Source organism: Gadus chalcogrammus, chromosome 14 (assembly GCF_026213295.1).
Source record: "Gadus chalcogrammus isolate NIFS_2021 chromosome 14, NIFS_Gcha_1.0, whole genome shotgun sequence".
Taxonomy (NCBI): domain Eukaryota; kingdom Metazoa; phylum Chordata; class Actinopteri; order Gadiformes; family Gadidae; genus Gadus; species Gadus chalcogrammus.
The window spans coordinates 20,263,741-20,381,123 of record NC_079425.1 but is presented as its reverse complement, the minus strand read 5'-3'; the positions used below and the strand labels follow the sequence as shown (position 1 = coordinate 20,381,123).

General features: G+C 43.1%; 12 protein-coding genes across 21 annotated transcripts; 6 read left to right on the top strand and 6 right to left on the bottom strand.

Moving 5' to 3' along the window:
• The first annotated feature begins 13,750 nt into the window (after positions 1–13,750).
• On the top strand, positions 13,751–19,779 carry ctsd (cathepsin D). The gene is made up of 9 exons (XM_056608617.1): positions 13,751–13,954; positions 14,476–14,632; positions 15,893–16,016; positions 16,650–16,768; positions 16,870–17,069; positions 17,465–17,587; positions 17,804–17,948; positions 18,691–18,789; positions 19,185–19,779. Exons 1-9 carry the CDS (start codon positions 13,893–13,895, stop codon positions 19,350–19,352), a joined length of 1,197 nt encoding a protein of 398 aa, XP_056464592.1. The 5' UTR covers positions 13,751–13,892; the 3' UTR covers positions 19,353–19,779.
• Positions 19,100–27,318, bottom strand: cdhr5a (cadherin-related family member 5a). Of its 2 annotated transcripts, none has more exons than XM_056608615.1 (14): positions 26,811–27,318; positions 26,371–26,543; positions 25,361–25,423; positions 25,066–25,155; positions 24,887–24,973; positions 24,628–24,732; positions 24,335–24,520; positions 23,719–23,809; positions 23,524–23,621; positions 22,979–23,143; positions 22,605–22,718; positions 22,430–22,496; positions 21,871–22,031; positions 19,100–21,306 (listed from the first exon to the last, which is right to left on the bottom strand). In XM_056608615.1, the coding sequence occupies exons 1-14, from the start codon at positions 26,899–26,901 to the stop codon at positions 20,710–20,712; spliced, it is 2,088 nt and encodes a 695-aa protein (XP_056464590.1). In that variant the 5' UTR covers positions 26,902–27,318; the 3' UTR covers positions 19,100–20,709. The 2 variants fall into 2 exon arrangements, with proteins under 2 accessions (XP_056464590.1, XP_056464589.1); XM_056608614.1 differs by having other exon boundaries at positions 19,101–21,306; positions 22,979–23,185; positions 26,811–27,316.
• Positions 27,319–35,536: 8,218 nt separating this feature from the next.
• On the top strand, positions 35,537–43,161 carry drd4b (dopamine receptor D4b). The gene is made up of 4 exons (XM_056608616.1): positions 35,537–36,049; positions 36,705–36,817; positions 37,171–37,793; positions 42,609–43,161. The coding sequence occupies exons 1-4, from the start codon at positions 35,792–35,794 to the stop codon at positions 42,836–42,838; spliced, it is 1,224 nt and encodes a 407-aa protein (XP_056464591.1). The 5' UTR covers positions 35,537–35,791; the 3' UTR covers positions 42,839–43,161.
• Positions 42,414–49,729, bottom strand: sirt3 (sirtuin 3). The gene is made up of 8 exons (XM_056608619.1): positions 49,346–49,729; positions 49,171–49,255; positions 48,643–48,813; positions 48,025–48,257; positions 47,780–47,880; positions 47,157–47,318; positions 46,817–47,029; positions 42,414–46,211 (listed from the first exon to the last, which is right to left on the bottom strand). Exons 1-8 carry the CDS (start codon positions 49,449–49,451, stop codon positions 46,188–46,190), a joined length of 1,095 nt encoding a protein of 364 aa, XP_056464594.1. The 5' UTR covers positions 49,452–49,729; the 3' UTR covers positions 42,414–46,187.
• psmd13 (proteasome 26S subunit, non-ATPase 13) lies at positions 49,696–55,561 on the top strand. Its single transcript, XM_056608618.1, has 13 exons — positions 49,696–49,955; positions 50,607–50,685; positions 50,877–50,911; positions 51,041–51,096; positions 51,185–51,228; positions 51,343–51,429; positions 51,793–51,964; positions 52,439–52,518; positions 52,614–52,739; positions 52,968–53,030; positions 53,147–53,227; positions 53,487–53,603; positions 54,508–55,561. Exons 1-13 carry the CDS (start codon positions 49,861–49,863, stop codon positions 54,601–54,603), a joined length of 1,131 nt encoding a protein of 376 aa, XP_056464593.1. The 5' UTR covers positions 49,696–49,860; the 3' UTR covers positions 54,604–55,561.
• Positions 55,562–57,856: 2,295 nt separating this feature from the next.
• Positions 57,857–64,838, top strand: jph3a (junctophilin 3a). Of its 3 annotated transcripts, none has more exons than XM_056608282.1 (6): positions 57,857–58,238; positions 61,262–62,048; positions 62,364–62,488; positions 63,312–63,711; positions 64,135–64,567; positions 64,758–64,838. In XM_056608282.1, the coding sequence occupies exons 1-6, from the start codon at positions 57,857–57,859 to the stop codon at positions 64,836–64,838; spliced, it is 2,208 nt and encodes a 735-aa protein (XP_056464257.1). The 3 variants fall into 3 exon arrangements, with proteins under 3 accessions (XP_056464257.1, XP_056464255.1, XP_056464256.1); XM_056608280.1 differs by adding an exon at positions 62,839–62,846 and having other exon boundaries at positions 62,364–62,492; positions 63,312–64,567; XM_056608281.1 differs by having other exon boundaries at positions 63,312–64,567.
• A 2,996-nt stretch (positions 64,839–67,834) lies between these two features.
• LOC130403245 (zinc finger protein 319) lies at positions 67,835–71,297 on the top strand. The gene is made up of 2 exons (XM_056607506.1): positions 67,835–68,115; positions 69,138–71,297. The coding sequence occupies exon 2, from the start codon at positions 69,257–69,259 to the stop codon at positions 71,039–71,041; it is 1,785 nt and encodes a 594-aa protein (XP_056463481.1). The 5' UTR covers positions 67,835–68,115; positions 69,138–69,256; the 3' UTR covers positions 71,042–71,297.
• Positions 71,298–72,844: 1,547 nt separating this feature from the next.
• Positions 72,845–83,901, top strand: LOC130403247 (casein kinase II subunit alpha'-like). Of its 2 annotated transcripts, XM_056607508.1 has the most exons (14): positions 72,845–72,894; positions 73,021–73,150; positions 73,774–73,928; positions 74,130–74,241; positions 74,389–74,490; positions 74,630–74,680; positions 74,858–74,917; positions 75,057–75,140; positions 76,435–76,545; positions 76,707–76,808; positions 77,214–77,314; positions 78,073–78,221; positions 80,512–80,599; positions 81,537–83,901. In XM_056607508.1, the coding sequence occupies exons 3-13, from the start codon at positions 73,825–73,827 to the stop codon at positions 80,583–80,585; spliced, it is 1,050 nt and encodes a 349-aa protein (XP_056463483.1). In that variant the 5' UTR covers positions 72,845–72,894; positions 73,021–73,150; positions 73,774–73,824; the 3' UTR covers positions 80,586–80,599; positions 81,537–83,901. The 2 variants fall into 2 exon arrangements, with proteins under 2 accessions (XP_056463483.1, XP_056463482.1); XM_056607507.1 differs by having other exon boundaries at positions 72,856–73,150; positions 73,777–73,928; positions 81,537–81,747.
• A 243-nt stretch (positions 83,902–84,144) lies between these two features.
• On the bottom strand, positions 84,145–89,413 carry kiaa0895l. Its single transcript, XM_056608693.1, has 7 exons — positions 89,237–89,413; positions 87,978–88,770; positions 87,548–87,691; positions 86,984–87,116; positions 85,840–86,145; positions 85,297–85,394; positions 84,145–84,336 (listed from the first exon to the last, which is right to left on the bottom strand). The coding sequence occupies exons 2-7, from the start codon at positions 88,710–88,712 to the stop codon at positions 84,175–84,177; spliced, it is 1,578 nt and encodes a 525-aa protein (XP_056464668.1). The 5' UTR covers positions 88,713–88,770; positions 89,237–89,413; the 3' UTR covers positions 84,145–84,174.
• A 3,620-nt stretch (positions 89,414–93,033) lies between these two features.
• On the bottom strand, positions 93,034–96,089 carry LOC130403891 (gamma-aminobutyric acid receptor-associated protein-like 2). Its single transcript, XM_056608417.1, has 4 exons — positions 95,868–96,089; positions 95,016–95,071; positions 94,731–94,903; positions 93,034–94,054 (listed from the first exon to the last, which is right to left on the bottom strand). Exons 1-4 carry the CDS (start codon positions 95,899–95,901, stop codon positions 93,964–93,966), a joined length of 354 nt encoding a protein of 117 aa, XP_056464392.1. The 5' UTR covers positions 95,902–96,089; the 3' UTR covers positions 93,034–93,963.
• A 1,323-nt stretch (positions 96,090–97,412) lies between these two features.
• On the bottom strand, positions 97,413–101,219 carry nqo1 (NAD(P)H dehydrogenase, quinone 1). Of its 4 annotated transcripts, none has more exons than XM_056607916.1 (6): positions 101,139–101,219; positions 100,318–100,491; positions 99,105–99,235; positions 98,611–98,724; positions 98,387–98,488; positions 97,413–98,270 (listed from the first exon to the last, which is right to left on the bottom strand). In XM_056607916.1, the coding sequence occupies exons 1-6, from the start codon at positions 101,140–101,142 to the stop codon at positions 97,908–97,910; spliced, it is 888 nt and encodes a 295-aa protein (XP_056463891.1). In that variant the 5' UTR covers positions 101,143–101,219; the 3' UTR covers positions 97,413–97,907. The 4 variants fall into 4 exon arrangements, with proteins under 4 accessions (XP_056463891.1, XP_056463892.1, XP_056463889.1 ...); XM_056607917.1 differs by having other exon boundaries at positions 100,318–100,488; positions 101,139–101,158; XM_056607914.1 differs by lacking the exon at positions 101,139–101,219 and adding an exon at positions 100,709–100,875.
• A 9,434-nt stretch (positions 101,220–110,653) lies between these two features.
• LOC130403798 (beta-1,3-galactosyltransferase 2-like) lies at positions 110,654–114,462 on the bottom strand. Of its 3 annotated transcripts, none has more exons than XM_056608285.1 (3): positions 114,268–114,462; positions 113,022–113,103; positions 110,654–112,509 (listed from the first exon to the last, which is right to left on the bottom strand). In XM_056608285.1, exons 1-3 carry the CDS (start codon positions 114,292–114,294, stop codon positions 111,440–111,442), a joined length of 1,179 nt encoding a protein of 392 aa, XP_056464260.1. In that variant the 5' UTR covers positions 114,295–114,462; the 3' UTR covers positions 110,654–111,439. The 3 variants fall into 3 exon arrangements, with proteins under 3 accessions (XP_056464260.1, XP_056464261.1, XP_056464262.1); XM_056608286.1 differs by having other exon boundaries at positions 110,654–112,506; XM_056608287.1 differs by lacking the exons at positions 113,022–113,103; positions 114,268–114,462 and adding an exon at positions 112,750–112,910.
• Between the last annotated feature and the right edge of the window lie 2,921 nt (positions 114,463–117,383).

The window sequence follows — 117,383 nt, the reverse complement described above, 5'->3', positions numbered from 1 at the left end:
CGTATGTATCTCCTGCCACACCTCTGAATGAAACCATCATGCAAAGCTCATACCCCATAGTCAAAATGAGCACACGCATATGCATCGCTGGTATGTGGATGTTCTTTTGGTGGGAAGCCAGGTTCCCCCAGACTAAACTACAGCACCTGGTGTCTTCTCTCCATATGGTTTGGACACCCTGCATCCAGTACTATAGAGACATGGTTTCTAAAAATATATATTCTGTGTTTGTACATTACATGACGACAGCGGTGGGAGCTCTAATAGCAGAGGAGAAGTAGGTAATTGTCTAAACCATCCATATTTTTGTTATTTTCGCAGCTACCGGCTGCATTCAGTCGTTTCACATACTGATGCATGTAATGCAGTACTAGGCAGATAGAGATATGACAGATATTTCTGTTGTTATTTATTCATTCACGTAGATACAGTTCATAGAAAGAATTATTATTCTCCAAAACTTGTTGCCTAGTTCCCGATGGAGAGGCAATTTCTGTCTAGACATTTATACTTCATCACCTACGGCTATTTTCTCCAATTGTAACCACAGTTGTCTCTAAAGATGAATCAAAAACAAAAATCATTCAGTTCAAGTCGTTACAAAAGGTTCCAATACAATAGCTCATCACAGTTGCATTAGTACCTGGATGGATATTGTATAATCATAAACAATAGTTTCTTTATCTGTACTCCTACCCCATGTCCAATATAATTTATGTGCTTCTTATGTTGAAATGAGGGATGTCAACTCAGATGAAAACCACCATGTGATCATTCAGCAGCATTTGTTGTTTATTATGTTCTTGTGGTGGATTTGGACAAAACCAAAGACATCTGCCGCTCATTAACACCAATAATAATCAGCTATTCTAATTCTATTTCTATATTTTTTCTTCTATTTCTGATGCGTCTTATGACATCATCGCTTTATTGTTACAATTGAAGTGCGAGAGTTAATGCATCAAATGGAATGGGTATTCAGTGTTTGAGATTGAACAACAGAGTGGAGAGAAGCACAGATAAAGTGAAGACGCAGACTCTATTCTGACCACGGCTGCTTCGATATATTTCGCTCATCTATCCTTTCATCTTGTGAACTTCATTCCTCTCACAAAAGAAAGAAATGATGCAAGGACAAATTATGATCAACCCAAGTTATGGTCTAATGATGAAGAAGACCAGACTATGTCTTCTGTTGTCTTGACCGAGGCCCAAATAACCATCCTCACAACCCTTAGTAATGAAATGCCTGATGAAACCCCTTGCACACTCTGACACTAGCTCTCCCTTCAGTCCTCCGACACATCTGCACTTCTGTGCACTCTAAGCGAAAGGGAATGTGGTTTGTTATCTCCCGGCCTAAGAAGCATTAGAAGAGAGCCATTGAGACGTACTTGAAATACGAATGAAAGAACCTCCCTTCGGTGTCTGAAAGGGCCCTCTCCACACCTTCCATTCCGGTTTATTTCTCATTTTTATTACTCTTCTTTTCCTGCCTGACTGCCTTAGGAGTTTTTGTGCCGCCCTCTTGTCCGGCCAAATCCTAGCTTCTCACCTTAGGTTCTTTCACCCTACCCAATATGTATATGCTCAAAGCATTCCTGTTTAAATACAAACTATAGATGTGATATTTATGTATTTTTTTGTAAAAAAACAACGGTGCCATGCACAAAGAGTGCCACAACCCTTATGGGTGTACAAGACTCCAAAAGTACAGTTTTTGGTGCAGTGGCCAGATATAACATTTCCTTATTATATCTTATTTTACAGCTCGGTTTTCAATTAAATATTCTGCCTTCTCTCCGAAGCTTGGCAAATAAAATCTGCGACAAAAAAGTAGCAGCAGTTCTCTTCCCGAAGCATTACTCAAGATTTTTATAAACCCAATGTAATATTCAATTGATGCAACCCCTTCCACACACAGTATTTAAGAGTGACGTAAAACATCTCAATATATTCCAAGACCTCCGATGTATTGGAAAGGGAATTAAAAATCATCTCCTCACCACACACTAATTGCATCCACCACTGAAGTAAAACTAATTGGATCCTTTGTGGTGTGGTGGTCTCGTGCTAGGTATGACTCGGAGAGTGATAAATGTTCAACAACGTGGTTTATTCTAACAGAGACACAAGGTAAACGGGCTTGCGTTCTGGAGGTGGTCCATGAAGCATCTCCCGTTCTGGAGGTGTCCCATGAGGCGTCTCTCGAACACAAGTAAACAAACAGTTATATTGGGAGTGGGCGGAGCAGTAAATAGGCCACGCCTACATGTTCTAATTTACCCAGGTAAACCTTGGGTCTGTCTGGGCTTAAACGGAAACTGCAAAGTGGCCATGTTTGTAGTCTTCAACTTATCTATAAAATCATTAAAAACGTATATGGTGTTATCCATTATGTGGTGAAGAAACCATTCATAACAGTGGTTAGCTTGAAACATGTTATCAGAAATAGCATAGACTAAAATAATTTATATCACTGCTCCCATACGCTTTATATGTGAGCACCCACAGATGTCCGCTGAGCCCCGATCACCTGAATGACCAGTTAGCCAACACCCTGAATGGGAGTGGGAGTTCATCACAGCCCTAAGCTACCCATTGGGAGCCGGTCTCCTGAGGCCCATTGTCAAAACGGCTATGTAGGGCAACTCCTGCTGACAAACATAAATTCACCCAAGAAAATAAAAAAATGTGGCCACAGTGGCATGAATAAAGTTATGTGAATGTGTCCATAGATACCAACCCTTTCCCTGTATTGTATCTACATAAACACTGCTCTCTGTTGGCCTACAGCTTGCATTTTGTTATGCAAAATGGTTATGCATTTTATACATTGCGCAAAAAATGAGTTCCCATTATGTTTTGCAATGTAAATGATCTATCTGGTTCCGTGCTACACTATAGAGTGGCGAAGTCACGCCTCTTCCGGTAGAGCCCATGGGACCTATGAGAACGAAAAATAAGAATGGGTTTCAATGGAGAGAAAGTTCTTATTTTCTGGTCCCAGTCTTTCTATCGACCTTCGACCAGCATCAGTTTGCTTATAAAGCAAACAGGTCGACAGCTGATGCAATCGCCACTGTCAACCACACTGCAGCGTGTCACCTGGACAAACAGGGGAATTATGTCAGGATGCTTTTGGTTGACTTTAGTTCGGCGTTTAACACAATCTTGCCGAACACTCATCAGGAAGCTGACTGACCTGGATTTCCCCGCCCCAACCTGTAAATGGACTTACAGCTTCCTGACGGACCGTCCACAGACAGTGAGGATGGGGACACAAACATCTTCCACCCTGACACTCAGCACGGGCTCCCCTCAGGGCTGTGTGCTGAGCCCCTTCCTGTATTCTCTTTAGACGCATGACTGCGTACCCGCTCAACACTCAAATGTCATCGTCAAATTTGTGGATGACGCGAGTCATGAGTGATGGCGGGTCTCATCTCCAACGGTGACGAGACGGCATACAGGGAGGAAGACCAGAGGCTCACAGCCTGGTGTTCAGCTAATAAGCTTTTGCTGAACACCAAGCAAAACCAAGGAGATGATGTTTGACTGGAGCAGGACGAGAGGTGTCCTCGCCCCACTGCAGATAGACGGGGTCTGCGTGGAGAGGGTCTCCTCCTTCAAGACCTAACCTGGCCCACACCAACACGGCTGCAGTGTTCAGTAATGCTCAGCAGAGGCTATATTTTCTAAGAGAAAATGCCAGGTGGGGACAAAGCTGCTGCAGACCTTCTACCACTCTGCTGTTGAAAGTGTACCCCCCCCCACACTTATATTTTATGTTTGCATATTTATTAACTTATTGTTGCTTATTGCTGTTGTCTGTGTTTGCATTTTGCACTGCTTTATTTTGCACTGTGGGTGGTGAGCACCACCCCATGTACAAGTTTGCACAATGACAATAAAGTCTGAAATCTGAAATCTGAAATCTATTTGTCCCGGATTACACATATGTTGTTTGTGGATTTAAATGATTATTTTTCATGTCAAGAGTTTGACAGTTTGACGGTTTATGGTGCAAACGTTCCGTTAAAGGCTGTAGAGAAAACACAATGAGAAAGACTACATGTCTCGTATGTGACGTCACGCTCCCTGCGACTGGCGTGGACAAGACCGACAATCTCCCATCAGCATAACTGAAACTCTCCACATGCCCCGACTTATAATGGTTTTCCCCTCTTTCGATGCTTTTATCCTCCCCTTAGAAAAAAGCGGTGAAGTGGAGCAGAGAGATCGCCATGTTTGTACCAGTGTGGATACCGGATTGACTCGGCTGCCAAATCGACTCGAGGTCCTGCACTTACAGATGACGTATCGACACTTGACGTATCGACACAAGCCAACGGACAAAACCCGGAAGGGTTGTTTATAAACGGGGCTCAATCATGGGCATAAAAAGAAGGCTCAATCCGTTTGGGTTTTGATTTCATTGAACGCAGCCCGTTCTTTCGCACAAACAAAGCCATTGGAAACACGTCTGAAAGCACTGATGAATGCATATGTAACCCAGTTCCTGTTAGGGACTCTTATTCTGAAGGAGGAGAACGGAAGTGTCTGCGTGTGGGTCGCTGTTTTGACTCTGTGTTGGGAGCGCTGGAAATAAAGTGGATCGCCCCGTTCAGTGAATGGAGTTAACCGATTCTTCTTTTATATATAACCCAAGTATAGGCAACAATAATTCGTACATAAGATTATTATTCATAGATTAGAAAACAAAAGGAGATTGTTAATACTTGGGAATAACATGGGAATGAATGAAACGCGCATGCGCATTTAAAAGACAGCGTTTCCAGGAAGTGCGTCATTATTGCGCATCTAGGCCCCCGAGTCGATCTGGCAGCCGAGTCAATCCGACACCCACACCGGAGTTCCAAGTGCGGCTGGTGACGTATATCGTTCGTGTCGAGAGCAGCGAAGAGCTGCAGTTCACAAAGCGGCCTCACATAAAACCTAACATTATCAAACTTCTTCACGGAAATGTTTAGTTTTCTTGCATAAAAAATTATCATTTAAATCCACAAACAACACATGTGTAACCCAGGGCATATAAAGACTGGGACCAGAAAATAATTACTTTCTCTCCATTGAAACCAATTCCTATTTTCGATATCATAGGTCCCATGGGCTCTACCGGAAGAGGCCTTACTTCGCCACTCTATTGTTGTTTTCCTGCTGCCGTCCTCGCTCGACTGAAATGGAACTGTCACGCACAAGTCTTTTTCTCACTCTATCCAAAATCTCTCTCTCCATCTCTTTTCTCTCGTTCTCCATCTCTCTGCCTCTCTATATATAGCTCTCCTCCCCCTCAGACCTGATTGTAGCATAAGTGCCAACCATTTGCTTAAGTTCAAATCCTTTCCTGTTTACAACAGACTAACGTTGTATGAAGTGTCCTTTAGTATGGTCTATCACGGTCCAGGTTCTATTCCGCAATAATCAACAATAGCCCTGGTAACTCCAAACAGCTCCTTTCAACTATCCATCACCTTCTCAAACCCCCTTTACCATCCCAATCTGATGTCACCACGGAGAGGTGCAACATGCACATCAACTTTTTTAAACAAAAAGTGAATAACATCCACTCACACCTCTCCACCACTACTGCCCTGCCCCTTCCAACTGCTGACCCACCAATTGACTCTGTCCAGACCCTCTGCTCCTTCTCCAGCATCACAAAGGAAGAGGTGGAGAACGTCATCAGGAAAATGAAGCCATGATCCACCTGTGCACTAGACCCCTTCCCTACAGCTCTGCTGAAGGCCAACATCTCTGCTGTCTCTCCACTCATCACCAATATCATTAACCACTCCCTCCTGGCCGGCCATATCCCACCTGCATTAAAAACTGCTGTCATCAGACCAACATTAAAAAAACCTACCCTTGATCCAGAAGTCCTCTCCAACTATAGGCCCATCTCAAATCTCCCATTTCTGTCAAAAGTTCCGGAAAAAACAGTTGCAGCACAACTCCAGGATCACCTCATACAACATCACTTGTTTGAAAAATTCCAGTCTGGTTTCCGCTATGGCCACAGTACAGAAACAGCCTTGGTCAGGGTCACAAATGACCTCCTGATGGCAGCAGACACCGGCTCCCCATCTCTCCTCATCCTCCTGGACTTAACAGCTGCTTTTGATACGGTTGACCACAATATTCTCCTTCACCGCCTGTAATACACCATTGGACTATCAGGAAATGTAAAGAACTGGTTCACCTCGTACCTCACTGACAGAACTGAGCACGTTGCCCTGGGCAAAGCAAAATCACACACCAACAACGTCACCTGCGGTGTCCCCCAGGGCTCGGTGTTGGGCCCCACACTGTTCTCACTGTACATGCTCCCCCTGGGTAGTGTCATTAGCAGGCATGGCTTATCTTACCACTGCTATGCTGATGATACACAGCTCTACATCAGGACAACCCCCACTTCTTCTGCCCCTCTGCCAACATCCACACTGACCACCTGCCTGGAGGAGATAGAGGCGTGGATGAAGCTCAACTTCCTACAACTTAACAGCCATAAAACGGAAGCCATCCTTGTTGGCACGCCACATCAGCTCCGCTCCCCCACCATCACCAATATCACCTTCTCTGGCAAAAACATCCCCCTTTCCACATCCGTCACCAACCTCGGTGTTAAAATGGACCCACAACTTAATTTTGACACCCACATCAAACACCTCTGTAAGACAGCTTTATACCACCTCAGGAACATCGCCAAACTCCGCCAATCACTCACCCTGGCTGATGCAGAGAAGCTCGTCCATGCCTTTGTCTCCTCCAGGTTGGACTACTGCAATGCACTCCTCATTGGGATCCCTGGCAAGAGCATCCAGAGGCTCCAATACATTCAAAACAGTGCTGCCAGGGTCCTGATGAGGGTGCGCAAGCATGACCACATCACCCCCATCCTGAAATCACTGCACTGGCTCCCTGTCCCACTCAGAATTGAGTACAAGGTCTCCCTCCTCACCCACCAGTGCCTTCACGGACTTGCCCCCCTCTACCTTCAGGAACTCCTCACCCCCCCGACAAACTCACGTACACTCCGTTCAGGATCCACTCACACCCTCCAAACCCGACATACGAAGCTGTGCACCATGGGTGATCGGGCCTTTTCTGCTGCTGCCCCTAGACTATGGAACGCCCTCCCTGACCACCTGAGGGCTCCACAGACTACAGCTCTTTTTAAACGGAACCTCAAAACCCATCTCTTTAAAAGAGCATTTAGCTAAACTTTCTTTGAGGTTCCCCTTTTAATATTTTTTTTTTTTTTTTTTTCTCTGAAGCACTTTGAGATTCTTGAATATAAAGTGCATTATAAATAAAATGTATTATTATTATTATTAGTAGTATTTCTCATCGTTCTGCCATTGTGTTACCGCTTTGTCAATTCCATGTATTCCGTGAACGATGTAATTTTCTTGAGTACTTGCCTAAGTGAATTTTTTTCGAATTTCTGCTTAAAGGGGACATATTATGAAAACAGCACTTTTCCTGGGATTTGGGGTGTTGCTGTGGGTAGATGGTGCTCCCACACGGATACAAACTTTGAAATAAGTCCGTACATGATTTTTTGAGTGAGATACACATTTCTGCGAGCAGCCCGCCTCCAGCTACCAAACGAGCGAGTCAGTTTCGGCGCCGCCTCCTACGTAGGAAGGGGGCACATTTGAATATTACCTCCCACTTCCCCACTCCCCGCCAATCAGAGCATCGCTAAGATTGTGCGGACCAGCGGACGAGCAGCTCCCGCGGGGGGAACTCGGCGCTAGCCCTGCAGCTTAGATCCTGGAGTACAATCCCTTTCTCTGGCGCCGAGTTCACCCCGCCGGAGCTGCCGCCGAAGGGAAGTCGGGAGGAGGAGACACATGGAGTAGAAAGGGATTGTACTCCCGGAGCTGAGCTGCCGGACTGCCGCCGAGCTACCCCAGCCGGAGCTGCTCGTCCGCTGGAGCTGCCACCTAGCTTCGGCGCCAGTTCAGCTCCCGGAGTACACCGCCCGAGCTGCCGGACTGCGGCCGGACGGCTTCGACGGCGGCCGGCAGCTCCGGCGCGGGGAGCTCGGAGGCAGTCCGGCAGCTCAGCTCCCGGAGTACAATCCTTTGCTTCTCCATGTCGCGGTTCATGGACTTCAGAGAGTCAATGCCAAAGTTCCTTCCCACCAATTCTTCTCAACCATGGCCGAGATATCCCCCACTACGCGTCTTTACTTGTGGAAGTATCAGAGACGTCAGACACAGTCTTTATTATTCATAATATCATCCGAGGCGCACATAGCTTTTGGCCGTGACATTAGATAGATTATATAAATACCCGTATATTATATTATTATTATGTTATATTATATAATATAGATATAGAGCTCCAGGAGTCAGCAAACGGCAACAACCCCTTCTCCTCCATGCTGTGGTTCAGTCTGACACCTCATTGGTCAATGGGCAGCAGCTCATTTGCCTCAACGCTATAGACACCAGAAACAACGCATTCTGAAGGTACTGAAACAGAGAATAGCGGTAGACAATTTTTTTTTTCCTAAAAGCTATTTCCAGCAAATAGCTTCAAAAACATGTTTTCTGGAACTCAAATACTATGTTTACTTGTTGGGAAAACACCATAATATGTCTCCTTTAAAGCATTTACAATTTTGTTTATCTAGGATAGATAGGTGTGTTGTTACCATGTAAACACTTTGGATTAGCGATAATATAATACGAAATGATGAGTGTTTCATAAATCATTCAGTCTCCCTTTGCTGAAAAAGTATTAATATAAAATATATTTATTGACTTAATCAGTGATATTCTGTGTCAATTACTTTAGTTATTGTAATTAAAATCAATATAGGTCCCTTTAAGTGTTTGAGGCAAAATGTAAAGGTGAATAATAGATCACCAACGGGTCGATACTAAGGAATCAATAACAATACACGATTGCTTGAATATGTTATATCTAAATGTGCCATAAACATTTATATTTCCTGATTCTAAATGATTAAGCAGGAGAATATCCACCTGGGGACATTAAAGATACAGGCATGCCTAGAGGTATTTGACAGGCAGGGAGGGAGCAAAGGCAAACCTTCACAAAGACGTAACCAAGCTAAGTGTCAGATACTACAGATGATGACGTGTTTTGCACTAAGCATTGCCTCCCAGTCATGTAATGGCTGCATTGGATTGCTCCATGTTGTCATCATTACCAGCAACAAGGCCACCACTGAAGATGGAAAACTTCAACAATTCGATTGTACTGCATTGTATACTTCAATTGCATTGGTTATTGAAAGTGCTTATTTTTTTAACCTGGTTAATTAAGACCTATTATATTTATCTTTAAAATTTCGAAATTATAAGACCAATCACGCAAATATACGCGTGTACACACATGCATGCGCGCACACACACACACACACACACACACACACACACACACACACACACACACACACACACACACACACACACACACAAAACAGAGAGAAATGAGAGTGGAAAGAGAACTAGGCTAAATCTTTAACACATCACCATGGAAACACGCTTGTGGGTTCTGAAAATCCTCAGACTACCAATCTTCTGCCTGTAGTTGTGTGTGTGTGTGTGTGTGTGTGTGTGTGTGTGTGTGTGTGTGTGTGTGTGTGTGTGTGTGTGTGTGTGTGTGTGTGTGTGTGTGTGTGTGTGTGTGTGTGTGTGTGTGTGTGTGTGTGTGTGTGTGTAGATAGACAGTATGCCCCAGGCCTTCCTTCCAAATGTGTCTGCTGGTGGTTATTAACTGCCACAGACATATTGTCTATTTGACTAATCATCTGGGTTTGTATTTTGTTTGTTTATCTGCACAGTGATGTACCACAATTCTACAGATGAATAGATCAATAGTGATTGTTTTTGGTAACTAATTACTGCTCTCACTCTGTGTCTGTCTCTCTATAAAGCTTAACACTTAAATTTGCTGGGCTTTCTGTAGCCATAGCCATTTAATGTAGCTGTTAAGTGAGCTTTACTATTTATGCTACATGGGTGGAACGCAGGGTTAAAGAATTTAACTCATAAGCATATTCATAACAAAAAAATAAGATCAACAAAAATCAATTGACAGCAACATGTGGCAATAAAGACAGTTTGAAAATGCTCATTATCATAACAATTCAGTAAAAATTCAGCATGTTCATTTTGAAAATTGCTAATAATGAATATGAGAATATGAATGAATATGGTAGTGCAACGCCATTTTCCATATACCGTAATTGGAATATATAGATCCTTGGCCTTCATGCTGCTTTAAGAGAGAGACATTATAGAAAAGGGACTGGTGCTAACATGTTTCAGCATACACACTACTCAGTCAAAGCAAGAAAACCAACATAGAAATGCAATGATAATACAAAATGGTAGCAATCAAATGTAGAAATAACAGCATGGGGCTCTCTTTTCAGCTCACACATGTATCTCTCTCTCTCTCTCTCTCTCTCTCTCTCTCTCTCTCTCTCTCTCTCTCTCTCTCTCTCTCTCTCTAATCATACAATCAATTCACAGAGCAAAGGCTAATCTACAAATTGCCTTGTCATTGTGAGTGTTGAACACATTATTACCATGAGGAACTTACGGCATGACCACTATTGGGAAAGAAATAAAGACACTTAGATGTCAATTCAGCAAATACAAAGGTCTGTGATCCTTCAATTTTTATCTCACAGTGATTGCAAAGTACTTTTAGAAAAAGAAAAAAAGAAGGGAGGGCTTGGGGTTGATTCGAAAAGGCTGTTCACTAAGGGGTGTGTATATGTGTGCTTGTGCGTGGGTGCGTGTGTGTGTGTGTGTGTGTGTGTGTGTGTGTGTGTGTGTGTGTGTGTGTGTGTGTGTGTGTGTGTGTGTGTGTGTGTGTGTGTGTGTGTGTGTGTGTGTGTGTGTGTGTGTTTGTGTGCGTGTGCATATGTGTGTGCATCTACGTGTGTTTTAATAGCGTGGAATACTCTTCATGTTATGGCGTTAATTAGCATGATACAGAGTAGGAGGATGGAAAGCAGTGAGTGACCCATATACTTATCTATCTGGCGTTCTCATACACAAACCAACACTCCATTTGCATCATGTGGCAATGATGATGCATAGTATCGACCCTGGCACCAGAAGCAAATTCTCACCTGTTACCTCAGTATTCTGTCATCCAGCCGAGTAACAGTAAACAATATACAAAATGAGATGTGCAAATCGGAATGGTTCGCCATGAATAACATCAAAAGTAATATGAAAACTGAATAATTTCATAAAATAGGGATAGAAAGATCGTTTTTTTCTTAATCATCCAATGACGTCCGACCCGTGACTTGTTTTTAACCCGTCCAATGGTTTGATTCAAACGGCCATTGATTATTCTGCATACAATGGCTGCATGCAACCACAGTACAGTGCATTCAGGCCGCATCATAGTGGGCACCTAGCTGACATGGCATAATACTACTTCTGTGAGAAACCAATGGTGTGCCTTCTCTGGTTGGCATAGCATGGGTACATGGTTATAAATACATGTGTGTTGTTCAGAAGACCATGTGGTTTGTGTTGATTCACTACCTAATGTCACAGACGATCCAATGATGATCTAGATGTTGAAGTGTAGAACTAACCTGTTTCACCATAGAGCCTTGGCACGTTCATAAACATCAGTTAATCTCCCTGCAGAACACAAATTGGAAGTTAACTGTGAAGAATTAAATCATTATGGTTTATTAAAGTGCGGATTACAATTTGCAGATTTATGCTGCTCTCGTTGCTCTGATTATGTTGTTCCTTGAGGCTGTCAGTAAAACTTAAATGAGAGAAAAAAATATCCCCCTGACTTTGAGTAAATAGGGATAAGTCGAAATGAGGCAAGACACCGAACCAGGGAGACACACTTTCACTCATGTACGCACACATACACACTCACACAAACAAACACACTTACACAAACACACATGTCGGCTTTGAACCGAATGCAATTGAGGCATGAAATACTGCTAGTATCCCCAGCAAAAAATGGCAGTTACAGTTTGAGACAGAGTGACAACATAAAATGTGCCTTGTTTTCTAAGAATTTCAACGTCTAATTATTGCACCCATCAGAATAAACCTTTACGGTTTATATATCATTGACAGGTAGTGGGCTGAGGATATTCCGCTCAGTGTAATGGATTGTTAATCATGATCCCACAATGCAGAGTGATTACTCATCGGTCTCGCAATCATCATCTGTAATATAAAGCACTGCATTTGGTGGCAGTTTGGATAAATTACTGGTTAGCATGACAATCATTTGTAATTAAGGATTGCCGAAGTGTCAGTCATCCGGGGTAATGTAGTGAAAAGCATTCAATATCTTACATCTTCAATTAGATCTATCTTGCTTAATAATCAAACCATATATTAGATGCAATAACGCCTCTGTGCATTTAATTAAAAAATTAGGATTGATTGGTTATAATGATATCGGCCAAAGTTCATAATTTAAATGATCAACACTAGCTGAATCATACATTGAACTCTTTTATGAGACAGTTATGAAGAGCTATTCTTCTGGGCAGGGACACATCCATGAAAAGGTTTGACTTCAGTTTGCCCCTTGTGAGTATTGCTGAAAGGTCAGCAGCACTACAGGAAACAAAGTGTTTGTCACTCTACAGATTGGATCAACAATTCATGTTCCAAAAAGTTGTTAATTGTTACATTTTCATACAGCTAAAATACATCATGACTTAAGGTCAATTATTCGAAGGTAAGGGAAGTTGTTGGCCTTGCTTTACCACAGCTCTCATTCAGAAATAAAGAAGGAAGAAAATATTTACTAAATTTGAAAAATAAACAACGTAGAAAACATTTGAGATGCAATATGGTTGTATTCTTACCCCCAAAAACGTTGTTTCGTTTATCAGTTGATTATCCTGTTGAGAGGTTTCAAGTTCAGATCTGGCTGGGATGTGGGTGACTATTTTCATAGTCGCGGCATCACTAGTACCATATAGGAGTCAAAGCTAAATGTACCACTATTTGACTTATTTATTAGAGCAGACAGGCTGAGGAAAGAGGCAATAATAAGGCAGATATCTACAGGTTTAACTATTTGCAACTAGTATCTTGAAAACGTCATCTCCATGATAGTTCATAATCATAGTTCACTGTTCATCAACATATAATATTGAATACAAGTATCACAAAGACTTTGGTTAACGTTTGGCTAGTGAAAGTTTGTACTTAGCTCAACTATGACCGCGTGTCAATAATGTAAGTAGAGCCTATTAAAATTAGATTTGGCAAATTTGGGTCAATTTTGTTGGATATTGCAAAATAAGATGCAATTACTTCCTAACTGTGATATGTTCCTCGATCACAGTCAAATTTATCAAAGTAATTTGATTTAACGTTAGACATGTAAAATGTGATCGACCAATTTCGCATTAACGAATGAATGATTTATACATCATTAAAATAAATGCATCTGCATATATTTGTAATCAACTGCGTCGTCACGTTAAATGTGCCAGGACGACAGCGTCAGCTAGCGTTTAAACCGCTGGGACGTGTTCTCCAGCACGTCTGTTATTTAGTCGGGACTAAACTTTGGTTTAAAATGCCTTCTGATAGACAAAAATTAGCTTTTAGTGTGCGACTCTAGCGGTTTAAAACACGATGACCCTTCTTGATATGATAACCCGATAGAAAAAATAAAAAACGTAACCTTTTCCCCCAGTTGTACTGGAACGCCTCAAGCCGGAGTCACATGACGAGGGATGACGCGTTCGGGTCAGCTGATAAAAATCGTAACTGCCGAGCACAAGTCAAACTGCTCGGTCATTGTGTAGCATTGCGCTCCGGGCTTTTTAATTTATCCGTTTGGTCTACTGTGATTTTAAAATGAGAGTGTTATCCTTGCTTACGTTTGCTGCTCTAGCCCTGATCAGCCATGCACTTATTCGGTAAGAAATCCTCTTTAAATACAAAGTCATGTAGCATTTTAGTAAACATCAACAGATTGGGTTGAACTACCCCCTGGTTATGTGATAGTCCGCTGTGGTTCACATGTCTGCAGCGAACAATTGCCTGTCTTGCGTTTACTCAAAGTTGCAATGCTACACTGCCTATGTCAAAAGAATGCCAACCTATAAATAGTTGGTGTCAAATTTCTGTATTTAAGCAGGGTAAGATATCCTCAAGATCTTATGGTTGTTAACACGGAGCTATATTTGTGAATATCAATCACAAAGCTAATCCCAATATAAATCATTGGGGGTGTTGTAATTTACTAATGTCGGCAGTTTGCTGGTGTTGAATATCAATCCCGTATTTAGACAGTCTGGCTGTAAAGATAAGGATGTAGGTCATGCGGTGTAATGTACCTGCGCAATATAAATACTTTCGCTTTTAATAACGTGGCGGACCCCAGAACAACAACAAACAATAAATGTTGTCTTCATGTGATTTTTGTCCTGAACACCAGAATCCCCTTGAAGAAATTCCGCTCCATCCGAAGACAGCTGACGGACTCCGGGAGGACATCAGAGGAGCTCCTGGCTCCCAAACACTCCCTCAAGTACAACTTTGGCTTCCCCTCCAGTAACGCACCCACTCCAGAAACCCTGAAGAACTTCTTCGACGTGAGTTTTCTACTGCTCCACGCCACCGCTGAGTAACTTGCCAAAACGAATGACCTGTGGACTCCTTCAATAGTACTCCATGTCACTAAATAACTTCAGAGGAAGCTGAAAGAGGAGCACAACAGAGATACTATTGTACGCTGACTGCAGTGGCCTTCCCCCCCCCCCCTTCTAATTGAATGCAGCATTACACTTGACAGTCATGTTGACACCCCATCATTTAGACTAGGTGGGGGTTGGCAGGGTTTATCTTTCCTTCAAAGGAGGAAGCTTGAGTCGGCCATGTGATGGCTGACTCAAATGTCGGCTATTGAACAAACTGTTCCATAATGTTTGTCGGTTTTGCCTGATTACCCTATTTTAATAACCTGCAGGGATGGCATTTTGAGCTTACTAATAAGGATTATAGGAACTAGAGCTTAGAAACCATTTTCCTCATTGACGCCTTTTTTAAATGGGGTAGATTAGTAGACAACAATATACAACTTATTCTTAACTTAGGAATTTGTACAGTCAGCAAACATTACATCTGACAACGGTTCAGAACTATCAAGGTTTCTGTTTGGTTTTGATATACAAATGAAAATCAAGTTTGTGTTGGATTGTGGTATAACCTGGCACCTGTTTGTTCCTAGAAGCAAACAAAGGTCAGGTTTGCTAATTTGGCCTGATGTCTCTGAAGTCTACACTAGCAGACGAGACACTGGTACTTTCCCTGACACAATACCGGAGACACTCGTGGTCCATGGCAGATGTAGACGGCCCGTCTACTATTAAATGGAACAGGATGCCCTGCAGTACACTCTTTTGCATGTGCATGAAATTATCTTGGCTTAAATCTTTTAATGTTTAACTGCAGCTCATTACTTTTGCTTCTTCATTGATGTTGCAAGAAAGATGTTTTCAGAGCTGTAATCAAGCACATCGTTTGGATGCAAACGGTTTCCTGTGTTTGTGGTCAGGGGACAGGAAGTGGCGACTATAATTTCTCCTTTCTCAGTAAAGAGTAAAACCAATCAAGGCGACTTATCTGTCCTGCTTGGGACTTTCATTGTGCTGATACGAGCTGCTGCATATTGGCAACGAGAATTGAACAAATATGACGAATGTCTATTTCAAATATATATTTTCAGGGTGTGATCTTTATAATTTTTTCATGTCAATCTCTTCAGGAAATAGCAAATTTTTATTTGATCTGTGCAGGGCTACCTCTAGGTGAGTGACATTCATTATTTTTCTCTTTGTTTGCCGTGTGCCCAGGCCCAGTATTACGGAGAGATCGGTCTAGGCACTCCCCCTCAGATCTTCACTGTGGTGTTCGACACAGGCTCATCCAATCTGTGGGTTCCCTCAATTCACTGCGCCTTCACCGACATCGCCTGCTGTAAGTCCCTCCCTTCCACCAAGGCCTTTCAGCCTCCCACCGTTTTGACTCGTTTGAATTCATCACAACGTGCAGACGTTTGGGTTCTGCCCTTCGTTTCACTGTATAAATTAATTTCTATCTACGTAGATATTAATTTCTAATATCTACAATGTATAGTTAATTAAGCAAAATAAATGGATATGCATATGAGAACAGTTAAAAAAGTAGAGACTTGTATCTTTAAGATGAACAGAACTTTAGAAGTACTACATATAAAGTAAGTTGCAATGATGAATAAATGACTATGTCCTTGGGCCATGTTGTGGTTGAGTCTACCTCCTCGTAGACTCAACAACAAACGTAACATGGCCCAAGGACATTGTAAGCCATGTCTACCAGGAGTTAGACTGAACTTTAACCAGTAGGAACAGGCAGCCTCATGCTGGAGAAATGCAAATACCCAATAACCAATATTTTGTCCTGTATTTGCCAATGTTTCCTTTTTTGTTTTTCCACAGTAACTTGGAAACACAAAGTGTTCATTATAACAATTGTTTTGCATGGCCTCACGCCTCACCTTCACTTTATACATTACTAATCAACATTCCCCCGCCCTGGTTTTTCTATTTTGTATAATTTTCTTTCCTGAAGGGCTGCACCACAAGTACAACTCTGCTAAGTCCAGCACGTACGTGAAAAATGGCACAGAATTTGCCATCCAGTACGGATCTGGCAGCTTGTCTGGCTACCTCAGTCAGGATACGTGCACAGTAAGCTAGATGCATGACAGCGATTTTAAGCTTTGTTATTTTTTTTATTTTTTTCATTGACCCTTTCCTGACTTTTGTACGTTTGTCACCGTTTCATCCAGATTGGAGACCTATCCATTGACAAACAGGTTTTCGGAGAGGCCATCAAGCAGCCAGGCATAGCCTTCATTGCTGCCAAGTTTGATGGCATCCTTGGCATGGCTTACCCACGCATCTCAGTGGATGGGGTGGTGCCAGTGTTTGACAGCCTCATGGCCCAGAAGAAGGTGGACCAGAATGTTTTCTCCTTCTACCTCAACAGGTGGGTCACATTGGATCAGGGTTTAGTCTATGCTTTGCTTTGTTTTGGTGGGGTTAGTTTTATTTGTATTCAATCACGTTCTATGCATTTAAATGCAGACTGTTCCAGCTGGCGTCTTCTTTGCAGTTTGTCAATAAAACTTTGCTGATAAGATAAGACCTCCTAGTTGCTGTGTTCCCACACTCCTTGGGAAATTGCATACAAAACAGGGAAGTGTGAGAAGATGACGTTTTATGGGTAGAAACTTCAACCAAAACGGTTAACTCGTGTTATTGCAACAGCAACCCCCATTTGGTTGAATTTTGTCTTTTTAGTATAAAGTCCCTTTCTGTCCCACCCCAGTTTGGGGCTACTTGTCAATGCACCGTAACAGGATTATTTACCCCTGTACTCAGGAACCCGGACTCCGAGCCCGGTGGTGAGCTGCTGCTGGGAGGAACCGACCCCAAGTACTACACTGGAGACTTCAACTACGTCAACGTCAGCCGCCAGGCCTACTGGCAGATCCACATGGACGGGTATGGCTTCACCCTCAGACGTCAGGCTAGCAGTAGGCCCTGGTGTTCTTGCTACAGCTAAGCAGAACCCAAGTGGTGCATGAGGCATTATATTGCATGCTACCTTTCCAACCTGTTGGAAAGTAATGTGCAGCTAGCTACCAGCCTTGACCTTTCAGTATCTCGCACACTATTCAGTAGTTCACCCGTTTGACTCGATGCCTTGGTCCATGACAGGATGGGAGTGGGTAGCCAATTGAGCCTGTGCAAGGGGGGCTGTGAGGCCATTGTGGACACTGGCACGTCCCTCATCACGGGCCCCGCGGAGGAGGTCCGGGCCCTGCAGAAGGCCATCGGAGCCACGCCCATTATCCAGGGAGAGGTAAATCTCACTCTGATGGCAGACAAGCTGAAATCTGGTTGATTGTGCTCCATAAACCCCGGCCAGCAGTTTTAAACTGTAAAAAAAAAAAAGTGTCTGAACCGGTTTTAAAATCAACACGTGTAGACGGCGAGGCAGGAAAATCCCCTTCTGAAAGCTCATGAGATTAGTTTGCTTCAGGAGAGACAGACTTAAAGGGGCAGTATTTTCAGGATGTTTCTTGAACACCATGTCAGTTCTGGGCTAACTCATCAAATACATTGAATGCGGTGCGACACGTCCAATGTAAAAACTTTCTAAACGAGTATACTTAAATTGCCTCATACACAATGTGACGCAGCAGAGAAACTTATTTTTTCTTTTTTTTACATAGCACATTCAAATAAATGGATCCAATCAATATGTCCATGATCCCAAAATAGGCTAGTTGATTTATTCCAATTAATGTAGCATAAATCACACTTGCACAGCCTGCATAATCACTTGGCAAAGCTCAATATGCACCCAATGAAGCTGATCTTTAGTGTGGGAAAAAAAATACACCACATTCTACAAAGACGTTAACTCTGAAGCAGGTCGAAACACCTCGCTCCACCCGCCAACCCATTGCCTCCGTTTTCCCCAAGTATTTTGTCGGTAAAACGGTCTTCTTAAAACAAGTTTTACTGGATGAACATGTCGATGGAAGCAGTTTGTGGAAACGTGTTTGGTAATGGTCTGCATATCGCCTGTGTCGTTTCAGTACATGGTGAGCTGTGACAAGATCCCCACGCTGCCCGTCATCACCTTCACCGTGGGTGGACAGTCCTACTCCCTGACGGGAGAGCAGTATGTCCTCAAGGTGAGTCTCGCGCTCTCTCGCTCTCTGTGTGTCTCTCTCTGACCGGAGGTGCAATGATTGCCAGCAGAGGGCAGCAGCAGCTCAGCTGCCACCACCACAACAACAACCTCGTGATTGTTTCATCATGAAACCACATAAATGCACCATTGTTTTCTTTGGCGAGGCCCACGGCGTTCCCAGTAGCCTGTATTTTCGTTTCCCCTACCTCAGTCGACCGTTAATATATGATTAACAGATGATATACTGATAATGTCTAATCATTTGACAGTATTTACTGATTTAGATATAATTTGTACACTGACACCTTTATAAAAGAAAAGCTATGTTTGATGAAATAGTAAAATATATCTTTTGTATAGTTCCATGATCAAGTATCTCAATGTCCTCCCTTCCAGGAAAGCCAAGGGGGTAAAACCATCTGTCTGAGCGGTTTCATGGGCCTGGACATCCCTGCCCCGGCTGGGCCCCTGTGGATTCTGGGAGATGTATTCATTGGCCAATATTACACCGCCTTCGACCGCGATAACAACAGAGTGGGCTTTGCTAAAGCTAAGTCAACTTAGGATAAATCGTATGCGAGGGTTCGTAAACTTTTGAAAGTACACGGATGACATCTATTTTAACTGCACATGCTACTGCGGCTTCGGAATCCTCCAATTACAATGGGTCTGTGTGGATTGGAAATGCACTGATTTTAACATTGCATTGCGTTGTGTATTTGTAGTCCCAGCAGAGTGTTTACGGATGGAATGTGTGCTTATGTTGTGTGCTGGGTGTATCTGATTAGGGATGCTCGGATTTCTACTGTCCGTTTTAAGTTTAGAATATTGGTGTGTTTAGTTTTTTTGAAATCAGGGACCTGTTTTAGGCAATTGAACACTTTAAATTGTAATCTACTTCATGCAAGGTGATTGGATAGCTTGCTTTGATTTTATTGTAATTGGCTTCAAATAAAAACTGTTAAAGACATGTAATCGTTTGTAGTTTTTGGACTACGATGCTTCTCCATCTAATTACCATCTTTAATTAGAAGTCTGTAGCCTTCAGGGATATCAAATACTTCATAGGATTAATTGCAATGGACGAGGCAATTCATAACAATGGCAGTGACGTATCTTTCAATGTTTATTATTCCATCAAAACTACACTTTCCACTCTATACAAAATGTCAGCTTTTATATTAACATACTCTATCACAAATTGTTATCAACAACAATGAAATAACTCCACAGAAAAGTCCCTGTTTTTAGTATTCACTAGATCCATGCCTTGATGCATTACCCACACCTGCCTGCATGGGCCCATATATGTGCCTATGTAGTGGTCCTGTGATGGGCAATTCCATGTGCATGCTGTACATCATCCACTTTCCCATTGGACACCCCTTGAGATTGGTATTATTTTGGTCTGCGATATAAAATGGCCATTGACGTCCACCGTCAATTTGTGTAGTGGTTGATATGTTCTTGCACATGCGGGGAATTTGATATCTCACAGTAGCCTTGGCGTAGTGGTACCCCACTGGTCGTTCACTGCATTTCACTTCAGACCATCCTGAGTTCAAAAGGGAAATTGAGATCAGGATGCTCTCACGGGCCTAACAAAAAGTTTAAAAAATCTTAACGTCGATAACTTGCTTAATAATTGAAAACTGAAATGAGGTTCCTAGACGAGGTTCTGCCCCTGTAATGGTAACACCACCATCCATTCACTGTTCTCTGAAGTTGCGATGTAGAAACGGGGGATGGGCCGATATCCAGCGACGCTGAATCATCAAGAATTCAGCTTCATATCACAGAGTCCTCCGTTGGCTGACACATGGAGAATGTAACACGAGAACAAACAGCACTTTGTTCAGTTTGGTGAACTCATCTCCAATAGTCGAGGCCTACTGAAGAAATCATTTAAAAAGGGATTTCATTACGCTTGACCCCCGGTGTCCTCGTGTCCTCCTCCGTTCACCTCCTCTCCCTCCTTGGCAGAGTCACTACCTCCGGCGCCCACATCCTCACTAGGTTCCGTTTTTGCGTCCCCTTCCCCGCTACCCTCTGTCGCCGCCACCGTTTCCCCGGCCCCCCCTTCCATCTCGGCGTCCATCTCCTCCGCCGTCTCCTCGGCCACCCGGCCCACCGTGTCGGGGATTATCTCCACCTCGATGTCCGAGGAGTCCTCGCTCTCCTTGAACCACACAGTCTTCTGCCCCTCCCTCTTCCTCCGCTTGAGCTTGGTCTCCAGGTCCTCCCAGATCCGGCCCGAGGCCCGCGCCAGGGGGCTTCCCTTGGGCACGTGGTTGGTGTAGAGGCCGCACGAGGAGCAGTGGTGGCCCCGGCGCTCCATGGGGATGACCCGTCCCCTGGCCTGCGGGACGGTGCTACGCTTGGCGGCGGCACAGCGCCGGCTCCCGCCGCCGCCGCCGCGACTCGGGTCGCCCTCGTTCTGGAAGCCATCGTTAGTGTACTGCATGGAGTCCCTGTGGCCGCTCTTGTGCTGCTTGGAGCGCAGGCAAGGGCTCAGGCACTGGGGAGAGGAGGGAAAGGCCTTAGGTTAAAGGTGACACATTCTACCACCAGGTGTGAGTGGGATTGGCCGTTACAAGCCGTTTTGAAAATCTGCCTCTTCTGACATCACAAGTGGGCGTGTCCACCTAGATGTGTGCTGGATAGATCAGTCTACCAGCCTACCCAGTGGACTGAAGCAAACGTTGCTCATCTATCCGTCATACATCTAGGTGGACTCGCCGCACAGTGTTCAACTTTACAGAAGGGGTCTCTTTGAGTGTCTGCTGGGTGACTTTGCTCGGGTGTTGCACAGAGCCCTTTTGACTCTCAGTGGATAAATATTCATGGAAAAAGGTCAGCACAGGAGAAAGGAAATTGACAGTCTGAAGCAGGGAATCTTGATGCAAATGTCAAAGCACATTGACATTTCTACAAAGAAATAGGCGTTTTTTACATTCTATTCCATAAGAAAAAGTCTCTCTGGCTCACCGTTATTTCAGACCTAAAATGATGTACCACTTGGACAACGTATACAAATATATGACATGATGATTCATAGCAATCAATACTAGACTGTGCTGACCTCAGATAGCTTATTGACGTTGGTGTTCCCCTTCCACAAGTGCGAAATCAGGAAGCCAATCACGATGAGGCAGAGAATCAGCACGGCTGCCATGATCAGACCCAGGAGAGCCATGTCCCCCGCCCGGTAGCCTCCCCCGGTTTGGGAGGGGACAGCCACCGCTGGGAAGGGAGGCAGGTTTCAGCATACATTTATACACATGTCAAAAACGTTTCTCAGTTATCTCAATTCCTCAATCAAACAATTAGTGTATCTAACTATAATTTGTCTATTCTGTCCTTCGATTTTTTCCACAACCGTTCACCCGATCAACTTTGTACCATTCAGGTGTATTGCGAGTGTGAGGTTGTTAGGATGAGCGGTGGAGTGATAATGGAGAAAAGCAATCGGCCCGTTCTGAAACGGGCACACTTTGAGCGGTAACTGCACTACTATTGAGAATCTGAGTAAAGGAAACTGTGGAAACAGTGGTTATGCCAAAGAAACGTCTTAGTCTTCTCTTATATCCATTTTTTATGTCCAACTGGTCAGAATTTGGTTAACCTATGGGTGGTCTTACCAGGTATAACCTGAACTGTGAGGGCAGCTGTACCGTACTCCCCCGTTGTGGTGTCCACAGCCTTGAGCTTCAAGCAGACAGTAAACAAGAGGCAAATGAGTTACACACCAAATTCCCATCGCTCATGCATGTTCTGAAGTGTGTTAGACTGTGCTGTATGCGTGTATCAGGTCACCTGCAGTGCGAAGGATTCGGTCTTCACCACTCGCTTAAGAATGACAAAGCCCTCAGCGGTGACGTTGACATAACTGCTGTACTGCACCTCGTACCGGACATCTGGGTTCACTCCCTAAAAGATACGGGTCAATCTATCAGCCCTAGCGGTGGATACAGATCTCCTGACCTAGAGAATGCATCTAAACCCAAGAAGACAGTGAGTATTGGATAGCATGATCATTTGATGAATTGCATTGATTGGTTGATTGATCAATCAGGTCATTGTTTCTAACCCATTAATTATTCAATCTCTACTAACATATGTGTAATTGTTGAGAGTTAGTCTTAGATATCAGATTTCTGTCTAAACGTGTGTGTCAGTCCCCCACTCACAGTAGCAAAGTCCTCATCCCCCGCCCGGACCCTGTAGGGTCGGTTGGAGGTGCGGTCTCGCAGGATCATGCTCTCCGGTATGGAGTTGCTATAGATGAAGCCGTCATATCGTTCCCGGTCGAAACGGGGTGGGTTCCGGCTCTTCTTCATCACCTCTATGGTCACCTGTGTCATGGCAAACTGATCCCGGTTGGTCACTTGAGAAGCCTGTAACTCCACACCAAGGAGGAAGATACATGAGCTTCTGTCTCCAACAGTGATGGCGGTCTGATTTAGGGCTGTTTTGGTTCAAAGTCGAAACAACGCAAGGAGATTTACGGACCCATTACGTCCTTGCAGACCCTCCTTGCGTCCACCGCAAGGGCCTGACGTGTGCGTCAAGGCGAGACAGCAGCAAGGGCTATGATTGGTCCGCTCACTTAAACCCGGCGCAGAACCAAAACAGGTTCACGACTTTATCAAAGCGTCTGCGTGGTCCTTGCGTTGCGTCGATGTGGGACCCTAACTGAGCCTTTAGTGCTCAATATTGTAGAGAGGGACCGTACCAGAACAACGAGAGTGATTGGACCGACGATGTCAGCAGCCTTCACCATGGAGATGTTTCCTGTTTCTTCATTAATCTGGAAGATATTGCCCTCGTTCCCTGGATAAACACAGAGGAATGTCCATCTGTATCCCTACGATAGCATGAAAACGTCCTGATTCCAATGAAACTTTTGGGAGAATACAAACTGCCAAACCTCTGAGTATTTTATAGCTTATGGACTCGCTTCGATTCTTGTCTCCATCCTTTGCGTACAGAGGACCTGGCTCCAGTATCAAGTTCCCCTCCTGTGAACACAATCCAAGAGGCCTCAAACATTAAAATAACACATAATTATGCTATAAATGTGTTGCTCAATGTCGGTCAACTGCAAATGACTGCAACTACAAAAGTGTAATTATTTCTTCTGACATTGTGGCAAAAGTAGTGAATTAGGTTTTCGGAGTAACAGAATGCAATACCTCTTAATTGACTTAATTCCACATATTGGTTCCTTTTAACACTGCTTCTGCACTATGAACAACAAACAAGTGTGGCAGCATCACACCCACATTAGAGTTTGAAAGATGACACCTTGCTATTTAAAGCAAGGGCATTTGTTTTAGAATAATGTTTTCATGTTTCTTTTGGGGGGGGGGGGGCTGTCTTTGGAGGGAAGTTCTGAAGGGAGGGGAGGATTTTTCTCGGTTGAATACATTCAAAATCTAGCGGATGGATGGTTTTTCCAAATTGCCTCCCCTAGCTTTAAACCAGCAAGGTTGCGACAGACAAAGAACCCGAAGAACAGCCGAAGAACAGCAACAGATGCTCACCTCTTTCTCGGTCAGGTTGACTCTGCCCTTATAGCCGGTGCTGACACATAACTTTGCCATTCCTAAGTTGGCCCTCACACAGGGCTGGTACCATGGAGGCCTGTTGTCAATGTCCTTCACATGGACTGTGATTGTGGCCACCGATGTGAAGAAGGGCTTATTGGAGGTCGAACCGTTGAGTATGTCCTGAAATATGTGACAAGATACAGGGGTCAAGGGTGAGATACAATGTTGAACCAATCCAAAGTGTTTCTGTTAACTTAAGTGTTGAGGATGGTTAAGTGTTTTGGTACCTGGACATGCAAAACCAAATTGATCTTTTGTATCACGTCATAGTCCAATATGTTTTGGACCAGTATCCTCGGAGTGTTAATGTTCTCAAGACGAAAATACTTGTCCTGGAGTTACATTAAAGAAACACAAACACACAATAAAAATATATAGATTTGTTTTTAGCATGTATATTTTTCCCAAATATGCATGGTTTGAAAGCCAAGTCATGACAATATCTTATCCTTTTTTTATTTATTTTTGAACACAAATAGTACTTACTGTGGTGGGCTCTAAGCGATAGTACAGCACCTCCGAATCAATATCCGAAGCGTCTACAACTCCAACGCTGGAGTTCAAGGGGCTGAGCTGCAGCAGACAAAACAACCGTCAGACCAAAGTCTCTCAGCACTCCCAGCTCATCACATGAACATGCTCTGTGAAACGAGCCCTTTGCCCACCTCATTCACTTCTAGAACATAGTGGTCCTGTAGAAAGTTTGGCGGGTTGTCGTTGACGTTTTGAACAAACACTTTAACGGAGACATTCACCTAAAATAATGAAAAAAACATTGGAATTGGACCAACTTCAAATGGAATGAAAATATGTTATTTTACAACAGACAAGTTAAACTAACAATGCAATGCATTGATTCATGAATTACGACAACAGCGTCACAGACGTGTGTCTATGAGCATACGGTTGTGTGTTTTCGTGGCGGGCCCACTTCTAGAAGTGTCATCACGTTCTACTCACAGATCTGGAGCCTGATCTGCTACACTGCACCTGCACCACCATGGCCTCTGCTCCTGATGGGGACTGAGAGAAACACACAGCAGGAACATATACAATGGTTCAATAATTAACATGTCAACCATTTGAACAGTTTACTCATAATAATGCTCAAATGTCAGTTACTATTGCCTTCATGGATAATAACCGTATTGAGACTTAAACCTGCACTGCTAGGGTTTCCCAATAGCAGCCTCTAGTGGCTTGATTTGTAGATAACAGTTACTGTCGTTTTAAAATGTTAACAAAACCGAATGATGTCAAGACATGTTATACTACGTACACCGAATCAACTGAAATCCTGCGATCATGTCTTCCAGGCAGGTAACGCCGTAATGTTTTAAATGACCTCTTAAAAACCCAAAAAAACCTGTCATCTCGTATCAGATCCGTAACATCCTGTGACAAAGCTAGCATCGAGAATTTCCCACGGTTGGGTCAATTAAAGTGGACCGGAATATCATGATTTAAAAAGAAACATTCCCTTAATGCATGGATTTGTAGATGGGCCCGTTTTATTCTTGAGAGACTTTTGTTATCGAGTAAAATAGTTGCAGTAGAAAAATGACATAGTGCAGGTTTAATCATCATGCTTTACAAACAAGAAGCCACTGTTCACTTTGGAGAGAAGTAAACAGCTTGACTCCATTTTTGTTTTGTTCCCCACATTCCCTTAAACTCCTCAACTAAAACACATAAAATGTGTTTTAGTGGCTTGTACACAATGGCTTGTATATTTCTTCTGTATCAACATAGTGTTCTAATATAAAATGACTATCAAACAATTATTTACTTCATAAAAGTGCATCATAATTCATTCCAGCCCTACCAGGCGACAACCTAGCCTGTGGCCCCCAAGGAGTTATTGTAGCGCTCTGTCTTAATAGCTTCTGTTTTCACTACGCTCCCTCAGTCTGGCTCCAACTGTGACCCTCAGTGACAAAGAAATAGCACTTCCAGTCATGGGAGATTACCTCATAGTCCAGGCCTTTCTTCACCAGCACTTCATCCTCCTTTAAGAAGAAGAGATCCTCCGGGTTTTTGACAATGGTCAGCCTCACGTCGCTATCGGCGTTGATTTTTGCCACCACGATATCCACGGTGTTGTTCTCTGGAACAAACACGGGCCCCGGAAGAACTGTACAAACTACAAAAGAGAAAGAATGACGTCAAAGCGGGATCAATACACGCTGTTTGCTTGTTAATTCGCTGCAACAAGTGGTTTCCAACTGCACCTGAGCCTGAACACACACATACTGAAGCCAATGGCTGAAAACAACAAACTCCAACCAAGAAACAAAACCAGGAACCACACACTCGGGCCGCTTCACTGGACGAGCATCTCAATGAAATATCCAACTCTGGCCAAATTGTGACAAAAAAAACAAAAAAAAAACAGAGATGTTCCTCTTACTCTTTTGCGCACGACAGAGGTTGCAGAAGGCGACGAGCAGCACGCATCGCAGCAGGAGGTTGGCAGGTTTGTGTCCAGGTTTGTCCTCCATGTCCCCAGCCTCAGGAGGGTCCAGTGAATGAAGTGGCGAGGAGGATGAGGGCACCGTGGTACCAGCTGGTACTTCTCCACATAATGCCTCGTCTGTGCTCGTCCCCGGCGAGTGGGAGTCGACTACAGTCGCAATGTTTGTGACTTCATTTTACGGGGCATATATTGGCCCAAGTGGCTGTCCAACGGCGCGACTCACAACCTCCTACAACAAAAATACTTGCATCTGTTTTAGCCTCGACGGGTCTTTTTTTTCCTCCGCGTGCTGCTGCAGCGACCCCGTGTTCACAAAGCCTAGGCAGGAATCTGAGGAAGGAATGTTGGGTTAAAGACGTTTCCATGACGATATAGGGCTAACTCTTTCTTATCATTTTGTGGTTATTCTGGAACCATTCAAAGTGGGCTTTGAGATTCTCCATGCGACCCAACGTGTGTTTTATTAATGTTCATGTGCTTGTTGCTGAATATTTGACATCCCGATGCATCAGAATAAACTGAGAGACACTGTGTTCACATGGGGGGGGACACTACTTCATATTTAACCCTGTGTCACTGCAAAGCAACTGCCTACACACACACACACACACACACACACACACACACACATACACATGCACGTACACATCCCCCCCATATGCACATCCACACACACACGCACACCTCACACACACACACACACACACACACACACACACACACACACACACACACACACACCCACACACACACACACACACACACACACACACACACACACACACACACACACACACACACACACACACACACACACACACAGCCCCTCTTCACTCCTCTGTGTGGGAACAAGAGGCATACAGTTGCATGGTGTCACGTGAGCTTCACTTGGTGGTCCCTTAAGTCTGGCTACACGCACACGAACACAACCACATTATGTCAGTATTGTTTAAGGGGTCAATGTTAAATCCGAGACAGTCCTGTTTGTTTAGATAGCATTGCTCTGTCTGGAATAAAAAATAGATACAAATAAATAAATAATAGGAATAACAATAATAAGGATTCTAAGAATAGTTGAAATCATTGTTGCCAACGGTCATAACACATACAAATATGTGTTACTACAAAAATGATTGTTGCAAACTTTAATCTTGAGGGAATGTTATTTATAGTGCCATGGAAATTATGAGTAAAATGGTTTATATATGATTCAAGATTGTAAAATTGCCTGTTAACGCTTTTCTTTTAAATTGACTACATAGGCCTACACATGATGACAACATGACAGATATATTTTATTTTGTGTTGGCATCGTGTGTACTGGAAACTTAGACTGCACATCATTATTACCACCAACAGGAGGCACTAAAGTACAGCATTTGAGTGAACTCAATCAAATCCTAGTTGCAAAACTGGGTGGCGCTGAATCAACGGATGTATATTAGTGCTGTCAGTTAAACGCGTTATTAACGGCGTTAAAGCAAACCAATTTTAATGGCGTTAATTGTTTTTATCTTTGGCTCAAAATAAAGAAGCAGTAGCCTGACTGCTATTTTCAAGGCAGTATGTTTGTAGTATGTTCATCGTTTAATTGCACTATAGGCTTTTCTTTTGTATCGTCCTGTTTTGATCAGTAGCCTATATGCCAATGTTGTTATCAATAAAAAAAAATTGTACAAGGCAAGCCGATGCACTTCTCCATGTTGATAAGAGCATTAAAATGATAAAGATTAATGGGACAAAGAAATCAAGGGATATTTAGCATAGAAAAAAAATGCGAAATCGACTATGACATTAATAAGATTAAATATTTTAATCGCTTGACAGCACTAATAAGGATAAATGCATGTGTGCATCGTAGGTCGATGCGAACACTAAACATAAATGCACACTAATGTTTGTTTACAAGCAGGTTGTGCACCCTAACAGACAGTTGGATGACCTAGTTATGATTGGACGTAAGCAGAGCACGTGTCTGCCTATCTATAATATTGTCTGCTTTGATTGTATGCAGCCATAGACGAAAACACAGGGAATTAGCGGCTAGAGGCTTACAGCTATGATATAAATAAACCTACAGCTTAAAGGAGGTCAAGTGCTGTCCTAATTGTAGCCAGCATTTTAATATATGAGGCGTAAGATTGGATTCTGAAGCAAAGTTTGGAGAAAAGTATTTGTATCATAGATATCTTCACAACCAGAATACTTAATACTGCAATAATCAGTAATATGTTGGCAGGAAGAGCGGCCAAGTTACCGGACCACCCAGGGGACTACCCCAGCCCACCGTTATAAACTCCGTCATGAATCCAGTCTCAATGACTGCCTTCTGCTGCAGATTCATTTTAATCTGATGCAGGCATCTTGAGCTGATCACTGTATGGCTTCTTGCATTTTTTTTGTTATTTTTTAACTCAGCACTCTGTGGTCATTTGCTTACATTCTCGTTTGCATGTTAATGTTTTACTTCCTAAAGATTATTTTCACATGAGGTGTGAAAAGGGAATGACAAACACAGGCTTCACTCATCACGCTGCATGGTTCTTCACGTTTCATGTGCCAGGGCAATCAGATCCATCTTCTAGTTGAGTGTATTACCAGGGCACTGGTACATAAAAACAGCAGACACATTATTAGTGTAAGGAGCGACATCTGCGTTTGTCCTTCGAGGCCTAATAGACTTATGTGTTTGCGTTGTTATTGTTTTTGTATAGCTCATTGAAGTAGCTGCGTGAAGTGCAGTAATCTCACCGCAGATTATCAGAGATCTAATTATAAGCGTACCTAGTTCCTTTGTCTGCGGATCTCAGAGAGGCTGGCCTTTGAGCTCTGACTAGCACCTGGGTAAAGTGTCTATTCAAAATTCTCACTTCTTCATTTTGATTGAACTTTGTCACGCAAGTTCCCTCCTATTTGTTTTAAATCAAGGTCCACCCTGGTGTTGCAAACGAGCGCCACACGGCGCAGGCCACATCTGGCACGCCAGCAATATGATTTGGCCCCCAGATAATTTCTAAATGTAAAAAAAACAACACACACATATATAGGCCTACATATCTTTTTTCTTTACCGATTTATTTTCTGTTGCCCGAAAATGAAAAATAAGGTGTTAATAACATAAGAACCCACACAGAAAAAAGATAGGCCGATAGAGAGGTATGAAGATAATGTCTTTGAATGGAAAAATATAGCAAAATATTATATGTGAGAGTGGAGATAAAATGCAGCCCTCATGCTGGGTTGACCAGGTCACCTGACTCAGACTGGGGGATGTTAAACACTCTGCGTTTTCCATTATTTGACATTACTAGACACATTTTGTACCTACTGTCATCAGACGTTTATTTCTTTGATACAGGTGTGTATTTCATATGGTTGCTACTTTCTTGTAAGATACAGATATTCACTTTTTGTCAGTCCTATTTTTTCCATTATACACATTTGTGCCGATGTGAGCTGCTGACTGTTATACCTAATTTTCCCGCTGCGATAATCAATGATATCTATTGATGCAAATATACAAACGCATTCAAACCAGCTTTCTGTTGCTCTTTGCTGTCTACCTTTCTGAGATTACCTGTCAAATTGATTTCACCCTTCATCACAATTAATTACCAATCACAAAAGCTTTTCATGAAGAAAAAGATACATACCTTGCTGGGGATGGGATGAACTATGTCCTGTATCGCCAGACAAAAGTAGCTCACCTTTGAGTTTATATTACACTAGGCAAAAGCTATCCCTGCAGTCTATATGGTATCTTTTGCTATGGTATCTGGCTTCTGATTGGCCGGCATAATTCTTCTGTATGATCCATTTCATAGTTTCATGTGTTGTGTTACATATGGGATTCATTATTTTACAATACATGGTTATTTGAATCCAAATTATTCCATTAAATATGAAAGTCATGTTGGGTCTTTCGAATGTTTTCAATGAATTATACATTATACAAAAAATGGCTTTTGAATTTAATTGGAGGAGATTTCAAAATGTCAGCTGGCATCCAGAGATATCTGTGCAACCACTTTAATGTTGTAATTAAATGATAATAATAGTATTCACATCAGTAAACCACCAGCAGTTATTCAGCCAATTACATTTTTATTGTTTTATCTAACAATTATATGATCATGGCCTGCATGCCAATCAAATAATGAGAAAGTATTTATAGTATTTTATGTTAAATATTTGACTTTCATAAACTACAGCATAACGTTCTTAAATATCTTGAATTGATAGCAGGGCAGAATCATCATCTTGATAATATGGATTTTCCTGTATTTCAGCAAGTGAAATTCAAAGGATGATATCAAGTCAGTGTTGATGCAAACAAACTGACCATTAGTCATTTCTGTAATGGCCTGTGTTTCCACAGCAGCACAATCTCAGTGTGTCTCAAGCGAGACACACAGAGAGTGAAAACAGAATCACAGTAAGGTTTCGGGTTTAAATAATAACAATGGGTTTATTAAAAAAGGGTCAGGTTAAGTGAAATGGAATTCCAACTTAAAGTCTTCCCGGACGAGGCAATCATTTCTCCGAAGGGCTTTAGGATGATGGGTCTGCTTAGACGCCAGGGGAAAATAGGTAAGACCCAGCAGTTATGACAAACAGCAGATCGTCCCTTAATAGTTCACACTTTTCATATTGAAAGTTCCTTCCTTCATTATACTTTGGTTCCATTTCCACTGGTCGTTAACTATTCTGTTCTCTCTAGAAGGACATACACAAAAACAAAACAATGAATGAGTAATGTAAAAAGAGAAGCATCAGAAGGTATTATATGCCAGGGCAGACATACTTTAATAAAAGGTTGCAGCAAATTCAAAGCTTTGGGCCCTGAAGTATAGCTGATGTGATGTGTGGAAGTTTATTCCTGATAAGCGGTACATGAAAACTAAAAGCCACTGCACAAAGCGTGGCTGGAACGTTGAGACAGTAAGCAGTCGAGCGATGAATGATCTGACAGCTCTGGCGGGTTCATAACACAGAAGCTGCTTTATAAACTTGGCTAAGAGGCAGCCAGTACATTGATCTCAGCACTGGAGTGATGTGGTCTGCTTGAGACTTTTAATGGAAAAATAAAAGCATGGATGGGTCGGTCTCTTGCTTAGACGTGAAATGATACCTGGTTGTACCTCATTCACATTTTCATGGATAAAGCATTGTCCAGACTAACTCAGAATGATAAAACATGACACATAGAATTCCAGTTAAAAAACATGCAGTCAATAAATATAGTTCTTTAAAATTGTAAAAAAAAAATACAATGTAAATGGGCACACACACACACACACACACACACACACACGCACACGCACACGCACGCGCACGCACACACACACACACACACACACACACACACACACACACACACACACACACACACACACACTACCACACGCCTCCTTTCTCAGTAATTACGTATATTCCATTAATAACATGTATCTCAAAGTACCCCTGTCTTATAAATATTTAAAAGTAATCTCACTATTTTTCTCAAAAGTTGCAAGGAAACCTGAGGAGCTTTATAACCATCCCTATGGGATCAAGCATTATTCACACTGCTCTTCATTCCTCCACACGTCTTGCACCTAGTACGTGGAAGACTAGTCGGACCATTGCTCTTCAGTAAAATATGAACTGAATGTTCGTCTGGAACTGATTTAAATCATTTCTGCAAAAAATAAATCAGTGGGTTCTTGGTTGATTTAAACAAAATCAAAGGGATGTTTTTGAAGACGTTCCTGAAAGGTTTTGGAAGACCAAAAACATAGAACAGATACCCAATATTGTCTGCTTAATATTAGCTTTTCTTACATCTGCTGTTGGTCCTCGTTCAAAAGGCATTCATTGATTTGAACTGTTGAACTGTTTGAGCTGTGACACACAATACATATACAGAACCAGTACAATATGTCTCCCCAATCAATAAAGGCAATCCATATACTTCTTCGGTAGTAATACTGTTGCTATCATTCCCTTTTTCTCCTTCAAATAGCATGTGAGTTGCTGGGGTGAATGTGAAATGTAAGACATTCGGAGTTGTGCTACCATGTTATTCACTGTGTAGCCATAGAAGCACCTTTCTTTACAGAAACATAAACAGATGTGCACACGCACACACACACACACACACACACACACACACGCACGCACGCACGCACGCACACACACACACACACACACACACACACACACACACACACACACACACACACACACACACACACACACACACACACACACACACACACACACACACACACACACACGCGCACACACACACACACACACACACACACACACAGTTCCAGCTTCCAATGACCAATTGAGAGTTGTTCCATTGCTATTCTGGCCAATCTTACCCTACCTCTTTTCAGGGGCCAGTCCTCTTAAAACAAGGACGTCCCGCACCCCATGGATCTGAGCTATATGTGAATCATGAGCCTTTTGTTCCACAAGTCCTGTATTCACCCACACTGAGACACGTTAGTCACCGTATAGCCAGATCCACTGAATTGCTTAACAAGCTGCCCTGGTTCTTTGTGTGGGTTTTCCCTTTGACTATGCAGCAAAATATAGGTCTGGAAACATTGCAAGGTGTTTTGCTGGAATGAATGAATGATGATGATGATGTTTCTGATGTTAATCCGTTGAATGTTCCTGTGTTTTAGCTCCATTAAACATTGCCAAAATAATAACAACAACAGAGGTTTCCCTCTCATTGATTCACAGTTGTGACACGACCACATCCTCCACAACCTTTCCCGTTCTGTTCTCCCGTCTCTCAAACTAGAGGCCGAGATGAACATCTGTGGTCCTACGAGCACGTGTGCTGATTTTAGGAGCGCTCACCAAAATTCCAGCAGATGCTTCCTCCTTCCAACCCTTCCTGCCTCCGGGCCTTTGATTGAATTTTTTTTTCTTATTTTTCCTACTCTGTGTTAAAGCCGAACAGCAGTTGAATGCTATATTTTAATGATATTCATGCCCACCGGAGCACCAAGGTGCACACGCTTTCCGTCTCAGGCCCAAGCGCCAGGCGAAGACGTCAGCTGGGCCCCATCGGCTGTTGCTGCATGCTGTCACTTCCCCATCCCCCTTCGTTGACAGTGAGGATCGGCCACTGGTTCACACTCGTTCACACAGTCGGCCCCTTGTTCACAGGTTGTGTTTCTCCGTACAAAACATTGGGTCAGTGCGGTCAGCAAATGGGTGCATACGTGCAAATGCCAAGTCTGGGAACTGTGTTTTCACAGCGTGCATCTTTAAGGAAAACAACAGACACCTTGGTTTTAATCAGCAAACTCTTCCAACCAAGACCTTCCAGACAATGAATCCTGAAGACATCCAAGAAGACATCGACCTGTAGCAATCCAGCATTTATTAGTGAATCCCTTTGGGCTCCTATATATTTAATGAGCTTCTTTTTAGACCTCAGGCAGATTGTGTGGTGTACGGATGCATCTCAGATGCCAATTTGGTACCAACACTGCTCATATAGAATACGAAATCTGGTCATGTGACATTGGCGTTTTACAACATAGGCTGATTCTTCGCTTTTTAGCATCTACCTCTCCTTTAAACATTCTTTAATGTATCCACACACTTCATTCCATTGAGGTTAGATGCAGGCAGGCATGCCTCAAGATTCTAACATTTCTTTGCACTTTTAATGGAGCCAGGCGTTCATTAGGATCATTATGAGAGGGGGCCACATCCAAGATATATCACTGCATATATTATTAACGATCTGTAAAAAGATTCCCCGCGTCATGACTCTTTTTCTATTTTCATTGGAAGGGTTACTTGGCCTGGTTTGCATTGGCTTATCAAGTATCTATTGGAGGAGAGGTTGGAGTGGGAGACCTGGTAGGTGTGTATGATGTAGAAAGTGTGTATGATTTGTGTGTGTGTGTGTGTGTGTGTGTGTGTGTGTGTGTGTGTGTGTGTGTGTGTGTGTGTGTGTGTGTGTGTGTGTGTGTGTGTGTGTGTGTGTGTGCGTGCGTGCGTGCGTGCGTGCGTGCGTGCGTGCGTGCGTGCGTGTGTGATGAATAAGGACACTCACTGTAAGTCTATGTCATTAAACCTGGATGTTTATTTTAAGGACAGCCCCCATTCACCCTCTATTAATGCCCCTAATGGGCTTTCCTCGACCATACCATCGTATCATCCCATTGACGATATAACATTCCGTGAGCACCTTGAACCAGAGACTGATGATCATTAACCTAGTGACATGCTTCATTCTCGTCTTACTTTGTAGCCTACTGCTGACGCCCTTCGCCGATTGGTTTCCAACTCAACCCAGAGCACTGGCACACTCGATTTGAGGCAAGAGCTGCTACAGACTTTAGAAGACGTAGGAGATTGTCTCTCACCTTTCGTCATAAGAAGCTTGGAGCTGCTGGCGGATTTAGCAGGATCTGCCCTTTGATTCGTCCACTCAGCTGACTTAGCCTACCTTAACGCTTAAACAAATCAGCCGGGAAACCGACAAGGGAAAGCGCAACCTTAGTTTGAAACGCAAATAGAATAGCATGGCAACTATACAACTGCAGAAGACAAAGAAAAAGTAACAAAGATAAGAAAGAATAAGAAAGTCTCGTTGGATAGCTCGGGGTGTTTGTGTGTGCGCGGTTGTTTCTGCTGCAGCCAGTTCTCCTCACCCTCTCGGCCGTGGTTGAGCGTCTTTCCGCCTTGGAGGTGCTGATTTCACACCGCTGTCCTGTCGTGGAAGGTCCGCTCTCTTTTTTTTTACTTTGCCGTGAGACAAACGCCCGAAGATTCAACGAAAACTTTTTTCGAGACTTTTGGATATACTACTTCGATGAAAACGTGGGCTAAAGCCGTTCTCCCGAGGACGAGGAGTCGAAGAAGGACTTTACGAACCTTCACCGTCGGCGACGATGTCGGACAACTCCACTGAATGGACTGAGAACAACACCCGGATAGTTGTTGCGTTGGCCCACAACAGCTATAATTTTCCGGCTCTCATATTCGGGATATTACTGACAATAGTTATCACTGGCGGAAATGTGCTCGTATGTGTTAGTGTGTATTTGGAAAAAGCGTTGAAAACGACAACAAACTATTTTATAGTCAGTTTGGCATTTGCCGACCTACTTCTGGCCATTCTCGTTTTGCCACTTTTTGTTTACACACAGGTAAGCTCTGACCTCCTTGACCCTTCGGCCAATTATATTATTAATATTCGTTAGGCCTATGTTTCTCTACATGATGCCGTGTCCTGGCTACAACCTTACCAAATACAATAAAGATATTATTCATAAGGTTATCTTTTTTGTCTGAGGATAGGGTTTGGCTTAGAACAAATATGGTCTCATTCCGACCTATTGACTAGGATCAAATGTGCATGGGATTAACGACATCAAATCCATCAAACAAGTTAATTATACAAAACCTTGGAAAGAACACACCGTTCAGCACTGTAGCAGCTTCACCTGCTCAATGCCGCAACACTGATAAAGGTCAACCATTTCTGTAACTGGGGATTGTTTATGGATTACATGGAACTTTAAGGAATTGTTGTATTTATCAGAATAAATGTAATTGAATAAAGATAGAAAGATGAATAGATGTACATATATACATATATTATATACATAGACAGATACTGTTGTGCAAATATACAGATGAAAATCAGCGCAAAGAGAAGATCAGTCAGCTAGGGACATATTGTGTCTGCCCTTGGACACTTTGACCTATCATAAGCTCAAGCGGAATGTAACGTTCCTGTTCCAGATTAACAGCAAACAACTTGGTGTCATGAATGTGTGTGCATTTGCTGTCTATCTCCAGTTTCAGGGTGGAGTGTGGACCTTGAACATGGTGGTGTGTGATGGGCTGATGACCATGGATGTGATGCTTTGCACTGCATCCATATTTAACCTCTGTGCCATCAGTGTGGACAGGTCTGTGCTCTTCCACACCTAAAGCCTGCCTGTTTGCTAGGAAATCCCTACAAGAAGTCCATGTTTTTCAGATGAAAATTTGGATAAATTAGATCAGTTGTCGACCCTTCCTGCTTATATATATATATATAAGCTTATATATATATATACATATAAGCAGGAAGGGTCGCCAACCGATCTAATTCATCCAAAGTTTCATCTGCAGCTCGTTCACATGTTTTACTGCTAGACCCAGTTCCAGCATGTCGTCCCAAGTTCCGACAGGGGGTGTGACCCAACTCTTTGATTATCACTCTATGTTACATTCCATGGGTTAATGGGGTGACCCATAACACTCTGTATTCTTCCCCCAGGTTCATCGCCGTGTCCATACCCCTGAACTACAACCGTAAACACGTGGACCACCGTCAGATCGTGCTGCTGTCCGCCACATGGCTCCTGGCCCTGGCCGTGGCCTCCCCCGTCATGTTCGGCATCAACCGCGTGCCCCGGCGCGACCCCAGCGAGTGCAAGCTTGAGGACGACAACTACGTCATCTACTCCTCCGTCTGCTCCTTCTTCATCCCCTGCCCCATCATGCTGCTGCTCTACTTCGCCATGTTCCGGGGGCTGCGGCGCTGGGAGGAGTCCCGCAAGGCCAAGCTCAAGACCAGCATCGAGGTGTGCCGGAAGCTGCAGCACGCCGCCGCCGCCGTCAACGCCGGCAGCGTGGCGGGCGCCCACGGCAACGGGCCGACCGTCAGGGGCACCATCCCCGGCCCGCTCCCCATGCCCCTGCCGCGCATCATCGAGAGGGACCTGGCCCAGACGCGGCTGGAGGAGATGGAGGACTCCATGGAGCCGGAGATCCCTTACCCGCGGCAGTACCGGGAGAACTCTGTCCCGACTCTGACCTACCACCACCAGCACAGGAAGAAGAGGGCCAAGATCAATGGGCGCGAGCGGAAGGCCATGAGGGTCCTCCCAGTTGTGGTGGGTAAGTGGCCTCACCCTCTCTCTCCCGCCTCCCCCCTGAGCAGGTGGGGTTCAGTGGGTCCCCCGTTAGAGGAGGACCATGTCGTTTTGGGAGTTGGGCATCCTACACTTAGGCGTCTTCTTCTGTGGTGAGGATATAGACGCTTTAAGACAGTTAAAGGGAGCTATTGGGAACTATAGGGAACTATAGAGAGCTATAGGGAGCTATAGAGAGCTATAGGGAACTATAAGGAACTATAGGGAACAATAGGGAGCATTAGGTTACAGCCTGGATCCAAGCCCTTTGAATGAAGACCAGGTATCAATCCACCGGTTTCAAGGTTTTGGAAATATGGTTTATTCTACCCTACAGGCGACAGCTGATATTTATTAACTTGTTGATGAAATCTATACGGGGTCTGTAACATGGTATTTGTGTAAACCTGGAAGGATTATCTAAAGTATTTGCGTTGACTGAAATCCTTCGGGCATGTTCCCTGTAATTCTAGTATCAGCCATTTTTAACCTTTATGAATGAATGCCTGGTGTCTGACTCTGGACTGCTGCTTGCTGGTGAATTTATTGCTGCTATTAATGGCTGCAAAGTTTTCATACAGTAAATTCCAAAAGTATCAAATCCCTGAAGGAATGGACTCTGGAATTAGTTTGAGTATTCAGGATTTACAATTAATCAAGATGCACCAGGTATGGCTGCTCATTACTTATTAGTAGGAGGTGAGTCACATGATCTGTCAGCCTATTATAACGACTTTTTGTCTCCATATACATCTTGTTTTAGTGGTAGACTGTTACACAAGAGACAAGGCAGACCTGAGTGCTAGCAAGGAGACAAAAAAAGAAAATAAGCAAGAAGGAATTATTAAAAGAAAGGCTACACTGTTGGAAAGATTGTTTCGCTATTGTTTCAAAGTTAAAAACCTGGCAGGCTGCCTCAGTGATTTACAATTCCACAGTTGAGCCCTTTGATTTGTTAATTCTCAACAGAACAATAAATAGAGCTTGCTTATCAAACTAGGTTGCTTTTGTATTCGGTTGTTATGTATGGGGTCATTTTTATGGCATTATGTGTGCGTATGTATAACAATTGCGTATGGTAAAAAGTTGGAGCAGTGCCGTGAAACTCTAAGTGTAAATTTTCTACCACTTAGTCTACGAGTTAACTTATTTATTTTTTTGGTAGTATTGTTGCAGCAAGTCAATTGATACTCATAAAAGTCTTTGTGTCTTGACCAATTTGCTCAGTCTCTCCTGTTAGTTGAAAAGGAATGATATCATTAGCCGGATTATCCGTCAATCAAACATATCTGAAAAGCGAGCTAGAAATGATGGAGCAAAGTAGTGGTAACTTTACACGTTCAGACGGCAAATAAGTCTGTGAATCAAATAGTTACATGATTGAATAACAGTGGCTTGCTTTTTACCTCTCTAGTCATATCTTCGTGCATATCTTTCTCGCTTTCCAGATATGTTTGATTGACAGATAATCCAGTCAATGACATCCTTCATTTTTAACTAGTGTGGGGAGACTAAGGTGATTGGTTAAGACATGTTTGACAGATAAACTACCAAATAATATCATTCCTTTTCATATAGTGGAAGACAGAGAAAATTGGTCAGGACTGCACAAAGTTGACCCATTTTATGAGGACAAGTCAACCCGCTGCAACATTACTGACACAAAGAAAAAGTTGTGCACTTTTAAGTTAAGCACGTTGTAAACTGATGTGGGGCTGGAGAAAAACGATTGTGAGTAGAGTTTTAGGGCAAAGTAGAATTTTAGGGAACAACTCCTTTCTTTCAGCTACACAAAATATGTTTACAAGTACACAATTTTTTTACAACCTTAATGCATTCAAATAAGCTCATACTGTTGTGAAGTAATGATATGGGAGTCATTAAAACAGACTAATAGTCTTAATTTGGTAACAGAGTAAACACATTTCGTTCTGGCACTTTCATATGTGCCCCAGTTTTCTGCCCTAATGAAGAAAGATATTCACAGTGACATTAATGTTAACAAGTAAATTAAAGTAAGGCAAGGCAAGGCAAGGAAACTTTATTGATATAGCACTTTTCATACCTGAGGCAGACTCAAAGTGCTTCACATATAAACATTGTCATACAATAAAATAAAATAATAGATAAGTAAAAGAAAACATATGCAAAGAAATGGGTAAAATAGAAAGTTAAAAAGGCATTTTAGTATTAAAATAGAAAATAAAGGCAAAGTTAAGAAAGTTAAAAAATGCAATGTATTTAAGATTTAGCAGAAAGCTAAAGCAAGCATAAAAGTCTTCAGTCTTGTTTTAAAGGTGCTCAGAGTTGGGGCAAGTCTTAAATCCTCTGGGAGTTTATTCCAGCCGTTTGTTGCATAGTAACTGTAAAGCAAACAAAACAAAAATAAGTATGAAGGAGAGGAGACCGTAAAGAGTGTATGGTATGTGTGTCTAGTAAATGTGTGTGAACCCACAATAGACTGTAATCACATTTAATTAGCCTCACTACCTTATCATTGTAAGCAAGGAGAGGCACCAGGATTGAATAATTGAGCTTTATAGATGAGCTGAGATTTATGGGCGAGCTGAGATGCATATAGATAAGAAATGGCCGTAAAATTACTGTCTAGCCCAACCGGCTACGCTTTTATCTTTGTTTACTTAGGTAGAATATGCATGTCGACACACATTATTTGCTTTCATTCTTATACACCAAGCCATCCCCCTACCCCAATTGAACTGAAAAAACAAGGATCACTCTCTCTTATTTTGACCCATGTTGACGTGAGAGTATACTGTGAAAGTAGGAAGCTGTGAAAGCGTCACTTTTGGCTGGGGCTCCGGTGAACTAGCGTCATTATCGTTTAAAGCCCTAAATCCAATTATTATGCAACAGTTGTTCCTGAGCACCTCCATTCCTTCCTCCAGAGACTGGCCAACAGATTCAGGTTGGCTCCGCGTGGGTCTATTGACACACTTGACCCACAATTAATATAAATTAATTTAAAAGCGGTAACTAAACACATAGAAAGCGACAGGTCATTTAGGACAGTGGTTTTAATTAACAGCATTTATATAAACCCACTTAGGATGTTTAGCTTGGTTTGGGCATTGCACTGTGTCAAGATTTAGTCTGAACTGACGGGACGAATTAAGTCCTAGCTGCAAATGCTTTTAGTGTGCTGCGGGAACCCTCAACGCAGAATATATTACCAATATTTAATCTGCCACGAATAGAGAGTAAAGTAAATAATAAGACTCACTCTGGACTACAGGACTAATCCACCCCCTCAAAAAAAGATGGCAGTTTCCAAAGTCCCTTATTCAAGACATTGTTTCTCAGGCATAACAGTCGGAGCACTTGACGTTTGTTGGTGAGACAATATCTTAATAAGTGACCACGGATGCCCTGAATCCGTCTTATGCATAAGGATGAGGCCAGCCTGGGCCACTGACAACAGGCTTGTGGTGATTATGCAAAGTCTGCGCAATCTCCCTGAAAGAGAGACCATGCAGTCCATCTACCTCCTACAGCTTGGATAATAAATCATATTACGCATTATATCAGTAACACAGGATGACACTTGAAGGAAATTACTGCAGTTTCCCTGGGATCTAGTGTCATGGGTATGCCACACATATCCTTAATGCCTAGTAATAAATTTGCCTCTGAGCTTGTGAAAAAATACTTTCTATAGACCAACACAAAAGAGCAAATTTCAGTTTATAACTGGAGTATGTACATGTACATTGTTAAGTCATAAAGAAATGACAATAGCAGTAGTAAAAGTCTTTGGTCATTGGTAATTAGTAATTAAGCCTGAAAGTATTTGTCATTATGTGTTGATATTGTTTTATTTGAAACTGCCACAGTGTTTCTAATGCCAGATGTGGTCAGCCTAGGATAGGGTATATTTAGGTTTATGTAGGATTTTAACTTACTACAACTCTCTTGACTATTCTTGTAATGGTGGAGTATTACCTGCAAAGAATCCCATGATGCATTCTGTTGTTCAGACGCTATTGTCCACTCTACCTCTTATCTTGTCAGCGAGATGGGACCAACCGAGGATCGTTGTTATAATATAAATTATGATATACTATTGAATATGTAAACTGAAATTATTTGGTGAATATATGAATAGCATTTCCATACACATAATTCTTTGGTGGAATCAGAACTGCTTCCCCCCATAGTCATGCCCAACCCTCCCCTAGATACCTTACTTAGACAACTATACGGGATATGCAGTTAATATACAACTGCGATGTTTTTTGACATGCTTTGTTTTTTGAGATGTTGTTGCCAGTTGGGATGGGGACTATTTTGCAAAATGTTTTTCAAAACAAAATAACTGCATTATCCATTATAGGTGCATTAAAAAAACAGAAACCCAATACTGAATACTTGTGAGTTGTGACTAGTGTCTGCCGAACTGATAGCCATCTGTTTTGAGCGGAACATTTTCCATGTAGACATCTATCCTGAGGGCTAAAAGGCCAGCACACCTGGCGCCAGAGTGGTAATGGGAAACTGTCTGGTTTTTGTGTCGTGTGTACACAATTTGATTATATGAGTCCTGGTGGTGTACCAAAAGAAAGTGAACCAGAAATACAGATTGTATTGTAAAAGATTCAACCTTTTATTCAAAGAGGGATGTGATTTGGTTGTTTTTCACACACATTATTCTGTTGTTGTCCACAGTATTTGTTTATTGATCTATTTTCACTTTTCAGCTCGAAAATGTCCCCGGCGAGGAAATCCAGATGACCACTGTAGACTTACGACCTTCCTTTGCTCTCTTAATGTCCCCATGCAGGCTGCTTCCTCTTCTGCTGGACTCCCTTCTTTGTGGTGCACACGACCCGTGCCATATGCTCTACGTGTGACATTCCCGCTAGTCTGATGGACATCGTCACGTGGCTGGGCTACGTGAACAGCGCGCTCAACCCCATCATCTACACCATCTTCAACACCGAGTTCAGGAAGTTCTTTAAGAAGTTCCTGCATGGCTTTTGCTGCCATAAGATCTCCCTCTTCCGTGGCTGATGGAAAGTTTGCAGGGATGCTGATGACCCACGCCCCGCGATTATGTCCGTCGACCACCACGGCTGGGATTTATGATTTGATGCTTGAATGGACCCTGTGGTTGGTTAACGGTGGATATATGGTGGTGTAGGATCTGTGCCCTTGGAGGGCCCAAGGCATGTCGGATCTCTTGCGAAGGCGTTGGAAAGGGCTTAGCCGAAGCTGCCCCGTGAAACATCGGCCAAGAAAGGAAAGTCTTTAGGGGTCTATCTGTAATGTTTCTCAGTTCTGAATATTCTTGAAGTGTATTCTGTAATGTTTACATTTAGCTTCGTCCCTGGGTGGAAGAAACTAGAATTACGCGGTTCTTGCAATGCATATTCAATTTTATAATACATATAATGTATGATATATATGTATATCTACATATATATATTTAAAAATGCATGTATTCAATTGTATATTGTAGTTATATGCCTTAAATTTGAGTAATATATTTAAGTCCTCTAAGATATAACACACACAAACACACACATACACAAACTCAATCTCCCACACACGCACACGTACACAATAATTAAATAAGTGTTATATGTGTTATAGAAATCTTTGTACTAGATTGTATTACTGCAATATGTTCATTTTCATAATGTTGTTGTAGAGAACAACAGCAGTGTGCATTTGTTCTGGTGTTAAGTCTGCTTGTGAATGTACCAGCCCTGTACTGGCTTTAAGGGTAGAATAATGGACCCACTTTTGGCCTCGTAATTGTCATAAAGGACAATGTCTACCATTCAGTTTTATTATACGTTGAAGGTCTTGGATATTTAATACTTAATGCAAATCAATGGGCCAAAACAGCATACAGTAGATTATATTATGTCCTATGTAAAGTACATTTGCATGTAAAGGCAAGGTAACTTCGGATTGATAAAGTCTCGAAGGCTACAGTTACACTTGTTGCTTCAACGTGACTTATGCACCAATCTGGATTCACAAAAGTTGCATTAAGCTAACATTTTGGGCGGCTACACTGTCGTAAGTGTGGATGGTAGTCACTCCTGAAAACCCGTACATGAATACTTAAAATGACTTGCAAACCCCTATCAGTTCTTCCTAGGTCATTGGCATATTCTCCTAATTGGGGTCGGAGGTGAAAGCCACTTAGGCTAATGAGTGGCTGCCCACTAACTGATTGAAATCGTCTGCTCTCTCCTAAGCAAGTTTTAACATGTAGTTCAATGTAAAAGTGTAGATATTGTGCGTCAAAACAGCGCTGGCCAGTCATAGGCCTACACCTAGAGCCTTTAGTAATATCATAACAGTAAGGGGACATACATCACAAATGACCTACATATATCCCATTTACTCTCTCTGGACCTCCAAGTACCATCATGTGACACCATGTTGCCTCCCCACGACACGGGTGACCTGACCCACTCCCTGTAATACGATTAATAAGCCTGCCTGTCAATAATCAGCTCCGCACAGCCGCTCCTTCCTACAGACAGACAGCGTTTCACAGACTATAATCAATGGCTACAGTGTTTCGTGTCATTTTATGTTTGTGTCTTTGCCCAAAGGATCACTTGCAACACGAAAAAAGAACAACTCCTGTCATACGTCTTGCTGTTTCTCAGGAGATCCGAAACACAGTTCCGACCCAGAGAGCTTGAATGCAGAACGCAGAGCTGAAATGACAATTGTAACTGCGGCCAAAATCCTGTGCTAGTGGTTTACAGATGTCTGTGATCATCCTACAAGTCTGGGTCTGTGTGTTTGTAAGCTAATGAGTTGCGTGTATACATTTTGTGATATTACAGTACCTTGCCTGCTAAGAACTGTTGGGTTACTGACAGTGCCTATAATGTATGCCATATCCACGTTTTATGTGGAAAGCTTTCTATTAAAGATCCACATCTTTTCAAGCGTTAACTAAGTGTCACTAATGTTCGATTGGCCTAACTAAAATGGCAGGAATTTGATAAGCCTCTTACAGCCAATGGGATTTATGGGGCTCGGGCCGGGCGGGCTGTCTGGTGTTTTTAGCATTAGCTATTTGATGTGCAAGGACACCTCCCACGAGGCAGATATGTAATGAATATATTCGATTGAACTTGAAATGGATTTATATTTTATGGAACCATCATTGAGATAAATTGACTGTATTAAATCAAGTATGTTTAAGTACTTTTCACAGTTGGTAGCACAGTTGGTAGACCTCCTTAAGAAATACTGGGGAGGAGGGCAATGGAAATTCTTGCAAACATGAACATAATATTGCTTGCATTGCCATTGGGACTCAGTAGACCCGCAAACTGTGTTAACCGAAGACAAGACTGAGACTTTAATCAAGCAGCAGTTGATTTGATTAGTTGATTCTGTTTAAGGTTCATAATTGTTCAATCGAATGACAGATAAATACAACACACTAAAGGGCAGGGTCTCTCATTTCAAATGTGGCCATCGGTGCAGAACACTGGAACTACATACAACCAAGGCAACCACAGGCATTCATAGAAAATCTATTAGATTATGTATCGATTTTTTAAAATCATTCTATAGTGTCAAACTAGCAGTAGTAAAGTTGTAAGTCAGCTAAATTAAAAGGCCTGGAAATACATTGAAATATATATATATAGATTAATAGCCACTTTTCATTCTTCCCAAAATAATGATATAAACTGAGTGATACATTTAACGGCATCCGGAAGTGTAGACATTTGCAAGAATAAAATGGCAAGGAAAGTCTACCAATCAAGTCCACATTGATTGAACGTCTTTCCCCCCCTGACGGCTGTTTGAGGCCAGCTGAGGGACCTGCACTCTCATTAATAGCAGCAGCAGCAGCGTTCTAAAAATACACACACAAATAGTGGGGTGAAGGAGCACATGGGTCAAAAACACACCCTTGGATTTAGTGTGTGGTGTCTTTAGGCTGCTGGCTCTCTCTGGGTAGTATAGCAGTAGGAACAGCCCAATCAGCCAGAGAGCGTTCCTTAAGCCACAGGCCAGTATGGGTTTCCCAGAGTAGAGAAGAGGTCAGTGAGTCAGGGAGAGATTTGGGCCAGCCCGGTAAGCTGTATCCCATAATGAACCCTCTTCTGGCTATACATCAATCACATTAACGTATCCATACGGTAATGGACATCCCCAGGACAAGGTACTCTGGTGTCTTTATTAAAACGACGGAGGTATGTGGGCCATGCTTTATACACATTACTTTTTGCCTCCCGGTACCAGAGGTACATTGGAATCTCTTGGAGGTGGAGGTATGTGGGGCATATTTTATTAGGGCATGAGCTAATGGGCTCAGAGTTGGAGTCCAGCATGAGCGATTGGTTCTAGTCCCCTGGTGCTCGAGTTGTTCCTATTCTTCAGTCTGGGATTCACCCTGTAAATAAAAAAACAAACTGTGTTACTTGATGTAGGGAGGGCCATATTTAGTTTAAAAATATATATATGAATGCGATATACTATTATATGACATATAATATGTATAGTATATCTATATTCCGTATATATCATTGCATCTACAGTTTAACCCAATTGTACTGTAGAGGCAATGGCATTGGATATTATATTCATATTTGACCACAATGTGTTGTAATGTCAGTTGGTGACTTAAAAGGCGCTTATCATTTTTTAAATAATAATAAATTAGAGTTATAAATATATATTTAAACAAATGTATAAATTATAATAATAAACCATTTGGTAGAAGGTCTCATCCAAAGAGTCAATATCCTGGGTGTATTCTTAGCATTGAGGACCCCAGTGGGAGTCAAACCCCGAAACTTGTGACAGCTGGCATGGCACTGTTATTTGCCCTACAAGCTGAGGTACACAGAACTTGGTCAATATATTATCACTAGTTAGCCGTCTTACTTATCCATTAGCTATTGCTAGTACAAAAGTATTGACATATCCATATCACCTATTGTGAAAAATACATGAAAAAAAATCTGTTCTGGAAAGAAAAAACTGTGAATAACTAACCTTTGTAGCACCCTGTGCCATAAGAGCTTCCAACTCCTGAGTCCAGCCGATAGCCTGGGCCAGCGCCCCCACCCCAGTGACCACATCCCCCAGCTGGGTCACATCGGTGGGCCGCAGCGAGCCCCAGGTGAAGGGCCCGACAGAATCCCTATTGATGAGCAGGCGAGGAACCGAGCTGCGCACTGCTCCAGCTAGACTTGCAAAGGGCTCCACCTAGTGTGGACAAAAAAGTACTACAGTAATTCAAGATGACATATATACAGTATATTATTGCAATTTTGGATGGTTTTTACAGAATAAGATTTGGGGACCGATTCCAACGAGTGAAAGTTGTTTATACCTCCAGAGATGTTCCCATAATAATGAGAAGGTCGGCCAGTGGGAAGTCTCTGATGTACTTGAAGAAATTATTTGGGAGTTCCTCTCCAAAAAATACTATATCAGGCTTCACCACACCTTTGCATGTGGGGCACTTGGGGACTGTCCCCTTCATCACATCTGACTACCAGGAGAAATGACAAGAGCGGGAAGGAAATCCAAATCCATGAAAGGGAGTATAATGCACACATTTGCGAGAGACATTATAAGTCCAGTCAAAGTATCACAGAGCGTTAAAATCCATCACCGATTTCAAAAAGGCATACAAACTGTTACCCCTCAATACCTACACTTGCAAACACTGACTGTTTATAGACCACTGTGTTCAGTCTGTTGTTTATGCCATTGTCCTATGTCTGACGTGCTATGTTACTGTTTTGTGCCGTGTGTAAATGTGACGTGTGATGTGCCTTGTTCCTGTTACAATTAATATATGCTGCAGAACAGGAACCTGCTGGAAAGTATATTGCGTGAGGCCCGTTTTAAATTGTAACTTTGATACCTTTAATACTTTCCTGCATAATAAAAAAATAAAATAAAAAATAAATAAAAATCACGAGCCAGTCATATAGGTTTGTGACTCACGCGAAGGTCCTGGCCCTCATAGGTCCTCCTGCAGACGGTGCATGTGGCGGTGGCAAACGTACCGTGGGCCTCCACCAGCCTCTCAGAGGGGATACCGGCCACTGCGTGTGAACACCCAACAACATAAGTCTATGGCCACCACCCAGCACTGGTGTTTACATAGGCACTTGCCCTGCAAGTGATTACACAACATGCATTAGCACTGTCTAATACAATAAATGCAAAAACAAAATAAATCAATTTACATCTTTCCAAGCCGTCGATATTCTGTGTGTACATCCTGAGAAGTTGACCTTTGTCTTGAAGTAGGCGCACAAAATAGTGTGTGAGATTGGGCTGGTAGTTCCCTGGATAGAGCTCCTTGGCCAGGGCGAAGAACGGCAGTGGGTTGTGATGGAAGTAGTTGATCTCGAATATGGCCTCTGCATAAGGCAGGTCATACCGCTGGAGGTTGTCATAGAGACCACTCCCTGGGGATCTGTGCAGTGAAGAACACATTAGGGATGCCACAAGGCTTCGAGGGAATATTCCTATTTATCAAGTACAAAGATACTTAAGTTATGTATCAGGGCTAAGAGTTTGAAAGAACACAAACCCATTTTACCCTATTTCAGTGATACTTAAGGGAGGGAAGTGGGTGGTGATGTGGGGGGGGGGGGCTTGGGGGTAAACTGTTTCTTTGTTAGTACCTTGTTTCACAGAATGTTTCGATTTCACTTCATGTATGAGGCGTACTGTATATCTGTTGTGCTCAAAATCTCAAAAATAAATCTTATATTTTTTAAATCTAACCCTAGCCTATATTAAAAAAAAGAGTTTGAAAGAACACATGTATAAAGATCGAGCTGCCAGGTGCACGCTACCTGAAATCTGGAATGCCGCTCGGAGTGCTGATCCCAGCCCCGGCCATAACCACTATTCTATTGAAGCTTTTCTCCTGTATTCTCCTAGCGATGTCCTCTAGCGTCTGCTGTTTGACGTCTGCACCGCCGTCGCCCCGGGACAAAAGTCCCCGGAGGACATTCCACCCGGGACTGTTCAGTCAGTGGAGAAAACAAGACGGCTGCAGGAGTACGTATGCCATAGTGTAATCAGGCCGTTTTCTTCATCCTATGAAATCTGAACGTTCAGACATCCACTTGAGGAATCCACGGCTGAGTGGCAGCCAAGCCTATAGATTCTGGCTTGCAATGAGGGGCAGGCTAACAGTGTCCTATACATATTAGACTATATAATGCATGTGAATGATAGACAAACACAAGCAAGCAAATGAACCCCATAATTAATACATGTGTGAGACATATGCATAGTTTGAGGTTGCATTGCATGGACCTACTGTAAAGCATGCTGTCACCAGAATAAATACTAACTACAATACTATATCTATTTACCTGAAAAGACCTTGCTTGAGTGCAGCTGAACCTTGCGATTTAGATGTATTCTTCAGCCCATAACTTGTGGAGCAGAGAGGGTGAACTGCGAATAACAAACAGAATGACTCTTTAACAACTTTAGTCAAAGTAATGTTTAATCTGAAAATGCGCACTGATTCAATGAGGATCTGACCTTTTACAGAGAAAACACCAATTCTTCTGGAACTTGGAGTGCGATATAAACAAACTCTACAACTAAATGGTGATCTCAACGACAAATAGCTGATTAAATAAGCCATAATTGAGTGACAAGGGCAGTTTCGACCATTGACAGTCAAGTCAACCCAGTCAACATTGGCTGCACAATGTCAGTCTATGTTTATCTACCTTTGACCTCATAGCCATGCGCAGGGTACTTGTTATTTACAAATCCAAGTCTTAACCAACTTTGAATAATTTTTATTCTATTATTTAATATTTTTAACGTATAGATAAGTACAATGAATTGACCTAAATGAAAAAGTAAACGGTGAGCTATGTGGCTACGACAACACCGTAGAACAATTGTACACGCCTCTCGCGTTTCCCAGAATTCGTTGCGTTCCGTAGATCGACACAGCAGAAGAAGCACTAGCTAGTTTGCTAGCATTTCACTAGCTAACGTCACATTTCTTAACACACAGCGGAGGAAATACCCAACTATTGAAAATGAAGGACGTTACCGGGTACCTCAAGCAACAGCAGAGCACCAACCCGGAGATGGCAGCAGAATGGCACATGCTGGAGGAATTCTACAACAAAAAGTAGAGTACACAATATGCTAGCCCAAAAATGTTAGCTTATGTTAGCACTTCCATTCAGATTGCACGCTGAGTCATGTACAAGGCTATCGCTGTCTTAGCTAGCCCTGTGTTATCCATCGTTATTATGTTCCTTCATGATCATTAAGGACTGTTTTTCAACTTTGACGGAAGGGTTCAACCTTGCTGAAACCAAGACACATGATCAGCTGTATTTCTAGCTGTCTATGATGGTGTCTCCAAGCGAAACAATACTGGCTGTCCCTCGCCTACCTTACTTTGGAGAACAGCGTTTTATTTAACGATGTTTAGGGTTAAATTGACTAGAATCTTCTCAGATCAATTCAAGTATTAAAGTAAAGAACGAGTGAGCCTATTTCCCATATAATACCGACGTCATTCTGTCTTAAAGGCAACTGGGTTGGCCAATTCTGTAGTTTTGGGGTTTACCCAATTTGACACAGTGTTTATGATTATTAAGCTGATGTAGACATGATTGCTGAATGGCATACCCTGGTCAAAGAAGTTAACACCAGGGTATGGTTTATTTTGGTTGCTTGTGTGCCAGTGTAGGCCGAGAGTAGTCCTATAACTATTCTCTTACCGTCACCATATTGTGCTAAATGTACTCATTGTCTTTATTGTCAATGACAGGTTGTGGCATCAGCTGACTCTGAAGTTGACCGACTTCGTGAAAGATCCTTGCTTTAAAACGGGGGATGGTCTTATACAGGTAACTAAACAATATGGTAATAATACAATGAGCTCATCATACAGTATTTGTTTACCGTGTGATTCAAAATAATAGTACCAAGGAACATTCATTTATGCAGGTTTACGCCATTTTTTCACCTGTATATAGCACTTTAATGCAAATAAATATGAATAGATTGTGAACTTAGATTTTATATTTTTCTTTTCCAGCTTTATGACAATTTCTTGAGTGACTTCGAACACAGGTATGGTAAATGAGGCAATTAACCCCAAAAATATGCCTGACACTAGTATAACAACCATTATTGGCTTAATTTTGTCAGTTCTTTATATGGATAATTATTCTTGCTAAACTAGTTGTTTAATCTCAACAGAATCAATCCATTGTCTTTAATGGAGATCATACTCTTTGTTGCCCGACAGATAAAAGGTGAGGGGATCTAAACACACTAATGGTGGCTTTTAGAAAATATTTTTTGATATTCCGTCAAGAATTTAACAAATGTGTTTATTTTCAGATCCTAAAGAGGCCATCACTTTCCTTGAGAAGACCAGGGAAAAGGTGAGCAGACTTGCTGAATGATGGACTGAAGTACACATACAAAAAAACACATACATGCACATCTGTACTCCTTACCAAGTAGAAAACGCATTTAATAAACCACCTCTTGTCCAGGTTAAGAGCAGCGAGGAGGCCGTCATCCTCTGCAAGACGACTATCGGCAGTCTAAAACTGGAGATCAACGACCTTCCAGCCACAAAGGTAAAGCACAGGTCTAAACTGAGTTTCAGGAGGTTTCACTATGTCACTAATGCCTTTTTTCTTTTAATGAAATCTTTATTTCAAAATACAAATGAAAAGGCAAAAGTTTGACATATTTGTTAAATAATAATATACAAAAAATACACTATACCTAGTATATACATACTTGCAAAATGTAGATACAGAGAAGTGTATAGACAAAAAGAGAGAAGAAAATACCAAAAAAGACCAGAAATAACGATTAGAATAAGAACAGTTAGGGAAATGTTCCCATGGTTACAATACAAACACCCAGCCAGCTGTTAAATTTGGCAACAACTAATGCCTTTCGAAAGACTCAATTGCTCCTCTTCTCCCTTCTAGAAAATCATCGAGGAGGTGGAGGAAATCCTCAACAACTTGCCAGGAGTGACCTCTGTCCACGGCCGCTTTTATGATCTGTCTAGCAAATACTACCGCATCATTGGCAACCACGCCTCCTACTACAAGGATGCCCTCCGCTACCTCGGCTGTGTGGACATCAAGGACCTGCCAGGTGAGGCCCAGAAGGGCCTGTTGTAGGGCTGAACGATTCATCAAATTCAAACCGATATCGCAATGTAATAGAACGCGATAAGCAAATGGCAAAGGCTTTTTTTTAACTGTTACTGACTGGAGATCAGTAATATTCGTATTTATTTTAATTTTACAATTCAATAGTTAAATAAAGATGTTATATATACAATTCATGCATCATTTCATCTCGACATATAGGCCTGGCCTATGTTGACTGTTTTCTGCTTCCAATGTTGTGTTGGTCATACTACAGAATGATTTATGGCTTGTTTAGTGAATAATACAGAATATACAAAAGAAAAATAATCGCATACTAAATCGCAATCGCAATATTGGTCAAAATAATTGCAATTGGATTACTTCCTCAAATCGTACAGCCCTACCCTGTTGTACGTGTATAATATCGCCGTTGGTGTGTAGACTGCTTTGAATGCTTACCTCCTCGATTCAACAGAAACGGAGAAGCAAGAGAGAGCGTTCACGCTGGGACTGGCCGGACTCTTGGGAGAGGGGGTTTACAACTTTGGAGAGTTGGTAGGTTTAATTGCACCCATTGGTCAACTGGTTTCTGCATGGATAAGGACATTTATGAATCGAGTCGCTGAATACCTTGTTCCATATCTGTGCAGCTGATGCATCCCGTACTGGAGTCCCTACGGAGCACGGACAAGCAGTGGCTCATAGACACCCTCTATGCCTTCAATGGGGGCAATGTGGAGAAGTTCCAGAGCTTCAAGTCTGCCTGGGGCGCGCAGGTAATTCATTTTTGACATCAGTGTTTAGTACTAAAAATAGGACATTATTATGGATAAATGAATATGGGTATTTATTCTCCGGTTAAAATGCAACTCTTTATTTCAATCAATGCACTAACATGAACGTTGATGTTATTCGTTTTGCATATGGATTTATAGAAAGATTTTGGAACATTAGATAGTTATTTCCTACCAAATAAACGTTCTGTAATAGTCTCTCTCTTACAGCCTGACCTGGCAACAAACGAGTCCAAGTTGATGCAGAAGATCCAGCTGCTCTGTGTGATGGAGGTACAATAAACCTGAACATGAGCAATGGAAGAGCGCTGGCAGTGCCCACAATTTCACTTTACACAGCCATCGTCCATAAAATGTTCTGTGTAACACAAAAAATAATCCCTTTTCAGATGACCTTTACCCGCCCAGCCACCAACAGGCAGCTGACCTTCGCTGAAATTGGTCAGAGTGCCAAAATCCCAGTCAATGAGGTCAGTCAAGTAGTATTTCAACTTTAAATGTTGTATCTGTTCTAAGTCTGTTCTAAACTTCATAGAAAAAAATAGACTTTGTGAGATATGGTGCTGGAATAGGTTACACCTGTGTGAATCTACACACGGCATCTAGAGATGTAGACCCTATTGATGGTCAATGGTCTTGGTGTTCACCCCTCACTATTGCAGTCAGAATAAACCCTATTTGGCATAGTTACACTTAAACCTGTGGTGTCTGTGTGCGGCTTCCCTGCAGGTGGAGCTTCTGGTGATGAAGGCTCTCTCTGTGGGCCTTATCAAAGGCAACATCGATGAGGTGGACCAGAAGGTCCAGATGACCTGGGTACAGCCAAGAGTACTGGATCTACAGCAGGTAAACATCTGCCTTTTTTTCTCATGTACATTTAGTGAGTGGGGTGCATGTTCTTGTGCAATATTTGCATTTTGAACATACTTCAGGAACTGACCCAGGATTGTAAAATGTAGACATTTTCCTTTTTTTCAAAGGAATACAAATCGAACAATACTGGCTTTATAGCATTTACTCTTGCATGAGTGGAAAAAACGGCATAACCACTTGTAAACAATAAAAATGAAAAAGGCTGCGGTTGAATATGGGTCCAGCATTAGTCTACACAAATACATTTTCGTATTTTACACATCCCAGCCTAGGGAAAGCTTATGAATGCGAGTTAAATACGAAAGTCACTCTACTGAGTAAACCTCTGAGTAATTCCCCATCCTGGTGGAGAATATTCTTTCTAATGGCTCTTCCAGTGATGTTATTGCGGAGGGTAGGCTGGACTCGTGCACAATTAGACATGCCTCACGCCACAAGGTGCTCCCCAGGGTGCTGGTGTCATCATAATAATAGCTGCCCAAGATACAGAGGCTCCTTTGGGAGTGAGCTGCAACTGTGTGGCCAGATTAGGCTGTCAGCTCGGTTGTGGATATTAGTTGTGAAGGCATTTTCAACTGTAAGCAGAACCCTTGCAATTGTTACCTTCATGTTTTCACACGGGCCAAAGCAACACCCCCCCCCCCCCATTCCTATATTTGACTTATATGTATAATTAAAGCCTGTACGTACTGTGTCTGCATTTTAATTGTGCAGTGAGTTACCATCTGCTTTGCGAGTAGCAACAGATGTTGCACTAGTAATTCGGTGGTGTCAAAGTTGCCGTTGTCGTTGCAAACCGATCTTCCTTTCCGAGGATTGATGACCTGATGCATCTACTGGTTTTAATCCACCCTCACGTTTTGGCACGCCGTTCCAGATCAAGGGCATGAAGGAGCGTCTGGACTTCTGGTGTGAAGACGTCAAGAACATGGCCATGTTGGTGGAGCAACAGGCCCACGACATCCTCACCTAAGGGAGTCTTAAGGCTCAGCCCTTTTCTTTCCCTTTTGCTACAGTTATTTATACTTGTATCAAAAAGGAACCGTCTCTGTTTATTCCCCTGATAGGTGGAAGGTTGCATCCAGTTATTTCATTTTTGTATTTTCATCTTTTTTTTTTCTTTTCTTTTTGCTGTACGCATTCATATCCAAACATTTAATTGAACTGTACACTGTATTTTACAAATAAAGACTGGTCTGAACAAAATCCTAAATAAATAACTTTAAATAGTTTTCAGAAAATGAGTCAAATATCTTTTATATTTGAGTGGAAACCATGAAATGTGCCTCCCCATTTTTTGGTCTATGGATGTTTCCCCAGTACTGCCTGCTTACTTACTATAGATTGTAAAATTAAACACTCTTGTACATCATAAATTGGTTACAAAAATATTATTTGAATAAATATGAAATGTCATTACAATCCTTTAGTTATCCTCGACCCCATTGCTGTTCTGTTTTAGGTTTTTATATTCTTGTTCGACCTTGAATCAAATCCATTACTACTAGCTATTAAAAATCGAGAGATCTATGTGGCATTCTGGAAATAGCTTCTTAACTATTCTCATATTACCAAACTGCCTAATTTGACATTCTTAAACATGAGGGTTGACACTATAATAGTCTAGATTTCGTTTAGTCATCTTATTCTGAATAGGATTTTATTTCTGAGCATTGTTTAACAGTGTGCACATGTCTGCATCCTTGTGTATATGCAGGGTAGTTAAATTGTTTCCACATTTGTCATTACTGCTTTGATATAAAATGCTAATCTGAGGAGTGAGATTCCTTACCGTGCATCCCTATTGGTTATTTTAAACACGGAATAAAAAATGTTATTTATATTTCAGGCTGTTGAAAGGTTTGTGAAATGTAGTTTAAAAACTGGAATATCCACAAATTTGGGTCGTAAATATAATAAAATGGTTTAAACGATTAAGTTGACATCAAATTATCAATAGAGATAACAGTTATCTATATCTGCTATTATGCTATTCCAGATATTTCAGATGTAGGATTTATAAGATATAAATCCTTCAGCAATTTTAATTATTCAGCAGTTAGCATCAGACTTACAGATTTACACAGATGCTTATATCCATAGCGACTTACAATAATTACATTTGTCAGAAGAAAGAAACATATTGCTGTCGGTACAGGAAGAAATAGAGAAGCAAGTGTCAGGCACTCAATCAGATGGCATTAAGACGTGTAACAGCATTTTGCACTTTAACAGGAATTATTGACTTAAGTACTTTGAGTATGTATACACAGTACACATCTGGTTGAACAATTGTAAAAAGAAAAAAAGGGCTACATCTTATTATATCTTGCACATTCAAGCTGTTTTCACTTGTACATAACTCATCATACGGTGCATTCCCTGATTGAGATGGAGTGCCATGAGCTCCGACAGATGGACAGTTCAATAACAACGATTTCCAATACCATCACTTATCTTGTTCTCTTGAGATAGGCTCACTGAAGGACCGTGCCTTTTTTAATGACATGATACAGCCCCCCCTCCCCCTACCATGGTCAGACAGGTTTGTGACATTAGAAAAACCAAAGGGCTGACTTTAATAAAACATGGGCAGGAAGGAAGATGTAGGTCATGGGCTGCATCTCCCGGTAAACTGGCTGATTTATGACAAGGAATCGGCGTTGCACCTCAGTAAATTACGTCCCAAGTGACGGCCACAGCTCACTGGTTTGCCTATGAGACCACAATTGAAAGGTGGACATCAATCCATCACAGGCCTTCTGATTGGCAAGAGATCGATAGACACACAGACTGCTAGTTATCAAGGAACACAATGCTGACTTCCTAAAAAAAAAAAAAAAATCTCAGCAAGGAGGAGTTTATAAAGGTGAGAGAGACAGAGTGAAATGAGGCTGGATAATTAGGAATAGCAGGCAGTTTCTCCCAAAGGGGGTGAGGAAAGAGAGGGAGATAGATCGAGAGAGGGAGAGAGGGAGAGAGCCGGCTGTAAACTCGTCCCTATCTCTTTAAGAGCAGAGAGAATGAGTGTATGTGTGGGGGAGGGGTATTGGCTGGGGTGGAACAGTCCTGTAATGAGCAGATTTTAGAGGGAGTGGGTGAGAGAGGTATCAGAGAGAGAGAGAGAGAGAGAGTGAACGAGGAAAGGCACGGCGATGGAGAGAGGCAGAATACGAAAGAGCACAAACGATTTGATGGAAATGGGATATCTCGAGCATCCTGCTGCAGATGAGCACTAAAATGGAGAAGACAAAGGAAGGAGAAAGGGAATAATCGTACTGCTGCTTTTTTTTCCTCCTTCTTCTCGCTGCATCCTCATCTCCAGGGCAGAGTCTCTTCCTTAGATCTCAGCACCACAGCAAAGAGGGAAAAAAACAGGAGAAATTAAGAGGAACGCCAGGAATTATTGATACAGTCATTTCCTTCATGGCGTGCGTGTAAGGCACTGTGTGTGTTTGTGTTTTGGGTTTGCATTTTTATGGATGCTGTGTGTTTGATAGCAGTCTGGATCGCCCGGATCGCTTGCTTCCAGGCCACGCTATAGACACATCCTCAACTTCTCTGCTACTCTCTCTCTCTCCCTCTGTATTTATTTGATGGCGTACCGGTGTGGTACATCTTTGTCCAGCATCTCTGCCTCCACCTCTGTACGGTGGCACGCTAGCAAGTGTGGGGATACTGTTGTGTCTCGTTGAGCTGAGGCCGGTCACTGCTGCCCGCCACTGCCTCTGGGACCAGCCGAAAAAGCCTAGGCCTCGGATTGTCTGGAGCCTTCCGCTGCACGGCTAAGGTAACGGCTAGGTGATCTGCCCGGCTGCTAGGCTGCGAGGAGCAGGAGGAGGGTGGAGGAGTAAGTGGAGGAGGAGAAGGAGGAGGAGGAGGAGGAGGAGGAGGTGGAGAGGCACTCGGAGCCGGCGTGCCCATGGGAAATCGCTCGACCAACAGTTGCATCCGACACAGCCGCACGCCCGACGGCCAGGCTTCTACCGCCGGCCCGACGTGAGGACGACGTGGCCCTCTCCCAGCCACAGGTACACAGCGCTCTCTGTGCCCGTCCACCGCCCAGCACGGGTGGATCTCCGAGAGCAACGCCACGAGGAGGGTGGAGCGAGAGCTCCTCCGTGCGACCGCATCCCAACAAGGCCTCCTCCCAGCCGGCTCTCTGTGTGTAGTCCAGGCCCTTCTTTTCTCCACGTTCTGAGGATTTGCCTAGACCTGTTTCATGCATGTCCACTGGAGGCAGGTTTGACTTTGATGATGGGGGGTCGTACTGCGGGGGTTGGGAGCAGGGCAAGGCCCACGGCCGAGGGGTCTGCACGGGGCCCCAGGGCCAGGGGGAGTACGCGGGCGCCTGGAGCCACGGCTTTGAGGTGTTGGGCGTGTACACCTGGCCCAGCGGGAACAGCTACCAGGGCACCTGGGCGCAGGGGAAGCGCCATGGCGTGGGCGTGGAGAGCAAAGGGCGCTGGGATTACAGAGGAGAGTGGACGCAGGGCTTCAAGGGCCGCTACGGGCAGCTGGAGAGCGCGGCGAGCGGGGCCCGCTACGAGGGCACCTGGAGCAACGGTCTACAGGATGGATACGGCACTGAAACCTACTCTGATGGAGGTAAGAGCACCCAGCCACACCTCAGGGCCAAATAGCTAACGTTGCTAGTGTACCCATCATTGACAGCACTGGTTCGGCTGGAAGTTTGTGCTCCATTGCATCTATGACGAGAACCAATGAAAAAATCTTATTGATAAAGGTTTCCTGCACAGCTTTCCCCAAGCCCGGTCTACTTCTGCAATATGTAGTACCATGGCAACTGATTAGACGCCACCCAGGATAGTAGAACCCTGGAAATATCTACTTTAAGTCCACTTCACAAAACATATAATGCATGGCTGAACCAATTCGAATATCAACTTCATATATTTCTACATTTAATAATATAGGCTACAGCCTAGAAGTTGCATACATCAGAAGTTAATAAAGGGGTTCCAAAGCTCTACGGTGGAAACTACTGTGGACAATAGAGTAGGCGATGCACCCCTGTTTTGTGTCAATGCCCTCATGAATTCTCCCATTACCCACATCTATTCTCATTTCTTTGAAACACTCTCTCCCCATGCACTATATATCGCAGACGCCACTCTCTCCCAGTGCAACACAGAGACTTCAAATCAGTCCCACTCTTCTCTTTACCCCACCTGGATTATGCTTTGCAACGTCAGTGATGTCTATCTAGGCCGCCTATGGTAGCCGATGCGGCTCCACTGCCTGCTTTCCACAGGCAGTGGGGACGCGAGAGGAATATAGGGGGTCAATAAGTGATGCAGGGGACCATGGGAACAACAACATGGAATCTCGGTGCTGCATTGACGGAGAGCGTGTTTACGTGCGGTTGTAGCAGATTATCCTTAAGGCGACCACCGCTGACATAGTTTGACATTCCTCCCAGTACCATCACTGGAAGAAGGCTAAACAAAAATTAACAGCGAAAATGTTCATTGCTAGGCTGCTTCCAACACAAATCTCACCAAAAAAAAAGACTGCGTCACGCGACAGCGCCGCACTCAGCGCTCTCACGTGGAGGACGGGCGCCGACGGCTGGATTTAGCACGCACGAGTTGACACATTTTCCACAACCCAATAAATGTGGCGGGAATATAGTGCGGCCTCTCCACACAAAGTATGCTTGTTATGTGACACACACACACACACACACACACACACACACACACACACACACACACACACACACACACACACACACACACACACACACACACACACACACACACACACACACACACACACACACACACACACACACACACACACACACAATCATACGGCAACGACAGCTTCCTGCGGCCTAGCATGACAGATACAAGCCTTATAGCACCATGGATAGCTCCTTAGGTTAGACAGCAGACGCGAGTCTAGAAAAGCAACCTCACCGTTGCCAGACACACATCCCGCGTTTTGTGATCGTATTTTGTGCCTCGTTTTGCCGACTTTCTTGTCGGAAATGACTGGGTTAATGTAAGCAGAATCTGGAGAATACATAACAACAAGCACAATATTGCCTGTTCGCAAAGCGCTTTTGAAGGGTGAACGTTTTCCAGACCGAAGTAGGACATCAAGCTGCATGATATTCTGGAATATTCTAGTTAAGAGTTTGCCCTGCCTTATTATTAGCTCCTATATATGTAACATTGTGTGCATTTTAGCTGACATTGTTGATAATGTCCATAATAACGATTGGGATAGCCGTTAATTGTATTATAATGAGTCAGCACAACGATGTTTATCTCATGCTTAATGATCCTAATTATATTAATAGGGGTTCGCTATTCTTATTCTGCCATACTGCCAACAACGAGTAGCCCTAAAAAATAAAAGATAACTAAATGGATAATTAGATCAGTGTGCCAATGAAAGGTTAATGGACATGGGCAATGGACAACACTAAACGATCATTAGTCAAAGTTAATTCGCCAATTAGTCATACAACGATTATTGTGTGTTATAAACAACAGTAGAAATCCTCCGATTTCATATAGAAAACTATGCTGTGGTGTGGTATCATGGCAGTGTTGAGTTGGTATTGGTGGTCGTTTTCCCGAATTCCCTCATTTTAAATAACAATGACCTGATTTAAATTATGAATTCCCACAAAATGGAATTACTTACACATGCATATCGCAAAGTGCATCAGTAGCTTCAGCAAAAGCATTTCCTTTTTTTGCCATTAAATAATTTAAATAATCATGTATCATCTAAATATGTCAAGCAGTGTTTGTTTGTTTGTTTGTTTGTTTGTTTGTTTGTTTGTTTGTTTGTTTGTTCAACACAACATTAAACAACATTTGAACAGTCGACATAGCGATGCCAGTAGAGTAGGCCTAGTATGTTTATAAAAGAGTCGTCTAATCATACAGCTCAGTTTGGCGGGGGGAGTTTCACTGTCTTTGGGTACAATATTATACTGTGTGTCAGCAGGACATGGCAATTCTCTGTTTTGACAACCTAGAGAGGGGTTTGGATTTCACTCACTGCAAAAACCAGCTCATATCGGTGGATGGTACTGTACACCTGAGGCCAATGAATGAGGAGAGACAACACACTGTGAGATCTGCTGTGTCAGTAAATTATCAAACTGAGCAAGCTCAGCACCGACCCCCAAGCCTTCTGCTGCCTAGAAGCAGCCTCTGGGACTCTTTACAGCATGTTGATTGCGCTTTCCCTTATATCTTTCATATTTTACAAACAGTATGCTGATACTAATGTTGACATCGTTTGTCAAATGGGATTTATTTTCCTTTCCTTTCCCTTCATTTAGTTTTTTCTTGCTTCTCCTTCTCCTTCCTCTACTCTGTTACTTTCCTTATCCGTTCCTTTCCGAATATCATTTTTATTTCCTTTTCTTTCTTACCCTTCCCTGCCATGTTCTCTTTCTGTTCCTGACATCCAAGAACTTTAACTTTTCCACCACACAACACTTCACTAAAACCATATATTTTTTAAAAACAATCAACACATGCTACAGCTTATGTGGATGAACATCGCTTCAGCTTCTAATGAGACAACACAATATGAACGTAGCATATCTCTGAACTTGTTGTCGCTGTCCCTACCCTCAGGAACCTACCAGGGCCAGTGGCTGGGAGGGATGCGGCACGGCTACGGCGTACGGCAGAGTGTGCCGTACGGCATGGCGGCGGTCATCCTCTTCCCACTGCGGACCTCTATAAACTCCCTCCGCTCCGAGCACAGTCACGGGCCTCCGGCCGCGCTGGAGGACGGCACCAACACTGCCACCACCCCCACAGACGGGGTGGCGGCAGTGTTGGCCGGCAGCCCTGTGGGTCGGGGAGGCTTCGCGCTGACCGCCCCGAGCGAGGCAGAGCGCCAGAGGAAGAGGAAGGGACGCTTCCGCCAGTCCATCCTGAGCGGGCTGAAGCTGCGGCGCTCGGAGTCCAAGAGCTCCCTTGCCAGTCAGCTCAGCAAGCAGAGCAGCTTCTGCAGCGAGGCGGGCATGAGCACGGTCAGCTCCGCCGCCTCCGACATCCACTCCAACGCCAGCGAGAACGAGCAGGGCGCCCCCGTGGACGCCACCGTCACAGAGACCTACACCGGGGAGTGGCGGAGCGACCAAAGGGCCGGCTGGGGGATAAGTAGGCGCTCGGACGGCCTACATTACGAGGGCGAATGGGCGGCGAACAAGAGGCACGGCTACGGATGCACTACCTTCCCCGATGGTACCAAAGAGGAGGGCAAGTACAAGCAGAACGTCCTGGTGAGCGGCAAGCGCAAGAACCTGATTCCCTTGCGAGCGAGTAAAATCAGAGAGAAGGTCGACCGGGCCGTGGAGGCTGCAGAGAAGGGGTCAGACATCGCCAAGCAGAAGGCTGAGATCGCCATGTCTCGGTAAGAAAACATTAATTGAAGGCTTTGAAAGAGGTCTTCCTTTTTAGGTTGCATTGGTTTAGTCTAGGTTGTTTATTATAATAATTGCATGATTTTAAAGATACAGTAGTTGCGACTGTACAGCAAACGTCATTCAATACGTTACTTATTAATTCCTACTCGTAGGAATTTGAGACAATATTTTGTAATCTCATCATTTAATTTGGTTTGTACTACAAACGTGATCAAAAACTACACTGTTGCCTGCATTTTGTAGGAAGATTTTGGAAATCAAGCAATCTTAATTCAAGGAGAATCCATCTGTTACTTTTTAAGGATGAGCCACGCTCGCGGAAAGGCTGAGGCCGCTGAGGCTGTTGCCCAGAAGTCCTCAGAAGAATGTCGGCTTGCCCGGATCGCTGCAAAAGAGCTCTCTCCCTCCTTCCACATATATGGGAATGGTAAGTTAAATGGAGGAGGAGGATGATTCAAAATGTAGCCTTTAACATATTATTTCTTTCACCATGTCACAGTTGATTACTCTGCTTTATCAAAAAATCAGCTCATTCCAAGTAAAACCTAAAATCTATAGTATAGTAGGCAATATGAAGGCTCATTGAAAGGTCTAGACTATAAATAGTAGCAAACTACGAATATAAATGTTTGAATATGAATTGTAGTTAATCTTCTGAATAAGGTTCCTTCTTCAAATAAAAAAAAAAACAGAGCCATTTAATGGATATGTTACAAATATTTAAATCAAATAAATGAACAGGACTATAAAATGTGATGATTTCAGATTTACTTGCAGTCTTAATGGTCATCTATTTTCCAAATTAATTTCTGAATTAGTTAAATAATTAAATAAAAATATCAATAGAATATAATAGAATAGGCCTACTGATAGAGCTAATACAAAACATGTTTTTTTTTAAAATAAAAACAACCTTATTTGTATCACTATACACTACAGCATTATATTCATAGCATTAAGATACACCTGGTCCCTTTATGGATATCACCGATGTAGAATCTGTGCACCCTTTATCATCTAAAATAAAGCATAATAATATACAATTTTAATGCAATTAAAGTGTATGATTTTGTTAAACCATCTCCAACACATTCTTAATCCAACCGAGATTCCTTACTCAAGATCCAGTTTCAATGCCTTCTTACTCCTGTTCCTCTTCTTCTGATTAACATGCAGTGTGTATAATGTCCTCAGTGTGGACCACTGCCAAACCCCTCATTGGTGCCATTCTCCCCCCGCTTTCCTGCTAGGGCTCGAATGTCAGCGACCCAAGCACCAGGACGCCAAGGACAAAGACCATGAGGTCATCTCTACAGGAACAGACAGTCCTGAGCTCTGCACTCCGGACACCACGCCGCCCATCATAACACCTGATCTCAGCCCTGTGCTGAGCCTTCCCGCCTCGCCCCCCTGCACCCCGGCCAAGCATAGCCACCGTCCCCGGAACGCCTGCTTCATGCGACAGAGCGCTGTGGACGACCAGAGCGGGGCGGAGATACAGGTGCTCGTGGAGGGGCGGGGCATGGATCTTCACCGGGGCGGGGCCAACACCTGGACAGATGATATGTATCCCGACAGGGGAGGCAGCAGCCGCTCCACCACACCCTCCCTTCTGGAGGAGCAAGAGGGCCAAATGAATGGCCACGAGCAAGCCCCTTTGACCAATCACAAACCACGGGAGAAGTCTGTATCCAATCACAAGTCCCGGGAGCACTCTTCTTCCTACAGAACGTGGGACCACTCTTCATCCAAACAAAAGCCCTCAAAGCATGCCTCTTCCAATCATAAGTCGCGGGAGTATTCCTCGTCCAACCACAAAACATGGGATCACTCCTCATCCAATCACAAGCCCTGCGAGCATGCTTCTTCCAATTACAAGCCACAGGTGCACATCTTATCCAATCACAAGGCCTTGGAGCATAACATGTCCAATCACAAGACTTCCGAGCATGCTTCTTCCAATCACAAGTCCCAAGATTATATCTGCTCTAATCACAATGCAAAGGACCACATCTCTTCCAGTTACAATCCCCGAGAGCACGCCTACTCCAACCACCACCCACCAGAGCATGGCTACTCCAACCACCATCCAAAGCAACACGTCTCCTCCAACCACAAGCATAGCGAGCACGCATTGGTGGACGGCCTCCCCGGGGGCTGGACTGCGGAGAGCACCCTGAGGTGGAGCCCCGCCCACTCCCGCCTCACGGATCACGACGAAGAGAAGCTCAACGACTACACGGTGGACATGAGGCTGCAGTCTTCCGACGCCCGGGGCCTGGGCCAGGGGTCGCCCCCGCCAAAAAGCAGCAGGCTGCGGTCCCGTGGCCTGCGGCCGGTGAGGGAGGGGTCCATGGACTCGGTACAGATGCTGGACAACCTGAATGTGGGGGCGGAGCTTGAGGACTGGCCTCTGCACAGGGACCTCACCCTCTCGCCCCCCCTGAAGTCGCAGCCCATCGCAGTGGAGCAGGAAGGAGAGCATCTCACCCTCAAATCAAACTCAGTGAGCAGTTACACTTCACAGATTACACTCGTTTAGCGATGTAGCCCCTCATGTATCGCATTAGCGTGTATCATGTTATGTGCTCCTGAGCATTGTCAAGTTATGACGGCTTTTCAGGGATATTTTGCGTTAGTATCGCGTGGAATTCTTTTGAACTAACCTCTATTCTCTCTCCTTCTCCTTCTCCTAGGGCTCCAGCTCTATTCTGGTGGTTATGGTCATTTTACTCAATATCGGAGTAGCCATTCTTTTCATTCACTTCTTTATTTAAGCTTCTACAGGTACGATCTATAAGACTAAGACCTGTTACCTACAGTATACTATTATATTACATGCTGAGATGGACATCACGCCAATTCGACTGGAGCCCACCACCCATGTGACGGACATAGCGAAGCCTTTCTATTGTTGCTACTGGTCTTTTTACCTTTGTTGAAGCCCATTTGAGTTTTCTATGGCGCCATGGTTTATTCGGAAAGGTATAAGCTTGGGACCATGGTGAAAGGTATTTGTTAAACGTCACAGGAACGCAAAGCGTGCAGCTTCAAAATAGTGTGGTGTAGTAGCATGCATGGGTGTTTATCACCCGCTGTAAAATGGAGCGACAACGACACAGACAGTCTCCACCATTTGTTTTCTACTCTAGAGAATAACAGAGCACCCCATTGGCCCACCTACTGCGACTACCATCAAACAAAACCCCCTGCCTAAAGCATGGCAAACACACATCAACAATCCCTTTTTTTGCCTTTTACTCCTGTTGTCCCCTCCTTGCCCCACCAACCCATCCCTATTAGCACTATGCGCTACAGAACTATGCTGCAAGATTAGATCCATTTTAAAGGGCTCTGACATTATTTTGTTCTCTTTTTAACACAAAGTACATGAACACAAGCAAGCGTCGCATGAGGCTGTGTAGAATTTAAAAACTGCATTTTTCTATCCCTTTAACATTATTGTCATGGTCTTCGTTCAGAATTCAAATTTGTGGCACTTAATGTCTAGGCAACTGTTGACGTTGGTGCCATTTCACCCACACAGTAGAATCACAGAATCTCAGATTGAAACTTCATTGATTAATTGCTGGTCATGATGTTCTGTGGTGGCTCAGAGCCTTGAAGCAAATAGAAGTAACTTCCTGGATTTATTGTCAATTAAGTGGAATTTATGTCAACCCCACCATTATTGCTTCTGCACACATCCATTTCTAATGCCACCCTCCCACATCCGCACACATGTACACAGTACACACATTTATGTACTAACATATAAAGGAGAATTCAGCCTTGCCCCTTTGTACAGCTTTGAGACTGTTATGTTATAACCACTAATTCTGATATATATGTGTATGTGTCATTATATTCAAGTTTGTTTTTGCAGTTTGCAAAACAGAGAGAATGCTGAGTGCCTCGTATTTACTCACTTTAATTTGTCTAAACTTAATTTGAACCCCCTTCTCCTCTTCCCCCACCCCCCACACCCATACCCTAACAACACCCCCTATCCCTCAGAGTTACCTTCAATATGAGAAAAGGTGTGCCTACTCTCACCATTCCCTGAAATGGCATGCACTGTTTTCTCTCTCTCTCTCTCTCTCTCTCTCTCTCTCTCTCTCTCTCTCTCTCTCTCTCTCTCTCTCTCTCTCTCTCTCTCTCTCTCTCTCTCTCTCTCTCTCTCTCTCTCTCTCTCTCTCTCTCTCTCTCTCTCTCTCTCTCCCCCAAGTCCCCCCTTTTTAGAACAGAGGAAAAAGGGAAAATGGGGTTTCTACAGTGTCACATCCCGACACTCTGGGCCGGATGAGATTTTTTCAGCATGTTTGTTTAGCCTGCTCAATCTGGTGTCAGTTTGTGAGTTTGGCCTTGTGTCTCTCTATCCAGCAACACAAGCTACATGAGACATGGAGAGCCGTGTAAAATAAACGCTAGCTTTTAACTCTCAGTGGATACTGAAATGTCCAGAGTTTATGAATGATATACAATTAAACTCTCTGCTACTGTATGTTTTATACTTCGCACCCGGTGGCATCATCATGTTGTGACATCATTGCATGCCCAAGCATGCTCTTTCTTACTCTTTGGTTTATGAGGTTGTTTCGAAGTTAATGTCGAGAAAATAATGAAATGTTTGAAATTATTATGCGATTGGTGTGGTTATTATTGCGGTCACACAAACTCACATATTTCAAATTAACAGAAGTCAATATCCCTATTTTGCTAATAGAATGATCACATTAATAATGACATCACCTCAATAACAATACAACGATTATAATATATAATAATAATACTATTATAATAATTAACAAAAACAATACATAAGAAACACACTACAATACATCCCTGATATGCTTCAGAAGTAGTGATCAAAGAATGTACCTTATGACCTTCATTTTTACATTTTTGTACACATCCCATAATATATTAATGATGACTGGATTAGCATTGTTCAGTGGAATAAAGAAGACAGCTGGACATAAACAGGCAGCATTATATTTTTATATGCACTACGATGGGCTGACATAAAGCAAGTTTGTTCATATTATTGGCTGCTGATGCTGTTTTCCATTAAACACGCGAGAATGGTCATGCTGTTTTTGTTTTGAAGAGATGTTCTCAAACACCATTCACTTCACTATTCTGTTCTCACACATAAACCATCCATCTTCTAAGATCTCCCCGACCTCACATTCTAGATAGGAGGGCAATAAAGACGTTTGGTAATAGCCACCTGAGGCCCAGTTATAGATCATAAATTGTCATTTTATTGGGCATATCAATTTATGTGGGTCATACTGTCTTTTTTTTCCTCATAATTGATAGGCCAACATCGTTTCTCTACAAATACAATTTTGATCTAACTGAAAAATAAGGCAATCATCAAATAAACTTATATCATAGAGGCATGACCCAAAATGAAGGAAAATAAAACACGTTTTTGCAGCTCAAGGGGATATTATATACAACATTAACGACCAATTATTTGGTCATTTTATATGCTCGGGTGTTTTCGGTGATTTTGTAAATGTGTCATTATGATAATGGCGGAGGGGGGGGGGTATTTGACATTCGCGTACATAGCGCACTCTTCAGGCTGTTAAGCAGACTGCTTTTGAATTAAACAGTATTAACAGTTATTCATTACGATACACTTTGAAAGACTCGGGTGCCACTGCCGATCTAAAGTTGGTCTAAAAAGCTCCCCAAATGCAGTGGATAAAAATCACCCTTCCCCGGTGCATGTGCGCGTGCACGTAAAAGTGTGCACGCCCGTATCTCTGATCAAACATAATCACTATAATCATACACTTTGACGATTTTTTCTAAATTAATACTTTGCAGTATATCAGTGTCCCAAACTTCGGATTTCGACATTTGGTTACCAAGTATAAAACTGTAGCGGACTGCGTGGCGGTTTCCGGTGTCCGTTTGAGGATGGCGTTTGGGTCCAATCGCATCTCTGCCATCGCTAATCTTCGAGGGCCAAAGAATCTCGAAGGTTGCCGACTCCCGTGTTGAGAAGGGATCAAAATCCACACCTAGTCTCTCTATGTAAGTAAATACGTTGCATTGTTATGCCGTAGCCACGAGTTATATGTTTACAAACGTGATATGCTTGGCAACAGGAGGGGGATGGTCCCTGCAGCCCTGGAAGGCCTACATACGGCTTTTATAGCCAGACCATTAATTGCGGCCCACCGTCTTGTAAAACGACATTCGGAATCCTCGCTAACTTCCTTGATTGTGTCAGCCTCCACTGGGCTTCTTCCCGCCTGCATGATATGCGTGCTTAGGAGGTTTATAGACTATTCTTTCGCTGTGTCTTTTGCATTGTATGGACTTGATTCGACAGTTGTCCAGTGGATGGAAATGGCTTGCCAGCTCCACCAGCTAAGCTAGCTAACCCATGTAGCCACATAGCGCTGTCTATCATCTGGAGGGTTTCGGCTATGAAACGCCCCGTATTAGAAAATTACAGTTTAACATTATATTTCCTTTCCTTTTTCGCACAACTATGCATTAAACTGTGTGGAAAGTGTACGCGGTTCATCGTGCAGTAATTCGGGAATGTATATACATCAGAATTTGGGCGAAGTTGCCGTCAGTAAATACATTTTTCAAGCTTAAGCATAAACATTCAGTTGATCTCTTCTGCATAACGTAATTACCGGTTTTAACATTTTCGAGGAAGCATTCCACCGGTCTGCACACCGGCTCGAATATTTACGACAGCGACAACAGTGTATACTGATGACTACCGTTACAATAATTAACAGAAAAAATACGTGTTGGGCCTGTTTTGGAATGACTCCTTTTATAGCAATATACAGCATTCATATTTGCACATTGAAAAGCCCCAAACTATACGTCCATACATATCTTATCGTTAACCAAACATCACTATGCTAGTCGTTGTTCCCACCCATAAAAATGCCCGGCCACTCTCTAAAGAGTATTCCTATATCATGCATATGCCATGTATGCATTTAAAATAACCTGCTCTAAATCGCCAATGAATAACTTCCAAAATGCAACATTTTATATTGACTTTTTTTTTTTTATCTTTCCTCCAGGCTACAACACATATTTTAAGGGACGTTTGTAATCCGGGATATAACAATCAATTCCTGACAATCATAACATTGCATCCTCCGATAGAACGACAGAACCTGAGTGGAAGCTGAATCCTTACATGCGTAGTGGAAGGATGACGGAGGCGTGGCAGCAACAGCAGCATGCAGTGGCTCCACCCTCCGTGGTGCACACCCTTCCCCAGTCTTCAGACAACCCTCTGGGCTGTGCTGTTTATGGAGTAGTCCTGCAGCCAGACTCGTCCCTACAGCAGCCTCAGCATAGCCAGCATGGGCAGCAGCACGCCGTGCCAGCCCAGCAGCCCTCCTTACAGGTGGGGGGCGAGAGAGGGCACAAGTGTGGCGCCTGCGGCCATGATATCTCTCACCTGGCCAACCCACATGAGCACCAGTGCATGGTGAGCCAAGACAGGTCCTTCCAGTGCACTCAGTGTATGAAGATTTTCAGCCAGGCGACAGATCTGCTGGAGCACCAGTGTGTACAGGTGGAACAGAAGCCGTTTGTGTGTGGTGTGTGCAAGATGGGCTTCTCCCTGCTCACCTCTCTGGCACAGCACCACAACTCTCATGGCAACGGCAACAATCCAATGAAATGTTCAATCTGTGAGAAGACCTACCGTCCGGGCTCTGGGAACGTCACGCCTACCTCCTCTGCTGCAAACCCTCAGCAGCCCTCAACTGGGGAGACGTCCGCCAGCGGCGCGGCCATCAGCGCCTCGTCCCCCCCAGCGTTTGAGGCCTCTGCACCTGACCGGCCCTACAAGTGCTCGGTGTGCCACAAGGCGTTTCGGCATCTGTCTGAGCTGACCCGTCACGAAAGGGTGCACACCGGCGAGAAGCCGTACAAATGTGACACGTGTGATAAAAGTTTCAGCCAGTCGTCTCACCTGGCCCACCACCAGCGCACCCACAGCTCTGAGCGGCCGTACAAGTGTGCCGTCTGCGAGAAGAGCTTCAAGCACCGCTCGCACCTCGTGCGCCACATGTACGCCCATTCTGGCGAGCACCTGTTCAAGTGCAACTTGTGCGAGATGCACTTTAAGGAGTCGTCGGAGCTCCTGCACCACCAGTGCCAGCCCATAGGCGAGAGGCCCTTCCGCTGTGGCTCATGTGGTAAGAGTTTCAAGCGCCCCTCCGACCTGCGGCAGCACGAGCGCACACACTCCGAGGAGCGCCCCTTCCAGTGCGAGGAGTGCCAGATGAGCTTCAAGCAGCAGTACGCCCTGGTGCGCCACCGGCGCACTCACAAGAACCCCGCCGACCGCCCCTTCAAGTGCAACCTGTGCGACAAGGGCTTCCTGCAGCCCTCCCACCTGCTCTACCACCAGCAGGTCCACGGCATGGAGAGTCTATTTAAGTGTGCGTCCTGCCAGAAGTCTTTCAGCCAATCGGGAGAGCTGCTGAGGCACAAGTGTGGTGGGGAGGTGGAGAAGCCGTACAAGTGCGACGTGTGCGGCAAGGGCTACAAGAAGAACTCCACGCTGCAGCGGCACCAGAATTCCCACTGTACCGAGAAGCCCCTGAAGTGCTCCCTGTGCGACCGGCGCTTTGTCTCGTCCTCCGAGTTCGTCCAGCACCGCTGCGACCCCACCCGCGAGAAGCCCCTGAAGTGCCCCGACTGCGAGAAGCGCTTCAAGTACTCGTCGGAGCTGCAGCGCCACCGCCGCGTCCACACCGGCGAGAAACCCTTCAAGTGCGCCAGCTGTGACAAGAGCTTCAAGCAGCGCGAGCACCTGGCCAAGCACCAGAGCGTGCACTCGCGGGAGACCCAGTTCAAATGTGTGTGGTGCGGCGAGCGCTTTGTCGACCTGACGGCCCTGCAGGAGCACACGGTGCAGCACACGGCCGAGGGGGATAGCTTTCCCGCTCCTCCCTGCATCCCATGATGATTCCAAGACGTGAGGCGCTGCGTCCGGGCCCCTCGGTTACGATGTGCAGTGTTACCCTTGAGGCGCAGTGGGCTTTCGTCTGCCACCACATTCATAGTCTTTCATATAACCTGCACCTGTTTTTTGAATTTAGTATTTATTGTAACATTTTAATGTTTAAAGATTAGGTCCGTCCCACAGTTAAAATAAGAAAAAAAATGCCACAAGCCCTAGATCCACGGGGAATATTATTGACATCATAGCCCTCCCCAGTCATTAGGAAGTCATGAAGGACTTAAAAGTAGTTTAAAAAGGCATGTAATGTTGAATGAGAGAACATCATATTTTGTTTGCAGTAAAGTGTGGGACCTTATGTGCTTGCATGTGATTGTATGTTTTGTGATTGGTGATTTCTTAATGAAGTAAAAAAAAAATCATTTTAGACTAGTAGGCAATTCCTGCCCATGTAAAAATGTTAGAATTTCATGTGCCTTTTTATCAATTTTATTTGTATTCAATTACTTTACACTCGCTTCTGCTACAGCCAAAAACAACCCTTAAACATTAATACAGTGACTGGCTTGCTTAACTATCCTTTCACGTAGACCTAGATATTACCATTTGTTTGTGCATGAATATTTATCATACTTTTAACATAACTGCTGTATTATATTTAAAAAAAAAGTTTCCTTCTATAAAGAATCCCTAGAAAGAAAAAAAAATCATGAAACTGTATAGCCTGTGTCTTATCTGTGTTGATGCATCTTTGTATTAAAATAAATGGCACCTACGTAACTAATCCATACGTATCATGCCATACCAACACCTGCCATGTGCAATAGACCATGCATAATGTAATATTTATGACTACTGTCTACTCTTTGTTTCAATATATTATAGATTGTGTGTATAAGCTCATGTAAACATTGAAACATGTATAGTGATTGTGTTACCTGCTTTTCTAGCCACTATGTACAAGCTTGCTGTATTTTGCAAGCATATTGGAGATACAAGTCCAAACGAGTTATCACAAGAGGTTACGATTATTTGCAAAAGGCTATGTTGGCAGACTTGCTACATTAGTTACTGTGTGGTAGAAGCCACTTTTATTTTTAAAAACTGATCATGTTAAGTATATTCTCACAAGTCCACACTGTCCCTTGGCTAGCACATTACAAATTACTTTATTCTCAGTTGCCTAAAAATTGTGGGTTTGTGTCTTTTACTGAGGATGAAGTCTAAGTTTGTATCATAGTTCATTCTGTGCATTTCCAGATTAAATTAAATCTTTTCTTGCACTGATAATAATTCCAAGTGATTGACAACAGGAATGAAGATGATGAGGAATGAAAACAATAGTTTCAGTGCAGATGCTCCAACTTTTTTTCTGGTGGGAGAAGAGCAGTGACGCATTAGAGCTTTCAGTGATATATAATCAATATACATTATCTTCACTGTATACAGACAGCAATTAAAATAAACCACAGTATCAAAACGAACCAAGATGTCAAATTGTTTTCATCCGTATGAGCACTATATGTTGACTTGGATTGCCATAGCCCTTGCTCGCTCAGTGGTTAATTAGGTCGCCTATCTAACTGCGAGCCTAACTATAGGAGACAAACCAAGCAGGCGCAGGAAGGCGTACCATTGGTTTGGTAGGCTGCTAGAGCAGTTACACTGGGGAAATATGAATTTGCTTTTAAAACTGTTGTCGGATACAACACATTCATGTTGGGTGGAAGAATGTGTTTTTTTGTAAATAAAAAAGATGAACGTTCAATTTTATTTTATGCAGGCGACAAAATCAATTCAGGTCAGTCAATCCCTGTTCCAGCTATTACTTCCGGGTGATGTTTACCGCAACAGAGGCAATCATCACTTATTATGGATCTAGATATAACGTTTCATTTGTATTTTATAATCTCCGATCACTAATGAAGATTAATGTACTCATGTTATTTTTTTACATGTACCGTTAATAACTTGGCATACAGTTGGACGACGACAGAGGATAGTAAACTACGCATTACTGGAGCACTACGGGGCGAGCTAGCAGCAGCATAGCATTGAGCTAAGCTACATATCGGGTGGACTTCCTCTCCTCTCGACCATTTCTACAGCGAGGTAGTAGTGTTAGCGTGCTAGTAACACCCTCGGATATATGGATCCCAAATGACATATTTGCTTTAGATTTCATTTCACCAGTTTTTTTTCTCCTGTTCAAAAGTGTGCCGGATTAAAGGGTTACGGGGGACCATGAATGAATGCGTCCCCTTAGGTTTCTATTGGTTATTGAGCTAACGCGAGCTAAGTTAGCCTAACTGTTAACGTTAACGAGCGGCTGCTGCTGCCAAAATCGATCGCCGTTGGCTGGGTGGTGGATTCATTTTGTTAAGTCGGGTCTAATATGCGGTACTTTGGGAACAATTCTGTTACAATTTGGCAATTATAGAAGCCCTTATTTGCATTTCTCTTGTCTACCTCAACCCATTTCTTCTCTCCCAGTCTCCTCTAAACTGGCGGTCCACCATCACATACTGCCTAACAGGCTGATAAGGGGGCTCCGACATTCATTCATCATAGCATTGTTTATACGCACTGCAAGTTCTTCTGACCGATACGTTTTGGCTACAGACGTATGTCAGAAAGGGGCGAAACCATCCCATACCAATGCTAAGTTCTACACAGAGGTCATAACGCCAAACATCCCTGTAAGTCTGTGCACTTCTTTCCAACCCGTCGCCAAGAAGACTGTAGTGGAAGGTAAACCACCTCGACATCGAGCGCCCAAGCTCGCAATGCCCGGTTCCACGGCCAGCAGCAAAGCTCGGGTGTACACCGATGTCAACACTCAGAAGAGCAGGGAATACTGGGATTACGATGCACATGTGCCAAGTTGGAGGTATTGAAACGTTCCCTAAGTGCCATATTTCTGAAGATATTTTAATCTGGATAACAAAGTATTGCCCTCCTTGTATTGGCTTTCTAATCATCCAAACATTGAGAGATGCTATACAAGTGCCAATCTGTCCAAATACCTTAAGCGCCCAAAGTTGACATCCTGGTTTGAGTGTTAATGAGACTATTTCACCTTTCATTCCAGCAATCAAGACAATTATCAGCTGGTGCGCAAATTGGGTCGAGGGAAGTACAGTGAAGTTTTTGAGGCCATCAATGTGAGCAACAATGAAAAAGTTGTAGTCAAAATCCTCAAGGTGAGTTTGACATAAACGTATTATATCAAAACGTAGTTGCTTGTATATTTCAGGAACATTACATGTAATCATATTGCTGTAAATAGTTGAATGTGAAAAGTATTTGGCAGATTTGAATCTCAAAATGAACATGGATCTCTTCTACAGCCTGTCAAGAAAAAGAAGATTAAACGTGAAATCAAAATCCTTGAAAATTTGCGTGGGGGAACCAACATCATTCGCCTGGTGGATACAGTCAAGGATCCTGTGGTGAGTCAGGAGCTGCAAAGTGCTTTTGCGGCATTTGCTTATGACCGCGCGGGGATGTGACAACAACGCCAGCTCCATCTGCTAGTTTTATTTCTTACCTTTTCTAAGTCTAAGAATTCTGCCGTCTTCTCTTTTGCAGTCCCGAACGCCAGCGCTTGTGTTTGAGTTCATCAATAACACAGACTTTAAGGTACTTTAAAACCGCTAGATTTCCCGCCCATATAACACACTGATCTCCATGATTGGTAACACGCATGACCTTAATGTTGTTTAGGATCAATTCAAAGCATTAGAGATGCAGGTCCTCCTTCCTATCATGTTACTAATATAGCCTACAATTTTCCAACACTTCAATATGATATTATAGGAGCTTTACCAGAAGTTGACAGACTTTGACATCCGTTTCTACATGTACGAACTTCTCAAGGTATGTGCATGTGAAATCCCTGGAATTTAAAATTGCATTTGAGCCTTTTAAAACCCGATTGGAGGGTTGGTCGGTAAACGCCTTACAACACATAATGGTAAATCATGGGTGTCAAAGTATGTGTTTTGTTCTCTGCAAGGCACTGGACTACTGCCACAGTATGGGCATCATGCACAGGGACGTAAAGCCCCACAACGTGATGATCGACCACCAGCTGAGGAAGGTACTTGCTGCAGACGCTCAGCCCCTTCCCTTTGAATGAATCATTAAATGATGAGTTCACTATGTTGCACCAAAGGGCCCATCCCCATCCCTGTGCTGATCTAGCTGGGCTACAATGGAAGAGTCTTTTGAGCGTTTGAAAAGATAAAAACATTTGTTTTGGTTGAACATGTTTCATGTTGTATTGATGCATGTCCCTGTATGTCATCCTGAAATAATGTTTGCAAACTGAGCATTGGCTAAAAATGTATTGGCTTGGATAGTCAAATTTCTTTAGTCCATTTATTTGGTTACAAAGCCATAGCTCACATTAGCCAGCTGACTAACAGTCTATTTGCATCGGTTTCAGAGCAGTAATTAAGATGTTGTAGCATTTTAAGGACAATGGATTGTTTAGATGTTTACATGTAACTCCATTGACATCACATAGTTTCATGCTGTTGGTCTGGAAAGTTATATTTTGCCTATAATGGGTTCCATGTCCATTGTACTGGTAATAATATGATCTGGTCCACAGCTGATTTGTATTGTCATCTTATGAGGACATATCAATCTTAAGTAGACCATTTACGACAAACAGAAATATAGAGATCGATCTGGGTTGATGGAAGTTCATGCCAGTGTTGTTACAAGAAGATTCCCAAGTGATCTGTCCCACACGGTTAACAGCTTTGATGTTCAGATAGCATTGTTAAGTACCTTGATTGAGTTTTTCTTGTGGCTTAGTAGTTAGGTCAATTTTCTCTAAATACGTCCCACATACCCGACGGTCAACTAAGCAACGTTGATAAATGTGTAGGGGTGATCACTCCCTTTTAGGCAAGGAGAACGGTAGCCGATGGAAAGTGGTGCCTGAGCTGCATCTACAGCTTGGGACTGGCCAGAATTATTATTTGCCTCTCTGATAGATAAAGGTGGCTGAGTTATTCTACTACCTAACTAGTCAAATCCAACGTACGTCAGGAATGCAGTTAAGCAGTTTTTCAAGCAGCACTGTGCCAGCCCAACAGCGTGCCTTTTGGAGTGGATACGTACAGATGTTTCAGGGTAGTGCTAAGTTTATGAAAGAATGGTTTCAATTTGAACATGGCTACTCATTCATTGCTCGTTTTGTGACCATGAACATACTGAGTTATCAATACACCCTGAACTTCCCATTTGGATTTTTCTTTTCCTTTTTCCTTTAAAGCTCTTTGATTCTTGCCCATGTCACTACTGAAGCCTTTGTGAAATAATGGTGGACCGTCCTCAGTACTCTAAGTCTTTTGTAATGAATGTTACATCCTGTGTCCCAGCTGCGTCTTATAGACTGGGGACTGGCAGAGTTCTACCATCCTGCTCAGGAATACAACGTCAGGGTGGCGTCACGCTATTTTAAAGGGCCCGAGCTGCTAGTGGACTATCAGGTATGAAGCCATACTTATTATCTGCAAAAATATACGCTTCAGTTAAAGCAGCAAGCTGTAGCACCAGGGCTCCCATTTTTATTGTTTAGGTCAGACAATACATTGTCTGTAAATACCTAATTTGGACTAATTTATGTATTTCTTTCTTTGGACCCTTTTAGATGTATGACTATAGTTTGGATATGTGGAGTCTAGGCTGTATGCTGGCAAGCATGATCTTCTTGAAAGAACCTTTCTTTCATGGCCAGGACAACTACGATCAGGTATTTAGTCCAGAGAGCCAACGATATGATGCTCCTCTTGCACTGTTCCAGATTCTGAGATTTAGTGTTTCACCACGCTTCGAAAGGTCAAGGAAACCAAAGCAGCCCCTGGGAGTTTAAAAATGTATTGTTTGGAAGGGCTTTATTGTTCATAAAATCATAAAAAATAAACTTTCAAACATACTATGCTTTGATGGTAAATAAATGCCTTCAAAATGTATTGTCGATAATCAAATTTTAATCTATGCCATAGTCTTCAGTATCACTAGGACATATATTGTAAAATCTGTCAATAATGGCACAATCGTTTTTTTTTGGTATAATGTCTTACGATTAATGTACAATTACATTTCAAGTTTATATGTTTTTCTAGTTTGCATAATTCGTTTTTTTTTCCTGAACCAGCTGGTCCGCATTGCCAAGGTGCTGGGGACAGATGAGCTCTTTGGTTACTTGCACAAGTATCACATAGAACTTGACACGCGCTTCAAAGACCTGCTTGGCCAGTAAGTTTAAACAATCCTTTAACAATGCCTGAGATATGTTTGAAAGAAACAAATGGGTGCACTTTCCCCAACATAGCATTCATGTCATGACACTACTGAATCTAAGTCATATAGTCGGGAATCAGCTTTCGGATATTTATAATGCCTTCATTTACTTCAACATCAAACGAAAGGATGAAAGAGTTGACTGCCTTCCGTTCAAGAGTTGTCGACTAACATGATGAAAGCAGTAGTTTCCATGTCGGTCCTTACTCCCTCTATGCGTCACCAAAGTCTCATGTAGGTCCTTTGGACTTTAAAGGTGACATATTATATGAGTGAGTGTGATTAGCCATTACATGCCGTTTTGAAAATCGGCCTCTTCTGACATCACTAGTGGGCGTGTCCACCTAGATGTGTGCTGGATAGATCAGTCTACCAGCCTACCCAGTGGACTGTGTAGCAAACGTTGCTCCTCTATCCGTCATACATCTAGGTGGAAACGTACACCTGTGAGGCTGATTTTCAACGGCTTATAAGGTTTAGTCACACTCACATCTGGTGGTATAATATGTCAACTTTTTAAGGTGTGACAGCTAAAAGTGCTTTACAGCTGTGTGCTTAAGTAAAACAGAGTTTTCTGTCATTTCAAATGACACGACAGAAACACTTAGGCTGTGGCGGCCAGGGATTTATCGTTTGAATTTCAAAATGAATGTTGACGTTTCCTTGGAGTCTCTCACTGTGTGACATGCCCCCTTTTGCCCCCCCCCTCCCAGGCAGACAAAGAAGCGCTGGGAGCAGTTTGTCCAGACGGAGAACCAGCACCTGGTGAGCCCAGAGGCTCTGGACCTGCTGGACAAGCTGCTGCGCTACGACCACCAGCAGAGGCTGACCGCCGCAGAGGCCATGCAGCACCCCTACTTCTGTGAGTAGCACCCGTGGTTCTGTTGGTTGCACTCTTACTTCGGTTGGTAGCAGCCTTACTTCAGTTGGTAGCAGCCTTACTTCAGTTGGTAGCAGCCTTGGTTTAGTTGGTAGCAGCCTTGGTTCAGTTGGTAGCAGCCTTGGTTTAGTTGGTAGCAGCCTTGGTTTAGTTGGTAGCAGCCTTGGTTCAGTTGGTAGCAGCCTTGGTTCAGTTGGTAGCAGCCTTGGTTCAGTTGGTAGCACCAATACTGTTGTTGTTTGCACCCTTAAGGCTTAGTTATGGTTCCATGTCAATGCAACGCAAGAGGGTACACGGACCCATTACGTCCTTGCGGACCCTCCTTGCATCCACAGCAAAGGGCCTGACATGCGCCTCCCATTGCGCCCGTCCCACTCCCCTTGTGTCACGGCAACACAGCAGCAAGGGCTGTGATTCACTAAAACACTAAAACCCGCCGCAGAACCAAAACAGGTTCACGACTGAGTCGAAGTGTCTGCGTGGTCGTTGCGTCAACGTGGAACAATAACGTCAATGCCTAACTTCTGTTGGTAGCACCCTTTCTTCTGTTGGTAGCACCCTTTCTTCTGTTAGTAGTAGTGATCAACCGATATACCTGCTGGCCGATATCATCGGCTGATATTTGCGTTTTTTTACTTGTATCGGCCGTTGAACGGTCTGTAAATCATGCAGAAGAAAAAAGGTTTGCAGGGTTCTAAAACGGCGAAACGGGCGATCGCGTCAAATGACGCGTCAAATCACGTAGGAAGGTTCTTGAACATTCTAGACTATGAAACCTGTTAAAACACTCAGTTTACTAGCTAAATTCGATTAAACAATTCAATACAATACAAATATAAAGTAAAAACAAGTGTTATCTAGCGATCCGTTATCTGTATTATGTTTCAAGAACCCTCCTACGTCATTTGACGCGATCGCCCGTTTCGCGGGCAAAACATTTGTCATTTGACGCGATCGACCGTTTTGCGGGCAAATTTTTTGATTGTTTCGATTAAACAATTAAATACAATACAAATATAAAGTAAAAACAAGTGTTATCGCTATCTATCATAATACAGATAGCGATCCGCTATCTGTTTTATGTTATTTCGTCGTTTGGAAACATGTTTTCTGCATCGCGTCGTCTGTTGCCGGGCAGGTTGTCAGGATGTAGACAAACGATGACGTAGGCCGGTACAATTTTCGCCCCCAGTACAATTTTAACGTGACAGCGGCACCAAGCACACTGGATAGCACACATTGGATAACACTATGACCAATCAGAAGAATACAAGGGGTGACGTATTCAGACCAGTGGAGCTAACCCATAGATAAGACTCTGTATCCGGTCGGTAAAACAGCAACGTTTTTGGCCCGCCTATATTGATACATCGATGATATTAATTAATGTTCTGGGCCAGGGGTGGCCCAGAATATACACAAGTATATTAGCTCATTCCCAGAGTGACTCGCTGAGCAATTTCAAATTGTGCTCTCGCGAGAACTCTTGATTTCCAGCGTAATATCGGCTCCAAATATAGGCTCAAGAAAGTCGGTATTGGCGTATCGGTTATCGGCTAAGGCTGATGAAAAAAAAATTGGTATCGGCACTAAGAAATCCATATCGGTCGATCCCTAGTTGGTAGCACCCTTTCTTCTGTTGGCAGCACCCTGTTGTCTGTTGGTAGCACCCTTTCTTCTGTTGGTAGCACCCTGTTGTCTGTTGGCAGCACCCTGTTGTCTGTTGGTAGCACCCTGTTGTCTGTTGGTAGCACCCTGTTGTCTGTTGGTAGCACCCTGTTGTCTGTTGGTAGCACCCTGTTGTCTGTTGGTAGCACCCTGTTGTCTGTTGGTAGCACCCTTTCTTCTGTTGGCAGCACCCTGTTGTCTGTTGGTAGCACCCTGTTGTCTGTTGGTAGCACCCTGTTGTCTGTTGGTAGCACCCTGTTGTCTGTTGGTAGCACCCTTTCTTCTGTTGGTAGCACCCTGTTGTCTGTTGGCAGCACCCTGTTGTCTGTTGGCAGCACCCTGTTGTCTGTTGGTAGCACCCTGTTGTCTGTTGGTAGCACCCTGTTGTCTGTTGGTAGCACCCTTTCTTCTGTTGGCAGCACCCTGTTGTCTGTTGGTAGCACCCTGTTGTCTGTTGGCAGCACCCTTTCTTCTGTTGGTAGCACCCTTAAGTTACGAGAAACCTTACTTCTGTTGGTAGCAGCCGTACTTATATAAGCACCACCCTTACCTCTGTTAGCAACTCCCTGGAGATGTTAACACTACCGGTCTCTTGTTTCCGTAGATCCAGTGCTGAAGGAACAAGCAAATGCTAATACGGACGGCACAAAGGCAATAAGTGGCTCGAATGCGACATGATGAGCAGAAAGGAGGTACTGTTCACACTAGATGTTCCAAACACAACTAAAAAAAGGATACCATAAAATGGATGAAAATAAATGCAACAGTATTATCTGAGCTATACTCGAATTGTAGTATACCTCTAATAAATCAAAATGTATATTGCACACAGTTTCGGATGAAAAGGTTTTGAAATTCGGGGTTGGGAAAAAAAACACGTTTTTATTCTGTTGCTATCGGATCACAGAAAAATAACATGGTACTCTCTCAATTCTTAAATTGGGTTACTCTATCTGCATGGGCCAACACAACATATTTTATTAAACATTCATAGAAAAAGACACGCAAAAGCCATGTATGTCATCAGAAGGGGCCAAAACCTCAATAAAGTCTGGACTCCCTTAGGATTCGAGACCATGAGGAAACGATAAGTCTGCATTAAAAAGCTTTGACAATGCTCATCAATCTCTCGGATAGTTAAGCTTTGCAGAAATGGATCCATGCAGAAGAGCAACTTTACATTTCTGCTAAAGATGGTTCTACAGGCTACTTTATCAGAAGATGTACTCAATCCATCACTCTTCTGACTTTTATTGGTCGATAGCTTTTTGTTAAGTCGTGCTTTTTGTTCAGTCAGCTTTTTGTTAAGTTCCTGTTTATATAAAATTTAGAAAGGGCATACTTTGCACTTTTGACACTTTAAACCTGGTACAATATTTTGCAGGGTTCTGCATCATCTTTTACTGATTCTATTAATCTCTTATCATTCTCTATGCTGCTAGAAATGATTGCGATGCATTACTGACATACATTGTACATATAATGTATCTTCAAAGATAATGTTGCACGTGGTGCAAAATGGCCTAAAGGGAATTAATTCCAGGCAATAATGGCCATAATTGTTATAATAATAATAATAATAATAATGGTCTAATTTAGTTTTGTTGTCCCTCTACAATCTTATTTCAGAGAGAACCTTTGTTACCTCAACGTGACCTTTTTGTGGCAGAAACCTCTGCCTCCACAACAGCCATACTGGAGCAAGATGTCAATTTGCAACACACACAAAACACATGGATAAAACTCTTAAACCCCCTGACAAAACCAGGGCATCGATGCTGTTTGGTCCCTGCCACAAATGCATCAGATATGCGCTTTGAGGTGCCCCCTACTCCACCCTACCCCCCCCCCCCCCCCCCCCCCCCCCCCCCCACCGCCCAAAATACCCCTTCTCCAGTACCCAAACCCCGTTTTTAAAATGAGCAAAGTTGTTGGACTGTTGACCGATGTTGGTTCTGTATCAAACCAGTGTTGTACTGTAGGCTGTGTGTGCGTGTGTGTGTGTTCGTCATTTTGACGCTGTGGTGACCTGAGATTGAGTTCCAGGTATATAGCACTGAGTGGCATGGAGGCTCTTTTCTGCTATGGATAGAATATATGCTATATTGAAAGAGAATAAACCATTTTTATTTAAATTCAAGATGCTGCGGTTGTTGTTAATGACTGGACTAATCGCTTGGAATGACTTGGATGAACTTCATTGTATATAGCTGTAGTTGCGGAGGAATCCTTGAAAGGTAACGCTACATTACTTGTGCTTAACCTTAAGCATGTGTGGCACGGTTAATACAGCTTTGACCAAATGCTTGGGCTCTAGCTTACACAAATGCTTGTGTAAGCTAGATCCTGAATACATTTCTTATGAAAAGAAATTCACAATATTGTAGATCTCAGGGGTCATTTTGTTTTTCCAAAAACTGTACATAGATATGTTATGTCAGGGAAACACATTATTTTTTCAATCTTTTATTTTTATTAAGACTAAATGAAAAGTGTTAGGTTGTTAATGACACCAGATTCACAGTTTATTTTTTGAAAGAAATGCATTTGGAATACATGGCTTCCAGAACAAACGGTGCATCATATGTGCAATACGAATGGGCGCATTTGTTAAGGTCGAACTGGGCTTAGTTATGTCTTTCTAAATTGAGGTCACCTCAATTCGACTTTGGTGAATACAAATTTGTATCTGCTTACCAATATAGGGTTTCCTTGTAAACAAAGCAGAATTCTCTAGTGCAAATATTGGAAATCGATAACAGGAATGGCTTTCACATTTGAAAGTAAATTTGTATGCAAAATTGAATCATTTTTAATAATAAGTTGGCTGAGTTTTTTTTCTTAGTCATGTGCCAACGCATACAAACTAGAAGACTGAACACCTCTAGGCCCACGCCACCAAAACAAATGCATTGACATACAATAATGTATAATAAATGATAAACACTTCAAAAAAGCCGCCTTCTAATACAAATACTGGCTACAGCAGATGAGTTTTACACCCATCAAAGGCACGCCCACCGCACCCTGCGTTCCTCTCCCTGTGTATCAGGGCACAGGCAAGAATGAGGCTGAAACGCACATAGGACGAATGAGGCTAAGCTATGGTGATTAGCCGCCTAGCGCTGCAAGTGGTATTAGGCTAGAGTTCATTTAAGAAGCCTTCGTGGCTCGGAGACAAACAAGTTTGGTTGCAGCGCAAGGGAAGCCTGAACGGGTGCATCACAATACAGTAGCATCGATACGAAAGACCACCAAGGACCCTTAGAAGACCTGATCATGGTATTGGTAACTCTCAAAGCTTTAAGAAAATAAGCCCAGGGATAGTTTTCTAAGACACTGAGTCCACTGGCACTTCTTGTTTTAGAGATTCTGGGTCTCAGTTGACCACCTGAAACTGATGGATCCTTGGTGCCCTTTTTTGCAAATTCAAACACCCTAAGGCATAAAAAAACGGTTCTTGACTAAAAGGTCCGGTATAAAGCTAATACCATTGACATTCAATCCTTTTCTTAGTAAAACACAAATGAATATAAAAAAATAATAATTGCATAAATAATGATATGCTAATGAATGCAAAAAAAAAGAACATTACAAGACACAATAGTATTATTGTGCTGTATAGGCGTTACATATATTAATACTGTGTGGATGAAAAGTACATATATAGTGGAAGAGTATTGAGGTAATTTCATAGGGAGTGTCAAGGCGGGAGTGGACGGGCACTTGTAAAATACTTATATGCAAAAAGGAAAAGGGAGACACTGACATGCATAAGACACATGATAATCATTTGAAATGTAGATAGAGGTGATTTGTGTATATGCCCCGTGGTTCGTACAATTCAAGTTTTTTTTTTTTTTCTTTTTCAAGGCGCCCATACAAGCATTGGTTAAATACGATAACGATATTTCCGTTGGATATCAAAATCTACTCCCAATACAATTGGATACCTTCCTTTTAAAAAAAACAAAACAGACCTTTGTACGGCTGCAGGTGAGCCACTTAGCTCAGGTGTTGCAGGGGGGAGAGTGAAGGGGTGTGTGTGTGTGTGTGCGTGCGTGTATGTAGGGGAAAGATTGAAGGTGTGTGCGTTGCAGGGGGGAGAGTGAAGGTGTGTGTTGGTGCGTGTGTGTGTATCTTTGTGTGTGGAGGGGGGAGAGTGAGGTGAGTGTGTGTGTGTGTGTGTGTGTGTGTGTGTGTGTGTGTGTGTGTGTGTGCTGCAGGCAGGGGAAGAGTGAAGGTGTCTGTGTGTGTAGCAGGGCGTTCAGGGTAGGAGCTGTTGCAGCTCCTCGTCGTCCAGCTCGTTCGCGGCCACGATGTTGTCCAGGTGCTGCAGGTATCGTTCCGGGTCCTGCATGAAGTGTGGGATCCTGGTCCTACGAAGCACGGCCAAGGGTCGCAGCCTGTCCACGTCCTCGAAGGACACCTGGTGCGGCCATCATCATCATCATCATCATCATCATCATCATCACCATCGTCATCGTCATGACATGGTAGATGGACTGCATTTATATAGTGCTTTTATTCAAAGCGCTTTACAATACTGCCTGACATTCATACACACATTCACACATCGACGGCGGAGTCAACCATGCAAAGGGACAGCCAGCTCGTCGGGAGCAGTTAGGGTGAGGTGTCTTGCTCAGGGACACCTCGACACTCAGCCAACCCGCCCTACCTCCTGCGCTACCCTGACGCCTCGTGCCCACTACCTCCGTCCGTTGACTGATCCCCATTGACTTTGAATGGGGACGGACGCGCAATGCATTGTGGATCCGTCCGTTCCGTTGGAGCCTTCGGCTCCGTCAAAAAGTTGACATTTTTTAAACTTTTTAGGCATTGACGGATCCGTCATCCAATCAGATCGCGTATGCAAATTTAAGCTCTGTGACGCGACTCGGGCTCTGACGATTGTGGAAAGCGGGTCATCTTGCATCGGAAGAAGCGGGAAGAACCTGGCGAAGCGATTTGATTGGCTGACGGATGCCTCTGCAAAGACTACTCCCCCATCAGTCAGCCACGCCTTCCCACGTCCGTTGACTGACGGTGTAGTGGGCACGAAGCGTAACGCCTTGTTCACACTACATGCGTCCGTCGACGGATGGGGGATCTTTGACGTATCCATGTGTTTTTCCGGGTTGTATTACAATGGCAATTTCATTGGACAGTGTCCTTGCATATATTTGCATAACGCAGTCTGATTGGCCGAAGGATTCGGCGCTGCCTGAAAAGTTACAACTTTTTGACTCAGGCCATGGAGCCGACAGAACGGATGGACCCACAATCCATTTCGCGAGTGTCCCATGCAAAGTCAATGAGATCCGTCGACGGACGCATGTAGTGTGAACAAGGCGTACACTTTATGATCGGTTGACACGAGACTCACCTTGCCTAAGGAGGTTAACATTTTGAAGTCGATGGTCCGGCGGTGTCGAAGAATCCTGAGGATCCCGTCCAGGTAGACCTGGTCTTTGCTGAAACACCCTAACGAATGGCCATGATGCATAAGTCAGTTATTAACTCAATATTTATGGTTAATACACGGCTCTTCTTAATGCTGTAGAATGCTCCCTTCACTTGAATGGGCTTCCCAACGTCAATTACTTTTGCCTAATTGACCGTTGCTAAGCATTATTGACCTCTGTCAAGTAAAGTGGATTTTTTGCCTCTGATTCACGTCTTTCGTATCACGGTAACTTATCAACCCAAATGTATTTGGTTGCTAATCGACGTCAACGTCTTTGGAAAACTATTTGGCTGCGGATCAACACCAAGAATGGTAACAAATAAATTCTAAAAAGACACACTGTGTGAAGTTATTCTTTCATTTTGGCAAGTAGCGTATAATAGGCCGGATAATGTATAGAACGCCGGTCATTATTCCAGACCTGTTTGTGCGTGCGTGCGTGCGTGCGTGCGTGTGTGTCACCTGGCTGCGACGTGTCCATCTGTCCCCTCTTGGCACGCAGGCAGTACTCCCAGCGCACGGCCGGGTCCTGGACGAAGCGGGCGATGTGGCCGAAGAGCTGGCTGAAGCTCATGGAGGCGGCGTGGTACACGGTGTAGTAGAGCAGGGCCGCGCGCCACAGGTAGGGCTGCTTCCTCAGCAGCACGCTGTGCAGGCTGGCCAGGCCCTCCTCCGTGGGGTTGGCCGGCTTCAGGCCGAACTGCTTCCTGCCCACCGCCGTGCTCCACGGCTGCAGGTTGTTGTTCACCCCGCGCAGGTAGTGGGTGCCTTTGACAGGAGAACGGAGCGTGCGACATGACGAGAGGAATAAACTCAGAGATTAGTTCAGGCACGAATCGGTAGCCTCATAGCAGGACGGCCTAAAGACTGGTTCAATGTCGACGCAACGCAAGGGGGTTTACGGACCCGTTACGTCCGTGCGGACCCTCCTTGCGTCAAACGCAAGGGCCTGACGTGCGCCTCCCAAAATTGTGAACCTTGCGTCGAGGTGATGCAGCAGCAAGGGGCTGTGATTGGTCCGCTCACTAAAACCCGATGCAGAACCAAAACAGGTTCAAGACTGCGTCAAAGCGTCTGCGTGGTCATTGCGTTGCGTAGAGGTGGAACCATAAATTAGCCTTTAGTCATATTTGGGCAAAATGTATCTATCTCACTCTGTTCTGCGAACGCTGCTGATTCACTGTGCCTCATTGGCTTGATCCTAAGCCAATCAGAGTGCTTTTCACATTCCATGATCACAATCTGCCTCAGTTTTCTATTTGATTTAGGCATTTTTGACGCTAAATAAAAGATGAACCTTAAAATAGGACAAAATACAAAATATAAATACAGCCTGTTTGCCGTGAACTCTCGGCCGACTCATGTCGTTTCCAGGGCCAGGTCGAAGCCCCTGAGGTTTATTTATTTTATAAAGATTTATTTTTGCCTTTTTATGCTTTGTTATAGAGGGAGATAGAGAGGAAGGTATGGGAGATAGAGGGGAGGACATGCAGCCAAGGACCACGGGTGGGAGTCGGACCCAGGTCGCTGCGATCAGGACTGGACCTATAGGCTACGCGCTTGACCCGATGAGCTCCTGGGGTTCGCCCATCCAATGGAAGCGCACCTATCTCGTGCCTCAGCATGCCCTCCAGCCAGTGCTGTCGCGCGCCTCCCAGGTTGATGGTCAGCGTGGGTCGACATCTCTCCACCATCATCACGGCCTGAGAGAGGAGCTCCTCAGACAGGCACACCACCACCTGGGGAGCACATCCTTCACCGTCATACATCTCCGGGTGGAGCTCTCTGCAATGGATTCTTCCTGGTGTTTGTGGCGTCATTTCAAACATGTCTTTAACACTTTATTGGGATACGGAGGGTCTTGGAGCCTCATGGGAAAGCACTTTAGAAATAAACTGTTGTTATACGTGTATTATCGTGTAACAATTAATAGGACATCCTTCCATAGATGGATGGAATTATTCAGGCTTTGTTTCCTTGGATTATACCCAATTCATAAATGTATTATAAGTAGATAGATAAGTAGATGATCATTATGTATTATTATATATATCACTATGGATGATAACACCATTCGTGATAATGGTACGGAAGAGTGATAATGAATGGAAGCTGTAGTAATGACTATTTTATACCTGTCTGATTCCCAAACTTCCCACACAGGGCTCACCTCTCCTACGCAGTGCTCCTTCTGCAGATATTTGCGCACGGCCGCCCACACTCGACTCTTGGGTAGGACGCTGCCACCCGTCACCTCCTCAAAGTTCTCATAGGACTCGAACTTCCGGAGAACACATTCCATGATTCCGACTGCCTGAGAGAGAGAGAGGGGGAGAGGGAGGGGAGAGGGGGAAAGGGAGGGGAGAGAGGGAAAGGGAGGGGAGAGAGAGAGAGAGAGAGAGAGAGAGAGAGAGAGAGAGAGAGAGAGAGAGAGAGAGAGAGAGAGAGAGAGAGAGAGAGAGAGAGAGAGAGAGAGAGAGAGAGAGAGAGAGAGAGAGAGAGAGAGAGAGAGAGAGAGAGAGAGAGAGAGAGACCAGGTTTCAGGTGTCACAGTGTCTTTCCACAAATTCCTCAAAATAGGAGGGGAGATGGCTCCCTACCTGCTGCAGAAAGAGTCCGGACCCTTCCTTGTATTTCTCCAGCACGCTGCTTGGCTCGGGCTGGGAGTACTCAAACTGAGGCTCGTACTTATAGTCCGCCTGGAAGAAGGCCTGCCTCTCCTGCTCCAGGTTGAGGGGCCGGAGGGCCACCAGCAGGCAGGGCCTGGGCCCCGAGGCCAGCGGGCCCCCGCCACTCAGGGGCCCCTTGGGGATGTGTGGCAGGGAGGTGGCGGGCCGCATGCGTCCCGTGCTAGCCCGGAGTCCCAGGGATTTGTTGACGGAGCAGGAGCTCTCGCTGCGCCGCATCCACCCGCCAGGGTTCAGGCTGGGGCTGGTGAGGCTCCGCGTGGGGGGCGCCGGCGGGACCGGCCCGCTGCGCCAGGGGGGCTGGACGGCCCGTCGGTCAGCCGTCGCCGTCTCCAGGGACCCTCGAATGCGCTGGGGCGGCGGCGCCGTCATGTCCAGGCTGAGGGGCCGTCGGAGCAGGGGTCTGGGGCTGGACCGGCCCCTGCTGGGCTTCTTCTCTGCCGTTCGGAGCTGGGGATCATCCAAGGCTTCATTAGGTGCCAGGAGTCCATTGGTGGATGCTGCCTCGTTCCTGGTGAGGCTACTCTTGTTGGCGCCCTTGGCGTGCGATCTGCCGGTGACTTTAGGTTGATCCGTTCTCTGCCCTGATCCCGACAGGTCCACGGTGCTCTGGCGTCTGCCGACATTATCCCCTGAAGCCTGATCCATACAGCCCTCGCCAGGGTTTAAGACAGCAAGACCGGCAGCCCGAGGTACAGCCCCAACGCTACAAGAAACACAACGTGGAGGAATATCTTTTTTTTTTGTGCATTCTTTTTGTTCATTTGTCTTCATGGTTTGTTGCAGTCAGGGTGATCTTTACACTTACCGTAACTCTTTAAACAAGATTAGCTTAAAGAAAGACTCTTAATCAGTGCCATATCGGATTAGGTCCTTGTAAGGAATTTTAACCTCATTTGTAAACATTTTCCAATCTAAAATGTTGGCGTTTACAGGTCCAGCATAACCAACATTGTTTTTAAGCCGACAACCTTAAAATCAAAACAACCCACTGTATTTACACTTACGACATGCAAACGTGCAGACACCGGAGCAGTAATTCAAAGGAAAACAGTTGTAGCATAAACCGTCCACCATATGGAAAGTGGGTTCGGCTCGGAACCAACTGCTTTTATTCTTAAATCCCACTGAGCTTGTGAAAACAAGAATAGAATAAACCGATTTGTTTTTACCTTGTAGCGTATTCTGGGGCTTAAGCACACAACTGTTAAGTCAATTTTTTCTTTCATTCACTGCGAATTGTATTCCATAGTCAGAGGTAAAGGATCCCCGGTGTAATAGTGTCTTATGTGTGTTGATAGCGGATTTGGGCCTGGGGACCTGGACCGGTGAGGAAGCGAGGATCGCGTTGGAAGAAATGACGTGTGTGGGGCGGGGACCGTCCCGCCGTGCTTCACTTGCACAGCGTACTGACGTAGCGCCGAGGCAATGGCGGGTAGTTCAAAAATCATTTCTATAACTAACAACATATTTGATTGGCTAGAAAGATAGGAGAAAAAGTACTGATTGTCCTTGTCTAGGAGACATGATAGGCCCATTCAACCATAGACATCTATAAGATGTCTATGCATTCAACCGTTCACAATAATTCAATGGAAGTAACGTAAATCCTAAAAATAGACGCAGTAGCCTACTGCTGCAATTTTCTTGCGTCCATTTTATATCAAAAATTGTATTTGATAATTAAACAATGTAAAAACACTTCTGATAAAGAACCATATACATTTCAACAGTGTGGCATGTCTGTACTGTGTGTCGGTTTGTTCATGCATTGACCATTAGATCTTAAGCCTACAACACGGTCAGCAGGGCCCAAGAGCAGAGAAGAATGACAGTTTGCTTCAGCCATACGTTTAAGAAATCAAACAGAGATAAAATAGACGATACAGAAATTCCTGTTTCATAGAACTTCAAATAACAACCTGATGCATATTTAAGGGCTACTAAAAAATAGATAGTAGCACACATGAGAATATGTATCAACATGTCAACGTGTTTTAGCATCTGTTAGATTTAGAACAAACCCTGCTATCTGTAAAAAACGTTTCCTTACGAGGCATTTGTCGGTATAAAAAACATGTGGTCATCAGATTATTTTTTTGGGCTTTTTTGCACTTGTAAATAGTTAATCGTGTTTGTTTGCAAATTATCCTAAAGAGGTCAACTCTCCGTGCATAGCCCCGCCTACTCCAATGAACCAAGAAAAACGGCTCCGGAATAACCCATCGGTTTTACCCTTGGCAGGGTGTGCCAAGCCACAACCGTACTGGCTTGGCTGTATAGCCTGCCACATGTAATTTATAGGCTTCTGCTTATTTATTTGAGGAACGTGTTAGACACCGGGCAGTTTTTGTAATGAAGCCTGCGCTTTGTTTTAAGCTTCACCTCTGAAAATATTTGAAACCTTTTATGTAGGCCTATTAAATGTTATCGAATTAATATGATCTAAATGTAGCCAATCAGTTACATTCTTTGCTATCATTAACAAACACAGCAGTTCACGTGTTGATTTTTTAGGCCTAGGCCAAAATAAGATTAATTTCTAAAATAGTCACAGATTTGTGAGTTTTTATTCTGCCTTAAAATAGACGACGGCTCATTATTTTTTACTCAGATCTTCATTTAAGTTTTTCAATTAACCATGTTGCAGCCTTAAGGGAATTATTATTGCAAGCTAGCATATATTAACGTGCGGTTTTTGATGTTAATACACGATCACGTTAGTTTTGAGAGCACTGAAAAGGCTATAGGCTACACAGTAACCTAAGTGGTGTTTACATTTCCAGGTGAGCCTCCACGTCACTTGAATCCCAAGTGTCCTGTCTCTTCGCCCTTCATTTTCACTGCATTGAGGCTACCCAAAATCTCACAGGCACACCGTAATTATAGAGATCATGGGACCTCTCATAGGTCCTGCTCATGGGACCTATGAGATCGAAAAATATGAATGGGTGTCAATGGAGAGAAAATAATTATTTTCTGGTCCCAGTCTTTATATGCCCTGGATTACACATATGTTGTTTGTGGATTTAAATTATTTTAGGATTTTAGGTTTTATGTGAGGCCGCTTTGTGAACTACAGCTCTTCGCTGCTCTCGACGCATATGATTTACATCACCACACCCGCACTTGGAACTCGGCAGAGATGGCACATAGAGATGGCACATAACTAAAACTCTCCACATGCCCCGACTTATAGTGGTTTTCACCTCTTTCTATGCTTTTATCGCCTTGAAAAAAAGTGGTGAAGTGGAGCAGAGAGATCGCCATCTCTGTGCCGAGTTCCAAGTGCGGGTGTGGTGACGTATATCATATGCGTCGAGAGCAGCGAAGAGCTAGTTCACAAAGCGGCCTCACATAAAAACCTAAAATTATCAAACTTCTTCACGAACATTTTTAGTTTTATTTGGATGAAGTATTATAATTTAAATCCACAAACAACATATGTAATCCAGGGCATATAAAGACTGGGACCAGAAAATAATTATTTTCTCTCCATTGACACCCATTCATATTTTTCGATCTCATAGGTCCCATGAGCTCTACCGGAAGGGGCGTGACTTCGCCACTCCATAGCATTTAAATCTACAGACACGTTTGTGGAAAGCACATTGGGGGACTGGCTAGTATAGCGGCCGTAATTCTGCACCAAGACTGAATTTCTTGAACTAATAATGTATCAGGGGCCCACTAACACCTATTTAAAAGCATCCATAAAGTAGCATGCTGTGGGACCTTTAAGGAACCTTAAAAAAACCTTACAATTAGGCCTACTTGCCAAAAAATTACATCAATAAAAGGTAAACAAACAAAACATGACTCAATAGTCATTTTCCTGTAAAGATAAAAGAGGCAAAAATAAAAAGATTTGCACAAATATGCCAAAATTATAAATAGTAGCTATTCTATCCATAATTTACATTCCAGTTTTAACATAATACAGAAGTATACTCTGCAGAAAATGCCCTCTGACGGTTCTTCTTGTTGTGTACTGAACCATTTTGCTTTTTTGCAAGGGGTGATCAAAGAGAAGTCACAACAGTCTTTAGTTTTTTGGAATACAATAATATAGCAATTTATTAATAGGCTAAGATTGCATTCACATCGTTATTCATCAATTTATCTATGTTATTAAACTATTTGAAAAACCCCAAAATCCAAACTTCCCATGGCCCTCCTCTGCCCTCAATCTGATTTCACTTGATATAATTCTCTAGCCTGGCTATGGCCAGACCAAGCTCAATCGTATATTGCACATAGGTCTGGGGAGGCTCCCGTCATTTTCTTCAGAACAAGATGCGTTATCAACGGGCCTAATACAAATGACTCTGTAGTGTACGCAATTGGCTGCTTGCCTTCGTCATTTTGTTAAACCACCCATCTTTGAAGAGAAAATTAAGATATGTGTCTGTGCACAATTTATGTTTCTCTTATTTAATATTAATAATTGATTAATACAGTAGTAAATCGTGTATTATTATCTAATAGCTCAAGTCAAACATATCAATTACACTTCATTACACACCAAACAGGGCCTTGGGTTCTGTCTATTTCTTAACCCTTTCGGGGTTTATAGTAATGGGCTTGCCCTATTTCACAGAGATGAAACAATTTTATCGGATGTTTTTTTGATTTGGTATATTTAATAATTGCCACATTGAGCCCACAATCTAACCGGGTCCTTAGTTCATAATTGCTTATGGAAAATGGTTCTAGTTGAGAGAGCACTTTGAACACTGTCCCTTTTCCGTTCTGTGATGCCATGGTCTGTGAGACTATCATATCTCATCCTATCCTTTTAATGATTACCTCACCCCTACACATAAACATTCTTTCCCCACTCGTGTCTGAAGAGACATACACATCAATCTCAACACTGCTATTGTCTCCTTTAAAGTTTGTTCACCAATACCACCCTCTATAGGCGCTTGTGAGTAAGTGTTTTGTGAAATAAAGAAAAACTGATATATTTACGGCATACTTTTTTATTGGTTAGGTCATCCAGCTACCTTACCTTCAAATAGTACCATTTAAATATAATCTTAAAAGATGAAAGCCAAACAAAAGCCATCCAAACATAACGTGATCCGATTTCTGAAATAAAAAAACGGGGACATTTGTAGTTTGGCGATCCATATATCAACAAAATATCTGATGTTAATGTTTCGGGAAATGGAAGAAGCAGACATATTTACATTTAGTCTATTCTGATCATGGTAAATGTACTAATACTATCTATTACTATGATGCGTTTTAAACCCATACAAGCCAACATAGGTTAATTATAGGGAATCGTTCTATATTGTAGAAAGCCTATTCTTTATGATCGGTCATGCCTGCTTATGGTATAAAGTCTATAGACCCCACTTAGCTAGCTCATGTCAAACGCCATTAGATAGACACAAGACTAATTACCAACTGTCATGAAATTAATATTCATCAGCAAGCTAGAACCTCTGCAAAAATCATTAATATATATTTTTATTTTTATTTTTTTTCAGTTACAGGCCTCCAAAAACAGATGGCCCAGGAAAATGGGGACGGCTGGTCCCCCTATCCGAAAAAACAACAGAAAACTAACCAACACACACCTAACGCCTACAAGAACTTCAAACCACACTGTGACACAATTGAAATCACGACTCATAAGTGAATCAATCATCGCAAAACGCAGCATGGGCCAAAGCAAGCACACAAGAGCCCTCCTCACTGACGATAATCCATTCCAAGTGAGCCCGCAGTCAACGTCCCTGATGCCTTCAAGCCATTCAATTTCTCTGGGAAATTCCAGCAGTTTTTCCAAGGTGTCGGTGGTGGGGGTGGTGGTAGAGGTGGAGGTGGTGGTGGTGGTGGTGGTGGCGGTGGCGGTCGAGGGGGGGTTTGATCACGGTTGTGGGTTTCAATAACCGAAGGTGTTCTCTCCGCTGTAAGCCACGTATAAGAAGCCGTCCTCATCCTTCTCCTTCTCATACAGCTGTCCCATCGTGATGCTGCAACGAGAGGGAAATCATTCAGGAGTCACACACAGACAGTCACCGTCCAAATTAAGCTAATATATCATTGTAATAATATAACTATTAATAATAGAAATTATTATAATTATTTATTTTATAAACTTGTGCTTTATTGTAGATCATTCTACCTTACATTTATGAAATCCTGAGCACAATTAGTTGCGCTACATACGTAAATAACTTCCCCCTCCAGAAATGATTATAGATCTTTGCAACATTCACCATAGTATTCCCGAATGAGAATACTAATACACTGTTAGTTAAACACTACTAGCAGGTACATTCAAGTAAATGTTTTGTATATAGCCAGCCCTTAATCCCGGTTACAGTCTCAAAGGGCTTTTGCCCTCCATAAAGGGCAAGGAACACATTATATTAGGACACAAAAAAAGCTACTGCAGCCTAAACAGAATACATGTCTGAATAGGGGAGGCAATAATAGTCCTCATAAAGTGTAAAAACCAAGTAAATTCCATTACCAATGTATCAGCACAAACATGGTAAAGTACAGGCTGATTGTACATTGAAATATTTCTCCTTTAAAAAAAGGAACTAAAAAACATGACGGGAAATGTGTCTTTGTTTTTGCCGAGGATGCATTGTGATACGAGCGAGAACACTTTGTCAAGCATCTACTGAGGAGGACTCTGACCTGGACTGAGGCACTGTCTTGTCCACAAACAGGTAGATGGCCTTCTCAGAGGGCATCTGAATGCGTTTTCTGATGATCCACATGAACTGGGCCACTGTTATGTCAGAGGGGACCAGGTACTTCCTCTTGTCAATCTCCACGATTTGTGAACCTGACACCTTCTCCACAATGACCTAACATACAACAACAACAGAATACATTGATTCTACATTGATTCAATTTATTTCCATGCAGTTATGACAATGTCCAATCCATGAAGTGATGAGGTAAGCTGGTGTCACTCACTGGAACCCTATCAGGGTACTTGTTGCGGATTTTGGTTGACTCTATGCACCGATGTTCTGATGGTAAAGAGAAAATGAATGTCCAATTAATTAAAGCAATGACCTCACAAGCACCCTATGCCAGTGTCATATGTCACTTGACGCCGACTGAGCTCAGCTGTATAAAAAAGTGCTCTCGTGGTAAGACAGTTGTTTTCCTAAATAAATACAATATTAGATCCCAAAGGGAAATCATTATATTTTCTCATGAATATCCTTAATTATACTAAGAGAACATGCCGTTTTTTATGCCAAAAGGCTGTCATTCTGTTTGCCTACTTTGAATATAACGGGCCCTCTCAAGACCGATCAAAAGTCACTCGTTCTGTTCACGGTGGATATTGTTCATATTGATCCTCCAAGAGTGAAACATGTGCACAATGTCCGGAAAAGTGTTGGGTACATAGGACCGGCTGTAAATACATGGCAACAGTAGGCTTGCAGAGCAGAGGCTTAAGAGCTTGTTGTTATCGTTCCTTTGTGTTGCTGTCCTTCCCTAAAACGAGGTCGAGTAGGTAGGCCTACTAATCACATGAACACGTCGTCTTGACAATGCACACACGTTAGTCGACATAACGGGATAAGAAGAAATCGTTGTATATCATCACAGCGGATGACACGACCGACATTTGCTTTGTTTTGACTCTAATGCTTCCATCAAGTCAAAAAACAGAAGGGTAGAAATATGGGAATCTAGGGAGTTGTGTTCTCGGGTTATAGATTCGGATGGATCAGATATTGAATAAAATAAACGATCCTACAAACGGCTTTGGTAGATGTGTGTTTTTATTATGATCAAATAACCCTCCCTTACCCAAGGAATGATCCTCTTTGAACATCCATTTCATGTTTGACGTTTCCGGGCTCTCGATGCAGTAGGAGAACAATATGTTACGTGGTCAATTCGTATAAAATTGGTGCTTTAATTCAATGTAAACAAGCCTTAATACAAGATGGTAAACTAATCGTCAACAATAAAGCAAAACAACAAGCCTCCCTTGACCTACCAAGCACTGCCGAACCGGTTACGTCACGACTGGACTATACCAAACCGTTTACAGGGGTGACTCCCTCGGGTGAAGAAATTGAGCATGGATGGTACGGTCGGTCCGACTTCCACTAAAAGTAGTCCGACTTTTCTATAATTGTTTTAAATAAATTAACCAACTATATTGTGAAATGTGCTTCGATGGATCCATATTTTCGGGTTGACCAAACAAATATAATTTCATGAACAATACACTTAAATATTTGCCATAACTTCATCCCACAGGCCATTAGACTTTTGAACTCCTGAGCTAGCCTACTTAATTCACCACGATGCCACTTTATAACAGTCAGCATCTGTAAAAATGTCTGTTTACATTTCACACACTCAGTTTATGCTGCATCTGACCCCAGCCATCCCAACCAGAAACAGTTTGAGCTACTGCCGTCAGGGAGGCGGTAAAGCCTATAGGGCCAAAACCCAGAGGATGACAACAGTTTTTCCCCCCAAGCAGTCAGACTCCTGAAAAAACACACTACCCCCCAACCTTCCACACGCACACCACAACAACAGACTAGTATTTAACCATCTATTGTATTTGTACAGCATTTATCTATTGCACAATAACCCTACCTGTGGCTGCTATCACTACCACTTGAACACCCTACTCTTAACACTTTATTACACCTCATTACTTTTTATTATTATTGATGCTGCTACTTACTTATTTATTTTTATACTTATTTTATATTTTCATATTTATATATTTTTTTCATATGGTTTCTTATCTTTATTTTTTTTATCTTGTACTGTTGCTGCTATATGTGAATGTTGAGGAACCAAGCCTAATAATTTTACTCCTGTGTACAGTACAATAAGTGATTCTGATCTATTTATACATTACAGTCATTACTAATTCTTTATATTATTCGAATTATTATGTCCAGTATAGTATATATGTTCAGTATGTTTATTTTATACTTTTATTTTTATATCGCACTGCGGAAGGAGCCTGAGACTCAAAGATTTCATTGCCAGGTACTGCTTTTGTAATTGTTGTGTTTATGTCAATAAACCATCTTGGATATTGTAGATATATTATTATTGAATAGCTCTGGTCAAATATATGAATTACATTTCATTACAATGACAACTAACATGGCCTTGGTTGGTTGGGTTTAGTCTAGTTTTTACCCCTTTTTTGTGGTTTATATATACTAGGAGAAAATAGGCAAACGTACACCACTTTGTGGGTAATATTGAGGGTTGCTGGAGTAAGTTACAGGAATGTTCTAGTTTGTGTTGTGATAAGTAATGTGTGGCTACTGACTTTTTTCATTAAATTATTATAAGAAAACACAATATACAGGTATACATTATATTATTGTGCCAGATTTTTTAATATTAAGTAGGTTACACTGAGTAAAAAGCTGTAAATGTCATGCTATATCAGTAAGGAAGCTGAAAGACCAGAATAAAACCTCCTAATCATGTCATGCCGGTTGCCTACCTACGACAAAATTACAGAAAAATTGTGAACTGTGTGCAAAATAGGTCGTTTTGTGTGAGTGTTTTTTTTTTATCTTGCGAAGGTTAACAGAGGTTGTAATAATAATTGTCCAAATACTAAATGATTATGAGGACGATGATGATTATTATTATGATGTTTATTATTGACAGATAATTTACCACTAGCCTTCTAAAGAAAGTAAATAATCAGAAAATCATTCGCTAAATAAACAATTTCAAGAACAAACAGAATGCAAACAGAATAAACATTATATAATCTTCACAAAATATGGAAAACACTATGGGTAATGCTGATGGAATGGCTTACTATGACTTACTATTATTAATGTCATCACATTATCTAGATGTGAAGTTGGTAGGCCTAGAGGCTGACGGGCCACCACCAGCTCCACTCTGCGGTGGAGCGTCTGTCTGGTTGTCAGGGGGCAGAGGTTTCCCGAGGTGGTGACCCGTAGTGAGGCCGTGTGGCCGCGAGTTGAGCTCCTCTCTGGCGTCTGGTCGGAGCACGAATCCCCCTTGGAAGCTGAGGTCAAACAGCTCACAGGGGGCAAAAGTCAAAGGCCTCTCAGCGGACAATCCCCGGAGTCTGTCGCGCCATCCGTCCAGCATCGCGGTGCGCACTGGGGCAGGGCAGTGGGCGGGGCCCCAAAATATCTGCGGAGCCAGAACCTGAAATCCACAGAAGTGGAGAGTGCCATTCTGAAAGACAGAACATTAGAAAACATAAATGAAAGGCATAGAAAGTAAGATAGTTTATTGACAATGGTGTTATGCAAGTTATCCTTCACGCACTTCCAATTTATTCTGCTACAAACCTGTAAGGGCCACAGTGTCACATTTATGTCTCCGTTGATTCCATCTGGCTGGAACATTGTCTTGCTGGCGCCTGTGCTAAAAGCGAGCATTGCTTTCTTATCCTTCAAGGAAATACACCACAATGCAAAAAAATAAATTAATTATAATTCAACATCTAAGAGACTGCCCGTATTTTAGTTTTAGGTGTAGTTTAGAATTGTGACCTTTTTTTTATGAGACTAACCTTGAATATGCCATTGTTGTACATCTTTTCCATTGAGAAAGCGAACCCCTGCGCTAGCACTCTATCCATCCATCCCTTCATGATGGCCGGGACACTGAACCAGTACAAGGGAAACTGCATGGAGGGATACAACAAACAGAATAAGCCATATTGGGACTTCAACTCCAACAACACATTTGTTCCACAGGCCTATATAGAAAATAGATAGTCATCTGTAGAACATTTGCAAAAATAAACACTAAGTATGTCAAAAGTCACGCCCAACAACGTTCCCCCCCTCGTAGTTTTATTCAGTTGCATTGTATCGAGTTATTGTTGTATTGTGTAATTGGTTATTAACTGTTTTATAGATGTATGGTTGACTTCCACTCTACAAGGAGTCTCTGTGCCAGCAATCCTGGGCTGGATACCGTTGAAGACTTTTAACTGAATGACTTTACTGAATAATCGTGCTTCAAAAAAGAACCACTTCAATGATTCTAATGACCTCTGACCTGGAAGATGATAAGCTCGGCCTCTTGAACTTTGCGTTGTTCCTCCACAATGTCCTCACTGAGGCGTCCCTCCATCCAGGCATGCATGGTCTCGTCTCCATACTGGAAGAGGTCAGGGTTCTTCAGATCACCTGTTCCAACCCCAGCCCCGCAGAACAGCACGGTTACTACTCAGGCTTGGGCGGCAGTAGCTCAGGAGGTAGAGCTAGTTTGTTGCTAGTTCGATCCCCGGCTCCTCCTAGCAGAGTGTCGAGGTGTCCCTGAGCAAGGCACCTCAACCCTAACTGCTCCCGAGGAGCTGGCTGTCGCCTTACATGGTTGACTCAGCCGTCGGTGAGTGTTGGGCAATTTAATAAAGCGCTATGTAAATGCAGTCCATTTACCATTTTAATGCTCCAGTATACGCATGCCCCATGTGTGCCGTTTGCCTGATATTCACCATGACTAGTTTATTTGCTTATTTGGATGTACAAAGACAGACATGTGTTATGTATTAACAACAGTTTAACTTATTTATTTTGCATTATTTATATTATTTGATGTTTTTTTCTTTTTTTTCTTCTTTGTATTAATTTTTTTGCCAGAATGTAATTATTATTTTAATTTAAAATGTGTATAATGTTCGAACGTTGTCGACCAAGTCTGTTAACACAACACAACACATTCTTTGTAAATGTATTCCTAAGAGGACCGCTAGATAGTCAGCTGATAGAAAGAGAGAAACACATTCCACACACCAGTGTTTCTGGTTCGAAGATATCGCCTGTGTCGTTTGCCTGTAATCTCCCCAAGTGCTCTCGCGTAACTCTAACAATATCTCCAAGCGCTGCTGTTAACTGTGTCTCATTAGCTATAGCATAAACCAATCAGAATTATTTTTAGATTACATAATCACTTTCTGCCATCTATTTGACTTAGGCATTTTTGATGCTGAATAGAAGATGAAACTTAAATTATGACTTTAGAAATAATGCTATGAAGCTTACGATTATTAGGATATTTGTCCTTGCATCTATCCAAATAGATGTAAGGACATCGCTCCCATTATTGTTGTCATAGAATCCACTCAATGCAATTGGATTCCAAGGGGGCAGGGAGATCCATGGTGTACAGTTTAAGGAAGGTTACATCTGAGATAGAGGTTATACTAAGATAGATGAGCTGGAAAAACGAAAGACAGCCATCCCCTGTGTATAATGTGAAAAGACCTTACCTAGGATGTCTTCTCGAGTGGCTGCCGCTCTGAAGTTCATGGCATACAGGTCGGACACCACAACACTGTAGCCTTGCTCTTCCAGAACATTCACAGCCACATCCTGCGCTGCCTGGTTAAAGGAACCCAGGCTTTGGTGAGCGTACACGATCAGAACCGTCTTCTTCTGAGCTGCTTCTCTCACACACACACACACACACACACACACACACACACACACACACACACACACACACACACACACACACACACACACACACACACACACACACACACACACACACACACACACACACACACACACACACCAGATGGAATAAATGGATATTTACATTCATATATATACACTACATGTGGCTATTAGTTTGTCCACTAAAAATTGGAACCTTACTCATTTGGGCAGACATTTTTAAGTATTTCCAAATCCCTTGGCTCTTGTCAAAGCTGTCAAAGATGTTACAGTACATCAGGTTCTTCCTCTGTTCCGATTATTATCATAAAGTTCTCTGAACTCTGCAGTGCCACAGACCCAAGCTCTTATACAATGCCATGTCTTGATCTCAGCAAGAAAGCAGCACTTGCCATTGGCTGAGGAAGAACCTTTTTTCTTCATGTTTTGATCGCAATCATTGAGCTAGCCAGTTGTTCCACCCACAAGCACAAAGGAATACGTTTTGGCTTGTTGGTCCGGAAAATAATGTTTGTGTCACTTTCAAAGGATTATCCTATAGTCATGTGTTCAATACATCTTAATCCTACTTAATTTTGGCTCATTAGGTCGACTACAGGAATATTACTTTGAACGTTATCCGAGGACTTACCCATATCCTTCTGTGACAATAATCCTAGACAGATTCAGTTGGAGGACAGTAACATTCATGCGGCAGGGTGCAGGTCTGTGCTAAGGTATTTGCGTGTCTGGAACACACAGGATTGGAATGTAAACCAGTTTAAAAAAAAAACAGACATGCCTCATGTTACCTGGGCAGTCTTGTCACCTGTTACTGTGTCACATGCAAGGCACAATGTTTCAATTTAACGAGTACTATTTGCAATTTAAATCAAGAGAGACTCGTATTTAAAACAAACCACAACATTTATTGACAATAAATTTGTCAATAAGACGCCATCAAATTATTCTTCATGGGGACGATGGATCCATCCATGCCAGCGGCGGACTCAGGGTGCACTCACCCTAGGCCATCTGGCCGTGGCAGTTTTCACACCTAACCGTGCTCAAATCTGCCAGTGTGAGTGTGGCCAGTCTGGCCAGGCCAGGCCAACTTGGCCACTTGGGAGAGGTGTGCTGCTACGGTACGGGCCGCCACGGTACAGATGCTAATGAGCCGACACGCGCACACACGCGCACACACACGGCTACGCAACCTGAGCTGGATGACGTATAGTCCATGCGACGACCATGGACATAATAAAGGCGACGAGCCTTCTTTCCCATTAAACGGTAAACATGGCGTCAAGCGGTTCAACTGTTGGTTCACATTGGTCCCATAGAGAAGTCAAGTGTCTGTTAGCCATTTGGGCAGACGATGCTATTCAGGCACAGTTGGAGAAGACACACAAGAATTCCGAACTCTGACTGGCGGCAGACTTTATTATGGTCCATGCTGCGGACGCTTGGTGATGACGTGTTACGACGTGATGACGTATGTACAAGATTTTACCGTGGCCAGGCCACAGTTGCGACGGCCAGCAACGGTCACGGCCAGATGGCCCAGTGTGAATGCAGGCCAGAGAACAATGGGGCCAGTTGAGCACGGTTAGGTGTGAAAACGGCCAACGGCCACGGCCAGATGGCCTAGTGTGAGTGCACCCTCAGACTGTTTGAAGGGCAGGGGCGAAAAAATGAAAAGGGCATATTCTGCACAACATGGGGCCCAACCAGCGTGCAAAAAGCTATGATGCATCATGTATGATGAAATAGTCCTCATCCTTGATTAAGATTAGTATTCAATTACAAGGAGATCCAAATCAAAGTAATTAATGATATGACAATTAAAATTATAACCCCTCCTCTATGATAAAACCACACAGGGAACTATAAAACATTTATTCCACAAACACAGCAAAACAGAGAGTGAACTATTAACATTAGTTTCACTATTTGATAATGTCTTTTTGCCATGTGTTTGTAGATGTCAATGACCTCGTTATGGTAAATCGGGATATCCCTTTCAATTGATAGCAGCAGAAGATCCGAGAGCCTTCTTTCCCCACATCGGTTTCTGAGCTGGGTTTTGATCAATTTAGAGAATTTCAGTTTAGAGAATGATCGCTCTACTGAAGCAGTTGTCACCGGGATTGTAGCATATGCTTTTAGAAGCAAAGTCAGACCAGGGAAAACTGATTACACATCATTGTCTTTTAGGCACTTTAACACAGCATTCACATTGCTGGGGGGAAGAGCATATGATGAGTAGAATACCTTGAGTTCGGTGACAACATTTTCTTCCTCTACATCATCAAATCGGCACACATTTCTGACAGATAGGGCAACTCTGTCATTTGTCATGCCTTTCAAGTGACTTGGGATGGTAAGGCAGTGAAGGCCTGAAATAATTAATTCAGTTGTTGTGTCATCCTTCCCCTTGAACCTCCGGTGTAGCTCCTGGGAGAGTATATCGAGAAAGGTAAAGAAAACCTTTCCCCGGTAGTGCTCCTCCAAGTCTTGGGCTCGGTAGTCCTCTGTAGCAGATTGGGTGCTGTATTTGTACTTTTGAGGTACCTTTCTGCGTCTGGCTTGTCCAGGTTTTTCATCTGGAACCTCAATTCCTGCTGCCTCCGAGTTCCCTTTTGCCTTTGAAAAAAGGACTGTGAACTCCTCATCCTTCCTCGTTGAATTTACTCTCTCTTTCAAATCAAGGTCTTTCTTCTGCAGTGAAGCAGATGCGATGGCAGTCTCATTGAAGATGGGTGTGGTAATCTCCATGCATATAATTAACTCAAAATCGATGCTACGCAAGAGCATCCGGGCATCACCTGCTGCAGCGTCTGGTGGATCACTGTCAGCCATGTTCCGAAGCAGCTTAACAACGGCAGAAAGAACCTTCTTCAGGGACCTCAGAGCATCTTCTCTGCATGCTCGACTTGTGTCAGACAGCCTTTTCATTTCACAGACCCTGTAACTGCCGCACGTTGGCAGTTTGTTTAATTTGTTAACCTCCAGTTTTTTGTTCGTACTGTTTATGATGGCATTGGGGCGGAACTAATTGCCGCCGGAATACGTTTCCTACACCACACCTTTTAGCGACGTACCTTGCAAAACAGCGCAAAAGCAGCAGCACCCTTTTAGAAGTTAAAGTTAAAAGCTAAGGCACTTAAAGAAGAAAAACTATAAAGGACAAGGAAGAAGCATACAAGAAAATTCCCTCCTTGAGTAGTTAGTAGTGGACGAGGTATGTTTATCTTTTATTTATGTCTACGAAGAACGTGGACGATTGCATTGTGTTGGATTTCAATGCATGGTTGGTGCGTGATGGTTATTTGCATACGATTTAAAGTCGTGAATATGTATACGTTAGTTAAGTTTGTAAATGTAGTTAATATTGCGTTGCGGACTGTATCTGAGGTGTGTCGTGAAGTTCTTGTGTATGCACTTCTGGAAACACAGAGTGACACAACCTTTCTCCTGGACGACACTGCAAAGGCTCTACATGCGAAGAACAAACCAGTTCAGTTAAAGCCCTCAACAATGGCTTCAAGGATCACTGTTGTGTCCTGTAGGAAACTGACTGGTCTGCAAGTAAGAGGAATGTATTCTGACAAGATAATTCCCATCCCAGTGACCTATACAAGATAATTCATACCGGCAAACAGATCATATTCCCACACCAGAGACGGCGAAAGCATGGCCACATCTCGAACACATCGCAGATGAGATAGCTCCGCACCAAGGCTGCGACGTAGGCTTGCTAATTGGGTACAACTGTCCTCAAGCACTCGTCCCAAGACAGGTGGTTTCGGTGGAAGAAAATCAGCCCTTTGCACTGAGAATGGACTTGGGCTGGAGTGTAGTTGGCTACAGCAACCTATGTCTCGACTATGGAGATGCGATTGGATTGAGTCACCAGGTCATCGTGAAACAAGTGATACCAGACCCATCCTTTTCAAACCTCACAAGTGAAGTGAACTACGTCTGTAGAACACAGATCCAGGAAGTTGTCTCGCCTGCAGCTGTCATCAAGGTGCTGGAATCTGACTTTGTGGAAAGAGCTTCAGAGGATGGCAACATATCTCAAGAAGACCTCAGACTCTTGTCAAGAATGGAAAGGGGCTCCAGGCTCAAGGAGGATGGTCATTATGAAATGCCACTGCCATTCAAGAAAGACAGACCCAACTTACCAGATAACAAGATATGTGCTATCCACCGTCTCAGATGCCTAGAAAGGAAGCTGGAGAGAAACGAGCCGTACTACCAAGACTACAAGACCTTCATGGACGAGAGATGCATAACCCGTGGAGATGCAGAAGAGGTCCCACAAGAAGACATCAGCAAAGCCCCAGCATGGTACATTCCCCACCACGGGGTGTAAAGCCTGGGGAAATTTGTGTCGTCTTTGACTGCTTCTCAAGATTTAAAGAGACATGCCTAAATTATCATCTCCTGACAGGCCTAGAGTTGACAAACACCTTGGTCGGAGTCCTCTGTCGGTTTTGTCGAGGTCCTGTAGCAATCATGTGTGATGATGCATGTTTCACCAGTTCCGCGTGAAGACAGAAGATCAAGATTACCTACGTTTCCTATGGTGGGAGAATGGAATTCTCGAAGCAGAACCTACCGGATGAAAGTCCACTTGTTTGGTGCAGCTTCCTCATCAGGCTGCGCCAACTTTGGACTCAAACACCTCGCCACTGAAGGACGTGGACGCTTCAGTGAAGACACCATCAGCTTCATCCAGAGGAATTTCTATGTTGATGATGGGTTGGCAAGTGTAACATCTGGAAGGCAAGCGAACCAACTAGTGAAAGAGGCAAGAGAACTATGTAGTACAGGCAAACTCCGGCTACATAAATTAATCTCTACCAGCAAGGAAGTCCTAGCCACAATCCCTAAAGAGGAATTTGCTAAAACTGCCAAGGACTTGGACATGGCACTCGGAAAGCAACACATGGATAGAGAACTCGGTGTTCAGTGGTGCGTCTCTTCTGACCAGTTCCAGTTCAGGGTGCTTGTCAAAGAAAATCCATTTACCCGAAGAGGACTCTTGTCCACGGTTGCCTCAATATATGACCCACTTGGGTTCGTGGCACCCTTCATCCTGTTCATCAACCGGCGTCAACTCATTCTGCTAAAGAATGAGTTGACGCCGGGAAACCAGTGGAAGTTAGCTACGATTATCGAAGTTGACCCCGGGAAGGATGAGAGAGTAAGGAAGCTCAAGCTGCTCATTGGCGACTCAACTCTGGACGGAATGGGAAGGCACACCTCCAAGCCGGTTCACCTCGAGAGACCCATTCATAAGACAGTCACACTGTTGGAAGCAGACTAAAGACCTCAGGGTATTAAGCTCACTCTGTTTATTAGTGACCAAAAGTTAGACAGTACCTTTTATTTGATGTCTTAAGACATTTAAGTAATCACAGGTGATTGGTGGTAACTGCTGCACATTGGCAGTTTGTTTAATTTGTTACCCTATGTTTCCTACACCACACCTTTTAGCGACATAGCATTAGTATTCCAATGCATGGTTGGTGCGTGATGGTTATTTGCATACGATGAAAAGTCGTGAATATGTATATGTTTGTTAATTAAGTTAGTTACGTTTGTAAACGTACAAGTTAATATTGAGTTGCAGACTGTATGTGATGTGTGTGTATTGTTTTTTGGTGTAAATGTAACACCTGTTGTGCTGCTGAAAAACCGGACATTTGCATATAGTCGTATTTATTTATTTGAATTACTTTTCTCTTTAAACCCAGTTCTCACGGGTTGGTTCGACCTGGAAAATAAACCCTGTATCCTAGCAAAGACCTCTGGCCTCGTGTGTACTACTTGGGAGCTACAGACCCTTTTGTCAGGGTACATGGACTGTTGCATTTTAACAAACGCAACATGGCGTTTTTTAGATCCGGCAAAAAATGTGTAAAGACTTTCCACTAAGTTGAAAAACCTAGCAAAATGCTGGTTTGATTTGGCACTCTCCACCAATACCAGGGTTAGACAGTGGGCATAGCAGTGCACGTATGAAGCTTTGTAATTATGGCTCTGAATTTGTGACTGCAGACCCTTGTAGCTTCCACTTATATGTGCAGCTCCATCGTAACCTTGGCCCCTGACATCTTCCAATTTCAGTCCATTCTCCTCAAGGAGTGTCATCACAACATTTTCCAATTCCTTTCCTGTTGTTTCCAACTGATTGACAAAGCGAACAACGAAGGCCACTTTTTCGACATGGGAAACATCAGTGGTCTCATCCAAGAGAATGGAGAATAACTTTCTATCTATTTCTTTTAAAATGAATCTGTCACGGTTAGCGGGTAGCAGGCAGGCAGGTAAAGGGTAATTTATTAACGCAAAAAGGCAAGGAACACCGAGAACAAAGGTGACACAGGTAGACCATGACAGTACCCCCACCTTAAGGGTCGACTACCAGGCGACCCACGACATGCAAAAAAAAGAAAGTCAAACCCAAATAGGGTGGGTGGAGCGGAGCCAGGAGAAGGGAACCAAAAAAAATAGACTGGGGCAGAGCACGGGGTGACCGGCTGGCCAGGGAACAGGACTTGGGCTGAATGGAGGGGTGTCAGGCAAGCAGCCAGAAAAATGCACAAGGGCATGGGAGGAAGCTTCAGGCGGACGGCCTGGGGGGCAAGCAGAGGCCTGCAGCGGCGAAGACGAAGAAACCCCTCTGAAGGCCGGCAGCGGTGAAGACCTACAGGTTGCCGAGCAACGAATATGTTTGAGCCAATATGTCGAGTTGTATCTGGAGATAAATTAGTACATTGTACAGAGAGATCACCATTTGCATTTCACCTGCCAATTTTTTGATGAGCGTCTCGGTCTCGAGCGCAAGCTTGTGGCAGCTCGTCATGGCAACCAAACGTCATAGTTCCTGAAAGCCTGGAACGGAAGGGCAAAACGGATAAATATTTATGTTTGTAGAGTTACCCGAGTTAGTGTGGACGGGGGCCTGCTTAACGGGGTCCGAGCAGCCAATAAGTGCCTTATTGGCTGCTCTTTACATGTGAAAAAAGTTATTGGGTGCCCTCTGGTGCCCCTTCATACAATAAATGATGACGATGTGCCCTCTAGAGCAAGAATAAGGCAAACCGAAAAAACATGATGTGGTTAGATAATGAGGTGCAGACGTTCCACTCTTTGGTAGCTGACGAACAGAGAATGCGAAAGAGGCGTTGCTTTCATGTGGCGTTGCTATGACGAATAGATACATTGAGTGGTACGGAAATCAGCAATGGATAACGAAGCAAAAAGCAGATTAAGAGTATGCATGTACCATGGCCCGTAGTGGAAAAGCGCAATTACATGCCAAGTTCGAAATACGATAAAGTAATCTCATCTGCACTGTCCCTGTTTTTCCAATGCACCCTTTAGGCTAGATTATTTTACGTTAGTAAACGACAACGCAAATGGTTGCCAACGATGACACAATAAAGTTAAAAATTCTGATTCCCATTGTTAAAAGTGATCTTTTCCCTTCATTTACGTTTTCAGTTTTAGCCACAGCCCATTTAGAATGTTCAATGTTGATCTACACCAGCGGTTTTCAATAGGTGGGGGGCGCCAAAGAGCCACAGGGGAGGTGCAACGCGCTACACGCAAAGAAAAAATACACATCTGTATGAAGCTCTGTTGATATCGGTAATTGTGCGTGCGTGTATTAGTTTTAAATTGCATCGTTTCCTTGTCCCAAGTCACCAGAAGTCAGCATTAAGGGTGGAGACAGGACCCAGCAAAAATAGTAGGAAATATGATCCTGAATGCGTTTCTGGTTTTCTGTGGAGAGCGAGTTCCCCCAGATCTCCACAAAGGCTATGAAAGTCCTAATCTCATTCACCTCCACCTACTTATGTGAGTGTGGGTTTTCCGCACTGACCCTGATTAAAAACAAATACAGATCAAGGCTGCAGGTGGAGGACGATTTGCGTTTATTTCTCTCTGCAGTGCAGCCCCGCATCGAACACCTCCGTGCATCAAAAGCGAGGCCTCATTGTTCTCACTGATATTGACGATTAAATTGAAAGTCAAAGTTGTGTTGCCTTGAATGCATAAATTGGTTGGGCCATATGATAGGGTTGATGCCGCTCGTAGCGCAAATTATGTGAATTTGGCGCATTTTGTTTGTTGTTTAAATCTGAGGATTTATGTGGCTGAAATCGTTAACAAATTTCCTTCATCTCCTTCAAAAGTGCGCTTAAAGGGGTAGTTCGGAATTTTGGACATAGGGCCTGATTCCGAAGTGAGCATTGGTATTCTATATCACTGGAGACAGTTTAACACATTTCATTCAATCCTTCTAGTTGCAGAGTTCGCTCGTGCTAGGCTAGCGCAAGTCAACGGGCAATGCTAGCCTGCTATTAAAAACAGTCTTACCCACTCCACAGTGCACCCGAGGTAAATCAATTATAACGACAGACTATAAATCTAAATGTCTGTTTATAGAATAATGTTAGAAATAAAACCAACCTTGCATTGCATTGCATTTTGAGGGAATTGCGGGGTCTCAGCAGCAGTGTTTATGTAGCCACTGTACGTAGGCTACGGCAGCGGCGGACTGATACCTAGGTTACCTGCCGCTGTCATTGCTACAAACGCAGAGTACAGTGAACGAAGGAATTCTACAAGCATATTAAATTAATTAATCTTTGATCAGCTGGGAGACGCTCAGCACGTGTTCGACACACTTCCCCTCCTTTTGCGCCGTAGTTACCATACCGATATACTTTGACAAATAAAGTGAGTTAAAAGCGATCCAGATTGGACCACTTTCTTCGAAGAATGCTGCAGTACCAAGTGGGCGGGCCTATGTGAAGTAGGCGTGGCCTGTGTGACGTATTGGCTCCGCCCTCCTGACCTGTCTAAAGGTGCTACCATCTGTGGCTGGAGTAGTTATTGCAGCTTATGTGTTCGATCCTGCTTCCTAGTGGCTATCTGAGGGAAATGCAGCTTGTGTGTTCGTCCTGCTTCCTAGTGGCGATGTGGGGGCAGCTTATGTGCTTAAAATATGTAACGGCTCCAAAATGTCCCACAATTTCATAGAAAAGCCAAACGTCCACAGTCTCAAACCATTTTGCCTATATGACCATTTTGTTATCGTATAACTACCATACGGCTATCATTAGGTGCCTACCATTAACAGTGCCAATTTTCTGATCTGTACTCTTTTAAGAAAGCCCATAATTCTCTTGTGAAATGTGTGCTTGGAGTTTTCTTGACGTTGTGTGCTTATCAATCGACATTGTCACCATGTGAATGAGGCTTCATGCAGTTCAGGAATGTCAGTGACCCAACGGGATAATGCCGTGTACTGGTGATCCTTAGGTTGAGAGTTACAATCCTGATTAGAGAACTATGAACAAGCTGAACATGATATGCTGTCATTGCCACTCATTTTAGAAACATTGAACAGCACCTGAAATTCATCAGGCAATCAACATTCTGGCACATTTGTTTCAAAGAATCGGACTGCCAAGACACAGTATGACATTAAGGGGAACTTCTTCGTTAACCATTTTTCCTAAATTATTAACTCTATCATGTTTATATTTCATCCATTAGTGTTCTTGACTACAAATGTTAAATTTCGCCAGAATTCCAACGATTTTTCAGATAAAAGGATTTCACGAAAGTCCTTAATTCTCTTGAGAAATATGTGCTTTGAATTTTCTGGATGTTGTGTGCTTATCAATAGACATTTTGACCATGTGAATGAGGCTGCATTTCAGGTTTATAAGTGGAACATCTTTCCTTAAATATGATAATTATATGTAATATTTATATATCTTCTATTAGTGTGTTCTTGACTTTTAATTTTGCTCGGACCCCGTTAATCACCGCTTGCGGTTATATTTTAATCTTCATTCTGTATATATTCTTTTTTGGGTTATAAATGCTAGGCAGGATGTATATTTATTATTATCAATTAGGACGACAATACGACAAAAAAAAAACAATTTACAGCAGCAGCTCAGCTGTCACACGTAACGTCGTTATGGCAATAAGTGCACTATTGATTATTGTCAAAGCAGGCAAATTCATTTACCTTTAAATAAGTAAATGAGTTAAGTGCTCTATTAGGGTGATACACCCTCATATGAGTTTGTGTAAATTAATCGTTACATAGAACTCCTAAAGTAAGCAACCTGAGCGTCTTCATTAATGCTCCTATCACATGAACCAAGAATAAATATTTGTAGGGGTTGTTCAGAATGTTGTGTTTATGTAACATTTTCATGTTCATGTATTAAAAACAGGTTATATGAGTGCATGTTACAGAAAAATTCAATAGTAGCCATAGATCATAAACAAGTGCACATGGATACATTTGATAACTTGGGGGCGGGGGGATTCTGAACAAAAATGTAAATATGTCATGTCAGAATTACAACATACCGATAAAAAACCCCGCAGCAAACAGTTTAACTGACAAACTAAACATCACATACAATCACTGAATGAAGATTATAAAATAAAAGGCACATTTCTAACTAGAACTGTAGAATGCATTTTTATGCTGAAACAATGTTATTATTGCATTTTACACTGATAATCAGATAAGATAATATAGAAAATAATAGGCCAAAAAAACTAGGCCATTATTGTAAAAATACTGTGTTTTCCTGTGTGGACTACTACGTTTTGGTGTGAGTTTGGAACTGAGAGAAGTCTAATCTTGTTACCTGTAATCGAGAACCCAGGAAAAGTTAAGCTATATAGCATCATGCCATTTAGTTAATGTTTCTAAATTATTCAATATTCATTCATAATTCATTCAATCATATACATATTTGATGTGTTACATTCACATACATATTTCATACGTAGCTCAAAATATAAATACATCTCACTTCTTATACATTAATATAAAATGCTTCCAATTTGGGAAAAAACAGGTCTGGATTTGGAATAAGGAAATTATTGGGCATATCATTGGGCCCTCTTTGTTGGGGCATTAAGGAGGGGAATCTCTTTCTCTTCTTGGCAGACCGGGTCCTCTCTGTTAAAGTCTTCCCATACCTGTATGCGGTTCGCATGAGGTTCGTACGTGGTGGCTATCAGCCTAGAATAATCACAGCGGTTGTACAGCACGGGAACAAAATTGAAGTCGTTCACCTGTGGCGGGTCGGACAGATCTATCCCCAGGTACTTCATACAGAACCCCAGATGTATATCCTCAATGTACAGCGGTCTGACATGCCTGGAGGCCTCCACGAGCTTCCCGGGAAGGTCCAAAGACACAATGTACCCCAAGCCCAAAGCGTATCGTGGGTACACTTTCATTGGTAAAACATCCACCGGCAGATACCACTTGGAGCTAGGATCTCTTCTGACCTCTGCGCCGGTTGTCACCAAGCCGGTCATGTAGCTTCCCCGCGGCGCGTCCAGCAGCATGTTCACCAGGTTGCGGACGTTGAGGAACATGTCTGAGTCGATCTTCATGGCGTAGGAGGCGGCGGGGCAGTGGGCGTCCAGCCACTCCATCATCACCATGGTCTTGATGGTGAGGTTCTTGTAGCAGTCCAGGAAGTTGCTCTGCAGCAGGTCACCATGGACCCTGCTCTCCTGGAGCAGGAGCAGCTGCTGCTGCTGCTGCTGCCTGTCCCCTGGACCTCCTCCTCCTCTGGCCAGTCCCAGGAGGAAGAACAAGCTGACCGTCTTCCCCAGGATGGAGCTCTCCTTGCCCCAGGTCTGGCGGATGCTGTCGCGATGGGCCCGGTTGTGTGGCGCCACGGGAACCATAAGAACCAGGAAGGGCCTCAGCCGCTGGCACTTCTCCTCCTGGTTTATGATAAAGTGGTATTTGTGCGGGTATTCCACGTAGAATTGTTTGTAGGCATTTTCCCCTTTCAGAGAGATGTAAAACAGCTTCTCACTCGATTGGAATAGATTTGAATCTATAGCGATTTTCATAATAGTTGTTGTGAGCATCAAGAGAAGGAAAAGAGGGAAGTATGGACAGCACCAACTCTTCCCCTTGCTGAATAGCTCTGCTCCTGCTGGACACACAGAAGGTTATGTTAATTATGGTGACCTAAATGCTTGTATGAATAAAGTTGGATTGATATACATTATTAATGAAATTTGAAAACCAGAGTTTGGCTGTACTTTGGATCATGAATGAGATATATGTAACTCAAGGATTAGCAGAGCGCCCAGAGCCGTAAATATCTTTAATACAGGCCATATTCTATGACATGGCCCTAACCGCCTAGCCTAGCTTCGCCAACCAGACGCACCTAGAGACACTTTAGTGGAGCTGCCAAGGTGTTGGCATGCAGAACACATGGTGAATGCTGACATGTCATAGCTCTCTTGGGCTTGTTTGGTGATTGCTGGGTTAACATGTATACCTTCCTGATTACCAACCGCCCTAAAGATGTGCAGCTGCCTTACCCAGCCTCACAGTCCAATCAGATTGACTTAGGCCAGGTTTGGCTGCTTGAACCAGCTCCCAACAAAGAAACCTTAAAAAATGTACAGACAGGGATATATTTTTAGTGGGACTCACCCAGCTTTAGTGAAATCCTCCGGGTGCCCATTTGAAGCTGTCTTGATGCAAACATTGCCCAAATAGCCCTCTGTGGGCTGTGCTGTAGGAAAGCAGAGGATAAAACTATCTGGTCTTGAATGTAGGGAGGAATGTGTGATGATGACAATGACAATATAAAGTAAACCCTACAATGATAATTAAATGGGCAATCATTTAATGTAAACAAAGCAAAAGGATTCATCCCTTTGTTTTTTAAAGCTAAGACAGCCTTCTATGGGGAATGAGGATTTCAACTCCTATATCGCTTACAATTTATTGAGATAGTGGTATTATCTTCAATGGTTGTTCCTGATTAAAGTTATAATGGTTCGCTGAAAACATTTGACATTGTTTTGATTGTTATCAGGCATACCTCCCTACAAAGATTCAAGATATGCTATAAATAATTGGGATTTATCCCTTTGCTCTGTAATAGTTAAGCCAGCCTTCTCGAGAATATAGTGCCCGAGGATTTCAACACGTTGATACGTAAAATAAACAGATCCTATCTTCATTTCATTGTGTGTCTGAATGACTGCGGTTCCATGACTTCTAGTCTGATCTTGCCTCAACAAGTTTTTTTTATTATTATTATTTATTTATTGTCAACAATAGAAGCCTATCAAGTGGGATGTAGATTGTGCGAGAGAGTTACAGGGTTCCGGCTGTATGACGTTTTTACAAGCACTCTTCCAGAATGCAGAACAGATGTGAAAACGTTCAGCAATCACAAATTGATAGAAACATCAGAAACAATGATAGTTCTTGTCATAGCAACTATTTTCATAATTCCCTTGCTTGGAGCTATTACCCTTTCTTCCACCATTCAAGAGAATTCCCTTAATAGTGTCTATGTTGTTTTTAATGACGCATCTTAAAGTTTAATATAGTGTAATAAACACACACATACTCTCTCATTCTCTCTCTCCGTCTCTCTCTCCATCTCTCTCTCCGTCTCTCTATGCCTCTCTCCCTTTCTATCTCTCTCTCTGTCTCTGACTCTCTATCTGTCACACACACACACACACACACACACACACACACACACACACACACACACACACACACACACACACACACACACACACACACACACACGCACACCCACACACACACACACGCACACCACACACCCACACACACACACACACACACACACACACACACACACACACACACACGCAACCATGGTACATAACAACTTCCCCTCAATATTTATACGTACCTTAGGTTTGAGATTTAGCAGTCCCATATGTGAGTTTCAGAGATGTCACATGTTAATGGTGCTGCCACTGTCTTCAGTTAGATGTTTAAGCCACTTTGTATAAATGTATTATCAAGCCATACGACCAGAAACGCCTGTCCATTTGGTCCAACTGCATAGAGGCAGCATGCGACTGTTCTAAACACCTTGTTGTGCCTGCACTTAACCCTAATGTCTTTCACTATATACTCCCTGGGTCATTTGGTCAGAAACACACACACACACACACCCTTATTTACCATCTCACCTTCTCTGGGCGTATCACGTTTCAGGAAGTGGGTACCAGAGAGACTGTGGGTCTGATCTTAAATACATTGCACATTCTAAAATGCTATGCTAATCTATTTTACTCATGTTTTGCATATGTTTTCTTTTGCTTATCTATTATTTTATTTTATTGTATTGTATGACAATGTTTATATGTGAAGCACTTTGAGTCTGCCTTGTGTATGAAAAATGCTATTTAAATAAAGTTGCCTTGCCTTGCCTTAGATATAATATAATATAGATATATGTATATAATATTAGCAGCTAATATCCTGACTATTTGAACGGACTGTAACCACACTAAGTAACTTCAGTGAGTCAGGGTAACAGCTCATACTTAAGAAAAACATTTTAGGGGAGAAATAAAGTCCTACAATTATCATACAAGTAAAATGAGCATTACGATACAACAGTATAGTTGATCTAGAAAATGCAATTCCTGCAGAAAATGTGGTGAGTGCTGTAGTACAAAGGGAGGTTAAAATATTTTTTTAATAAAGCCACATAGATTAAAACATAAAGAAACGTTAAATGGCTTAAATCAAGTGAGGAAATCGCTGTGTTTCAATCGTCCCGTGTTTCAATCGACCCGGCTCTCCCCTATCTTAAAAAGTATTATGTATTTAAAAAATCTGAAAAATAATCTCTAGGTGAAAAATGTAGGAAGGAGATAGGTCCCAAAGTTTGTAGAGAATAATAAAGAGGAAATTAAGAAAGAAAGAATAAAACTTATGAACAACAGTCGAGCGCTGCATGCAGCACTCGCCTATTTAAACAATAAATAAAGCTTCATTTTTCCTGTGGCCAAGTACGCTAAGAAACGATGGGAAGGTTTTGCACCAGATGAATGGGCAAAGTCACAAGTGTCTCTGTCGATGGGCTCCTACAACACCCAGAGACAGCTAGAGAGTTGTGGAGTTGACGGGATGTTGGCATGCAGAGCACATGGTTAGTAACGACACATTAGAGCTCTCTTAGGCGTGTTTGGTGATGACTGAATGCTCAGTTATGGTTCCACGTCGACACAACGGAATGACAACGTAGTCTTTTCGACGCAGTCGTGAACCTGTTTAGTTCTGCTTCAGAATTTTGCTGAGTGGACCAATCACAGCCCTTGCTGCTGCGTCGCCTCGACGAAAGGTAACAATTTTTGGGAAGCGCACGTCAGGCCCTTGTGGAGGACGCAACGAGGGTCCGCAAGGACGTAAGGGGTCCGTAAACCCCCAAGGGTTGCGTCAACGTGGAACTATAACAAAGCCTTGAGTCCTCCTGATTACCAACTGCCCCAAATATGTGCAGCTCCCTCACCCAGCCCCAGAGTGTGATCAGAAAACTACAAGTCTGATCACAACTCAGGCCAGGTTTGGCTGCTGTAACCAGCCGTCAACCGTAAACACACTCCACATAGATTTATCTTTTTCGTAAACGGAAAATTGTGTGGTAAGTATGACACTTTGAAAGTTACAGTTAGGGTTTCCTGATTGTGTTGATGTTGCAAAGGCAGGACCATTTGCCACCTGGTTGCAAACCACCATGCACCATTCATTTGGTTACATTTGGTTACGCAAATTCACAAGGCAGTACCATTGCTGTAGAACGATTCTTTGATATATTTGCCTACAGCAGATATCATACTACTATAGCTAAGTTTAGCGAAGTAGTATTTTTTTTCCTAGCACTAGGGCCGAAGAGGCAAACACCCTGTAATAACACCAACAATAATCACAGAGGGACTCAAACATGTAATACCACACACACATGAGTCACCTGCTCATCTCTTTACAGGAAGCCATTTTTTATTTCATTCATTGTTATTAGTACTAACTTGGCCTGTCAATTCAGTTGTTCTTGTTGTATAACTATAAATATATTCATGTGTAGCAATGTCCGTGCTACACAGGCATCGACATTGTATGCCCTATCTAAATACAATCTCTGTCTTTCAGCTGCATTCTTCCGAACACTTTTACCACGGATCTCCCTGCCCCTACCGAATCCCATTGCATGAAAAGTGTAAGGACATGGTGGCACCATCCACCCAGATGGCTTTGACTGGGCTCCTCCAACAAGGACATGGATATGGCGTGTATTGTTGAAAGCCGGTTATTGTAGAATTTGATGGACAAGGGTACATGAGATGATGACGATGCTGCCATGTAGGAGATCCCCTTGATTGGTGTGGTGATGGCTGGTTTGAACTGTCCACATGAATTGCTCAAGGGACAACAGGTGTGCAGCCTCACCCAGCCAGATTCTATTCAGACTGGGCCATGTGAGGATACTTAAACCGGTCATCAACCACACACCCTCCACACCTCCCTGTGTTCCAGTACCAATAGTACCATACTATTTATTATGCCATAAAAGGATTGAGTATGTCCCAATACTTAGTAGGGAAAATGCAGTAAGCCAAAAATACCAGGATGTTGTACTACATCCGGTCACATTTCGCAGAATGCAATCCAGCGTGCTTTTTTAGCTTTCTGCCCCACAATCCTGTGTCATCCGAAATCGGCAAAGAAAAGTGCAAAAATTGTTTGTTGGATATAATTGGATATACCCAATTGTTATATAGTAGAAGAGGCGATTTCTCGCAGCACAGCCAGACAGCCAATCTTTTTGGCGGTACCACTCTGTTTGAAAAGACTGCATTACTTTCTGTCCCATTGTTTGAAGCAAACCGTTAAGTTCCGGCATTGGTCTTTCTCCATCATTTATTACCTATTTTTTTGGTGGCTTGGTGGTTCATATACTAATTGGAATTGCTAGATTTTTAATGTGCCTATTAGCCAAAGGGCCGAAGAGGCAAA

What these genes read in the sequence shown, in the direction of transcription:
- ctsd (XM_056608617.1), top strand. Translation starts at nt 13,893, where the DNA reads ATGAGAGTGTTATCCTTGCTTACGTTTGCTGCTCTAGCCCTGATCAGC. An exon ending in CCCTGAAGAACTTCTTCGAC is followed by an intron (nt 14,633 to 15,892) that starts GTGAGTTTTCTA and finishes CCGTGTGCCCAG; the next exon opens with GCCCAGTATTACGGAGAGAT. An exon ending in CGCCCATTATCCAGGGAGAG is followed by an intron (nt 17,949 to 18,690) that starts GTAAATCTCACT and finishes GTGTCGTTTCAG; the next exon opens with TACATGGTGAGCTGTGACAA.
- cdhr5a (XM_056608614.1), bottom strand. Translation starts at nt 26,901, where the DNA reads ATGGAGGACAAACCTGGACACAAACCTGCCAACCTCCTGCTGCGATGC. An exon ending in GCAGATCAGGCTCCAGATCT is followed by an intron (nt 25,156 to 25,360) that starts GTGAGTAGAACG and finishes TCATTATTTTAG; the next exon opens with GTGAATGTCTCCGTTAAAGT. An exon ending in ACGTCAATAAGCTATCTGAG is followed by an intron (nt 21,307 to 21,870) that starts GTCAGCACAGTC and finishes TCCTCTCCCCAG; the next exon opens with TGCCTGAGCCCTTGCCTGCG.
- drd4b (XM_056608616.1), top strand. Translation starts at nt 35,792, where the DNA reads ATGTCGGACAACTCCACTGAATGGACTGAGAACAACACCCGGATAGTT. An exon ending in CACTTTTTGTTTACACACAG is followed by an intron (nt 36,050 to 36,704) that starts GTAAGCTCTGAC and finishes GTCTATCTCCAG; the next exon opens with TTTCAGGGTGGAGTGTGGAC. An exon ending in GGTCCTCCCAGTTGTGGTGG is followed by an intron (nt 37,794 to 42,608) that starts GTAAGTGGCCTC and finishes GTCCCCATGCAG; the next exon opens with GCTGCTTCCTCTTCTGCTGG.
- sirt3 (XM_056608619.1), bottom strand. Translation starts at nt 49,451, where the DNA reads ATGGCTTATTTAATCAGCTATTTGTCGTTGAGATCACCATTTAGTTGT. An exon ending in ATGAGGGCCAGGACCTTCGC is followed by an intron (nt 47,319 to 47,779) that starts GTGAGTCACAAA and finishes TTCTCCTGGTAG; the next exon opens with TCAGATGTGATGAAGGGGAC. An exon ending in TTATGGGAACATCTCTGGAG is followed by an intron (nt 47,030 to 47,156) that starts GTATAAACAACT and finishes TGTCCACACTAG; the next exon opens with GTGGAGCCCTTTGCAAGTCT.
- psmd13 (XM_056608618.1), top strand. Translation starts at nt 49,861, where the DNA reads ATGAAGGACGTTACCGGGTACCTCAAGCAACAGCAGAGCACCAACCCG. An exon ending in AGCTGCTCTGTGTGATGGAG is followed by an intron (nt 53,031 to 53,146) that starts GTACAATAAACC and finishes ATCCCTTTTCAG; the next exon opens with ATGACCTTTACCCGCCCAGC. An exon ending in GAGTACTGGATCTACAGCAG is followed by an intron (nt 53,604 to 54,507) that starts GTAAACATCTGC and finishes ACGCCGTTCCAG; the next exon opens with ATCAAGGGCATGAAGGAGCG.
- jph3a (XM_056608280.1), top strand. Translation starts at nt 57,857, where the DNA reads ATGTCCACTGGAGGCAGGTTTGACTTTGATGATGGGGGGTCGTACTGC. An exon ending in TGAAACCTACTCTGATGGAG is followed by an intron (nt 58,239 to 61,261) that starts GTAAGAGCACCC and finishes CCCTACCCTCAG; the next exon opens with GAACCTACCAGGGCCAGTGG. An exon ending in GCTGAGATCGCCATGTCTCG is followed by an intron (nt 62,049 to 62,363) that starts GTAAGAAAACAT and finishes TTACTTTTTAAG; the next exon opens with GATGAGCCACGCTCGCGGAA.
- LOC130403245 (XM_056607506.1), top strand. Translation starts at nt 69,257, where the DNA reads ATGCGTAGTGGAAGGATGACGGAGGCGTGGCAGCAACAGCAGCATGCA.
- LOC130403247 (XM_056607508.1), top strand. Translation starts at nt 73,825, where the DNA reads ATGCCCGGTTCCACGGCCAGCAGCAAAGCTCGGGTGTACACCGATGTC. An exon ending in TCAATAACACAGACTTTAAG is followed by an intron (nt 74,681 to 74,857) that starts GTACTTTAAAAC and finishes ATGATATTATAG; the next exon opens with GAGCTTTACCAGAAGTTGAC. An exon ending in GCCAGGACAACTACGATCAG is followed by an intron (nt 76,809 to 77,213) that starts GTATTTAGTCCA and finishes TTCCTGAACCAG; the next exon opens with CTGGTCCGCATTGCCAAGGT.
- kiaa0895l (XM_056608693.1), bottom strand. Translation starts at nt 88,712, where the DNA reads ATGGATCAGGCTTCAGGGGATAATGTCGGCAGACGCCAGAGCACCGTG. An exon ending in CATGCTGAGGCACGAGATAG is followed by an intron (nt 86,146 to 86,983) that starts GTGCGCTTCCAT and finishes CTCCTGTCAAAG; the next exon opens with GCACCCACTACCTGCGCGGG. An exon ending in GATGGACACGTCGCAGCCAG is followed by an intron (nt 85,395 to 85,839) that starts GTGACACACACG and finishes GCCATTCGTTAG; the next exon opens with GGTGTTTCAGCAAAGACCAG.
- LOC130403891 (XM_056608417.1), bottom strand. Translation starts at nt 95,901, where the DNA reads ATGAAATGGATGTTCAAAGAGGATCATTCCTTGG. An exon ending in CAAAGAGGATCATTCCTTGG is followed by an intron (nt 95,072 to 95,867) that starts GTAAGGGAGGGT and finishes CTTTACCATCAG; the next exon opens with AACATCGGTGCATAGAGTCA. An exon ending in AAGACAGTGCCTCAGTCCAG is followed by an intron (nt 94,055 to 94,730) that starts GTCAGAGTCCTC and finishes CTCTCGTTGCAG; the next exon opens with CATCACGATGGGACAGCTGT.
- nqo1 (XM_056607914.1), bottom strand. Translation starts at nt 100,784, where the DNA reads ATGTACTGTAACATCTTTGACAGCTTTGACAAGAGCCAAGGGATTTGG. An exon ending in AAAAATGTCTGCCCAAATGA is followed by an intron (nt 100,492 to 100,708) that starts GTAAGGTTCCAA and finishes GTGTGAGAGAAG; the next exon opens with CAGCTCAGAAGAAGACGGTT. An exon ending in CACTCGAGAAGACATCCTAG is followed by an intron (nt 99,236 to 100,317) that starts GTAAGGTCTTTT and finishes GGGTTGGAACAG; the next exon opens with GTGATCTGAAGAACCCTGAC.
- LOC130403798 (XM_056608285.1), bottom strand. Translation starts at nt 114,294, where the DNA reads ATGGGACTGCTAAATCTCAAACCTAAG. An exon ending in TGCTAAATCTCAAACCTAAG is followed by an intron (nt 113,104 to 114,267) that starts GTACGTATAAAT and finishes GCTTTCCTACAG; the next exon opens with CACAGCCCACAGAGGGCTAT. An exon ending in GAGGATTTCACTAAAGCTGG is followed by an intron (nt 112,510 to 113,021) that starts GTGAGTCCCACT and finishes CTGTGTGTCCAG; the next exon opens with CAGGAGCAGAGCTATTCAGC.